The sequence below is a fragment of the Equus caballus genome, chromosome 5 (genome assembly GCF_041296265.1).
Source record: "Equus caballus isolate H_3958 breed thoroughbred chromosome 5, TB-T2T, whole genome shotgun sequence".
NCBI lineage: Eukaryota > Metazoa > Chordata > Mammalia > Perissodactyla > Equidae > Equus > Equus caballus.
Window position 1 is genome coordinate 53,325,841 of NC_091688.1, and position 139,452 is coordinate 53,465,292.

Sequence of the window (139,452 nt, forward strand, 5' to 3'; positions counted from 1 at the left end):
AACGTGCAGGCTTCTTTCCAAAGGGCGAGTTGGGCCACAAAGCATCTTGCTTCCAGCTCTTTGGGAAGCTAAGAAAAAACTCGCTCTGCACAGTGCTCTTACAGCCTACCGGGAACATCTCTTACAAAGGACTGTGAAACGCAGTTTCTCTGCAGGCCTTATCTGGCTGAAGTAGAACTTCAGCTCTGCGTGTGCTACATTTCACTAGAGCTAAAAGGCACTACGTGCGGGCTTCTTTCCAAAGGGCGAGTTGGGCCCCAAAGCATCTTGCTTCCAGCTCTTTGGGAAGCTAAGAAACAACTCGCTCTGCACAGTGCTCTTACAGCCTACCGGGAACATCTCTTACAAAGGCCTGTGAAACGCAGTTTCTTTGCAGGCCTGATCTGGCTGAAGTAGAACTTCTGCTCTGGGTGTGCTATATTGCCCTAGAGCTGAAAGGCACAACGTGCAGGCTTCTTTCCAAAGGGCGAGTTGGGCCCCAAGGCATCTTGCTTCCAGTTCTTTGGGAAGCTAAGAAACAACTCGCTCTGCACAGTGCTCTTACAGCCTACCGGGAACATCTCTTTCAAAGGCCTGTGAAACGCAGTGTCTTTGCAAGCCTGATCTGGGTGAAGTAGAACTTCTGCTCTGGGTGTGCTACATTGCCCTAGAGCTGAAAGGCACAACGTGCAGGCTTCTTTCCAAAGGGCGAGTTGGGCCCCAAAGCATCTTGCTTCCAGCTCTTTGGGAAGCTAAGAAACAACTCGCTCTGCACAGTCCTCTTACAGCCTACCGGGAACATCTCTTCCAAAGGCCTGTGAAACGCAGTTTCCTGCAGGCCTGATCTGGCTGAAGTAGAACTTCTGCTCTGGGTGTGCTACATTGCCCTAGAGCTGAAAGGCACAACGTGCAGGCTTCTTTCCAAAGGGCGAGTTGGGCCCCAAAGCATCTTGCTTCCAGCTCTTTGGGAAGCTACGAGACAGCTCGCTCTGCACAGTGCTCTTACACCCTACCGGGAACATCCCGCAGAAAGGTTTGTGACACGCATTTTCTTTGCAGGCCTGATCTGGCTGAAGTAGAACTTCTGCTGTGCTTGTGCTACATTGCCCTAGAGCTGAAAGGCACACCGTCCAGGCTTCTTTCCAAAGGGCGTGTTGGGCCCCAAAGCATCTTGGTTCCAGCTCTTTGGGAAGCTAAGAAACAGCTCGCTCGGAAGACCTCTCTTACAGCCAACCGGGAACATCTCTAACAAAGGCCTGAGAAATGCAGTTTCCTTGCAGGCCTGATCTGGCTGAAGTAGTACTTCTGCTCTGGGTGTGCTACATTGCCCTAGAGATGAAAGGCACAATGTGCAGGCTTCTTTCCAAAGGGTGAGGTGGCCCCCAAAGCATCTTGCTTCCAGCTCTTTGGGAAGCTACGAGACAGCTCGCTCTGCACAGTGCTCTTACACCCTACCGGGAACATCCCGCAGAAAGGCTTGTGACACGCAGTTTCTTTGCAGGCCTGATCTGGATGAAGTAGAACTTCTGCTCTTGGTGTGCTACATTGCCCTAGAGCTGGAAGGCACAAAGTGCTGTCTTCTTTCCAAAGGACGAATTGGGCCCCAAAGCATCTTGCTTCCAGCTCTTTGGGAAGCTAAGAAACAACACGCTTTCACTTTTGTTTTACACACTACCGCGAGCATGTCTTACAAAGGCCTGTGAAACGCAGTTTCTTCCCAGGCGTGACCTCGCTGAAGTAGAACTTCTGCTCTTCCGTGTCCTACATATGCCTAGAGCTGCAAGCCACAAGGTCATGCCTCGTTTCCACAAGAGGAGAGAACTCCCTCAGCGTCCTGGTCCCAGCTCTTTGGGCAGCTAAGAAAAAACTAGCTCTGCATAGGGCTCTTTCAGCCTACCGGGAACATGTCTTACAAAGGCCTGTGAAACGCAGTTTCTTTGCAGGCCTGATCGGGCTGAAGTAGAACTTCTGCTCTGGGTGTGCTACATTGCCCTAGAGCTGAAAGGCACAAAGTGCTGTCTTCTTTCCAAAGGGCGAGTTGGGCCCCAAAGCATCTTGCTTCCAGCTCTTTGGGAAGCTAAGAAACAACTCGCTCTGCACAGTGCTCTTACAGCCTACCGGGAACATCTCTTTCAAAGGCCTGTGAAACGCAGTGTCTTTGCAGGCCTTATCTGGGTGAAGTAGAACTTCTGCTCTGGGTCTGCTACATTGCCCTAGAGCTGAAAGGCACAACGTGCAGGCTTCTTTCCAAAGGGCGAGTTGGGCCCCAAAGCATCTTGCCTCCAGCTCTTGGGGAAGCTAAGAATCAACTCGCTCTGCACAGTGCTCTTACTGCCTACTGGGAACATCTCTTCCAAAGGCCTGTGAAACACAGTTTCTTTGCAGGCCTGATCTGTCTGAAGTAGAACTTTTGCTGTGCGTGTGCTACATTGCCCTAGAGCTGAAAGGCACAACGTGCAGGCTTCTTTCAAAAGGGCGAGTTGGGCCCGAAAGCATCTTGATTTCAGCTCTTTGGGAAGCTAAGAAACAACTCGCTCTGCACAGTGCTCTTACTGCCTACCGGGAACATCTCTTACAAAGGCCTGTGAAACGCAGTTTCTTTCCTGGCCTGATCTGGCCAAAGTAGAACTTCTGCTCTGTGCGTGCTACATTGCCCTAGAGCTGAAAGGCACAACGTGCAGGCGTCTTTCCAAAGGGCGTGTTTGGCCCCAAAGCATCTTGCTTCCAGTTCTTTGGGAAGCTAAGAAACAACTCGCTCTGCACAGCGCTCTTACAGCCTACCGGGAACATCTCTTACAAAGGCCTGTGAAACGCAGTATCTTTGCAGGCCTGATCTGGCTGAAGTAGAACTTCTGCTCTGCGTGTGCCACATTGCCCTAGAGCTGAAAGGCACAACGTGCAGGCTACTTTCCAAAGGGCGAGTTGGGCCCAAAAGCATCTTGCTTCCAGCTCTTTGGGAAGCTAAGAAACAACTCGCTCTGCACTTTTGTTTTACACACTACCGCGAACATGTCTTACAAAGGCCTGTGAAACGCAGTTTCTTCCCAGGCATGACCTCGCTGAAGTAGATCTTCTGCTCTGCCGTGTCCTACATGGGCCTAGAGCTGCAAGGCACAAGGTCCTGCCTTGTTTCCCCAAGAGGAGAGAACTCCCTCAGCGTCCAGGTCCCAGCTCTTTGGGCAGCTAAGAAAAAAGTAGCTCTGCATAGGGCTCTTTCAGCCTACCGGGAACATGTCTTACAAAAGACTGTGAAACGCAGTTTCTTTGCAGGCCTGATCTGGCTGAAGTAGAACTTCTGCTCTGATTGTGTTACATTGCCCTAGAGCTGAAAGGCACAACGTGCAGGCTTCTTTCCAAAGGGCGAGATGGGCCCCAAAGCATCTTGCTTCCAGCTCTTTGGGAAGCTAAGAAACAACTCGCTCTGCACAGTGCTCTTACAGCCTCCCGGGGACTTCTCTTACAAAGGCCTGTGAAACGCAGTGTCTTTGCAGGCCTGATCTGGGTGAAGTAGAACTTCTGCTCTGCGTGTGCTGCATTGGCCTAGAGCTGAAAGGCACAACGTGCAGGCTTCTTTCCAAAGTGCGAGTTGGGCCCCAAAGCATCTTGCTTGCAGCTCCTTGGGAAGCTAAGAAACAAGTCGCTCTGCACAGTGCTCTTACAGCCTACCGGGAACATCTCTTACAAAGGCCTGTGAAACGCAGTTTCTTTGCAGGCCTCATCTTGCTGAAGTAGAACTTCTGCTCTGGGTGTGCTACATTGCCCTAGAGCTGAAAGGCACAACGTGCAGGCTTCTTTCCAAAGGGCGAGTTGGGCCACAAAGCATCTTGCTTCCAGCTCTTTGGGAAGCTAAGAAAAAACTCGCTCTGCACAGTGCTCTTACAGCCTACCGGGAACATCTCTTACAAAGGACTGTGAAACGCAGTTTCTCTGCAGGCCTTATCTGGCTGAAGTAGAACTTCAGCTCTGCGTGTGCTACATTTCACTAGAGCTAAAAGGCACTACGTGCGGGCTTCTTTCCAAAGGGCGAGTTGGGCCCCAAAGCATCTTGCTTCCAGCTCTTTGGGCAGCAAAGAAAAAGCTAGCTCTGCATAGGGCTCTTTCAGCCTACCGGGAACATGTCTTACAAAAGCCTGTGCAACGCAGTTTCTTTGCAGGCCTGATCTGGCTGAAGTAGAACTTCTGCTCTGGGTGTGCTATTTTGCCCTAGAGCTGAAAGGCACAACGTGCAGGCTTCTTTCCAAAGGGCGAGTTGGGCCCCAAGGCATCTTGCTTCCAGTTCTTTGGGAAGCTAAGAAACAACCCGCTCTGCACAGTGCTCTTACAGCCTACCGGGAACATCTCTTTCAAAGGCCTGTGAAACGCAGTGTCTTTGCAAGCCTGATCTGGGTGAAGTAGAACTTCTGCTCTGGGTGTGCTACATTGCCCTAGAGCTGAAAGGCACAACGTGCAGGCTTCTTTCCAAAGGGCGAGTTGGGCCCCAAAGCATCTTGCTTCCAGCTCTTTGGGAAGCTAAGAAACAACTCGCTCTGCACAGTGCTCTTACAGCCTACCGGGAACATCTCTTACAAAGGCCTGTGAAACGCAGTTTCTTTGCAGGCCTGATCTGGCTGAAGTAGAACTTCTGCTCTGCGTGTGCTACATTGCCCTAGAGCTGAAAGGCACAACGTGCAGGCTTCTTTCCAAAGGGCGAGTTGGGCCCCAAAGCATCTTGCTTCCAGCTCTTTGGGAAGCTAAGAAACAACTCGCTCTGCACAGTGCTTTTACAACCTCTCGGAACATCTCTTACAAAGGCCTGTGAAACGCAGTTTCTTGCAGGCCTGATCTGACTGAAGTCGAAATTCTGCTCTGTGTGTGCTACATTGCCCTAGAGCTGAAAGGCACAACGTGCCGGCTTCTTTCCAAAGGGCGAGTTGGGCCCCAAAGCATCTTGCTTCCAGCTCTTTGGGAAGCTAAGAAACAACTCGCTCTGCACTTTTGTTTTACACACTACCGCGAACATGTCTTACAAAGGCCTGTGACACGCAGTTTCTTCCCAGGCGTGATCTCGCTGAAGTAGAACTTCTGCTCTGCCGTGTCCTACAAGGGCATAGAGCTGCAAGGCACAAGGTCCTGCCTTGTTTAAACAAGAGGAGAGAACTCCCTCAGTGTCCAGGTCGCAGCTCTTTGTGCAGGTAAGAAAAAACTAGCTCTGCAAAGGGCTCTTTCAGCCTACCTGGAGCATGTCTTACAAAGGCCTGTGAAACGCAGTTTCTTTGCAGGCCTGATCTGGCTGAAGTAGAACTTCTGCTCTGGGTGTGCTACATTGCCCTAGAGCTGAAAGGCACAACGTGCAGGCTTCTTTCCAAAGGGCGAGTTGGGCCCCAAAGCATCTTGCTTCCAGCTCTTTGGGAAGCTAAGAAACAACTCGCTCTGCACAGTGCTCTTACAGCCTACCGGGAACATCTCTTACAAAGGCCTGTGAAACGCAGTTTCTTTGCAGGCCTGATCTGGCTGAAGTAGAACTTCTGCTCTGGGTGTGCTACATTGCCCTAGAGCTGGAAGGCAGAAAGTGCTGTCTTCCTTCCTAAGGGCGAGTTGGGCCCAAAGCATCTTCGCTCCAGCTATTTGGGAAGCTAAGAAACAGCTCGCTCTGCAGACCTCTCTTACAGCCAACCGGGAACATCTCTTACAAAGGCCTGAGAAATGCAGTTTCTTTGCAGGCCTGATCTGGCTGAAGTAGTACTTCTGCTCTGGGTGTGCTACATTGCCCTAGAGATGAAAGGCACAATGTGCAGGCTTCTTTCCAAAGGGTGAGGTGGCCCCCAAAGCATCTTGCTTCCAGCTCTTTGGGAAGCTAAGAGACAGCTCGCTCTGCACAGTGCTCTTACACCCTACCGGGAACATCCCGCAGAAAGGCTTGTGACACGCAGTTTCTTTGCAGGCCTGATCTGGCTGAAGTTGAACTTCTGCTCTTGGTGTGCTACATCGCCCTAGAGCTGGAAGGCACAAAGTGCTGTCTTCTTTCCAAAGGGCGAGTTGGGCCCCAAAGCATCTTTCTTCCAGCTCTTTGGGAAGCTAAGAAACAACTCGCTCTGCACTTTTGTTTTACACACTACCGCGAACATGTCTTACAAAGGCCTGTGAAACGCAGTTTCTTCCCAGGCGTGACCTCGCTGAAGTAGAACTTCTGCTCTGCCGTGTCCTACGTATGCCTAGAGCTGCAAGGCACAAGGTCCTGCCTTGTTTCCACAAGAGGAGAGAACTCCCTCAGCGTCCTGGTCCCAGCTCTTTGGGCAGCTCAGAAAAAACTAGCTCTGCATAGGGCTCTGTCAGCCTACCGGGAACATGTCTTACAAAGGCCTGTGAAACGCAGTTTCTTTGCAGGCCTGATCTGGCTGAAGTAGAACTTCTGCTCTGGGTGTGCTACATTGCCCTAGAGCTGAAAGGCACAAAGTGCTGTCTTCTTTCCAAAGGGCGAGTTGGGCCCCAAAGCATCTTGCTTCCAGCTCTTTGGGAAGCTAAGAAACAACTCGCTCTGCACAGTGCTCTTACAGCCTACCGGGAACATCTCTTCCAAAGGCCTGTGAAACGCAGTGTCTTTGCAGGCTTGATCTGGCTAAAGTAGAACTTCTGCTCTGGGTGTGCTACATTGGCCTAGAGCTGAAAGGCACAACGTGCAGGCTTCTTTCCAAAGGGCGAGTTGGGCCCCAAAGCATCTTGCTTCCAGCTCTTTGGGAAGCTAAGAAACAACTCGCTCTGCACAGTGCTCTTACAGCCTACCGGGAACATCTCTTACAAAGGCCTGTGAAACGCAGTTTCTTTGCAGGCCTGATCTGGCTGAAGTAGAACTTCTGCTCTGGGTGTGCTACATTGCCCTAGAGCTGAAAGGCACAACGTGCAGGCTTCTTTCCAAAGGGCGAGTTGGACCCCAAAGCATCTTGCTTCCAGCTCTTTGGGAAGCTAAGAAACAACTCGCTCTGCACTTTTGTTTTACACACTACCGCAAACATGTCTTACAAAGGCCTGTGACACGCAGTTTCTTCCCAGGCGTGATCTCGCTGAAGTAGAACTTCTGCTCTGCTGTGTCCTACAAGGGCATAGAGCTGCAAGGCACAAGGTCCTGCCTTGTTTCCACAAGAGGAGAGAACTCCCTCAGCGTCCTGGTCCCAGCTCTTTGGGCAGCTAAGAAAAAGCTAGCTCTGCATAGGGCTCTTTCAGCCTACGGGGAACATGTCTTACAAAGGCCTGTGAAACGCAGTTTCTTTGCAGGCCTGATCGGGGTGAAGTAGAACTTCTGCTCTGGGTGTGCTACATTGCCCTAGAGCTGAAAGGCACAAAGTGCTGTCTTCTTTCCAAAGGGCGAGTTTTGCCCCAAAGCATCTTGCTTCCAGCTCTTTGGGAAGCTAAGAAACAACTCGCTCTGCACAGTGCTCTTACAGCCTACCTGTAACATCTCTTACAAAGGCCAGTGAAACGCAGTTTCTTTGCAGGCCTGATCTGGCTGAAGTAGAACTTCTGCTCTGGGTGTGCTACATTGCCCTAGAGCTGAAAGGCACAACGTGCAGGCTTCTTTCCAAAGGGCGAGTTGGGCCCCAAAGCATCTTGCTTCCAGCTCTTTGGGAAGCTAAGAAACAACTCGCTCTGCACAGTGCTCTTACAGCCTACCGGGAACATCTCTTCCAAAGGTCTGTGAAACGCAGTTTCTTTGCAGGCCTGATCTGGCTGAAGCAGAACTTCTGCTCTGGTGTGCTACATTGCCCTAGAGGTGAAAGGCACAACGTGCAGGCTTCTTTCCAATGGGCGAGTTGGGCCCCAAAGCATCTTGCTTCCAGCTCTTTGGGAAGCAAAGAAGCAACTCGCTCTGCACAGTGCTCTTACAGCCTACCGGGAACATCTCTTACAAAGTACTGTGAAACGCAGTTTCTTTGCAGGCCTGAACTGGCTGAAGTAGAACTTCTGCTCTGGGTGTGCTACATTGCCCTAGAGCTGAAAGGCGCAACGTGCAGGCTTCTTTCCAAAGGGCGAGTTGGGCCCCAAAGCATCTTGCTTCCAGCTCTTTGGGAAGCTAAGAAACAACTCGCTCTGCAATTTTGTTTTACACACTAACGCGAACATGTCTTACAAAGGCCTGTGACACGCAGTTTCTTCCCAGGCGTGATCTCGCTGAAGTAGAACTTCTGCTCTGCCGTGTCCTACAAGGGCGTAGAGCTGCAAGGCACAAGGTCCTGCCTTGTTTCCACAAGAGGAGAGAACTCTCTCAGCGTCCTGGTCCCAGCTCTTTCGGCAGCTAAGAAAAAACTAGCTCTGCATAGGGCTCTTTCAGCCTACCGGGAACATGTCTTACAAAGGCCTGTGAAACGCAGTTTCTTTGCAGGCCTGATCTGGCTGAAGTAGAACTTCTGCTGTGGGTGTGCTACATTGCCCTAGAGCTGAAAGGCACAAAGTGCTGTCTTCTTTCCAAAGGGCGAGTTTTGCCCCAAAGCATCTTGCTTCCAGCTCTTTGGGAAGCTAAGAAACAACTCGCTCTGCACTTTTGTTTTACACACTAACGCGAACATGTCTTACAAAGGCCTGTGACACGCAGTTTCTTCCCAGGCGTGATCTCGCTGAAGTAGAACTTCTGCTCTGCCGTGTCCTACAAGGGCGTAGAGCTGCAAGGCACAAGGTCCTGCCTTGTTTCCACAAGAGGAGAGAACTCTCTCAGCGTCCTGGTCCCAGCTCTTTCGGCAGCTAAGAAAAAACTAGCTCTGCATAGGGCTCTTTCAGCCTACCGGGAACATGTCTTACAAAGGCCTGTGAAACGCAGTTTCTTTGCAGGCCTGATCTGGCTGAAGTAGAACTTCTGCTGTGGGTGTGCTACATTGCCCTAGAGCTGAAAGGCACAAAGTGCTGTCTTCTTTCCAAAGGGCGAGTTTTGCCCCAAAGCATCTTGCTTCCAGCTCTTTGGGAAGCTAAGAAACAACTCGCTCTGCACAGTGCTCTTACATCCTACCGGGGACATCTCATACAAAGGCCTGTGAAACGCAGTTTCTTTGCAGGTCTGATCTCTCTGAAGTAGAACCTCTGCTCGGGGTGTGCTACATTGCCCTAGAGCAGGAAAGGCACAACATGCAGGATTCTTTCCAAAGGGCGAGTTGGGCCCCAAAGCATCTTGCTTCCAGCTCTTTGGGAAGCTAAGAAACAACTCGCTCTGCACAGTGCTTTTACAGCCTACAGGGAACATCTCTTACAAAGGACTGTGAAACGCAGTTGCTTTGCAGGCCTGATCTGGCTGAAGTAGAACTCCTGCTGTGCTTGTGCTACATTGCCCTAGAGCTGAAAGGCACAACGTGCAGGCTTCTTTCCAAAGGGCGAGTTGGGCCCCAAAGCATCTTGCTTCCAGCTCTTTGGGAAGCTAAGAAACAACTCGCCCTGCACAGTGCTCTTACAGCCTACCGGGAACATCTCTTACAAAGGCCTGTGAAACGCAGTTTCTTTGCTGGCCTCATCTGGCTGAAGTAGAACTTCTGCTCTGGGTGTGCTACATTGCCCTAGAGCTGAAAGGCACAACGTGCAGTCTCCTTTCCAAAGGGAGAGTTGGGCCCCAAAGCATCTTGCTTCCATCTCTTTGGGAAGCTAAGAAACAACTCGCTCTGCACTTTTGTTTTACACACTACGACAAACATGTCTTACAAAGGCCTGTGAAACGCAGTTTCTTCCCAGGCGTGACCTCGCTGAAGTAGAACTTCTGCTCTTCCGTGTCCTACATATGCCTAGAGCTGCAAGCCACAAGGTCATGCCTCGTTTCCACAAGAGGAGAGAACTCCCTCAGCGTCCTGGTCCCAGCTCTTTGGGCAGCTAAGAAAAAACTAGCTCTGCATAGGGCTCTTTCAGCCTACCGGGAACATGTCTTACAAAGGCCTGTGAAACGCAGTTTCTTTGCAGGCCTGATCGGGCTGAAGTAGAACTTCTGCTCTGGGTGTGCTACATTGCCCTAGAGCTGAAAGGCACAAAGTGCTGTCTTCTTTCCAAAGGGCGAGTTGGGCCCCAAAGCATCTTGCCTCCAGCTCTTGGGGAAGCTAAGAATCAACTCGCTCTGCACAGTGCTCTTACTGCCTACTGGGAACATCTCTTCCAAAGGCCTGTGAAACACAGTTTCTTTGCAGGCCTGATCTGTCTGAAGTAGAACTTCTGCTGTGCGTGTGCTACATTGCCCTAGAGCTGAAAGGCACAACGTGCAGGCTTCTTTCAAAAGGGCGAGTTGGGCCCGAAAGCATCTTGATTTCAGCTCTTTGGGAAGCTAAGAAACAACTCGCTCTGCACAGTGCTCTTACTGCCTACCGGGAACATCTCTTACAAAGGCCTGTGAAACGCAGTTTCTTTCCTGGCCTGATCTGGCCAAAGTAGAACTTCTGCTCTGTGCGTGCTACATTGCCCTAGAGCTGAAAGGCACAACGTCCAGGCTTCTTTCCAAAGGGCGTGTTGGGACCCAAATCATCTTGGTTCCAGCTCTTTGGGAAGCTAAGAAACAGCTCGCTCTGAAGACCTCTCTTACAGCCAACCGGGAACATCTCTAACAAAGGCCTGAGAAATGCAGTTTCCTTGCAGGCCTGATCTGGCTGAAGTAGTAATTCTGCTCTGGGTGTGCTACATTGCCCTAGAGATGAAAGGCACAACGTGCAGGCTTCTTTCCAAAGGGTGAGGTGGCCCCCAAAGCATCTTGCTTCCACCTCTTTGGGAAGCTACGAGACAGCTCGCTCTGCACAGTGCTCTTACACCCTACCGGGAATATCCCGCAGAAAGGTTTGTGACACGCAGTTTCTTTGCAGGCCTGATCTGTCTGAAGTAGAACTTCTGCTCTTGGTGTGCTACATTGCCCTAGAGCTGGAAGGCACAAAGTGCTGTCTTCTTTCCAAAGGGCGAGTTGGGCCCCAAAGCATCTTGCTTCCAGCTCTTTGGGAAGCAAAGAAGCAACTCGGTCTGCACAGTGCTCTTACAGCCTACCGGGAACATCTCTTACAAAGGCCTGTGAAACGCAGTTTCTTTGCAGGCCAGAACTGGCTGAAGTAGAACTTCTTCTCTGGGTGTGCTACATTGCACTAGAGCTGAAAGGCACAACGTGCAGGCTTCTTTCCAAAGGGCGAGTTGGGCCCCAAAGCATCTTGCTTCCAGCTCTTTGGGAAGCTAAGAAACAACTCGCTCTGCACAGTGCTCTTACAGCCTACCGGGAACATATCTTACAAAGGCCTGTGAAACGCAGTTTCTTTCCTGGCCTGATCTGGGTGAAGTAGAACTTCTGCTCTGCGTGTGCTGCATTGGCCTAGAGCTGAAAGGCACAACGTGCAGTCTCCTTTCCAAAGGGAGAGTTGGGCCCCAAAGCATCTTGCTTCCATCTCTTTGGGAAGCTAAGAAACAACTCGCTCTGCACTTTTGTTTTACACACTACCACAAACATGTCATACAAAGGCCTGTGAAACGCAGTTTCTTCCCAGGCGTGACCTCGCTGAAGTAGAACTTCTGCTCTGCCGTGTCCTACATATTCCAAGAGCTGCAAGGCACAAGGTCCTGCCTCGTTTCCACAAGAGGAGAGAACTCCCTCAGCGTCCTGCTCCCAGCTCTTTCGGCAGCTATGAAAGAACTACCTCTGCATAGGGCTCTTTCAGCCTACCTGGAGCATGTCTTACAAAGGCCTGTTAAACGCAGTTTCTTTGCAGGCCTGACCTGGGTGAAGTAGAACTTCTGCTCTTGGTGTGATACTTTGCCCTAGAGCTGAAATGCACAACGTGCAGTCTCCTTTCCAAAGGGCAAGTTGGGCCCCAAAGCATCTTGCTTCCCGCTCTTTGGGAAGCTAAGAAACAACTCGCTCTGCACAGTGCTCTTACAGCCTACCGGGGACATATCTTACAAAGGCCTGTGAAACGCAGTTTCTTTGCAGGCCTGATCTGGCTGAAGTAGAACTTCTGCTCTGCGTGTGCTACATTGCCCTAGAGCTGAAAGGCACAGCGTGCGGGCTTCTTTCCAAAGGGCGAGTTGGGCCCCAAAGCATCTTGCTTCCAGCTCTTTGGGAAGCTAAGAAACAACTCGCTCTGCACAGTGCTTTACAGCCTACCGGGAACATCTCTTCCAAAGGCCTGTGAAACGCAGTTTCTTTGCAGGCCTGATCTGGCTGAAGTAGAACTTCTGCTGTGCTTGTGCTACATTGCCCTAGAGCTGAAAGGCACAACGTCCAGGCTTCTTTCCAAAGGGCGTGTTGGGACCCAAATCATCTTGGTTCCAGCTCTTTGGGAAGCTAAGAAACAGCTCGCTCAGAAGACCTCTCTTACAGCCAACCGGGAACATCTCTAACAAAGGCCTGAGAAATGCAGTTTCCTTGCAGGCCTGATCTGGCTGAAGTAGTAATTCTGCTCTGGGTGTGCTACATTGCCCTAGAGATGAAAGGCACAACGTGCAGGCTTCTTTCCAAAGGGTGAGGTGGCCCCCAAAGCATCTTGCTTCCACCTCTTTGGGAAGCTACGAGACAGCTCGCTCTGCACAGTGCTCTTACACCCTACCGGGAATATCCCGCAGAAAGGTTTGTGACACGCAGTTTCTTTGCAGGCCTGATCTGTCTGAAGTAGAACTTCTGCTCTTGGTGTGCTACATTGCCCTAGAGCTGGAAGGCACAAAGTGCTGTCTTCTTTCCAAAGGGCGAGTTGGGCCCCAAAGCATCTTGCTTCCAGCTCTTTGGGAAGCAAAGAAGCAACTCGGTCTGCACAGTGCTCTTACAGCCTACCGGGAACATCTCTTACAAAGGCCTGTGAAACGCAGTTTCTTTGCAGGCCAGAACTGGCTGAAGTAGAACTTCTTCTCTGGGTGTGCTACATTGCACTAGAGCTGAAAGGCACAACGTGCAGGCTTCTTTCCAAAGGGCGAGTTGGGCCCCAAAGCATCTTGCTTCCAGCTCTTTGGGAAGCTAAGAAACAACTCGCTCTGCACAGTGCTCTTACAGCCTACCGGGAACATATCTTACAAAGGCCTGTGAAACGCAGTTTCTTTCCTGGCCTAATATGGGTGAAGTAGAACTTCTGCTCTGCGTGTGCTGCATTGGCCTAGAGCTGAAAGTTACAACGTGCAGGCTTCTTTCCAAAGTGCGAGTTGGGCCCCAAAGCATCTTGCTTGCAGCTCCTTGGGAAGCTAAGAAACAACTCGCTATGCACAGTGCTCTTACAGCCTACCGGGAACATCTCTTACAAAGGCCTGTGAAACGCAGTTTCTTTGCAGGCCTAATCTGGCTGAAGTAGAACTTCTGCTCTGGGTGTGCTACATTGCCCTAGAGCTGAAAGGCACAACGTGCAGGCTTCTTTCCAAAAGGCGAGTTGGGCCACAAAGCATCTTGCTTCCAGCTCTTTGGGAAGCTAAGAAACAACTCGCTCTGTACAGTGCTCTTACAGCCTACCGGGAACATCTCTTACAAAGGCCTGTGGAACGCAGTTTCTTTGCAGGCCTGATCTGGCTGAAGTAGAACTTCTGCTCTGGGTGTGCTACATTGCCCTAGAGCTGAAAGGCACAACGTGCAGGCTTCTTTCCAAAGGGCGAGTTGGGCCCCAAAGCATCTTGCTTCCAGCTCTTTGGGAAGCTAAGAAACAACTCGCTCTGCACAGTGCTCTTACAGCCTACCGGGAACATCTCTTTCAAAGGCCTGTGAAACGCAGTCTCTTTGCAAGCCTGATCTGGGTGAAGTAGAACTTCTGCTCTGGGTGTGCTACATTGCCCTAGAGCTGAAAGGCACAACGTGCAGGCTTCTTTCCAAAGGGCGAGTTGGGCCCCAAAGCATCTTGCTTCCAGCTCTTTGGGAAGCTAAGAAACAACTCGCTCTGCACAGTGATCTTACAGCCTACCGGGAACATCACTTCCAAAGGCCTGTGAAACGCAGTTTCCTGCAGGCCTGATCTGGCTGAAGTAGAACTTCTGCTCTGGGTGTGCTACATGTCCCTATAGCTGAAAGGCACAACGTGCAGTCTCCTTTCCAAAGGGAGAGTTGGGCCCCAAAGCATCTTGCTTCCATCTCTTTGGGAAGCTAAGAAACAACTCGCTCTGCACTTTTGTTTTACACACTACGACAAACATGTCTTACAAAGGCCTGTGAAACGCAGTTTCTTCCCAGGCGTGACCTCGCTGAAGTAGAACTTCTGCTCTTCCGTGTCCTACATATGCCTAGAGCTGCAAGCCACAAGGTCATGCCTCGTTTCCACAAGAGGAGAGAACTCCCTCAGCGTCCTGGTCCCAGCTCTTTGGGCAGCTAAGAAAAAACTAGCTCTGCATAGGGCTCTTTCAGCCTACCGGGAACATGTCTTACAAAGGCCTGTGAAACGCAGTTTCTTTGCAGGCCTGATCGGGCTGAAGTAGAACTTCTGCTCTGGGTGTGCTACATTGCCCTAGAGCTGAAAGGCACAAAGTGCTGTCTTCTTTCCAAAGGGCGAGTTGGGCCCCAAAGCATCTTGCCTCCAGCTCTTGGGGAAGCTAAGAATCAACTCGCTCTGCACAGTGCTCTTACTGCCTACTGGGAACATCTCTTCCAAAGGCCTGTGAAACACAGTTTCTTTGCAGGCCTGATCTGTCTGAAGTAGAACTTCTGCTGTGCGTGTGCTACATTGCCCTAGAGCTGAAAGGCACAACGTGCAGGCTTCTTTCAAAAGGGCGAGTTGGGCCCGAAAGCATCTTGATTTCAGCTCTTTGGGAAGCTAAGAAACAACTCGCTCTGCACAGTGCTCTTACTGCCTACCGGGAACATCTCTTACAAAGGCCTGTGAAACGCAGTTTCTTTCCTGGCCTGATCTGGCCAAAGTAGAACTTCTGCTCTGTGCGTGCTACATTGCCCTAGAGCTGAAAGGCACAACGTCCAGGCTTCTTTCCAAAGGGCGTGTTGGGACCCAAATCATCTTGGTTCCAGCTCTTTGGGAAGCTAAGAAACAGCTCGCTCTGAAGACCTCTCTTACAGCCAACCGGGAACATCTCTAACAAAGGCCTGAGAAATGCAGTTTCCTTGCAGGCCTGATCTGGCTGAAGTAGTAATTCTGCTCTGGGTGTGCTACATTGCCCTAGAGATGAAAGGCACAACGTGCAGGCTTCTTTCCAAAGGGTGAGGTGGCCCCCAAAGCATCTTGCTTCCACCTCTTTGGGAAGCTACGAGACAGCTCGCTCTGCACAGTGCTCTTACACCCTACCGGGAATATCCCGCAGAAAGGTTTGTGACACGCAGTTTCTTTGCAGGCCTGATCTGTCTGAAGTAGAACTTCTGCTCTTGGTGTGCTACATTGCCCTAGAGCTGGAAGGCACAAAGTGCTGTCTTCTTTCCAAAGGGCGAGTTGGGCCCCAAAGCATCTTGCTTCCAGCTCTTTGGGAAGCAAAGAAGCAACTCGGTCTGCACAGTGCTCTTACAGCCTACCGGGAACATCTCTTACAAAGGCCTGTGAAACGCAGTTTCTTTGCAGGCCAGAACTGGCTGAAGTAGAACTTCTTCTCTGGGTGTGCTACATTGCACTAGAGCTGAAAGGCACAACGTGCAGGCTTCTTTCCAAAGGGCGAGTTGGGCCCCAAAGCATCTTGCTTCCAGCTCTTTGGGAAGCTAAGAAACAACTCGCTCTGCACAGTGCTCTTACAGCCTACCGGGAACATATCTTACAAAGGCCTGTGAAACGCAGTTTCTTTCCTGGCCTGATCTGGGTGAAGTAGAACTTCTGCTCTGCGTGTGCTGCATTGGCCTAGAGCTGAAAGGCACAACGTGCAGTCTCCTTTCCAAAGGGAGAGTTGGGCCCCAAAGCATCTTGCTTCCATCTCTTTGGGAAGCTAAGAAACAACTCGCTCTGCACTTTTGTTTTACACACTACCACAAACATGTCATACAAAGGCCTGTGAAACGCAGTTTCTTCCCAGGCGTGACCTCGCTGAAGTAGAACTTCTGCTCTGCCGTGTCCTACATATGCCAAGAGCTGCAAGGCACAAGGTCCTGCCTCGTTTCCACAAGAGGAGAGAACTCCCTCAGCGTCCTGCTCCCAGCTCTTTCGGCAGCTATGAAAGAACTACCTCTGCATAGGGCTCTTTCAGCCTACCTGGAGCATGTCTTACAAAGGCCTGTTAAACGCAGTTTCTTTGCAGGCCTGACCTGGGTGAAGTAGAACTTCTGCTCTTGGTGTGATACTTTGCCCTAGAGCTGAAATGCACAACGTGCAGTCTCCTTTCCAAAGGGCAAGTTGGGCCCCAAAGCATCTTGCTTCCCGCTCTTTGGGAAGCTAAGAAACAACTCGCTCTGCACAGTGCTCTTACAGCCTACCGGGGACATATCTTACAAAGGCCTGTGAAACGCAGTTTCTTTGCAGGCCTGATCTGGCTGAAGTAGAACTTCTGCTCTGCGTGTGCTACATTGCCCTAGAGCTGAAAGGCACAGCGTGCGGGCTTCTTTCCAAAGGGCGAGTTGGGCCCCAAAGCATCTTGCTTCCAGCTCTTTGGGAAGCTAAGAAACAACTCGCTCTGCACAGTGCTTTACAGCCTACCGGGAACATCTCTTCCAAAGGCCTGTGAAACGCAGTTTCTTTGCAGGCCTGATCTGGCTGAAGTAGAACTTCTGCTGTGCTTGTGCTACATTGCCCTAGAGCTGAAAGGCACAACGTCCAGGCTTCTTTCCAAAGGGCGTGTTGGGACCCAAATCATCTTGGTTCCAGCTCTTTGGGAAGCTAAGAAACAGCTCGCTCTGAAGACCTCTCTTACAGCCAACCGGGAACATCTCTAACAAAGGCCTGAGAAATGCAGTTTCCTTGCAGGCCTGATCTGGCTGAAGTAGTAATTCTGCTCTGGGTGTGCTACATTGCCCTAGAGATGAAAGGCACAACGTGCAGGCTTCTTTCCAAAGGGTGAGGTGGCCCCCAAAGCATCTTGCTTCCACCTCTTTGGGAAGCTACGAGACAGCTCGCTCTGCACAGTGCTCTTACACCCTACCGGGAATATCCCGCAGAAAGGTTTGTGACACGCAGTTTCTTTGCAGGCCTGATCTGTCTGAAGTAGAACTTCTGCTCTTGGTGTGCTACATTGCCCTAGAGCTGGAAGGCACAAAGTGCTGTCTTCTTTCCAAAGGGCGAGTTGGGCCCCAAAGCATCTTGCTTCCAGCTCTTTGGGAAGCAAAGAAGCAACTCGGTCTGCACAGTGCTCTTACAGCCTACCGGGAACATCTCTTACAAAGGCTTGTGAAACGCAGTTTCTTTGCAGGCCTGAACTGGCTGAAGTAGAACTTCTTCTCTGGGTGTGCTACATTGCACTAGAGCTGAAAGGCACAACGTGCAGGCTTCTTTCCAAAGGGCGAGTTGGGCCCCAAAGCATCTTGCTTCCAGCTCTTTGGGAAGCTAAGAAACAACTCGCTCTGCACAGTGCTCTTACAGCCTACCGGGAACATATCTTACAAAGGCCTGTGAAACGCAGTTTCTTTCCTGGCCTAATATGGGTGAAGTAGAACTTCTGCTCTGCGTGTGCTGCATTGGCCTAGAGCTGAAAGGTACAACGTGCAGGCTTCTTTCCAAAGTGCGAGTTGGGCCCCAAAGCATCTTGCTTGCAGCTCCTTGGGAAGCTAAGAAACAACTCGCTATGCACAGTGCTCTTACAGCCTACCGGGAACATCTCTTACAAAGGCCTGTGAAACGCAGTTTCTTTGCAGGCCTAATCTGGCTGAAGTAGAACTTCTGCTCTGGGTGTGCTACATTGCCCTAGAGCTGAAAGGCACAACGTGCAGGCTTCTTTCCAAAAGGCGAGTTGGGCCACAAAGCATCTTGCTTCCAGCTCTTTGGGAAGCTAAGAAACAACTCGCTCTGTACAGTGCTCTTACAGCCTACCGGGAACATCTCTTACAAAGGCCTGTGGAACGCAGTTTCTTTGCAGGCCTGATCTGGCTGAAGTAGAACTTCTGCTCTGGGTGTGCTACATTGCCCTAGAGCTGAAAGGCACAACGTGCAGGCTTCTTTCCAAAGGGCGAGTTGGGCCCCAAAGCATCTTGCTTCCAGCTCTTTGGGAAGCTAAGAAACAACTCGCTCTGCACAGTGCTCTTACAGCCTACCGGGAACATCTCTTTCAAAGGCCTGTGAAACGCAGTCTCTTTGCAAGCCTGATCTGGGTGAAGTAGAACTTCTGCTCTGGGTGTGCTACATTGCCCTAGAGCTGAAAGGCACAACGTGCAGGCTTCTTTCCAAAGGGCGAGTTGGGCCCCAAAGCATCTTGCTTCCAGCTCTTTGGGAAGCTAAGAAACAACTCGCTCTGCACAGTGATCTTACAGCCTACCGGGAACATCTCTTCCAAAGGCCTGTGAAACGCAGTTTCCTGCAGGCCTGATCTGGCTGATGTAGAACTTCTGCTCTGGGTGTGCTACATTGCCCTAGAGCTGAAAGGCACAATGTGCAGGCTTCTTTCCAAAGGGCGAGTTGGGCCCCAAAGCATCTTGCTTCCAGCTCTTTGGGAAGCTAAGAAACAACTCGCTCTGCACAGTGCTCTTACAGCCTACCGGGAACAGCTCTTACAAAGGCCTGTGAAACGCAGTTTCTCTGCAGGCCTTATCTGGCTGAAGTAGAACTCGGCTTGCGTGTGCTACATTGCACTAGAGCTAAAAGGCACTACGTGCACGCTTCTTTCCAAAGGGCGAGTTGGGCCCCAAATCATCTTGCTTCCAGCTCTTTGGGAAGCTAAGAAACAACTCGCTCTGCACTTTTGTTTTACATACTACCGCGAACATGTCTTACAAAAGCCTGTGACACGCAGTTTCTTCCCAGGTGTGGTCTCGCTGAAGTAGAACTTCTGCTCTGCCGTGTCCTACAAGGGCATAGAGCTGCAAGGCACAAGGTCGTGCCTTGCTTCCCCAAGAGGAGAGAACTCCCTCAGCGTCCAGGTCCCAGCTCTTTGGGCAGCTAAGAAAAAACTAGCTGTGCATAGGGCTCTTTCAGCCTACCTGGAGCATGTCTTACAAAGGCCTGTGAAACGCAGTTTCTTTGCAGGCCTGACCTGGCTGAAGTAGAACTTCTGATCTGGGTGTGCTACATTGCCCTAGAGCTGAAAGGAACAAAGTGCTGTCTTCTTTCCAAAGGGCGAGTTGGGCCCCAAACCATCTTGCTTCCAGCTCTTTGGGAAGCTAAGAAACAACTCGCTCTGCACAGTGCTCTTACAGCCTACCGGGATCCTCTCTTTCAAAGGCCTGTGAAACGCAGTGTCTTTGCAGGCCTGATCTGGGTGAAGTAGAACTTCTGCTCTGGGTGTGCTATATTGCCCTAGAGCTGAAAGGCACAACGTGCAGGCTTCTTTCCAAAGGGCGAGTTGGGCCCCAAAGCATCTTGCTTCCAGCTCTTTGGGAAGCTAAGAAACAACTCGCTCTGCACAGTGCTCTTACAGCCTACCGGGAACATCTCTTTCAAAGGCCTGTGAAACGCAGTGTCTTTGCAGGCCTGATCTGGCTGAAGTAGAACTTCTGCTCTGGGTGTGCTACATTGCCCTAGAGCTGAAAGGCACAAAGAGCTGTCTTCTTTTCAAAGGGCGAGTTGGGCCCCAAAGCATCTTGCTTCCAGCTCTTTGGGAAGCTAAGAAACAACTCGCTCTGCCCAGTGCTCTTACAGCCTTCCGGGAACATCCCTTTCAAAGGCCTGTGAAACGCAGTGTCTTTGCAGGCCTGATCTCGGTGAAGTTGAACTTCTGCTCTGGGTGTGCTATATCGCCCTAGAGCTGAAAGGCACAACGTGCAGGCTTCTTTCCAAAGGGCGAGTTGGGCCCCAAAGCATCTTGCTTCCAGCTCTTTGGGAAGCTAAGAAACAACTCGCTCTGCACAGTGCTCTTACAGCCTAACGGGAACATCTCTTACAAAGGCCTGTGAAACGAAATTTCTTTGCGGGCCTCATCTAGCTGATGTAGAACTTCTGCTTTGTGTGTGCCACTTTGCCCTAGAGCTGAAAGGCACAACGTTCAGGCTTCTTTCCAAAGGGCGAGTTCGGCCCCAAAGCCTCTTGCTTCCAGCTCTTTGGGAAGCTAAGAAACAACTCGCTCTGCACAGTGCTCTTACAGCCTACCGGTAACATCTCTTACAAAGGCGTGTGAAACGCAGTTTCTTTGCAGGCCTGATCTGGCTGAAGTAGAACTACTGCTCTGGGTGTGCTACATTGCCCTAGAACTGAAAGCCACAACGTGCAGGCTTCTTTCCAAAGGGCGAGTTGGGCTCCAAAGCATCTTGCTTCCAGCTCTTTGGGAGGCTAAGAAACAACTCGCTCTGCACTTTTGTTTTACACACTACCGCGAACATGTCTTACAAAGGCCTGTGACACGCAGTTTCTTCCCAGGTGTGATCTCGCTGAAGTAGAACTTCTGCTCTGCCGTGTCCTACAAGGGCATAGAGCTGCAAGGCACAAGGTCCTGCCTTGTTTCCACAAGAGGAGAGAACTCCCTCAGCGTCCAGGTCCCAGGTCTTTGTGCAGGTAAGAAAAAACTAGCTCTGCATAGGGCTCTTTCAGCCTACCTGGAGCATGTCTTACAAAGGCCTGTGAAACGCAGTTTCTTTGCAGGCCTGATCTGGCTGAAGTAGAACTTCTGCTCTGGTTGTGCTACTTTGCCCTAGAGCTGAAAGGCACAACGTGCAGTCTCCTTTCCAAAGGGCAAGTTGGGCCCCAAAGCATCTTGCTTCCAGCTCTTTGGGAAGCTAAGAAACAAATCTCTCTGCACAGTGCTCTTACAGCCTATCGGGAACATCTCTTACAAAGGCCTGTGAAACGCAGTTGCTTTGCAGGCCTTATCTGGCTGAAGTAGAACTTCTGCTCTGGGTGTGCTACATTTCCCTAGAGCTGAAAGGCACAACGTGCAGTCTTCTTTCCAAAGGGCGAGTTGGGCCTTATAGCATCTTGCTTCCAGCTCTTAGGGAAGCTAAGAAACAACTCGCTCTGCACAGTGCTCTTACAGCCTACCGGGAACATCTTTTACAAAGGCCTCTGAAACACAGTTTCTTTACAGGCCTGACATGGCTGAAGTAGAACTTCTGCTCTGGGTGTGCTACATTGCCCTAGAGCTGAAAGGCACAACGTGCAGGCTTCTTTCCAAAGGGCGAGTTGGGCCCCAAAGCATCTTGCTTCCAGCTCTTTGGGAAGCTAAGAAACAACTCGCTCTGCACAGTGCTCTTACAGCCTACCGGGAACATCTCTTACAAAGGACTGTGAAACGCAGTTTCTTTGCAGGCCTGATCTGGCTAAAGTAGAACTTTTGCTCTGGGTGTGCTACATTGCCCTAGAGCTGGAAGGCAGAAAGTGCTGTCTTCCTTCCTAAAGGCGAGTTGGGCCCAAAGCATCTTGGTTCCAGCTATTTTGGAAGCTAAGAAACAGCTCGCTCTGCAGACCTCTCTTACAGCCAACCGGGAACATCTCTTACAAAGGCCTGAGAAATGCAGTTTCTTTTAGGCCTGATCTGGCTGAAGTAGTACTTCTGCTCTGGGTGTGCTACATTGCCCTAGAGATGAAAGGCACAATGTGCAGGCTTCTTTCCAAAGGGTGAGGTGGCCCCCAAAGCATCTTGCTTCCAGCTCTTTGGGAAGCTAAGAGACAGCTCGCTCTGCACAGTGCTCTTACACCCTACCGGGAACATCCCGTAGAAAGGCTTGTGACACGCCGTTTCTTTGCAGGCCTGATATGGCTGAAGTAGAACTTCTGCTCTTGGTGTGCTACATCGCCCTAGAGCTGGAAGGCACAAAGTGCTGTCTTCTTTCCAAAGGGCGAGTTGGGCCCCAAAGCATCTTGCTTCCAGCTCTTTGGGAAGCTAAGAAACAACTCGCTCTGCACTTTTGTTTTACACACTACCGCGAACATGTCTTACAAAGGCCTGTGAAATGCAGTTTCTTCCCAGGCGTGACCTCGCTGAAGTAGAACTTCTGCTCTGCCGTGTCCTACATATGTCTAGAGCTTCAAGGCACAAGGTCCTGCCTCGTTTCCACAAGAGGAGAGATCTCCCTCAGCGTCCTTGTCCCAGCTCTTTGGGCAGCTCAGAAAAAACTAGCTCTGCATAGGGCTCTTTCAGCCTACCGGGAACATCTCTTACAAAGGCCTGTGAAACGCAGTTTCTTTGCAGGCCTGATCTGGCTGAAGTAGAACTTCTGCTCTGGGTGTGCTACATTGCCCTAGAGCTGAAAGGCACAAAGTGCTGTCTTCTTTCCAAAGGGCGAGTTGGGCCCCAAAGCATCTTGGTTCCAGCTCTTTGGGAAGCTAAGAAACAACTCGCTCTGCACAGTGCTCTTACAGCCTACCGGGAACATCTCTTACAAAGGCCTGTGAAACGCAATGTCTTTGCAGGCCTGATCTGTGTGAAGTAGAACTTCTGCTCTGGGTGTGCTACATTGCCCTAGAGCTGAAAGGCACAACGTGCAGGCTTCTTTCCAAAGGGCGAGTTGGGCCCCAAAGCATCTTGCTTCCAGCTCTTTCGGAATCTAAGAAACAACTCGCTCTGCACAGTGCTCTTACAGCCTACCGGGAACATCTCTTCCAAAGGTCTGTGAAACGCTGTTTCTTTGCAGGCCTGATCTGGCTGAAGTAGAACTTCTGCTCTGGGTGTGCTACATTGCCCTAGAGCTGGAAGGCACAAAGTGCTGTCTTCTTTCCAAAGGGCGAGTTGGGCCCCAAAGCATCTTGCTTCCAGCTCTTTGGGAAGCTACGAAACAACTCGCTTTGCACTTTTGTTTTACGCACTACCGCGAACATGTGTTACAAAGGCCTGTGAAACGCAGTTTCTTCCCAGGCGTGATCTCGCTGAAGTAGAACTTCTGCTCTGCCGTGTCCTACAAGGGCCTAGAGCTGCAAGGCACAAGGTCCTGCCTTGTTTCCACAAGACGAGAGAACTCCCTCAGCGTCCAGCTCCCAGCTATTTGGGCAGCTAAGAAAAAACTAGCTCTGCAAAGGGCTCTTTCAGCCTACCGGGAGCATGTCTTACAAAGGCCTGTGAAACGCAGTTTCTTTGCAGGCCTGATCTGGCTGAAGTAGAACTTCTGCTCTGGTTGTGCTACTTTGCCCTAGAGCTGAAAGGCACAACGTGCAGTCTCCTTTCCAAAGGGCAAGTTGGGCCCCAAAGCATCTTGCTTCCAGCTCTTTGGGAAGCTAAGAAACAAATCTCTCTGCCCAGTGCTCTTACAGCCTACCGGGAACATCTCTTACAAAGGCCTGTGAAACGCAGTTGCTTTGCAGGCCTTATCTGGCTGAAGTAGAACTTCTGCTCTGGGTGTGCTACATTGCCCTAGAGCTGAAAGGCACAACGTGCAGGCTTCTTTCCAAAGGGCGAGTTGGGCCTTATAGCATCTTGCTTCCAGCTCTTAGGGAAGCTAAGAAACAACTCGCTCTGCACAGTGCTCTTACAGCCTACCGGGAACATCTTTTACAAAGGCCTCTGAAACACAGTTTCTTTACAGGCCTGACCTGGCTGAAGTAGAACTTCTGCTCTGGGTGTGCTACATTGCCCTAGAGCTGAAAGGCACAACGTGCAGGCTTCTTTCCAAAGGGCGAGTTGGGCCCCAAAGCATCTTGCTTCCAGCTCTTTGGGAAGCTAAGAAACAACTCGCTCTGCACAGTGCTCTTACAGCCTACTGGGAACATCTCTTATAAAGTCATGTGAAACGCAGTTTCTTTGCAGGCCTGATCTGGCTGAAGTAGAACTTTTGCTCTGGGTGTGCTACATTGCCCTAGAGCTGGAAGGCAGAAAGTGCTGTCTTCCTTCCTAAGGGCGAGTTGGGCCCAAAGCATCTTGGTTCCAGCTATTTTGGAAGCTAAGAAACAGCTCGCTCTGCAGACCTCTCTTACAGCCAACCGGGAACATCTCTTACAAAGGCCTGAGAAATGCAGTTTCTTTTAGGCCTGATCTGGCTGAAGTAGTACTTCTGCTCTGGGTGTGCTACATTGCCCTAGAGATGAAAGGCACAACGTGCAGGCTTCTTTCCAAAGGGTGAGGTGGCCCCCAAAGCATCTTGCTTCCAGCTCTTTGGGAAGCTAAGAGACAGCTCCCTCTGCACAGTGCTCTTACACCCTACCGGGAACATCTCTTACAAAGGCCTGTGAAACGCAGTGTCTTTGCAGGCCTGATCTGTGTGAAGTAGAACTTCTGCTCTGGGTGTGCTACATTGCCCTAGAGCTGAAAGGCACAACGTGCAGGCTTCTTTCCAAAGGGCGAGTTGGGCCCCAAAGCATCTTGCTTCCAGCTCTTTCGGAATCTAAGAAACAACTCGCTCTGCACAGTGCTCTTACAGCCTACCGGGAACATCTCTTCCAAAGGTCTGTGAAACGCTGTTTCTTTGCAGGCCTGATCTGGCTGAAGTAGAACTTCTGCTCTGGGTGTGCTACATTGCCCTAGAGCTGGAAGGCACAAAGTGCTGTCTTCTTTCCAAAGGGCGAGTTGGGCCCCAAAGCATCTTGCTTCCAGCTCTTTGGGAAGCTACGAAACAACTCGCTCTGCACTTTTGTTTTACGCACTACCGCGAACATGTGTTACAAAGGCCTGTGAAACGCAGTTTCTTTCCTGGCCTCATCTGGCTGAAGTAGAACTTCTGCTCTGGGTCTGCTACATTGCCCTAGAGCTGAAAGGCACAACGTGCAGTCTCCTTTCCGAAGGGAGAGTTGGGCCCCAAAGCATCTTGCTTCCATCTCTTTGGGAAGCTAAGAAACAACTCGCTCTGCACTTTTGTTTTACACACTACCGCAAACATTTCGTACAAAGGCCTCTGAAACGCAGTTTCTTCCCAGGCGTGACCTCGCTGAAGTAGAACTTCTGCTCTGCCGTGTCCTACATATGCCAAGAGCTGCAAGGCACAAGGTCCTGCCTCGTTTCCACAAGAGGAGAGAACTCCCTCAGCGTCCTGCTCCCAGCTCTTTGGGCAGCTAAGAAAGAACTACCTCTGCATAGGGCTCTTTCAGCCTACCTGGAGCATGTCTTACAAAGGCCTGTTAAACGCAGTTTCTTTGCAGGCCTGATCTGGGTGAAGTAGAACTTCTGCTCTGGGTGTGATACTTTGCCCTAGAGCTGAAATGCACAACGTGCAGTCTCCTTTCCAAAGGGCAAGTTGGGCCCCAAAGCATCTTGCTTCCAGCTCTTTGGGAAGCTAAGAAGCAACTCGCTCTGCACAGTGCTCTTACAGCCTACCTGGGACATATCTTACAAAGGCCTGTGAAACGCAGTTTCTTTGCAGGCCTGATCTGGCTGAAGTAGAACTTCTGCTGTGCTTGTGCTACATTGCCCTAGAGCTGAAAGGCACAACGTGCAGGCTTCTTTCCAAAGGGCGAGTTGGGCCCCAAAGCATCTTGCTTCCAGCTCTTTGGGAAGCTAAGAAACAACTCGCTCTGCACAGAGCTTTACAGCCTACCGGGAACATCTCTTCCAAAGGCCTGTGAAACGCAGTTTCTTTGCAGGCCTGATCTGGCTGAAGTAGAACTTCTGCTGTGCTTGTGCTACATTGCCCTAGAGCTGAAAGGCACAACGTCCAGGCTTCTTTCCAAAGGGCGTGTTGGGCCCCAAAGCATCTTGGTTCCAGCTCTTTGGGAAGCTAAGAAACAGCTCGCTCTGAAGACCTCTCTTACAGCCAACCAGTAACATCCCTAACAAAGGCCTGAGAAATGCAGTTTCCTTGCAGGCCTGATGTGGCTTAAGTAGTAATTCTGCTCTGGGTGTGCTACATTGCCCTAAAGAAGAAAGGCACAATGTGCAGGCTTCTTTCCAAAGGGTGAGGTGGCCCCCAAAGCATCTTGCTTCCAGCTCTTTGGGAAGCTACGAGACAGCTCGCTCTGCACAGTGCTCTTATACCCTACCGGGAACATCCCGCAGAAAGGTTTGTGACACGCAGTTTCTTTGCAGGCCTGATCTGGCTGAAGTAGAACTTCTGCTCTGGGTGTGCTACATTGCCCTAGAGCTGGAAGGCACTAAGTGCTGTCTTCTTTCCAAAGGGCGAGTTGGGCCCCAAAGCATCTTGCTTCCAGCTCTTTGGGAAGCTAAGAAACAACTCGCTCTGCACTTTTGTTTTACGCACTACCGCGAACATGTGTTACAAAGGCCTGTGAAACGCAGTTTCTTCCCAGGCGTGATCTCGCTGAAGTAGAACTTCTGCTCTGCCGTGTCCTACAAGGGCCTAGAGCTGCAAGGCACAAGGTCCTGCCTTGTTTCCACAAGACGAGAGAACTCCCTCAGCGTCCAGGTCCCAGCTATTTGGGCAGCTAAGAAAAAACTAGCTCTGCAAAGGGCTCTTTCAGCCTACCGGGAGCATGTCTTACAAAGGCCTGCGAAACGCAGTTTCTTTGCAGGCCTGATCTGGATGAAGTAGAACTTATGCTCTGGGTGTGCTACATTGCCCTAGAGCTGAAAGGCACAACGTGCAGGCTTCTTTCCAAAGGGCGAGTTGGGCCCCAAAGCATCTTGCTTCCAGCTCTTTGGGAAGCTAAGAAGCAACTCGCTCTGCACAGTGCTCTTACAGCCTACCGGGAACATCTCTTACAAAGGCCTGTGAAACGCAGTTTCTTTGCTGGCCTCATCTGGCTGAAGTAGAACTTCTGCTCTGGGTGTGCTACATTGCCCTAGAGCTGAAAGGCACAACGTGCAGTCTCCTTTCCAACGGAGAGTTGGGCCCCAAAGCATCTTGCTTCCATCTCTTTGGGAAGCTAAGAAACAACTCGCTCTGCACTTTTGTTTTACACACTACCGCAAACATGTCGTACAGAGGCCTGAGAAACGCAGTTTCTTCCCAGGCGTGACCTCGCTGAAGTAGAACTTCTGCTCTGCCGTGTCCTACATATGCCAAGAGCTGCAAGGCACAAGGTCCTGCCTCATTTCCACAAGAGGAGAGAACGCCCACAGCGTCCTGCTCCCAGCTCTTTGGGCAGCTAAGAAAGAACTACCTCTGCATAGGGCTCTTTCAGCCTACCTGGAGCATGTCTTACAAAGGCCTGTTAAACGCAGTTTCTTTGCAGGCCTGATCTGGGTGAAGTAGAGCTTCTGCTCTGGGTGTGATACTTTGCCCTAGAGCTGAAATGCACAACGTGCAGTCTCCTTTCCAAAGGGCAAGTTGGGCCCCAAAGCATCTTGCTTCCAGCTCTTTGGGAAGCTAAGAAACAACTCGCTCTGCACAGTGCTCTTACAGCCTACCGGGGACATCTCTTACAAAGGCCTGTGAAACGCAGTTTCTTTGCAGGCCTCATCTGGCTGAAGTAGAACTTCTGCTCTGTGTGTGCTACATTGCCCTAGAGCTGAAAGGCACAACGTGCAGGCTTCTTTCCAAAGGGCGAGTTGGGCCCCAAAGCATCTTGCTTCCAGCTCTTTGGGAAGCTAAGAAACAACTCGCTCTGCACAGTGCTTTTACAGCCTACCGGGAACATCTCTTACAAAGGCCTGTGAAACGCAGTTTCTTTGCAGGCCTGATCTGGCTGAAGTAGAACTTCTGCTGTGCTTGTGCTACATTGCCCTAGATCTGAAAGGCACAACGTCCAGGCTTCTTTCCAAAGGGCGTGTTGGGCCCCAAAGCATCTTGGTTCCAGCTCTTTGGGAAGCCAAGAAACAGCTCGCTGTGAAGACCTCTCTTACAGCCAACCGGGAACATCTCTAACAAAGGCCTGAGAAATGCAGTTTCCTTGCAGGCCTGATCTGGCTGAAGTAGTAATTCTGCTCTGGGTGTGCTACATTGCCCTAGAGAAGAAAGGCACAATGTGCAGGCTTCTTTCCAAAGGGTGAGGTGGCCCCCAAAGCATCTTGCTTCCAGCTCTTTGGGAAGCTACGAGACAGCTCGCTCTGCACAGTGCTCTTACACCCTACCGGGAACATCCCGCAGAAAGGCTTGTGACACGCAGTTTCTTTGCAGGCCTCATCTGGCTGAAGTAGAACTTCTGCTCTGGGTGTGCTACATTGCCCTAGAGCTGAAAGGCAAAACGTGCAGTCTCCTTTCCAAAGGGCGAGTTGGGCCCCAAAGCATCTTGCTTCCAGCTCTTTGGGAAGCTAAGAAACAACTCGCTTTGCACTTTTGTTTTACACACTACCGCGAGCATGTATTACAAAGGCCTGTGAAACGCAGTTTCTTCCCAGGCGTGACCTCGCTGAAGTAGAACTTCTGCTCTGCCGTGTCCTACATATGCCTAGAGCTGCAAGGCACAAGGTCATGCCTCGTTTCCACAAGAGGAGAGAACTCCCTCAGCGTCCTGGTCCCAGCTCTTTGGGCAGCTAAGAAAAAACTAGCTCTGCATAGGGCTCTTTCAGCCTACCGGGAACGTGTCTTACAAAGGCCTGTGAAACGCAGTTTCTTTGCAGGCCTGATCGGGGTGAAGTAGAACTTCTGCTCTGGGTGTGCTACATTGCCCTAGAGCTGAAAGGCACAACGTGCAGGCTTCTTTCCAAAGGGCGAGTTGGGCCCCAAAGCATCTTGCTTCCAGGTCTTTGGGAAGCTAAGAAACAACTCGCTCTGCACAGTGCTCTTACAGCCTACCGGGAACATCTCTTACAAAGGCCTGTGAAACGCAGTTTCTTTGCAGGCCTGATCTGGCTGAAGTATTACTTCTGCTCTGCGTGTGCTGCATTGGCCTAGAGCTGAAAGGCACAACGTGCAGGCTTCTTTCCAAAGGGCGAGTTGGGCCCCAAATCATCTTGCTTGCAGCTCCTTGGGAAGCTAAGAAACAACTCGCTCTGCACAGTGCTCTTACAGCCTACCGGGAACATCTCTTACAAAGGCCTGTGAAACGCAGTTTCTTTGCAGGCCTATCTGGCTGAAGTAGAATTTCTGCTCTGGGTGTGCTACATTGCCCTAGAGCTGAAAGGCACAACGTGCAGGCTTCTTTCCAAAGGGCGAGTTGGTCCACAAAGCATCTTGCTTCCAGCTTTTTGGGAAGCTAAGAAACAACTCGCTCTGCACAGTGCTCTTACAGCCTACCGGGAACATCTCTTACAAAGGCCTGTGAAACGCAGTTTCTTTGCAGGCCTGATCTGGCTGAAGTAGAACTTCTGCTCTGGGTGTGCTACATTGCCCTAGAGCTGAAAGGCACAACGTGCAGGCTTCTTTCCAAAGGGCGAGTTGGGCCCCAAAGCATCTTGCTTCCAGCTCTTTGGGAAGCTAAGAAACAACTCGCTCTGCACTTTTGTTTTACACACTACCGCGAACATGTCTTACAAAGGCCTGTGACACGCAGTTTCTTCCCAGGCATGATCTCACTGAAGTAGAACTTCTGCTCTGCCGTGTCCTACAAGGGCATAGAGCTGCAAGGCACAAGGTCCTGCCTTGTTTCCACAAGAGGAGAGAACTCCCTCAGCGTCCAGGTCGCAGCTCTTTGTGCAGGTAAGAAAAAACTAGCTCTGCATAGGGCTCTTTCAGCCTACCTGGAGCATGTCTTAGAAAGGCCTGTGAAACGCAGTTTCTTTGCAGGCCTGATCTGGCTGAAGTAGAACTTCTGCTCTGGGTGTGCTACATTGCCCTAGAGCTGGAAGGCAGAAAGTGCTGTCTTCCTTCCTAAGGGCGAGTTGGGCCCAAAGCATCTTCGCTCCAGCTATTTGGGAAGCTAAGAAACAGCTCGCTCTGCAGACCTCTCTTACAGCCAACCGGGAACATCACTTACAAAGGCCTGAGAAATGCAGTTTCTTTGCAGGCCTGATCTGGCTGAAGTAGTACTTCTGCTCTGGGTGTGCTACATTGCCGTAGAGATGAAAGGCACAATGTGCAGGCTTCTTTCCAAAGGGTGAGGTGGCCCCCAAAGCATCTTGCTTCCAGCTCTTTGGGAAGCTAAGAGACAGCTCGCTCTGCACAGTGCTCTTACACCCTACCGGGACCATCCCGCAGAAAGGCTTGTGACACGCAGTTTCTTTGCAGGCCTGATCTGGCTGAAGTAGAACTTCTGCTCTGGGTGTGCTACATTGCCCTAGAGCTGAAAGGCAAAACGTGCAGTCTCCTTTCCAAAGGGAGAGTTGGGCCCCAAAGCATCTTGCTTCCATCTCTTTGGGAAGCTAACAAACAACTCGCTCTGCACTTTTGTTTTACACACTACCGCAAACATTTCGTACAAAGGCCTGTGAAACGCAGTTTCTTCCCAGGCGTGACCTCGCTGAAGTAGAACTTCTGATCTGCCGTGTCCTACATATGCCAAGAGCTGCAAGGCACAAGGTCCTGCCTCGTTTCCACAAGAGGAGAGAACTCCCTCAGGGTCCTGCTCCCAGCTCTTTGGGCAGCTACGAAAGAACTACCTCTGCATAGGGCTCTTTCAGCCTACCTGGAGCATGTCTTACAAAGGCCTGTTAAACGCAGTTTCTTTGCAGGCCTGATCTGGGTGAAGTAGAACTTCTGTTCTGGGTGTGATACTTTGCCCTAGAGCTGAAATGCACAACGTGCAGTCTCCTTTCCAAAGGGCAAGTTGGGCCCCAAAGCATCTTGCTTCCAGCTCTTTGGGAAGCTAAGAAACAACTCGCTCTGCACAGTGCTCTTTCAGCCTACCGGGGACATCTCTTACAAAGGCCTGTGAAACGCAGTTTCTTTGCAGGCCTGATCTGGCTGAAGTAGAAATTCTGCTCTGCGTGTGCTACATTGCCCTAGAGCTGAAAGGCACAAAGTGCTGTCTTCTTTCCAAAGGGCGAGTTGGGCCCCAAAGCATCTTGCTTCCAGCTCTTTGGGAAGCTAAGAAACAACTCGCTCTGCACAGTGCTCTTACAGCCTACCGGGACCATCTCTTTCAAAGGCCTGTGAAAGGCAGTGTCTTTGCAGGCCTGATCTGGGTGAAGTAGAACTTCTGCTCTGGGTCTGCTACATTGCACTAGAGCTGAAAAGCACAACGTGCGGGCTTCTTTCCAAAGGGCGAGTTGGGCCCCAAAGCATCTTGCTTCCAGCTCTTTGGGAAGCTAAGAAACAACTCGCTCTGCACAGTGCTCTTACAGCCTACCGGGAACATCTCTTACAAAGGCCAGTGAAACGCAGTTTCTTTGCAGGCCTGATCAGGCTGAAGTAGAACTTCTGCTCTGGGTGTGCTACATTGCCCCAGAGCTGAAAGGCACAACGTGCAGGCTTCTTTCAAAAGGGCGATTTGGGCCCCAAAGCATCTTGCATCTAGCTCTTTGGGAAGCTAAGAAACAACTCGCTCTGCACAGTGCTCTTACAGCCTACCGGTAAAATCTCTTTCAAAGGCCTGTGAAACGCAGTTTCTTTGCAGGCCTGATCTGGCTGAAGTAGAACTTCTGTTCTGCGTGTGCTACATTGCCCTAGAGCTGAAAGGCACAACGTGCAGGCTTCTTTCCAAAGGGCGAGTTGGGCCCCAAAGCATCTTGCCTCCAGCTCTTTGGTAAGCTAAGAAACAACTCGCTCTGCACAGTGCTCCTACTGCCTACCGGGAACATCTCTTCCAAAGGCCTGTGAAACACAGTTTCTTTGCAGGCCTGATCTAGCTGAAGTAGAACTTATGCTCTGCGTGTGCTACATTGCCCTAGAGCTGAAAGGCACAACACGCAGGCTTGTTTCCAAAGGGCGAGTTGGGCCCCAAAGCATCTTGCTTCCAGGTCTTTGGGAAGCTAAGAAACAACTCGCTCTGCACAGTGCTCTTACTGCCTACCGGGAACATTTCTTACAAAGGCCTGTGAAACGCAGTTTCTTTCCTGGCCTGATCTGGCCAAAGTAGAACTTCTGCTCTGTGTGTGCTACATTGCCCTAGAGCTGAAAGGCACAACGTGCAGGCGTCTTTCCAAAGGGCGTGTTTGGCCCCAAAGCATCTTGCTTCCAGTTCTTTGGGAAGCTAAGAAACAACTCGCTCTGCACTGTGCTCTTACAGCCTACCGGGAACATCTCTTACAAAGGCCTGTGAAACGCAGTTTCTTTGCAGGCCTTATCTGGCTGAAGTAGAACTTCTGCTCTGCGTGTGCTGCATTGGCCTAGAACTGAAAGGCACAACGTGCAGGCTTCTTTCCAAAGGGCGAGTTGGGCCCCAAATCATCTTGCTTGCAGCTCCTTGGGAAGCTAAGAAACAACTCGCTCTGCACAGTGCTCTTACAGCCTACCGGGAACATCTCTTACAAAGGCCTGTGAAAAGCAGTTTCTTTGCAGGCCTGATCTGGCTGAAGTAGAACTTCTGCTCTGGGTGTGCTACATTGCCCTAGAGCTGAAAGGCACAACGTGCAGGCTTCTTTCCAAAGGGCGAGTTGGGCCCCAAAGCATCTTGCTTCCAGCTCTTTGGGAAGCTAAGAAACAACTCGCTGTGCACTTTTGTTTTACACACTACCGCGAACATGTCTTACAAAGGCCTGTGACACGCAGTTTCTTCCCAGGCATGATCTCACTGAAGTAGAACTTCTGCTCTGCCGTGTCCTACAAGGGCATAGAGCTGCAAGGCACAAGGTCCTGCCTTGTTTAAACAAGAGGAGAGAACTCCCTCAGCGTCCAGGTCGCAGCTCTTTGTGCAGGTAAGAAAAAACTAGCTCTGCATAGGGCTCTTTCAGCCTACCTGGAGCATGTCTTACAAAGGCCTGTGAAACGCAGTTTCTTTGCAGGCCTGATCTGGCTGAAGTAGAACTTCTGCTCTGGGTGTGCTACATTGCCCTAGAGCTGAAAGGCACAACGTGCAGGCTTCTTTGCAAAGGGCAAGTTGGGCCCCAATGCATCTTGCTTCCAGCTCTTTGGGAAGCTAAGAAACAACTCGCTCTGCACAGTGCTCTTACAGCCTACCGGGAACATCTCTTACAAACGCCTGTGAAACGCAGTTTCTTTGCAGGCCTCATCTGGCTGAAGTAGAACTTCTGCTCTGGGTGTGCTACATTGCCCTAGAGCTGGAAGGCAGAAAGTGCTGTCTTCCTTCCTAAGGGCGAGTTGGGCCCAAAGCATCTTCGCTCCAGCTATTTGGGAAGCTAAGAAACAGCTCGCTCTGCAGACCTCTCTTACAGCCAACCGGGAACATCTCTTACAAAGGCCTGAGAAATGCAGTTTCCTTGCAGGCCTGATCTGGCTGAAGTAGTACTTCTGCTCTGGGTGTGCTACATTGCCCTAGAGATGAAAGGAACAATGTGCAGTCTTCTTTCCAAAGGGTGAGGTGGCCCCCAAAGCATCTTGCTTCCAGCTCTTTGTGAAGCTACGAGACAGCTCGCTCGGCACAGTGCTCTTACACCCTACCGGGAACATCCCGCAGAAAGGCTTGTGACACGCAGTTTCTTTGCAGGCCTGATATGGATGAAGTAGAAATTCTGCTGTGCTTGTGCTACATTGCCCTAGAGCTGAAAGGTACAACGTCCAGGCTTCTTTCCAAAGGGCGTGTTGGGCCCCAAAGCATCTTGCTTCCAGCTCTTTGGGAAGCTAAGAAACAACTCGCTATGCACAGTGCTCTTACAGCCTACCGGGAACATCTCTTACAAAGGCCTGTGAAACGCAGTGTCTTTGCAGGCCTGATCTGGCTGAAGTAGAACTTCTGCTCCGTGTGTGCTACATTGCCCTAGAGCTGAAAGGCACAACGTGCAGGCTTCTTTCCAAAGGGCGAGTTGGGCCCCAAAGCATCTTGCTTCCAGGTCTTTGGGAAGCTAAGAAACAACTCGCTCTGCACAGTGCTCTTACAGCCTACCGGGAACATCTCTTACAAAGGCCTGTGAAACGCAGTTTCTTTGCAGGCCTGATCTGGCTAAAGTAGAACTTCTGCTCTGCGTGTGCTGCATTGGCCTAGAGCTGAAAGGCACAACGTGCAGGCTTCTTTCCAAAGGGCGAGTTGGGCCCAAATCATCTTGCTTGCAGCTCCTTGGGAAGCTAAGAAACAACTCGCTCTGCACAGTGCTCTTAGAGCCTACCGGGAACATCTCTTCCAAAGGCCTGTGAAACGCAGTGTCTTTGCAGGCCTGATCTGGCTGAAGTAGAACTTCTGCTCTGGGTGTGCTACATTGCCCTAGAGCTGAAAGGCACAACGTGCAGGCTTCTTTCCAAAGGGCGAGTTGGTCCACAAAGCATCTTGCTTCCAGCTTTTTGGGAAGCTAAGAAACAACTCGCTCTGCACAGTGCTCTTACAGCCTACTGGGAACATCTCTTACAAAGGCCTGTGAAACGCAGTTTCTTTGCAGGCCTGATCTGGCTGAAGTAGAACTTCTGCTCTGGGTGTGCTACATTGCCCTAGAGCTGGAAGGCAGAAAGTGCTGTCTTCCTTCCTAAGGGTGAGTTGGGCCCAAAGCATCTTCGCTCCAGCTATTTTGGAAGCTAAGAAACAGCTCGCTCTGCAGACCTCTCTTACAGCCAACCGGGAACATCTCTTACAAAGGCCTGAGAAATGCAGTTTCTTTGCAGGCCTGATCTGGCTGAAGTAGCACTTCTGCTCTGGGTGTGCTACATTGCCCTAGAGTTGAAAGGCACAACGTGCAGTCTCCTTTCCAAAAAGACAGTTGGGCCCCAAAGCATCTTGCTTCCATCTCTTTGGGAAGCTAAGAAACAACTCGCTCTGCACTCTTGTTTTACACACTACCGCAAACATGTCGTACAGAGGCCTGTGAAACGCAGTTTCTTCCCAGGCGTGACCTCGCTGAAGTAGAACTTCTGCTCTGCCGTGTCCTACATATGCCAAGAGCTGCAAGGCACAAGGTCCTGCCTCGTTTCCACAAGAGGATAGAACTCCCTCAGCGTCGTGCTCCCAGCTCTTTGGGCAGCTAAGAAAGAACTACCTCTGCATAGGGCTCTTTAAGCCTACCTGGAGCATGTCTTACAAAGGCCTGTTAAACGCAGTTTCTTTGCAGGCCTGATCTGGGTGAAGTAGAACTTCTGCTCTGGGTGTGATACTTTGCCCTAGAGCTGAAATGCACAACGTGCAGTCTCCTTTCCTAAGGGCAAGTTGGGCCCCAAAGCATCTTGCTTCCAGCTCTTTGGGAAGCTAAGAAACAACTCGCTCTGCACAGTGCTCTTTCAGCCTACCGGGGACATATCTTACAAAGGCATGTGAAACGCAGTTTCTTTGCAGGCCTGATCTGGCTGAAGTAGAACTTCTGCTCTGCGTGTGCTACATTGCCCTGGAGCTGAAAGGCACAAAGTGCTGTCTTCTTTCCAAAGGGCGAGTTGGGCCCCAAAGCATCTTGCTTCCAGCTCTTTGGGAAGCTAAGAAACAACTCGCTCTGCACAGTGCTTTTACAGCCTACCAGGAACATCTCTTACAAAGGCCTGTGAAACGCAGTTTCTTTGCAGGCCTGATCTGGCTGAAGTAGAACTTCTGCTGTGCTTGTGCTACATTGCCCTAGAGCTGAAAGGCACTACGTCCAGGCTTCTTTCCAAAGGGCGTGTTGGGCCCCAAAGCATCTTGGTTCCAGCTCCTTGGGAAGCTAAGAAACAGCTCGCTCTGAAGACCTCTCTTACAGCCAACCGGGAACATCTCTAACAAAGGCCTGAGAAATGCAGTTTCCTTGCAGGCCTGATCTGGCTGAAGTAGTACTTCTGCTCTGGGTGTGCTACATTGCCCTAGAGATGAAAGGCACAATGTGCAGGCTTCTCTCCAAAGGGTGAGGTGGCCCCCAAAGCATCTTGCTTCCAGCTCTGTGGGAGGCTACGAGACAGCTCGCTCGGCACAGTGCTCTTACAGCCTACCGGGAACATCTCTTACAAAGGCCTGTGAAACGCAGTTTCTTTGCAGGCCTGATCTGGCTGAAGTAGAACTTCTGCTCTGCGTGTGCTGCATTGGCCTAGAGCTGAAAGGCACAACGTGCAGGCGTCTTTCCAAAGGGCGAGTTGGGCCCCAAATCATCTTGCTTGCAGCTCCTTGGGAAGCTAAGAAACAACACGCTCTGCACAGTGCTCTTACAGCCTACTGGGAACATCTCTTACAAAGGCCTGTGAAACGCAGTTTCTTTGCAGGCCTGATCTGGCTGAAGTAGAACTTCTGCTCTGGGTGTGCTACATTGCCCTAGAGCTGAAAGGCACAACGTGCAGGCTTCTTTCCAAAGGGCGAGTTGGGCCCCAAAGCATCTTGCTTCCAGCTCTTTGGGAAGCTAAGAAACAACTCGCTCTGCACTTTTGTTTTACACACTACCGCGAACATGTCTTACAAAGGCCTGTGACACACACTTTCTTCCCAGGCGTGATCTCACTGAAGTAGAACTTCTGCTATGCCGTGTCCTACAAGGGCATAGAGCTGCAAGGCATAAGGTCCTGCCTTGTTTCCACAAGAGGAGAGAACTCCCTCAGCGTCCAGGTCGCAGCTCTTTGTGCAGGTAAGAAAAAACTAGCTCTGCATAGGGCTCTTTCAGCCTACCTGGAGCATGTCTTACAAAGGCCTGTGAAACGCAGTTTCTTTGCAGGCCTGATCTGGCTGAAGTAGAACTTCTGCTCTGGGTGTGCTACATTGCCCTAGAGCTGAAAGGCACAACGTGCAGGCTTCTTTCTAAAGGGCGAGTAGGGCCCCAAAGTATCTTGCTTCCAGCTCTTTGGAAAGCTAAGAAACAACTCGCTCTGCACAGTGCTCTGACAGCCTACCGGGAACATCTCTTACAAAGGCCTGTGAAACGCAGTTTCTTTGCAGGCCTGATCTGGCTGAAGTAGAACTTCTGCTGTGCTTGTGCTACATTGCCCTAGAGCTGAAAGGCACAACGTCCAGGCTTCTTTCCAAAGGGCGTGTTGGGCCCCAAAGCATCTTGCTTCCAGCTCTTTGGGAAGCTAAGAAACAACTCACTATGCACAGTGCTCTTACAGCCTACCGGGAACATCTCTTACAAAGGCCTGTGAAACGCAGTGTCTTTGCAGGCCTGATCTGGCTGAAGTAGAACTTCTGCTCCGTGTGTGCTACATTGCCCTAGAGCTGAAAGGCACAACGTGCAGGCTTCTTTCAAAAGGGCGAGTTGGGCCCCAAAGCATCTTGCTTCCAGCTCTTTGGGAAGCTAAGAAACAACTCGCTCTGCACAGTGCTCTTACAGCCTACCGGGAACATCTCTTACAAAGGCCTGTGAAACGCAGTTTCTTTGCAGGCCTGATCTGGCTGAAGTAGAACTTCTGCTCTGCGTGTGCTGCATTGGCCTAGAGCTGAAAGGCACAACGTGCAGGCGTCTTTCCAAAGGGCGAGTTGGGCCCCAAATCATCTTGCTTGCAGCTCCTTGGGAAGCTAAGAAACAACACGCTCTGCACAGTGCTCTTACAGCCTACCGGGAACATCTCTTACAAAGGCCTGTGAAACGCAGTTTCTTTGCAGGCCTCATCTGGCTGAAGTAGAACTTCTGCTCTGGGTGTGCTACATTGCCCTAGAGCTGAAAGGCACAACGTGCAGGCTTCTTTCCAAAGGGCGAGTTGGGCCCCAAAGCATCTTGCTTCCAGCTCTTTGGGAAGCTAAGAAACAACTTGCTCTGCACTTTTGTTTTACACACTACCGCGAACATGTCTTACAAAGGCCTGTGACACACAGTTTCTTCCCAGGCGTGATCTCACTGAAGTAGAACTTCTGCTCTGCCGTGTCCTACAAGGGCATAGAGCTGCAAGGCACAAGGTCCTGCCTTGTTTCCACAAGAGGAGAGAACTCCCTCAGCGTCCAGGTCGCAGCTCTTTGTGCAGGTAAGAAAAAACTAGCTCTGCATAGGGCTCTTTCAGCCTACCTGGAGCATGTCTTACAAAGGCCTGTGAAACGCAGTTTCTTTGCAGGCCTGATCTGGCTGAAGTAGAACTTCTGCTCTGGGTGTGCTACATTGCCCTAGAGCTGAAAGGCACAACGTGCAGGCTTTTTTCCAAAGGGCAAGTTGGGCCACAAAGCATCTTGCTTCCAACTCTTTGGGAAGCTAAGAAACAACTCGCTCTGCACAGTGCTCTTACAGCCTACCGGGAACATCTCTTACAAAGGCCTGTGAAACGCAGTTTCTTTGCAGGCCTGATCTGGCTGAAGTAGAACTTCTGCTCTGGGTGTGCTACATTGCCCTAGAGCTGGAAGGCAGAAAGTGCTGTCTTCCTTCCTAAGGGCGAGTTGGGCCCAAGGCATCTTCGCTCCAGCTATTTGGGAAGCTAAGAAACATCTTGCTCTGCAGACCTCTCTTACAGCCAACCGGGAACATCTCTTACAAAGGCCTGAGAAATGCAGTTTCTTTGCAGGCCTGATCTGGCTGAAGTAGTACTTCTGCTCTGGGTGTGCTACATTGCCCTAGAGATGAAAGGCACAATATGCAGGCTTCTTTCCAAAGGGTGAGGTGGCCACCAAAGCATCTTGCTTCCAGCTCTTTGGGAAGCTAAGAGACAGCTCGCTCTGCACAGTGCTCTTACAGCCTACCGGGAACATCTCTTTCAAAGGCCTGTGAAACGCAGTTTCTTCCCAGGCGTGACCTCGCTGAAGTAGAACTTCTGCTCTGCCGTGTCCTACAAGGGCCTAGAGCTGCAAGGCACAAGATCCAGCCTCTTTTCCACAAGAGGAGAGATCTCCCTCAGCGTCCTGGTCCCAGCTCTTTGGGCAGCTAAGAAAAAACTAGCTCTGCATAGGGCTCTTTCAGCCTACCGGGAACATGTCTTACAAAGGCCTGTGAAACGCAGTTTCTTTGCAGGCCTGATCTGGCTGAAGTAGAACTTCTGCTCTGGGTGTGCTACATTGCCCTAGGGCTGAAAGGCACAAAGTGCTGTCTTCTTTCCAAAGGGCGAGTTGGGCCCCAAACCATCTTGCTTCCAGCTCTTTGGGAAGCTAAGAAACAACTCGCTCTGCACAGTGCTATTACAGCCTACCGGGAACATCTCTTTCAAAGGCCTGTGAAACGCAGTGTCTTTGCAGGCCTGATCTGGGTGAAGTAGAACTTCTGCTCTGGGTGTGCTACATTGCCCTAGAGCTGAAAGGCACAACGTGCAGGCTTCTTTCCAAAGGGCGAGTTGGGCCCCAAAGCATCTTGCTTCCAGCACTTTGGGAAGCTAAGAAACAACTCGCTCTGCACAGTGCTCTTACAGCCTACCGGGAACATCTCTTACAAAGGCCTGTGAAACGCAGTTTCTTTGCAAGCCTGATCTGGCTGAAGTAGAACTTCTGCTTTGCGTGTGCTACATTGGCCTAGAGCTGAAAGGCACAACGTGCAGTCTCCATTCTAAAGGGCGAGTTGGGCCCCAAAGAATCTTGCTTCCAGCTCTTTGGGAAGCTAAGAAACAACTGGCTCTTCATTTTTCTTTTACACACTACCGCGAACATGTCTTACAAAGGCCTGTGACACGCAGTTTCTTCACAGGCGTGATCTCGCTGAAGTAGAACTTCTGCTCTGCCGTGTCCTACAAGGGCATAGAGCTGCAAGGCACAAGGTCGTGCCTTGTTTCCACAAGAGGAGAGAACTGCCTCAGCGTCCAGCTCCCAGCTCTTTGGGCAGGTAAGAAAAAACTAGCTCTTCATAGGGCTCTTTCAGCCTACCTGGAGCATGTCTTACAAAGGCCTGTGAAACGCAGTTTCTTTGCAGGCCTGATCTGGCTGAAGTAGAACTTCTGCTCTGCGTGTGCTACATTGCCCTAGAGCTGAAATGCACAACGTGCAGGCTTCTTTCTAAAGGGCGAGTTGGGCCCCAAAGCATCTTGCTTCCAGCTCTTTGGGAAGCTAAGAAACAACTCGCTCTGCAAAGTGCTCTTACAGCCTACCGGGAACATCTCTTACAAAGTCCTGTGAAACGCAGTTTCTTTGCAGGCCTGATCTGGCTGAAGTAGAACTTCTGCTCTGGGTGTGCTACATTGCCCTAGAGCTGAAAGGCACAACGTGCAGGATTCTTTCCAAAGGGCGTGTTGGGCCCCAAAGCATCTTGCTTCCAGCTCTTTGGGAAGCTAAGAAACAAGTCGCTCTGCACAGTGCTCTTACAGCCTACCGGGGACATATCTTACAAAGGCCTGTGAAACGCAGTTTCTTTGCAGGCCTCATCTGGCTGAAGTAGAACTTCTGCTGTGCTTGTGCTACATTGCCCTAGAGCTGAAAGGCACAACGTGCAGGCTTCTTTCCAAAGGGCGAGTTTCGCCCCAAAGCATCTTGCTTCCAGCTCTTTGGGAAGCTATGAAATAACTCGCTCTGCACAGTGCTCTTACAGCCTACTGGGAACATATCTTACAAAGGCCTGTGAAACGCAGTTTCTTTGCAGGCCTGATCTGGCTGAAGTAGAACTTCTGCTCTGGGTGTGCTACATTGCCCAAGAGATGGAAGGCACAAAGTGCTGTCTTCCTTCCTAAGGGCGATTTGGGCCCAAAGCCTCTTGGTTCCAGCTCTTTGGGAAGCTAAGAAACAGCTCGCTCTGCAGACCTCTCTTACAGCCAACCGGGAACATCTCTTACAAAGGCCTGAGAAAGGCAGTTTCTTTGCAGGCCTGATCTGGCTGAAGTAGTACTTCTGCTCTGGGTGTGCTACGTTGCCCTAGAGATGAAAGGCACAATGTGCAGGCTTCTTTCCAAAGGGTGAGGTGGCCCCCATAGCATCTTGCTTCCAGCTCTTTGGGAAGCTAAGAAACAACTCGCTCTGCACAGTGCTCTTACAGCCTACCGGGAACATCTGTTTCAAAGGTCTGTGAAACGCAGTTTCTTCCCAGGCGTGACCTCGCTGAAGTAGAACTTCTGCTCTGCTGTGTCCTACATATGCCTAGAGCTGCAAGGCACAAGGTCCAACCTGTTTTCCACAAGAGGAGAGATCTCCCTCAGCGTCCTGGTCCCAGCTCTTTGGGCAGCTAAGAAAAAACTGGCTCTGCATAGGGCTATTTCAGCCTACCGGGAACATGTCTTACAAAGGCCTGTGAAACGCAGTTTCTTTGCAGGCCTGATGTGGCTGAAGTAGAACTTCTGCTCTGCGTGTGGAACATTGCCCTAGAGCTGAAAGGCACAACGTGCAGGCTTCTTTCCAAAGGGCGAGTTTTGCCCCAAAGCATCTTGCTTCCAGCTCTTTGGGAAGCTAAGAAACAACTCGCTCTGCACAGTGCTCTTACAGCGTACCGGGAACATCTCTTACAAAGGCCTGTGAAACGCAGTTTCTTTGCAGGCCTGCACTGGCTGAAGTAGAACTTCTGCTCTGGGTGTGCTACATTGCCCTAGAGCTGAAAGGCACAACGTGCAGGCTTCTTTCCAAAGGGCGAGTTGGGCCCCAAAGCATCTTGCTTCCATCTCTTTGGGAAGCTAAGAAACAACTGGCTCTGCACAGTGCTCTTACAGCCTACCGGGAACATCTCTTTCAAAGGCCTGTGAAACGCAGTTTCTTCCCAGGCGTGTCCTCGCTGAAGTAGAACTTCTGCTCTGCCGTGTCCTACATATGCCTAGAGCTGCAAGGCACAAGGTCCAGCCTCTTTTCCACAAGAGGAGAGATCTCCCTCAGCGTCCTGAGCCAGCTCTTTGGGCAGCGAAGAAAAAACTAGCTCTGCATAGGGCTCTTTCAGCCTACCGGGAACATGTCTTTCAAAGGCCTGTGAAATGCAGTGTCTTTGCAGGCCTGATCTGACTGAAGTAGAACTTCTGCTCTGGGTGTGCTACATTGCCCTAGAGCTGAAAGGCACAAAGTGCTGTCTTCTTTCCAAAGGGCGAGTTGGGCCCCAAAGCATCTTGCTTCCAGCTCTTTGGGAAGCTAAGAAACAACTCGCTCTGCACAGTGCTCTTACAGCCTACCGGGAACATCTCTTTCAAAGGCCTGTGAAATGCAGTGTCTTTGCAGGCCTGATCTGGGTGGAGTAGAACTTCTGCTCTGGGTGTGCTACATTGCCCTAGAGCTGAAAGGCACAACGTGCAGGCTTCTTTCCAAAGGGCGAGTTGGGCCCCAAAGCATCTTGCTTCCAGCTCTTTGGGAAGCTAAGAAACAACTGGCTCTGCACAGTGCTCTTACAGCCTACCGGGAACATCTCTTACAAAGGCCTGTGAAACGCAGTTTCTTTGCAGGCCTGATCTGGCTGATGTAGAACTTCTGTTCTGGGTGTGCTACATTGCCCAAGAGCTGGAAGGCACAAAGTGCTGTCTTCCTTCCTAAGGGCGAGTTGGGCCCAAAGCCTCTTCGTTCCAGCTCTTTGGGAAGCTAAGAAACAGCTCGCTCTGCAGTCCTCTCTTACAGCCAACCGGGAACATCTCTTACAAAGGCCTGAGAAAGGCAGTTTCTTTGCAGGCCTGATCTGGGTGAAGTAGAACTTCTGCTCTGGGTGTGCTACGTTGCCCAAGAGATGAAAGGCACAATGTGCAGGCTTCTTTCCAAAGGGTGAGGTGGCCCCCAAAGCATCTTGCTTCCAGCTCTTTGGGAAGCTAAGAAACAACTCGGTCTGCACAGTGCTCTTACAGCCTACCGGGAAGATATCTTCCAAAGGCCTGTGAAACGCAGTTTCTTTGCAGGCCTGATCTGGCTGAAGTAGAACTTCTGCTCTGGGTGTGCTACATTGGCCTAGAGCTGAAAGGCACAACGTCCAGGCTTCTTTCCAAAGGGCGAGTTGGGCCCCAAAGCATGTTGCTTCCAGCTCTTTGGGAAGCTAAGAAACAACTCGCTCTGCACAGTGCTCTTACAGAATACCGGGAACATCTGTTTCAAAGGCCTGTGAAACGCAGTTTCTTCCCAGGCGTGACCTCGCTGAAGTAGAACTTCTGCTCTGCCGTGTCCTACATATGCCTAGAGCTGCAAGGCACAAGGTGCAGCCTCTTTTACACAAGAGGAGAGATCTCCCTCAGCGTCCTGGTCCCAGCTCTTTGGGCAGCTAAGAAAAAACTAGCTCTGCATAGGGCTATTTCAGCCTACCGCGAACATGTCTTACAAAGGCCTGTGAAACGCAGTTTCTTTGCAGGCCTGATCTGGCTGAAGTAGAACTTCTGCTCTGGGTGTGCTACATTGCCCTAGAGCTGAAAGGCACAAAGTGCTGTCTCCTTTCCAAAGGGCGAGTTGGGCCCCAAACCATCTTGCTTCCAGCTCTTTTGGAAGCTAAGAAACAAATCGCTCTGCACAGCGCTCTTACAGCCTACTGGGAACATCTCTTTCAAAGGCCTGTGAAATGCAGTGTCTTTGCAGGCCTGATCTGGGTGAAGTAGAACTTCTGCTCTGGGTGTGCTACTATGCCCTAGAGCTGAAAGGCACAACGTGCAGGCTTCTTTCCAAAGGGCGAGTTGGGCCCCAAAGCATCTTGCTTCCAGCTCTTTGGGAAGCTAAGAAGCAACTCGCTCTGCACAGTGCTCTTACAGCCTACCGGGAACATCTCTTACAAAGGCCTGTGAAACGCAGTTTCTTTGCCGGCCTGATCTGGCTGAAGTAGAACTTCTGCTCTGGGTGTGCTACATTGCCCTAGAGCTGGAAGGCACAAAGTGCTGTCTTCCTTCCTAAGGGCGATTTGGGCCCAAAGCCTCTTGGTTCCAGCTCTTTGGGAAGCTAAGAAACAGCTCGCTCTGCACTTTTGTTTTACACACTACCGCGAACATGTCTTACAAAGGCCTGTGAAAGCAGTTTCTTCCCAGGCGTGACCTCGCTGAAGTAGAACTTCTGCTCTGCCGTGTCCTACATATGCCTAGAGCTGCAAGGCACAAGGTCCTGCCTCGTTTCCACAAGAGGAGAGAACTCCCTCAGCGTCCTGGTCCCAGCTCCTTGGGCAGCTCAGAAAAAACTAGCTCTGCATAGGGCTCTTTCAGCCTACTGGGAACATGTCTTACAAAGGCCTGTGAAACGCAGTTTCTTTGCAGGTCTGATCTGGCTGAAGTAGAACTTCTGCTCTGGGTGTGCTACATTGCCCTAGAGCTGAAAGGCACAAAGTGCTGTCTTCTTTCCAAAGCGCGAGTTGGGCCCCAAAGCATCTTGCTTCCAGCTCTTTGGGAAGCTAAGAAACAACTGGCTCTGCACAGTGCTCTTACAGCCTACCGGGAACATCTCTTACAAAGGCCTGTGAAACGCAGTGTCTTTGCAGGCCTGATTTGTGTGAAGTAGAACTTCTGCTCTGGGTGTGCTACATTGCCATAGAGCTGAAAGGCACAACGTGCAGGCTTCTTTCCAAAGGGCGAGTTGGGCCCCAAAGCATCTTGCTTCCAGCTCTTTGGGAATCTAAGAAACAACTAGCTCTGCACAGTGCTCTTACAGCCTACCGGGAACATCTCTTACAAAGGCCTGTGAAACGCAGTTTCTTTGCAGGCCTGATCTGGCTGAAGTAGAACTTCTGCTATGGGTGTGCTACATTGCCCTAGAGCTGAAAGGCAAAACGTGCAGGCTTCTTTCCAAAGGGCGAGTTGGGCCCCAAAGCATCTTGCTTCCAGCTCTTTGGGAAGCTAAGAAACAACTCGCTCTGCACAGTGCTCTTACAGCCTACCGGGGACATCTCTTCCAAAGGCCTGTGAAACGCAGTTTCTTTGCAGGCCTGATCTGGCTGAAGTAGAACTTCTGCTCTGCGTGTGCTACATTGCCCTAGAGGTGAAAGGCACAACGTGCAGGCTTCTTTCCAATGGGCGAGTTGGGCCCCAAAGCATCTTGCTTCCAGCTCTTTGGGATGCAAAGAAGCAACTCGCACTGCACAGTGCTCTTACAGCCTACCGGGAACATCTCTTACAAAGGCCTGTGAAACGCAGTTTCTTGCAGGCCTGATCTGGCTGAAGTAGAACTTCTGCTATGGGTGTGCTACATTGCCCTAGAGCTGAAAGGCACAAAGTGCTGTCTTCTTTCCAAAGCGCGAGTTGGGCCCCAAAGCATCTTGCTTCCAGCTCTTTGGGAAGCTAAGAAACAACTCGCTCTGCACAGTGCTCTTACAGCCTACCGGGAACATCTCTTACAAAGGCCTGTGAAACGCACTGTCTTTGCAGGCCTGATCTGTGTGAGGTAGAACTTCTGCTCTGGGTGTGCTACATTGCCCTAGAGCTGAAAGGCACAACGTGCAGGCTGCTTTCCAAAGGGCGAGTTGGGCCCCAAAGCATCTTGCTTCCGGCTCTTTGGGAAGCTAAGAAACAACTCGCTCTGCACTTTTGTTTTACACACTACCGCGAACATGTCTTACAAAGGCCTGTGACACGCAGTTTCTTCCCAGGCGTGATCTCGCTGAAGTAGAACTTCTGCTCTGCCGTGTCCTACAAGGGCATAGAGCTGCAAGGCACAAGGTCCTGCCTTGTTTCCACAAGAGGAGAGAACTCCCTCAGCGTCCAGGTCCCAGCTCTTTGTGCAGGTGAGAAAAAACTAGCTCTGCATAGGGCTCTTTCAGCCTACCTGGAGCATGTCTTACAAAGGCCTGTGAAACGCAGTTTCTTTGCAGGCCTGATCTGGCTGAAGTAGAACTTCTGCTCTGGGTGTGCTACTTTGCCCTAGAGCTGAAAGGCACAACGTGCAGTCTCCTTTCCAAAGGGCAAGTTGGGCCCCAAAGCATCTTGCTTCCAGCTCTTTGGGAAGCTAAGAAACAACTCTCTCTGCACAGTGCTCTTACAGCCTACCGGGAACATCTCTTACAAAGGCCTGTGAAACGCAGTTGCTTTGCAGGCCTTATCTGGCTGAAGTAGAACTTCTGCTCTGGGTGTGCTACATTGCCCTAGAGCTGAAAGGCACAACGTGCAGTCTTCTTTCCAAAGGGCGAGTTGGGCCTTATAGCATCTTGCTTCCAGCTCTTAGGGAAGCTAAGAAACAACTCGCTCTGCACAGTGCTCTTACAGCCTACCGGGAACATCTTTTACAAAGGCCTCTGAAACACAGTTTCTTTACAGGCCTGACCTGGCTGAAGTAGAACTTCTGCTCTGGGTGTGCTACATTGCCCTAGAGCTGAAAGGCACAACGTGCAGGCTTCTTTCCAAAGGGCGAGTAGGGCCCCAAAGCATCTTGCTTCCAGCTCTTTGGGAAGCTAAGAAACAACTCGCTCTGCACAGTGCTCTTACAGCCTACCGGGAACATCTCTTACAAAGGCCTGTGAAACGCAGTTTCTTTGCAGTCCTGATCTGGCTGAAGTAGAACTTCTGCTCTGGGTGTGCTACATTGCCCTAGAGCTGGATGTCAGAAAGTGCTGTCTTCCTTCCTAAGGGCGAGTTGGGCCCAAAGCATCTTGGTTCCAGCTATTTGGGAAGCTAAGAAACAGCTCGCTCTGCAGACCTCTCTTACAGCCAACCGGGAACATCTCTTACAAAGGCCTGAGAAATGCAGTTTCTTTGCAGGCCTGATCTGGCTGAAGTAGTACTTCTGCTCTGGGTGTGCTACATTGCCCTAGAGATGAAAGGCACAATGTGCAGGCTTCTTTCCAAAGGGTGAGGTGGCCCCCAAAGCATCTTGCTTCCAGCTCTTTGGGAAGCTAAGAGACAGCTCGCTCTGCACAGTGCTCTTACACCCTACCGGGAACATCCCGCAGAAAGGCTTGTGACACGCAGTTTCTTTGCAGGCCTGATCTGGCTGAAGTAGAACTTCTGCTCTTGGTGTGCTACATCGCCCTAGAGCTGGAAGGCACAAAGTGCTGTCTTCTTTCCAAAGGGCGAGTTGGGCCCCAAAGCATCTTGCTTCCAGCTCTTTGGGAAGCTAAGAAACAACTCGCTCTGCACTTTTGTTTTACACACTACCGCGAACATGTCTTACAAAGGCCTGTGAAACGCAGTTTCTTCCCAGGCGTGACCTCGCTGAAGTATAACTTCCGCTCTGCCGTGTCCTACATATGCCTAGAGCTTCAAGGCACAAGGTCCTGCCTCGTTTCCACAAGAGGAGAGAACTCCCTCAGCGTCCTGGTCCCAGCTCTTTGGGCAGCTCAGAAAAAACTAGCTCTGCATAGGGCTCTTTCAGCCTACCGGTAACATCTCTTACAAAGGCCTGTGAAACGCAGTTTCTTTGCAGGCCTGATCTGCCTGAAGTAGAACTTCTGCTCTGCATGTGCTACATTGCCCTAGAGCTGAAAGGCACAAAGTGCTGTCTTCTTCCAAAGGGCGAGTTGGTCCCCAAAGCATCTTGCTTCCAGCTCTTTGGGAAGCTAAGAAACAACTCGCTCTGCACAGTGCTCTTACAGCCTACTGGGAACATCTCTTACAAAGGACTGTGAAACGCAGTTTCTTTGCAGGCCTGAACTGGCTGAAGTAGAACTTCTGCTCTGGGTGTGCTACATTGCCCTAGAGCTGAAAGGCACAACGTGCAGGCTTCTTTCCAAAGGGCGAGTTGGGCCCCAAAGCATCTTGCTTCCAGCTCTTTGGGAAGCTAAGAAACAACTCGCTCTGCACAGTGCTTTTACAGCCTACAGGGAACATCTCTTACAAAGGCCTGTGAAAAGCAGTTTCTTTGCAGGCCTGATCTGGCTGAAGTAGAACTTCTGCTGTGCTTGTACTACATTGCCCTAGAGCTGAAAGGCACAAAGTGCTGTCTTCCTTCCTAAGGGCGATTTGGGCCCAAAGCCTCTTGGTTCCAGCTCTTTGGGAAGCTAAGAAACAGCTCGCTCTGCACTTTTGTTTTACACACTACCGCGAACATGTCTTACAAAGGCCTGTGAAAGCAGTTTCTTCCCAGGCGTGACCTCGCTGAAGTAGAACTTCTGCTCTGCCGTGTCCTACATATGCCTAGAGCTGCAAGGCACAAGGTCCTGCCTCGTTTCCACAAGAGGAGAGAACTCCCTCAGCGTCCTGGTCCCAGCTCCTTGGGCAGCTCAGAAAAAACTAGCTCTGCATAGGGCTCTTTCAGCCTACTGGGAACATGTCTTACAAAGGCCTGTGAAACGCAGTTTCTTTGCAGGCCTGATCTGGCTGAAGTAGAACTTCTGCTCTGGGTGTGCTACATTGCCATAGAGCTGAAAGGCACAACGTGCAGGCTTCTTTCCAAAGGGCGAGTTGGGCCCCAAAGCATCTTGCTTCCAGCTCTTTGGGAATCTAAGAAACAACTCGCTCTGCACAGTGCTCTTACAGCCTACCGGGAACATCTCTTACAAAGGCCTGTGAAACGCAGTTTCTTTGCAGGCCTGATCTGGCTGAAGTAGAACTTCTGCTATGGGTGTGCTACATTGCCCTAGAGCTGAAAGGCAAAACGTGCAGGCTTCTTTCCAAAGGGCGAGTTGGGCCCCAAAGCATCTTGCTTCCAGCTCTTTGGGAAGCTAAGAAACAACTCGCTCTGCACAGTGCTCTTACAGCCTACCGGGGACATCTCTTCCAAAGGCCTGTGAAACGCAGTTTCTTTGCAGGCCTGATCTGGCTGAAGTAGAACTTCTGCTCTGCGTGTGCTACATTGCCCTAGAGGTGAAGGGCACAACGTGCAGGCTTCTTTCCAATGGGCGTGTTGGGCCCCAAAGCATCTTGCTTCCAGCTCTTTGGGATGCAAAGAAGCAACTCGCTCTGCACAGTGCTCTTACAGCCTACCGGGAACATCTCTTACAAAGGCCTGTGAAACGCAGTTTCTTGCAGGCCTGATCTGGCTGAAGTAGAACTTCTGCTCTGGGTGTGCTACATTGCCCTAGAGCTGAAAGGCACAAAGTGCTGTCTTCTTTCCAAAGCGCGAGTTGGGCCCCAAAGCATCTTGCTTCCAGCTCTTTGGGAAGCTAAGAAACAACTCGCTCTGCACAGTGCTCTTACAGCCTACCGGGAACATCTCTTACAAAGGCCTGTGAAACGCACTGTCTTTGCAGGCCTGATCTGTGTGAAGTAGAACTTCTGCTCTGGGTGTGCTACATTGCCCTAGAGCTGAAAGGCACAACGTGCAGGCTGCTTTCCAAAGGGCGAGTTGGGCCCCAAAGCATCTTGCTTCCGGCTCTTTGGGAAGCTAAGAAACAACTCGCTCTGCACTTTTGTTTTACACACTACCGCGAACATGTCTTACAAAGGCCTGTGACACGCAGTTTCTTCCCAGGCGTGATCTCGCTGAAGTAGAACTTCTGCTCTGCCGTGTCCTACAAGGGCATAGAGCTGCAAGGCACAAGGTCCTGCCTTGTTTCCACAAGAGGAGAGAACTCCCTCAGCGTCCAGGTCCCAGCTCTTTGTGCAGGTAAGAAAAAACTAGCTCTGCATAGGGCTCTTTCAGCCTACCTGGAGCATGTCTTACAAAGGCCTGTGAAACGCAGTTTCTTTGCAGGCCTGATCTGGCTGAAGTAGAACTTCTGCTCTGGTTGTGCTACTTTGCCCTAGAGCTGAAAGGCACAACGTGCAGTCTCCTTTCCAAAGGGCAAGTTGGGCCCCAAAGCATCTTGCTTCCAGCTCTTTGGGAAGCTAAGAAACAAATCTCCCTGCACAGTGCTCTTACAGCCTACCGGGAACATCTCTTACAAAGGCCTGTGAAACGCAGTTGCTTTGCAGGCCTTATCTGGCTGAAGTAGAACTTCTGCTCTGGGTGTGCTACATTGCCCTAGAGCTGAAAGGCACAACGTGCAGTCTTCTTTCCAAAGGGCGAGTTGGGCCTTATAGCATCTTGCTTCCATCTCTTAGGGAAGCTAAGAAACAACTCGCTCTGCACAGTGCTCTTACAGCCTACCGGGAACATCTTTTACAAAGGCCTCTGAAACACAGTTTCTTTACAGGCCTGACCTGGCTGAAGTAGAACTTCTGCTCTGGGTGTGCTACATTGCCCTAGAGCTGGAAGGCAGAAAGTGCTGTCTTCCTTCCTAAGGGCGATTTGGGCCCAAAGCATCTTGGTTCCAGCTATTTGGGAAGCTAAGAAACAGCTCGCTCTGCAGACCTCTCTTACAGCCAACCGGGAACATCTCTTACAAAGGCCTGAGAAATGCAGTTTCTTTGCAGGCCTGATCTGGCTGAAGTAGTACTTCTGCTCTGGGTGTGCTACATTGCCCTAGAGATGAAAGGCACAATGTGCAGGCTTCTTTCCAAAGGGTGAGGTGGCCCCCAAAGCATCTTGCTTCCAGCTCTTTGGGAAGCTAAGAGACAGCTCGCTCTGCACAGTGCTCTTACACCCTACCGGGAACATCCCGCAGAAAGGCTTGTGACACGCAGTTTCTTTGCAGGCCTGATCTGGCTGAAGTAGAACTTCTGCTCTTGGTGTGCTACATCGCCCTAGAGCTGGAAGGCACAAAGTGCTGTCTTCTTTCCAAAGGGCGAGTTGGGCCCCAAAGCATCTTGCTTCCAGCTCTTTGGGAAGCTAAGAAACAACTCGCTCTGCACTTTTGTTTTACACACTACCGCGAACATGTCTTACAAAGGCCTGTGAAACGCAGTTTCTTCCCAGGCGTGACCTCGCTGAAGTATAACTTCCGCTCTGCCATGTCCTACATATGCCTAGAGCTTCAAGGCACAAGGTCCTGCCTCGTTTCCACAAGAGGAGAGAACTCCCTCAGCGTCCTGGTCACAGCTCTTTGGGCAGCTCAGAAAAAACTAGCTCTGCATAGGGCTCTTTCAGCCTACCGGTAACATCTCTTACAAAGGCCTGTGAAACGCAGTTTCTTTGCAGGCCTGATCTGCCTGAAGTAGAACTTCTGCTCTGCATGTGCTACATTGCCCTAGAGCTGAAAGGCACAAAGTGCTGTCTTCTTCCAAAGGGCGAGTTGGTCCCCAAAGCATCTTGCTTCCAGCTCTTTGGGAAGCTAAGAAACAACTCGCTCTGCACAGTGCTCTTACAGCCTACTGGGAACATCTCTTACAAAGGACTGTGAAACGCAGTTTCTTTGCAGGCCTGAACTGGCTGAAGTAGAACTTCTGCTCTGGGTGTGCTACATTGCCCTAGAGCTGAAAGGCACAACGTGCAGGCTTCTTTCCAAAGGGCGAGTTGGGCCCCAAAGCATCTTGCTTCCAGCTCTTTGGGAAGCTAAGAAACAACTCGCTCTGCACAGTGCTTTTACAGCCTACAGGGAACATCTCTTACAAAGGCCTGTGAAAAGCAGTTTCTTTGCAGGCCTGATCTGGCTGAAGTAGAACTTCTGCTGTGCTTGTACTACATTGCCCTAGAGCTGAAAGGCACAAAGTGCTGTCTTCCTTCCTAAGGGCGATTTGGGCCGAAAGCCTCTTGGTTCCAGCTCTTTGGGAAGCTAAGAAACAGCTCGCTCTGCACTTTTGTTTTACACACTACCGCGAACATGTCTTACAAAGGCCTGTGAAAGCAGTTTCTCCCCAGGCGTGACCTCGCTGAAGTAGAACTTCTGCTCTGCCGTGTCCTACATATGCCTAGAGCTGCAAGGCACAAGGTCCTGCCTCGTTTCCACAAGAGGAGAGAACTCCCTCAGCGTCCTGGTCCCAGCTCCTTGGGCAGCTCAGAAAAAACTAGCTCTGAATAGGGCTCTTTCAGCCTACTGGGAACATGTCTTACAAAGGCCTGTGAAACGCAGTTTCTTCCCAGGCGTGATCTCGCTGAAGTAGAAATTCTGATCTGCCGTGTCCTACAAGGGCCTAGAGCTGCAAGGCACAAGGTCCTGCCTTGTTTGCACAAGAGGAGAGAACTCCCTCAGCGTCCAGGTCCCAGCTATTTGGGCAGCTAAGAAAAAACTAGCTCTGCAAAGGGCTCTTTCAGCCTACCTGGAGCATGTCTTACAAAGGCCTGTGAAACGCAGTTTCTTTGCAGGCCTGATCTGGCTGAAGTAGAACTTCTGCTCTGGGTGTGCTACATTGCTCTAGAGCTGAAAGGCACAACGTGCAGGCTTCTTTCCAAATGGCGAGTTGGGCCACAAATCATCTTGCTTCCAGCTCTTTGGGAAGCTAAGAAGCAACTCGCTCTGCACAGTGCTCTTACAGCCTACCGGAAACATCTCTTACAAAGGCCTGTGAAACGCAGTTTCTTTACAGGCCTCATCTGGCTGAAGTAGAACTTCTGCTCTGGGTGTGCTACATTGCCCTAGAGCTGAAAGGCACAACGTGCAGTCTCCTTTCCGAAGGGAGAGTTGGGCCCCAAAGCATCTTGCTTCCATCTCTTTGGGAAGCTAAGAAACAACTCGCTCTGCACTTTTGTTTTACACACTACCGCGAACATGTCTTACAAAGGCCTGTGAAATGCAGTTTCTTCCCAGGCGTGGCCTCGCTGAAGTAGAACTTCTGCTCTGACGTGTCCTACATATGCCTAGAGCTGCAAGGCACAAGGTCCTGCCTCGTTTCCACAAGAGGAGAGAACTCCCTCAGCGTCCTTGTCCCAGCTCTTTGGGCAGCTCAGAAAAAACTAGCTCTGCATAGGGCTCTTTCAGCCTACCGGGAACATGTCTTACAAAGGCCTGTGAAACGCAGTTTCTTTGCAGGCCTGATCTGGCTGAAGTAGAACTTCTGCTCTGGGTGTGCTACATTGCCCTAGAGGTGAAAGGCACAACGTGCAGGCTTCTTTCCAATGGGCGAGTTGGGCCCCAAAGCATCTTGCTTCCAACTCTTTGGGAAGCTAAGAAACAACTCGCTCTGCAATTTTGTTTTACACACTACCGCGAACATGTCTTACAAAGGCCTGTGACACGCAGTTTCTTCCCAGGCGTGATCTCGCTGAAGTAGAACTTCTGCTCTGCCGTCTCCTACAAGGGCATAGAGCTGCAAGGCACAAGGTCCTGCCTTGTTTCCACAAGAGGAGAGCACTCCCTCAGCGTCCTGGTCCCAGCTCTTTGGGCACCTAAGAAAAAACTAGCTCTGCATAGGGCTCTTTCACCCTACCGGGAACATGTCTTACAAAGGCCTGTGAAACGCAGTTTCTTTGCAGGCCTGATCTGGCTGAAGTAGAACTTCTGCTGTGCTTGTGCTACATTGCCCTAGAGCTGAAAGGCACAACGTCCAGGCTTCTTTCCAAAGGGCGTGTTGGGCCCCAAAGCATCTTGCTTCCAGCTCTTTGGGAAGCTAAGAAACAACTCGCTCTGCACAGTGCTCTTACAGCCTACCGGGAACATCTCTTACAAAGGCCTGTGAAACGCAGTTTCTTTGCAGGCCTGATCTGGATGAAGTAGAACTTCTGCTCTGGGTGTGCTACATTGCCCTAGAGCTGGAAGGCAGAAAGTGCTGTCTTCCTTCCTAAGGGCGAGTTGGGCCCAAAGCATCTTGGTTCCAGCTATTTGGGAAGCTAAGAAACAGCTCGCTCTGCAGACCTCTCTTACAGCCAACCGGGAACATCTCTTACAAAGGCCTGAGAAATGCAGTTTCTTTTAGGCCTGATCTGGCTGAAGTAGTACTTCTGCTCTGGGTGTGCTACATTGCCCTAGAGATGAAAGGCACAATGTGCAGGCTTCTTTCCAAAGGGTGAGGTGGCCCCCAAAGCATCTTGCTTCCAGCTCTTTGGGAAGCTAAGAGACAGCTCGCTCTGCACAGTGCTCTTACACCCTACCGGGAACATCCCGCAGAAAGGCTTGTGACACACAGTTTCTTTGCAGGCCTGATCTGGCTGAAGTAGAACTTCTGCTCTTGGTGTGCTACATCGCCCTAGAGCTGGAAGGCACAAAGTGCTGTCTTCTTTCCAAAGGGCGAGTTGGGCCCCAAAGCATCTTGCTTCCAGCTCTTTCGGAAGCTAAGAAACAACTCGCTCTGCACTTTTGTTTTACACACTACCGCGAACATGTCTTACAAAGGCCTGTGAAATACAGTTTCTTCCCAGGCGTGACCTCGCTGAAGTAGAACTTCTGCTCTGCCGTGTCCTACATATGCCTAGAGCTTCAAGGCACAAGGTCCTGCCTCGTTTCCACAAGAGGAGAGAACTCCCTCAGCGTCCTTGTCCCAGCTGTTTGGGCAGCTCAGAAAAAACTAGCTCTGCATAGGGCTCTTTCAGCCTACCGGGAACATGTCTTACAAAGGCCTGTGAAACGCAGTTTCTTTGCAGGCCTGATCTGGCTGAAGTAGAACTTCTGCTCTGGGTGTGCTACATTGCCCTAGAGGTGAAAGGCACAACGTGCAGGCTTCTTTCCAAAGGGCGAGTTGGGCCCTAAAGCATCTAGCTTCCAGCTCTTTGGGAAGCTAAGAAACAACTCGCTCTGCACTTTTGTTTTACACACTACCGCGAACATGTCTTACAAAGGCCTGTGACACGCAGTGTCTTCCCAGGCGTGATCTCGCTGAAGTAGAACTTCTGCTCTGCCGTGTCCTACAAGGGCATAGAGCTGCAAGGCACAAGGTCCTGCCTTGTTTCCACAAGAGGAGAGAACACCCTCAGCGTCCTGGTCCCAGCTCTTTGGGCACCTAAGAAAAAACTAGCTCTGCATAGGGCTCTTTCACCCTACCGGGAACATGTCTTACAAAGGCCTGTGAAACGTAGTTTCTTTGCAGGCCTGATCTGGCTGAAGTAGAACTTCTGCTCTGGGTGTGCTACATTGCCCTAGAGCTGAAAGGCACAAAGTGCTGTCTTCTTTCCAAAGGGCGAGTTTTGCCCCAAAGCATCTTGCTTCCAGCTCTTTGGGAATCTAAGAAACAACTCGCTCTGCACAGTGCTCTTACAGCCTACCTGGAGCATGTCTTACAAAGGCCTGTGAAACGCAGTTTCTTTGCAGGCCTGATCTGGCTGAAGTAGAACTTCTGCTGTGCTTGTGCTACATTGCCCTAGAGCTGAAAGGCACAACGTCCAGGCTTCTTTCCAAAGGGCGTGTTGGGCCCCAAAGCATCTTGCTTCCAGCTCTTTGGGAAGCTAAGAAACAACTCGCTATGCACAGTGCTCTTACAGCCTACCGGGAACATCTCTTACAAAGGCCTGTGAAACGCAGTGTCTTTGCAGGCCTGATCTGGCTGAAGTAGAACTTCTGCTCCGTGTGTGCTACATTGCCCTAGAGCTGAAAGGCACAACGTGCAGGCTTCTTTCCAAAGGGCGAGTTGGCCCCAAAGCATCTTGCTTCCAGCTCTTTGGGAAGCTAAGAAACAACTCGCTCTGCACAGTGCTCTTACAGCCTACCGGGAACATCTCTTACAAAGGCCTGTGAAACGCAGTTTCTTTGCAGGCCTGATGTGGCTGAAGTAGAACTTCTGCTCTGGGTGTGCTACATTGCTCTAGAGCTGAAAGGCACAACGTGCAGGCTTCTTTCCAAAGGGCGAGTTGGGCCCCAAATCACCTTGCTTCCAGCTCTTTGGGAAGCTAAGAAGCAACTCGCTCTGCACAGTGCTCTTACAGCCTACCGGGAACATCTCTTACAAAGGCCTGTGAAACGCAGTTTCTTTGCTGGCCTCATCTGGCTGAAGTAGAACTTCTGCTCTGGGTGTGCTACATTGCCCTAGAGCTGAAAGGCACAACGTGCAGTCTCCTTTCCAAAGGGCGAGTTGGGCCCCAAAGCATCTTGCTTCCAGCTCTTTGGGAAGCTAAGATACATCTCGCTCTGCACTTTTGTTTTACGCACTACCGCGAACATGTGTTACAAAGGCCTGTGAAACGCAGTTTCTTCCCAGGCGTGATCTCGCTGAAGTAGAAATTCTGATCTGCCGTGTCCTACAAGGGCCTAGAGCTGCAAGGCACAAGGTCCTGCCTTGTTTCCACAAGAGGAGAGTACTCCCTCAGCGTCCAGGTCCCAGCTATTTGTGCAGCTAAGAAAAAACTAGCTCTGCAAAGGGCTCTTTCAGCCTACCTGGAGCATGTCTTACAAAGGCCTGTGAAACGCAGTTTCTTTGCAGGCCTGATCTGGATGAAGTAGAACTTCTGCTCTGGGTGTGCTACATTGCTCTAGAGCTGAAAGGCACAACGTGCAGGCTTCTTTCCAAATGGCGAGTTGGGCCCCAAATCATCTTGCTTCCAGCTCTTTGGGAAGCTAAGAAGCAACTCGCTCTGCACAGTGCTCTTACAGCCTACCGGAAACATCTCTTACAAAGGCCTGTCAAACGCAGTTTCGTTACAGGCCTCATCTGGCTGAAGTAGAACTTCTGCTCTGGGTGTGCTACATTGCCCTAGAGCTGAAAGGCACAACGTGCAGTCTCCTTTCCGAAGGGAGAGTTGAGCCCCAAAGCATCTTGCTTCCATCTCTTTGGGAAGCTAAGAAACAACTCGCTCTGCACTTTTGTTTTACACACTACCGCGAACATGTCTTACAAAGGCCTGTGAAATGCAGTTTCTTCCCAGGCGTGACCTCGCTGAAGTAGAACTTCTGCTCTGCCGTGTCCTACATATGCCTAGAGCTTCAAGGCACAAGGTCCTGCCTCGTTTCAACAAGAGGAGAGAACTCCCTCAGCGTCCTTGTCCCAGCTCTTTGGGCAGCTCAGAAAAAACTAGCTCTGCATAGGGCTCTTTCAGCCTACCGGGAACATGTCTTACAAAGGCCTGTGAAACGCAGTTTCTTTGCAGGCCTGATCTGGCTGAAGTAGAACTTCTGCTCTGGGTGTGCTACATTGCCCTAGAGGTGAAAGGCACAACGTGCAGGCTTCTTTCCAATGGGCGAGTTGGGCCCGAAAGCATCTTGCTTCCAGCTCTTTGGGAAGCTAAGAAACAACACGCACTGCACTTTTGTTTTACACACTACCGCGAACATGTCTTACAAAGGCCTGTGACACGCAGTTTCTTCCCAGGCGTGATCTCGCTGAAGTAGAACTTCTGCTCTGCCGTGTCCTACAAGGGCATAGAGCTGCAAGGCAGAAGGTCCTGCCTTGTTTCCACAAGAGGAGAGAACTCCCTCAGCGTCCTGGTCCAAGCTGTTTGGGCACCTAAGAAAAAACTAGCTCTGCATAGGGCTCTTTCACCCTACCGGGAACATGTCTTACAAAGGCCTGTGAAACGCAGTTTCTTTGCAGGCCTGATCTGGCTGAAGTAGAACTTCTGCTCTGGGTGTGCTACATTGCCCTAGAGCTGGAAGGCACAAAGTGCTGTCTTCTTTCCAAAGGGCGAGTTTTGCCCCAAAGCATCTTGCTTCCAGCTCTTTGGGAATCTAAGAAACAACTCGCTCTGCACAGTGCTCTTACAGCCTACCGGGGACATCTCTTACAAAGGCCTGTGAAACGCAGTTTCTTTGCAGGCCTGATCTGGCTGAAGTAGAACTTCTGCTGTGCTTGTGCTACATTGCCCTAGAGCTGAAAGGCACAACGTCCAGGCTTCTTTCCAAAGGGCGTGTTGGGCCCCAAAGCATCTTGCTTCCAGCTCTTTGGGAAGCTAAGAAACAACTCGCTATGCACAGTGCTATTACAGCCTACCGGGAACATCTCTTACAAAGGCCTGTGAAACGCAGTGTCTTTGCAGGCCTTATCTGGCTGAAGTAGAACTTCTGCTCCGTGTGTGCTACATTGCCCTAGAGCTGAAAGGCACAACGTGCAGTCTCCTTTCCGAAGGGAGAGTTGGGCCCCAAAGCATCTTGCTTCCATCTCTTTGGGAAGCTAAGAAACAACTCGCTCTGCACTTTTGTTTTACACACTACCGCAAACATGTCGTACAAAGGCCTGTGAAACGTAGTTTCTTCCCAGGTGTGACCTCGCTGAAGTAGAACTTCTGCTCTGCCGTGTCCTACATATGCCAAGAGCTGCAAGGCACAAGGTCCTGCCTCGTTTCCACAAGAGGAGAGAACTCCCTCAGCGTCCTGCTCCCAGCTCTTTGGGCAGCTAAGAAAGAACTACCTCTGCATAGGGCTCTTTCAGCCTACCTGGAGCATGTCTTACAAAGGCCTGTTAAACGCAGTTTCTTTGCAGGCCTGATCTGGGTGAAGTAGAACTTCTGCGCTGGGTGTGATACTTTGCCCTAGAGCTGAAATGCACAACGTGCAGTCTCCTTTCCAAAGGGCAAGTTGAGCACCAAAGCATCTTGCTTCCAGCTCTTTGGGAAGCTAAGAAACAACTCGCTCTGCACAGTGCTCTTACAGCCTACCTGGGACATGTCTTACAAAGGCCTGTGAAACGCAGTTTCTTTGCAGGCCTGATCTGGCTGAAGTAGAACTTCTGCTCTGCGTGTGCTACATTGCCCTACAGATGAAAGGCACAACGTGCAGGCTTCTTTCCAAAGGGCAAGTTGGGCCCCAAGGCATCTGGCTTCCAGCTCTTTGGGAAGCTAAGAAACAACTCGCTGTGCACAGTGCTTTACAGCCTACCGGGAACATCTCTTCCAAAGGCCTGTGAAACGCAGTTTCTTTGCAGGCCTGATCTGGCTGAAGTAGAACTTCTGCTGTGCTTGTGCTACATTGCCCTAGAGCTGAAAGGCGCAACGTCCAGGCTTCTTTCCAAAGGGCGTGTTGGGCCCCAAAGCATCTTGGTTCCAGCTCTTTGGGAAGCTAAGAAACAGCTCGCTCTGAAGACCTCTCTTACAGCCAACCAGTAACATCACTAACAAAGGCCTGAGAAATGCAGTTTCCTTGCAGGCCTGATCTGGCTGAAGTAGTAATTCTGCTCTGGGTGTGCTACATTGCCCTAGAGAAGAAAGGCACAATGTGCAGGCTTCTTTCCAAAGGGTGAGGTGGCCCCCAAAGCATCTTGCTTCCAGCTCTTTGGGAAGCTACGAGACAGCTCGCTCTGCACAGTGCTCTTACACCCTACCGGGAACATCCCGCAGAAAGGTTTGTGACACGCAGTTTCTTTGCAGGCCTGATCTGGCTGAAGTAGAAATTCTGCTCTGGGTGTGCTACATTGCCCTAGAGCTGGAAGGCACTAAGTGCTGTCTTCTTTCCAAAGGGCGAGTTGGGCCCCAAAGCATCTTGCTTCCAGCTCTTTGGGAAGCTAAGAAACAACTCGCTCTGCACTTTTGTTTTACGCACTACCGCGAACATGTGTTACAAAGGCCTGTGAAACGCAGTTTCTTCCCAGGCGTGATCTCGCTGAAGTAGAACTTCTGCTCTGCCGTGTCCTACAAGGGCCTAGAGCTGCAAGGCACAAGGTCCTTCCTTGTTTCCACAAGACGAGAGAACTCCCTCAGCGTCCAGGTCCCAGCTATTTGGGCAGCTAAGAAAAAACTAGCTCTGCAAAGGGCTCTTTCAGCCTACCGGGAGCATGTCTTACAAAGGCCTGTGAAACGCAGTTTCTTTGCAGGCCTGACCTGGATGAAGTAGAACTTCTGCTCTGGGTGTGCTACATTGCCCTAGAGCTGAAAGGCACAACGTGGAGTCTTCTTTCCAAAGGGCGAGTTGGGCCCCAAATCATCTTGCTTCCAGCTCTTTGGGAAGCTAAGAAGCAACTCGCTCTGCACAGTGCTCTTACAGCCTACCGGGAACATCTCTTACAAAGGCCTGTGAAACGCAGTTTCTTTGCTGGCCTCATCTGGCTGAAGTAGAACTTCTGCTCTGGGTGTGCTACATTGCCCTAGAGCTGAGAGGCACAACGTGCAGTCTCCTTTCCGAAGGGAGAGTTGGGCCCCAAAGCATCTTGCTTCCATCTCTTTGGGAAGCTAAGAAACAACTCGCTCTGCACTTTTGTTTTACACACTACCGCAAACATGTCGTACAAAGGCCTGTGAAACGCAGTTTCTTCCCAGGCGTGACCTCGCTGAAGTTGAACTTCTGCTCTGCCGTGTCCTACATATGCCAAGAGCTGCAAGGCACAAGGTCCTGCCTCGTTTCCACAAGAGGAGAGAACTCCCTCAGCGACCTGCTCCCAGCTCTTTGGGCAGCTAATAAAGAACTACCTCTGCATAGGGCTCTTTCAGCCTACCTGGAGCATGTCTTACAAAGGCCTGTTAAACGCAGTTTCTTTGCAGGCCTGATCTGGGTGAAGTAGAACTTCTGCGCTGGGTTTGATACTTTGCCCTAGAGCTGAAATGCACAACGTGCAGTCTCCTTTCGAAAGGGCAAGTTGGGCCCCAAAGCATCTTGCTTCCAGCTCTTTGGGAAGCTAAGAAACAACTCGCTCTGCACAGTGCTCTTACAGCCTACCGGGAACATCTCTTACAAAGGCCTGTGAAACGCAGTTTCTTTGCAGGCCTGATCTGGCTGAAGTTGAACTTCTGCTCTGCGTGTGCTACATTGCCCTAGAGCTGAAAGGCACAACGTGCAGGCTTCTTTCCAAAGGCGAGTTGGGCCCCAAAGCATCTTGATTCCAGCTCTTTGGGAAGCTAAGAAACAAGTCGCTCTGCACAGTGCTTTACAGCCTACCGGGAACATCTCTTCCAAAGGCCTGTGAAACGCAGTTTCTTTGCAGGCCTGATCTGGCTGAAGTAGAACTTCTGCTGTGCTTGTGCTACATTGCCCTAGAGCTGAAAGGCACAACGTCCAGGCTTCTTTCCAAAGGGCGTGTTGGGCCCCAAAGCATCTTGGTTCCAGCTCTTTGGGAAGCTAAGAAACAGCTCGCTCTGAAGACCTCTCTTACAGCCAACCAGTAACATCTCTAACAAAGGCCTGAGAAATGCAGTTTCCTTAAAGGCCTGATCTGGCTGAAGTTTTAATTCTGCTCTGGGTGTGCTACATTGCCCTAGAGAAGAAAGGCACAATGTGCAGGCTTCTTTCCAAAGGGTGAGGTGGCCCCCAAAGCATCTTGCTTCCAGCTCTTTGGGAAGCTACGAGACAGCTCGCTCTGCCCAGTGCTCTTACACCCTACCGGGAACATCCCGCAGAAAGGTTTGTGACACGCAGTTTCTTTGCAGGCCTGATCTGGCTGAAGTAGAACTTCTGCTCTGGGTGTGCTACATTGCCCTAGAGCTGGAAGGCACAAAGTGCTGTCTTCTTTCCAAAGGGCGAGTTGGGCCCCAAAGCATCTTGCTTCCAGCTCTTTGGGAAGCTAAGAAACAACTCGCTCTGCACTTTTGTTTTACGCACTACCGCGAACATGTGTTACAAAGGCCTGTGAAACGCAGTTTCTTCCCAGGCGTGATCTCGCTGAAGTAGAACTTCTGCTCTGCCGTGTCCTACAAGGGCCTAGAGCTGCAAGGCACAAGGTCCTGCCTTGTTTCCACAAGACGAGAGAACTCCCTCAGCGTCCAGGTCCCAGCTATTTGGGCAGCTAAGAAAAAACTAGCTATGCAAAGGGCTCTTTCAGCCTACCGGGAGCATGTCTTACAAAGGCCTGCGAAACGCAGTTTCTTTGCAGGCCTGATCTGGATGAAGTAGAACTTCTGCTCTGGGTGTGCTACATTGCCCTAGAGCTGAAAGGCACAACGTGCAGGCTTCTTTCCAAAGGGCGAGTTGGGCCCCAAATCATCTTGCTTCCAGCTCTTTGGGAAGCTAAGAAGCAACTCGCTCTGCACAGTGCTCTTACAGCCTACCGGGAACATCTCTTCCAAAGGCCTGTGAAACGCAGTTTCTTTGCTGGCCTCATCTGGCTGAAGTAGAACTTCTGCTCTGGGTGTGCTACATTGCCCTAGAGCTGAAAGGCACAACGTGCAGTCTCCTTTCCAAAGGGAGAGTTGGGCCCCAAAGCATCTTGCTTCCATCTCTTTGGGAAGCTAAGAAACAACTCGCTCTGCACTTTTGTTTTACACACTACCGCAAACATGTCGTACAAAGGCATGTGAAACGCAGTTTCTTCCCAGGCGTGACCTCGCTGAAGTAGAACTTCTGCTCTGCCGTGTCCTACATATGCCAAGAGCTGCAAGGCACAAGGTCCTGCCTCGTTTCCGCAAGAGGAGAGAACTCACTCAGCGTCCTGCTCCCAGCTCTTTGGGCAGCTAAGAAAGAACTACCTCTGCATAGGGCTCTTTCAGCCTACCTGGAGCATGTCTTACAAAGGCCTGTTAAACGCAGTTTCTTTGCAGGCCTGATCTGGGTGAAGTAGAACTTCTGCTCTGGGTGTGATACTTTGCCCTAGAGCTGAAATGCACAACGTGCAGTCTCCTTTCCAAAGGGCAAGTTGGGCCCCAAAGCATCTTGCTTCCAGCTCTTTGGGAAGCTAAGAAACAACTCGCTCTGCACAGTGCTTTTACAGCCTACCGGGAACATCTCTTACAAAGGCCTGTGAAACGCAGTTTCTTTGCAGGCCTGATCTGGCTGAAGTAGAACTTCTGCTGTGCTTGTGCTTCATTGCCCTAGAGCTGAAAGGCACAACGTCCAGGCTTCTTTCCAAAGGGCGTGTTGGGCCCCAAAGCATCTTGGTTCCAGCTCTTTGGGAAGCTAAGAAACAGCTCGCTCTGAAGACCTCTCTTACAGCCAACCGGGAACATCTCTCACAAAGGCCTGAGAAATGCAGTTTCCTTGCAGGCCTGATCTGGCTGAAGTAGTAATTCTGCTCTGGGTGTGCTACATTGCCCTAGAGAAGAAAGGCACAATGTGCAGGCTTCTTTCCAAAGGGTGAGGTGGCCCCCAAACCATCATGCTTCCAGCTCTTTGGGAAGCTACGAGACAGCTCGCTCTGCACAGTGCTCTTACACCCTACCGGGAACATCCCGCAGAAAGGCTTGTGACACGCAGTTTCTTTGCAGGCCTGATCTGGCTGAAGTAGAACTTCTGCTCTTGGTGTGGTACATTGCCCTAGAGCTAGAAGGCACAAAGTGCTGTCTTCTTTCCAAAGGGCGATTTGGGCCCCAAAGCATCTTGCTTCCAGCTCTTTGGGAAGCTAAGAAACAACTCGCTTTGCACTTTTGTTTTACACACTACCGCGAGCATGTATTACAAAGGCCTGTGAAACGCAGTTTCTTCCCTGGCGTGACCTCGCTGAAGTAGAACTTCTGCTCTGCCGTGTCCTACATATGCCTAGAGCTGCAAGGCACAAGGTCATGCCTCGTTTCCACAAGAGGAGAGAACTCCCTCAGCGTCCTGGTCCCAGATCCTTGGGCAGCTAAGAAAAAAGTAGCTCTGCATAGGGCTCTTTCAGCCTACCGGGAACATGTCTTACAAAGGCCTGTGAAACGCAGTTTCTTTGCAGGCCTGATCGGGGTGAAGTAGAACTTCTGCTCTGGGTCTGCTACATTGCCCTAGAGCTGAAAGGCACAACGTGCAGGCTTCTTTCCAAAGGGCGAGTTGGGCCCCAAAGCATCTTGCTTCCAGCTCTTTGGGAAGCTAAGAAACAACTCGCTCTGCACAGTGCTCTTACAGCCTACCGGGAACATCTCTTACAAAGGCCAGTGAAACGCAGTTTCTTTGCAGGCCTGATCAGGCTGAAGTAGAACTTCTGCTCTGGGTGTGCTACATTGCCCCAGAGCTGAAAGGCACAACGTGCAGGCTTCTTTCAAAAGGGCGAATTGGGCCCCAAAGCATCTTGCATCCAGCTCTTTGGGAAGCTAAGAAACAATTCGCTCTGCACAATGCTTTTACAGCCTACCGGTAACATCTCTTACAAAGGCCTGTGAAACGCAGTTTCTTTGCAGGCCTGATCTGGCTGAAGTAGAACTTCTGCTCTGCGTGTGCTACATTGCCCTAGAGCTGAAAGGCACAACGTGCAGGCTTCTTTCCAAAGGGCGAGTTGGGCCCCAAAGCATCTTGCTTCCAGGTCTTTGGGAAGCTAAGAAACAACTCGCTCTGCACAGTGCTCTTACTGCCTACCGGGAACATTTCTTACAAAGGCCTGTGAAACGCAGTTTCTTTCCTGGCCTGATCTGGCCAAAGTAGAACTTCTGCTCTGTGGGTGCTACATTGCCCTAGAGCTGAAAGGCACAACACGCAGGCGTCTTTCCAAAGGGCGTGTTTGGCCCCAAAGCATATTGCTTCCAGTTCTTTGCGAAGCTAAGAAACAACTCGCTCTGCACAGTGCTCTTACAGCCTACCGGGAACATCTCTTACAAAGGCCTGTAAAACGCAGTTTCTTTGCAGGCCTGATCTGGCTGAAGTAGAACTTCTGCTCTGCGTGTGCTGCATTGGCCTAGAGCTGAAAGGCACAACGTGCAGGCTTCTTTCCAAAGGGCGAGTTGGGCCCCAAATCATCTTGCTTGCAGCTCCTTGGGAAGCTAAGAAACAACTCGCTCTGCACAGTGCTCTTACAGCCTACCGGGAACATCTCTTACAAAGGCCTGTGAAACGCAGTTTCTTTGCAGGCCTCACCTGGCTGAAGTAGAATTTCTGCTCTGGGTGTGCTACATTGCCCTAGAGCTGAAAGGCGCAACGTGCAGGCTTCTTTCCATAGGGCGAGTTGCTCCACAAAGCATCTTGCTTCCAGCTTTTTGGGAAGCTAAGAAACAACTCGCTCTGCACAGTGCTCTTACAGCCTACCGGGAACATCTCTTACAAAGGCCTGTGAAACGCAGTTTCTTTGCAGGCCTGATCTGGCTGAAGTAGAACTTCTGCTCTGGGTGTGCTACATTGCCCTAGAGCTGAAAGGCACAACGTGCAGGCTTCTTTCCAAAGGGCGAGTTGGGCCCCAAAGCATCTTGCTTCCAGCTCTTTGGGAAGCTAAGAAACAACTCGCTCTGCACTTTTGTTTTACAAACTACCGCGAACATGTCTTACAAAGGCCTGTGACACGCAGTTTCTTCCCAGGTGTGATCTCACTGAAGTAGAACTTCTGCTCTGCCGTGTCCTACAAGGGCATAGAGCTGCAAGGCACAAGGTCCTGCCTTGTTTCCCCAAGAGGAGAGAACTCCCTCAGCGTCCAGGTCGCTGCTCTTTGTGCAGGTAAGAAAAAACTAGCTCTGCATAGGGCTCTTTCAGCCTACCTGGAGCATGTCTTACAAAGGCCTGTGAAACGCAGTTTCTTTGCAGGCCTGATCTGGCTGAAGTAGAACTTCTGCTCTGGGTGTGCTACATTGCCCTAGAGCTGAAAGGCACAACGTGCAGGCTTCTTTCCAAAGGGCAAGTTGGGCCACAAAGCATCTTGCTTCCAGCTCTTTGGGAAGCTAAGAAACAACTCGCTCTGCACAGTGCTCTTACAGCCTACCGGGAACATCAATTACAAAGGCCTGTGAAACGCAGTTTCTTTGCAGGCCTGATCTGGCTGAAGTAGAACTTCTGCTCTGGGTGTGCTACATTGCCCTAGAGCTGGAAGGCAGAAAGTGCTGTCTTCCTTCCTAAGGGCGAGTTGGGCCCAAAGCATCTTCGCTCCAGCTATTTGGGAAGCTAAGAAACAGCTCGCTCTGCAGACCTCTCTTACAGCCAACCAGGAATATCTCTTACAAAGGCCTGAGAAATGCAGTTTCTTTGCAGGCCTGATCTGGCTGAAGTAGTACTTCTGCTCTGGGTGTGCTACATTGCCCTAGAGATGAAAGGCACAATGTGCAGGCTTCTTTCCAAAGGGTGAGGTGGCCCCCAAACCATCTTGCTTCCAGCTCTTTGGGAAGCTAAGAGACAGCTCGCTCTGCACAGTGCTCTTACACCCTACCGGGAACATCCCGCAGAAAGGCTTGTGACACGCAGTTTCTTTGCAGGCCTGATCTGGCTGAAGTAGAACTTCTGCTCTTGGTGTGCTACATTGCCCTAGAGCTGAAAGGCACAACGTTCAGTGTCCTTTCCAAAGGGAGAGTTGGGCCCCAAAGCATCTTGCTTCCATCTCTTTGGGAAGCTAAGAAACAACTCGCTCTGCACTTTTGTTTTACACACTACCGCAAACATGTCGTACAGAGGCCTGTGAAACGCAGTTTCTTCCCAGGCATGACCTCGCTGAAGTAGAACTTCTGCTCTGCCGTGTCCTACATATGCCAAGAGCTGCAAGGCACAAGGTCCTGCCTCGTTTCCACAAGAGGAGAGAACTCCCTCAGCGTCCTGCTCCCAGCTCTTTGGGCAGCTAAGAAAGAACTACCTCTGCATAGGGCTCTTTCAGCCTACCTGGAGCATGTCTTACAAAGGCCTGTTAAACGCAGTTTCTTTGCAGGCCTGATCTGGGTGAAGTAAGACTTCTGCTCTGGGTGTGATACTTTGCCCAAGAGCTGAAATGCACAACGTGCAGTCTCAATTCCGAAGGGCAAGTTGGGCCCCAAAGCATCTTGCTTCCAGCTCTTTGGGAAGCTAAGAAACAACTCGCTCTGCACAGTGCTCTTTCAGCCTACCGGGGACATATCTTACAAAGGCCTGTGAAACGCAGTTTCTTTGCAGGCCTGATCTGGCTGAAGTAGAACTTCTGCTCTGCGTGTGCTACATTGCCCTAGAGCTGGAAGGCACAAAGTGCTGTCTTCTTTCCAAAGGGCGAGTTGGGCCCCAAAGCATCTTGCTTCCAGCTCTTTGGGAAGCTAAGAAACAACTCGCTCTGCACAGTGCTTTTACAGCCTACCGGGAACATCTCTTACAAAGGCCTGTGAAACGCAGTTTCTTTGCAGGCCTGATCTGGCTGAAGTAGAACTTCTGCTGTGCTTGTGCTACATTGCCCTAGAGCTGAAAGGCACAACGTCCAGGCTTCTTTCCAAAGGGCGTGTTGGGCCCCAAAGCATCTTGGTTCCAGCTCTTTGGGAAGCTAAGAAACAGCTCGCTCTGAAGACATCTCTTACAGCCAACCGGGAACATCTCTCACAAAGGCCTGAGAAATGCAGTTTCCTTGCAGGCCTGATCTGGCTGAAGTAGTAATTCTGCTCTGGGTGTGCTACATTGCCCTAGAGAAGAAAGGCACAATGTGCAGGCTTCTTTCCAAAGGGTGAGGTGGCCCCCAAACCATCTTGCTTCCAGCTCTTTGGGAAGGTACGAGACAGCTCGCTCTGCACAGTGCTCTTAAACCCTACCGGGAACATCCCGCAGAAAGGCTTGTGACACGCAGTGTCTTTGCAGGCCTGATCTGGGTGAAGTAGAACTTCTGCTCAGGGTCTGCTACATTGCCCTAGAGCTGAAAGGCACAACGTGCAGGCTTCTTTCCAAAGGGCGAGTTGGGCCCCAAAGCATCTTGCTTCCAGCTCTTTGGGAAGCTAAGAAACAACTCGCTCTGCACAGTGCTCTTACAGCCTACCGGGAACATCTCTTACAAAGGCCAGTGAAACGCAGTTTCTTTGCAGGCCTGATCAGGCTGAAGTAGAACTTCTGCTCTGGGTGTGCTACATTGCCCCAGAGCTGAAAGGCACAACGTGCAGGCTTCTTTCAAAAGGGCGAGTTGGGCCCCAAAGCATCTTGCATCCAGCTCTTTGGGAAGCTAAGAAACAACTCGCTCTGCACAGTGCTCTTACAGCCTACCGGTAACATCTCTTACAAAGGCCTGTGAAACGCAGTTTCTTTGAAGGCCAGATCTGGCTGAAGTAGAACTTCTGCGCTGCGTGTGCTACATTGCCCTAGAGCTGAAAGGCACAACGTGCAGGCTTCTTTCCAAAGGGTGAGTTGGGCCCCAAAGCATCTTGCCTCCAGCTCTTTGGTAAGCTAAGAAACAACTCGCTCTGCACAGTGCACTTACAGCCTACCGGGAACATCTCTTACAAAGGCCTGTAAAACGCAGTTTCTTTGCAGGCCTGATCTGACTGAAGTAGAACTTCTGCTCTGCATGTGCTGCATTGGCCTAGAGCTGAAAGGCACAACGTGCAGGCTTCTTTCCAAAGGGCGAGTTGGGCCCCAAATCATCTTGCTTGCAGCTCCTTGGGAAGCTAAGAAACAACTCGCTCTGCACAGTGCCCTTACAGCCTACCGGGAACATCTCTTACAAAGGCCTGTGAAACGCAGTTTCTTTGCAGACCTCGTCTGGCTGAAGTAGAATTTCTGCTCTGGGTGTGCTACATTGCCCTAGAGCTGAAAGGCGCAACGTGCAGGCTTCTTTCCATAGGGCGAGTTGCTCCACAAAGCATCTTGCTTCCAGCTTTTTGGGAAGCTAAGAAACAACTCGCTCTGCACAGTGCTCTTACAGCCTACCGGGAACATCTCTTACAAAGGCCTGTGAAACGCAGTTTCTTTGCAGGCCTGATCTGGCTGAAGTAGAACTTCTGCTCTGGGTGTGCTACATTGCCCTAGAGCTGAAAGGCACAACGTGCAGGCTTCTTTCCAAAGGGCGAGTTGGGACCCAAAGCATCTTGCTTCCAGCTCTTTGCGAAGCTAAGAAACAACTCGCTCTGCACTTTTGTTTTACACACTACCGCGAACATGTCTTACAAAGGCCTGTGACACGCAGTTTCTTCCCAGGCGTGATCTCACTGAAGTAGAACTTCTGCTCTGCCGTGTCCTACAAGGGCATAGAGCTGGAAGGCAGAAAGTGCTGTCTTCCTTCCTAAGGGCGAGTTGGGCCCAAAGCATCTTCGCTCCAGCTATTTGGGAAGCTAAGAAACAGCTCGCTCTGCAGACCTCTCTTACACCCAACCAGGAACATCTCTTACAAAGGCCTGAGAAATGCAGTTTCTTTGCAGGCCTGATCTGGCTGAAGTAGTGCTTCTGCTCTGGGTGTGCTACATTGCCCTAGAGATGAAAGGCACAATGTGCAGGCTTCTTTCCAAAGGGTGAGGTGGCCCCCAAAGCATCTTGCTTCCAGCTCTTTGGGAAGCTAAGAGACAGCTCGCTCTGCACAGTGCTCTTACACCCTACCGGGAACATCCCGCAGAAAGGCTTGTGACACGCAGTTTCTTTGCAGGCCTGATCTGGGTGAAGTAGAACTTCTGCTCTGGGTGTGATACTTTGCCCTAGAGCTGAAATGCACAACGTGCAGTCTCCTTTCCAAAGGGCAAGTTGGGCCCCAAAGCATCTTGCTTCCAGCTGTTTGGGAAGCTAAGAAACAACTCGCTCTGCACAGTGCTCTTACAGCCTACCGGGGACATATCTTACAAAGGCCTGTGAAACGCAGTTTCTTTGCAGGCCTGATCTGGCTGAAGTAGAACTTCTGCCCTGCGTGTGCTACATTGCCCTATAGCTGAAAGGCACAACGTGCAGGATTCTTTCCAAAGGGCGAGTTGGGCCCCAAAGCATCTTGCTTCCAGCTCTTTGGGAAGCTAAGAAACAACTCGCTCTGCACAGTGCTTTTACAGCCTACCGGGAACATCTCTTACAAAGGCCTGTGAAACGCAGTTTCTTTGCAGGCCTGATCTGGCTGAAGTAGAACTTCTGCTCTGCGTGTGCTACATTGCCCTAGAGCTGAAAGGCACAACGTGCAGGATCATTTCCAAAGGGCGAGTTGGGCCCCAAAGCATCTTGCTTCCAGCTCTTTGGGAAGCTAAGAAACAAGTCGCTCTGCACAGTGCTTTTACAGCCTACCGGAAACATCACTTACAAAGGCCTGTGAAACGCAGTTTTTTTGCAGGCCTGATCTGGCTGAAGTAGCACTTCTGCTCTGCGTGTGCTACATTGCCCTAGAGCTGAAAGGCACAACGTCAAGGCTTCTTTCCAAAGGGCGTGTTGGGCCCCAAAGCATCTTCGTTCCAGCTCTTTGGGAAGCTAAGAAACAGCTCGCTCTGAAGACCTCTCTTACAGCCAACCGGGAACATCTCTAACAAAGGCCTGAGAAATGCAGTTTCCTTGCAGGCCTGATCTGGCTGAAGTAGTACTTCTGCTCTGGGTGTGCTACATTGCCCTAGAGATGAAAGGCACAATGTGCAGGCTTCTTTCCAAAGGGTGAGGTGGCCCCCAAACCATCTTGCTTCCAGCTCTTTGGGAAGCTAAGAGACAGCTCGCTCTGCACAGTGCTCTTACACCCTACCGGGAACATCCCGCAGAAAGGCTTGTGACACGCAGTTTCTTTGCAGGCCTGATCTGGCTGAAGTAGAACTTCTGCTCTGGGTGTGCTACATTGCCCTAGAGCTGAAAGTCACAACGTGCAGGCTTCTTTCCAAAGGGCGAGTTTTGCCCCAAAGCATCTTGCTTCCAGCTCTTTGGGAAGCTAAGAAACAACTCGCACTGCACAGTGCTCTTACAGCCTACCGGGAACATCACTTACAAAGGCCTGTGAAACGCAGTTTCTTTGCAGGCCTGAAGTGGCTGAAGTAGAACTTCTCCTCTTGGTGTGATACATCGCCCTAGAGCTGGAAGGCACAAAGTGCTGTCTTCTTTCCAAAGGGCGAGTTGGGCCCCAAAGCATCTTGCTTCCAGCTCTTTGGGAAGCTAAGAAACAACTCGCTCTGCACTTTTGTTTTACACACTACAGCGAACCTGTCTTACAAAGGCCTGTGAAACGCAGTTTCTTCCCAGGCGTGACCTCGCTGAAGTAGAACTTCTGCTCTGCCGTGTCCTACATATGCCTAGAGCTGCAAGGCACAAGGTCCTGCCTCGTTTCCACAAGAGGAGAGAACTCCCTCAGCGTCCTGGTCCCAGCTCTTTGGGCAGCTCAGAAAAAACTAGCTCTGCATAGGGCTCTTTCAGCCTACTGGGAACATGTCTTACAAAGGCCTGTGAAACGCAGTTTCTTTGCAGGCCTGATCTGGCTGAAGTAGAACTTCTGCTTTGGGTGTGCTACATTGCCCTAGAGCTGAAAGGCACAAAGTGCTGTCTTCTTTCCAAAGCGCGAGGTGGGCCCCAAAGCATCTTGCTTCCAGCTCTTTGGGAAGCTAAGAAACAACTCGCTCTGCACAGTGCTCTTACAGCCTACCGGGAACATCTCTTACAAAGGCCTGTGAAACGCAGTTTCTTTGCAGGCCTGATCTGGCTGAAGTAGAACGTCTGCTCTTTGTATGCTACATTGCCCTAGAGCTGAAAGGCACAACGTGCAGGCTTCTTTCCAAAGGGCGAGTTGGGCCACAAAGCATCTTGCCTCCAGCTCTTTGGTAAGCTAAGAAACAACTCGCTCTGCACAGTGCTCTTACTGCCTACCGGGAACATCTCTTCCAAAGGCCTGTGAAACACAGTTTCTTTGCAGGCCTGATCTGTCTGAAGTAGAACTTCTGCTGTGCGTGTGCTACATTGCCCTAGAGCTGAAAGGCACAACGTGCAGTCTTCTTTCAAAAGGGCGAGTTGGGCCCGAAAGCATCTTGCTTTCAGCTCTTTGGGAAGCTAAGAAACAACTCGCTCTGCACAGTGCTCTTACAGCCTACCGGGGACATATCTTACAAAGGCCTGTGAAACGCAGTTTCTTTGCAGGCCTTATCTGGCTGAAGTAGAACTTTTGCTCTGCGTGTGCTACATTGCCCTAGAGCTGAAAGGCACAACACGCAGGCTTCTTTCCAAAGGGCGAGTTGGGCCCCAAAGCATCTTGCTTCCAGCTCTTTGGGAAGCTAAGAAACAACTCGCTCTGCACAGTGCTCTTACTGCCTACCGGGAACATCTCTTACAAAGGCCTGTGAAACGCAGTTTCTTTCCTGGCCTGATCTGGCTGAAGTAGAACTTCTGCTCTGTGTGTGCTACATTGCCCTAGAGCTGAAAGGCACAACGTGCAGGCGTCTTTCCAAAGGGCGTGTTTGGCCCCAAAGCATCTTGCTTCCAGTTCTTTGGGAAGCTAAGAAACAACTCGCTCTGCACAGCGCTCTTACAGCCTACCGGGAACATCTCTTACAAAGGCCTGTGAAACGCAGTTTCTTTGCAGCCCTGATCTGGCTGAAGTAGAACTTCTGCTCTGCGTGTGCCACACTGCCCTAGAGCTGAAAGGCACAAAGTGCAGGCTTCTTTCCAAAGGGCGAGTTGGGCCCCGAAGCATCTTGCTTCCAGCTCTTTGGGAAGCTAAGAAACAACTCGCTCTGCACTTTTGTTTTACACACTACCGCGAACATGTCTTACAAAGGCCTGTGAAACGCAGTTTCTTCCCAGGCGTGATCTCGCTGAAGTAGAACTTCTGCTCTGCCGTGTCCTACATGGGCCTAGAGCTGCAAGGCACAAGGTCCTGCCTTGTTTCCCCAAGAGGAGAGAACTCCCTCAGCGTCCAGGTCCCAGCTCTTTGGGCAGCTAAGAAAAAAGTAGCTCTGCATAGGGCTCTTTCAGCCTACCGGGAACATGTCTTACAAAAGACTGTGAAACGCAGTTTCTCTGCAGGCCTGATCTGCCTGAAGAAGAACTTCTGCTCTGCGTGTGGTACATTGCCCTAGAGCTGAAAGGCACAACGTGCAGGCTTCTTTCCAAAGGGCGAGTTGGGACCCAAAGCATCTTGATTCCAGCTCTTTGGGAAGCTGAGAAACAATTCGCTCTGCCCAGTGCTCTTACAGCCTACAGGGAACATCTCTTACAAAGGCCTGTGAAACGCAGTTTGTTTGCAGGCCAGATCTGTCTGAAGTAGAACTTCTGCTCTGGGTGTGCTACATTGCCCTGGAGCTGAAAGGCACAACCCGCAGTCTTCTTTCCAAAGGGCGAGTTGGGCCCCAAAGCATCTTGCTTCCAGCTCTTTGGGAAGCTAAGAAACAACTCGCTCTGCATAGGGCTCTTACAGCCTACCGGGAACATGTCTTAAAACGGACTGTGAAACGCAGTTTCTTCCCAGACCTGATCTGGCTGAAGTAGAACTTCTGCTCTGGGTGTGCCACATGGCCCTAGATCTGAAATGTACAACGTGCAGGCTTGTTTCCAAAGGGCGAGTTGGGCCCCAAAGCATCTTGCTTCCAGCTCTTTGGGAAGCTAAGAAACAACTCGCTCTGCACAGTGCTCTTACAGCCTACCGGGGACATCTCTTACAAAGGCCTGTGAAACGCAGTGTCTTTGCAGGCCTGATCTGGGTGAAGTAGAACTTCTGCTCTGCGTGTGCTGCATTGGCCTAGAGCTGAAAGGCACAACGTGCAGGCTTCTTTCCAAAGGGCGAGTTGGGCCCCAAAGCATCTTGCTTGCAGCTCCTTGGGAAGCTAAGAAACAACTCGCTCTGCACAGTGCTCTTACAGCCTACCGGGAACATCTCTTACAAAGGCCTGTGAAACGCAGTTTCTCTGCAGGCCTTATCTGGCTGAAGTAGAACTTCGGCTCTGCGTGTGCTACATTGCACTAGAGCTAAAAGGCACTACGTGCGGGCTTCTTTCCAAAGGGCGAGTTGGGCCCCAAAGCATCTTGCTTCCAGCTCTTTGGGAAGCTAAGAAACAACTCGCTCTGCACAGTGCTCTTACAGCCTACCGGGAACATCTCTTACAAAGGCCTGTGAAACGCAGTTTCTTTGCAGGCCTGATCTGGCTGAAGTAGAACTTCTGCTCTGGGTGTGCTATATTGCCCTAGAGCCTAAAGGCACAACGTGCAGGCTTCTTTCCAAAGGGCGAGTTGGGCCCCAAAGCATCTTGCTTCCAGTTCTTTGGGAAGCTAAGAAACAACTCGCTCTGCACAGTGCTCTTATAGCCTACCGGGAACATCTCTTACAAAGGCCTGTGAAACGCAGTTTCTTTGAAGGCCTGATGTGACTGAAGTCGAACTTCTGCTCTGGGTGTGCTACATTGCCCTAGAGCTGAAAGGCACAACGTGCCGGCTTCTTTCCAAAGGGCGAGTTGGGCCCCAAAGCATCTTGCTTATAGCTCTTTGGGAAGCTAAGAAACAACTCGCTCTGCACTTTTGTTTTACACACTACCACAAAGATGTCTTACAAAGGCCTGTGAAACGCAGTTTCTTCCCAGGCGTGATCTCCCTGAAGTAGAACTTCTGCTCTGCCGTGTCCTACATGGGCCTAGAGCTGCAAGGCACAAGGTCCTGCCTTGTGTCCCCAAGAGGAGAGAACTCCCTCAGCGTCAAGGTCCCAGCTCTTTGGGCAGCTAATAAAAAACTAGCTGTGCATAGGGCTCTTTCAGCCTACCTGGAGCATGTCTTACAAAGGCCTGTGAAACGCAGTTTCTTTGCAGGCCTGATCTGGCTGAAGTAGAACTTCTGCTCTGGGTGTGCTACATTGCCCTAGAGCTGAAATGCACAACGTGCAGGCTTCTTTCCAAAGGGCGAGTTGGGCCCCAAAGCATCTTGCTTCCAGCTCTTTGGGAAGCTAAGAAACAACTCGCTCTGCACAGTGCTCTTACAGCCTACCGGGAACATCTCTTACAGAGGCCTGTGAAACGCAGTTTCTTTGCAGGCCTGATCTGGCTGAAGTAGAACTTCTGCTCTGGGTGTGCTACATTGCCCTAGAGCTGAAAGGCACAAAGTGCAGGCTTCTTTCCAAAGGGCGAGTTGGGCCCCAAAGCATCTTGCTTCCAGCTCTTTGGGAAGCTAAGAAACAACTCGCTCTGCACAGTGCTCTTACAGCCTACCGGGAACATCTCTTACAAAGGCCTGTGAAACGCAGTTTCTTTGCAGGCCTGATCTGGCTGAAGTAGAACTTCTGCTCTGGGTGTGCTACATTGGCCTAGAGCTGAAAGGCACAACGTGCAGTCTCCTTTCCAAAGGGCGAGTTGGGCCCCAAAGCATCTTGCTTCCAGCTCTTTGGGAAGCTAAGAAACAACTCGCTCTGCACTTTTGTTTTACACACTACCGCGAACATGTCTTACAAAGGCCTGTGACACGCAGTTTCTTCCCAGGCGTGATCTCTCTGAAGTACAACTTCTGCTCTGCCGTGTCCTACAAGGGCATAGAGCTGCAAGGCACAAGGTCCTGCCTTGTTTCCACAAGAGGAGAGAACTCCCTCAGCGTTCAGGTCCCAGCTCTTTGGGCAGGTAAGAAAAAACTAGCTCTGCATAGGGCTCTTTCAGCCTACCTGGAGTATGTATTAGAAAGGCCTGTGAAACGCAGTTTCTTTGCAGGCCTGATCTAGCTGAAGTAGAACTTCTGCTCTGGGTGTGCTACATTTCCCTAGAGCTGAAATGCACAACGTGCAGTCTCCTTTCCAAAGGGCAAGTTGGGCCCCAAAGCATCTTGCTTCCAGCTCTTTGGGAGGCTAAGAAACAACTCGCTCTGCACAGTGCTCTTACAGCCTACCGGGAAGATCTCTTACAAAGGCGTGTGAAACGCACTTTCTTTGCAGGTCTGATCTGGCTGAAGTAGAACTACTGCTCTGGGTGTGCTACATTGCCCTAGAACTGAAAGGCACAACGTGCAGGCTTCTTTCCAAAGGGCGAGTTGGGCTCCAAAGCATCTTGCTTCCAGCTCTTTGGGAGGCTAAGAAACAACTCGCTCTGCACAGTGCTCTTACAGCCTACCGGGAACATCTCTTACAAAGGCCTGTGAAACGCAGTTTCTTTGCAGGCCTGATCTGGCTGATGTAGAACTTCTGCTCTGGGTGTGCTACATTGCCCTAGAGCTGGAAGGCTGAAAGTGCTGTCTTCCTTCCTAAGGGCGAGTTGGGCCCAAAGCATCTTGGTTCCAGCTCTTTGGGAAGCTAGGAAACAGCTCGCTCTGCAGACCTCTCTTACAGCCAACCGGGAACATCTCTTACAAAGGCCTGAGAAATGCAGTTTCTTTGCAGGCCTGATCTGGCTGAAGTAGTACTTCTGCTCTGGGTGTGCTACATTGCCCTAGAGATGAAAGGCACAATGTGCAGGCTTCTTTCCAAAGGGTGAGGTGGCCCCCAAAGCATCTTGCTTCCAGCTCTTTGGGAAGCTAAGACACAGCTCGCTCTGCACAGTGCTCTTACACCCGACCGGGAACATCCCGCAGAAAGGCTTGTGACACGCAGTTTCTTTGCAGGCCTGATCTGGCTGAAGTAGAACTTCTGCTCTTGGTGTGCTACATTGCCCTAGAGGTGGAAGGCACAAAGTGCAGTCTTCTTTCCAAAGGGCGAGTTGGGCCCCAAAGCATCTTGCTTCCAGCTCTTTGGGAAGCTAAGAAACAACTCGCTCTGCACTTTTGTTTTACACACTACCGCGAACATGTCTTACAAAGGCCTGTGAAACGCAGTTTCTTCCCAGGCGTGACCTCGCTGAAGTAGAACTTCTGCTCTGCCGTGTCCTACATATGCCTAGAGCTGCAAGGCACAAGGTCCTGCCTCGTTTCCACAAGAGGAGAGACCTCCCTCAGCGTCCTGGTCCCAGCTCTTTGGGCAGCTCAGAAAAAACTTGCTCTGCATAGGGCTCTTTCAGCCTACCGGGAACATGTCTTACAAAAGCCTGTGAAACGCAGTTTCTTTGCAGGCCTCATCCGGCGGAAGTAGAACTTCTGCTCTGGGTGTGCTACATTGCCCTAGAGCTGAAAGGCACAAAGTGCTGTCTTCTTTCCAAAGCGCGAGTTGGGCCCCAAAGCATCTTGCTTCCAGCTCGTTGGGAAGCTAAGAAACAACTCGCTCTGCACAGTGCTCTTACAGCCTACCGGGAACATCTCTTACAAAGGCCTGTGAAACGCAGTGTCTTTGCAGGCCTGATCTGTGTGAAGTAGAACTTCTGCTCTGGGTGTGCTACATTGCCCTAGAGCTGAAAGGCACAACGTGCAGGCTTCTTTCCAAAGGGCGAGTTGGGCCCCAAAGCATCTTGCTTCCAGCTCTTTGGGAAGCTAAGAAACAACTCGCTCTGCACAGTGCTCTTACAGCCTAGCGGGAACATCTCTTACAAAGGCCTGTGAAACGCAGTTTCTTTGCAGGCCTGATCTGGCTGAAGTAGAACTTCTGCTATGGGTGTGCTACATTGCCCCAGAGCTGAAAGGCACAAAGTGCAGGCTTCTTTCCAAAGGGCGAGTTGGGCCCCAAAGCATCTTGCTTCCAGCTCTTTGGGAAGCTAAGAAACAACTCGCTCTGCACAGTGCTGTTACAGCCTACCGGGGACATCTCTTCCAAAGGCCTGTGAAACGCAGTTTCTTTGCAGGCCTGATCTGGCTGAAGTAGAACTTCTGCTCTGGGTGTGCTACATTGCCCTAGAGGTGAAAGGCACAACGTGCAGGCTTCTTTCCAATGGGCGAGTTGGACCCCAAAGCATCTTGCTTCCAGCTCTTTGGGAAGCAAAGAAGCAACTCGCTCTGCACAGTGCTCTTACAGCCTACCGGGAACATCTCTTCCAAAGGCCTGTGAAACGCAGTTTCTTTGCAGGCCTGATCTGGCTGAAGTAGAACTTCTGCTCTGGGTGTGCTACATTGCCCTAGAGGTGAAAGGCACAACGTGCAGGCTTCTTTCCAAAGGGCGAGTTTTGCCCCAAAGCATCTTGCTTCCAGCTCTTTGGGAAACTAAGAAACCACTCGCTCTGCACAGTGCTCTTACAGCCTACCGGGAACATCTCTTACAAAGGCCTGTGAAACGCAGTTTCTTTGCAGGCCTGATCTGGCTGAAGTGGAACTTCTGCTCTGGGTGTGCTACATTGCCCTAGAGCTGAAAGGCACAACGTGCAGGCTTCTTTCCAAAGTGCGAGTTGGGCCCCAAAGCATCTTGCTTCCAGCTCTTTGGGAAGCTAAGAAACAACTCGCTCTGCACAGTGCTCTTACAGCCTACCGGGAACATCTCTTACAAAGGCCTGTGAAACGCAGTTTCTTTGCAGGCCTGATCTGGCTGAAGTAGAACTTCTGCTCTGGGTGTGCTACATTGGCCTAGAGCTGAAAGGCACAACGTGCACTCTCCTTTCCAAAGGGCGAGTTGGGCCCCAAAGCATCTTGCTTCCAGCTCTTTGGGAAGCTAAGAAACAACTCGCTCTGCACTTTTGTTTTACACACTACCGCGAACATGTCTTACAAAGGCCTGTGTCACGCAGTTTCTTCCCAGGCGTGATCTCTCTGAAGTACAACTTCTGCTCTGCCGTGTCCTACAAGGGAATAGAGCTGCAAGGCACAAGGTCCTGCCTTGTTTCCACAAGAGGAGAGAACTCCCTCAGCGTTCAGGTCCCAGATCTTTGGGCAGGTAAGAAAAAACTAGCTCTGCATAGGGCTCTTTCAGCCTACCTGGAGCATGTCTTACAAAGGCCTGTTAAACGCAGTTTCTTTGCAGGCCTGATCTGGCTGAAGTAGAACTTGTGCTCTGGGTGTGCTACTTTTCCCTAGAGCTGAAATGCACAACGTGCATTCTCCTTTCCAAAGGGCAAGTTGGGCCCCAAAGCATCTTGCTTCCAGCTCTTTGGTAGGCTAAGAAACAACTCGCTCTGCACAGTGCTCTTACAGCCTACCAGGAAGATCTCTTACAAAGGCGTGTGAAACGCAGTTTCTTTGCAGGCCTGATCTGGCTGAAGTAGAACTACTGCTCTGGGTGTGCTACATTGCCCTAGAACTGAAAGGCACAACGTGCAGGCTTCTTTCCAAAGGGCGAGTTGGGCTCCAAAGCATCTTGCTTCCAGCTCTTTGGGAGGCTAAGAAACAACTCGCTCTGCACAGTGCCCTTACAGCCTACCGGGGACATCTCTTCCAAAGCCCTGTGAAACGCAGTTTCTTTGCAGGCCTGATCTGGCTGAAGTAGAACTACTGCTCTGGGTGTGCTACATTGCCCTAGAACTGAAAGGCACAACGTGCAGGCTTCTTTCCAAAGGGCGAGTTGGGCCCCAAAGCATCTTGCTTCCAGCTCTTTGGGAAGCTAAGAAACAACTCGCTCTGCACAGTGCCCTTACAGCCTACCGGGGACATCTCTTCCAAAGCCCTGTGAAACGCAGTTTCTTTGCAGGCCTGATATGGCTGAAGTAGAACTTCTGCTCTGGGTGTGCTACATTGCCCTAGAGGTGAAAGGCACAACGTGCAGGCTTCTTTCCAATGGGCGAGTTGGGCCCCAAAGCATCTTGCTTCCAGCTCTTTGGGAAGCTAAGAAACAACTCGCTCTGCACAGTGCTCTTACAGCCTACCGGGAACATCTCTTACAAAGGCCTGTGAAACGCAGTTTCTTTGCAGGCCTGATCTGGCTGAAGTAGAACTTCTGCTCTGGGTGTGCTATATTGCCCTAGAGCTGAAAGGCACAACGTGCAGGCTTCTTTCCAAAGGGCGAGTTGGGCCCCAAAGCATCTTGCTTCCAGTTCTTTGGGAAGCTAAGAAACAACTCGCTCTGCACAGTGCTCTTATAGCCTACCGGGAACATCTCTTACAAAGGCCTGTGAAACGCAGTTTCTTTGCAGGCCTGATCTGACTGAAGTCGAACTTCTGCTCTGGGTGTGCTACATTGCCCTAGAGCTGAAAGGCACAACGTGCCGGCTTCTTTCCAAAGGGCGAGTTGGGCCCCAAAGCATCTTGCTTCCAGCTCTTTGGGAAGCTAAGAAACAACTCGCTCTGCACTTTTGTTTTACACACTACCACAATCATGTCTTACAAAGGCCTGTGAAACGCAGTTTCTTCCCAGGCGTGATCTCCCTGAAGTAGAACTTCTGCTCTGCCGTGTCCTACATGGGCCTAGAGCTGCAAGGCACAAGGTCCTGCCTTGTGTCCCCAAGAGGAGAGAACTCCCTCAGCGTCAAGGTCCCAGCTCTTTGGGCAGCTAATAAAAAACTAGCTGTGCATAGGGCTCTTTCAGCCTACCTGGAGCATGTCTTACAAAGGCCTGTGAAACGCAGTTTCTTTGCAGGCCTGATCTGGCTGAAGTAGAACTTCTGCTCTGGGTGTGCTACATTGCCCTAGAGCTGAAAGTCACAACGTGCAGGCTTCTTTCCAAAGGGCGAGTTTTGCCCCAAAGCATCTTGCTTCCAGCTCTTTGGGAGCTAAGGAACAACTCGCTCTGCACAGTGCTCTTACAGCCTACCGGGAACATCACTTACAAAGGCCTGTGAAACGCAGTTTCTTTGCAGGCCTGAACTGGCTGAAGTAGAACTTCTCCTCTTGGTGTGATACATCGCCCTAGAGTTGGAAGGCACAAAGTGCTGTCTTCTTTCCAAAGGGCGAGTTGGGCCCCAAAGCATCTTGCTTCCAGCTCTTTGGGAAGCTAAGAAGCAACTCGCTCTGCACTTTTGTTTTACACACTACCGCGAACCTGTCTTACAAAGGCCTGTGAAACGCAGTTTCTTCCCAGGCGTGATCTCGCTGAAGTAGAACTTCTGCTCTGCCGTGTCCTACATATGCCTACAGCTGCAAGGCAGAAGGTCCTGCCTCGTTTCCACAAGAGGAGAGAACTCCCTCAGCGTCCTGGTCCCAGCTCTTTGGGCATATCAGAAAAAACTAGCTCTGCATAGGGCTCTTTCAGCCTACCGGAAGCATGTCTTACAAAGGCCTGTGAAACGCAGTTTCTTTGCAGGCCTGATCTGGCTGAAGTAGAACTTCTGCTCTGGGTGTGCTACATTGCCCTAGAGCTGAAAGGCACAAAGTGCTGTCTTCTTTCCAAAGGGCGAGTTAGGCCCCAAAGCATCTTGCTTCCAGCTCTTTGGGAAGCTAAGAAACAACTCGCTCTGCACAGTGCTCTTACAGCCTACCGGGAACATCTCTTACAAAGGCCTGTGAAACGCAGTTTCTTTGCAGGCCTGATCTGGCTGAAGTAGAACTTCTGCTCTGGGTGTGCTACATTGCCCTAGAGCTGAAAGGCACAACGTGCAGGCTTCTTTCCAAAGGGCGAGTTGGGCCCCAAAGCATCTTGCTTCCAGCTCTTTGGTAAGCTAAGAAACAACTCGCTCTGCACAGTGCTCTTACAGCCTACCGGGAACATCTCTTACAAAGGCCTGTGAAACGCAGTTTCTTTGCAGGCCTGATCTGGCTGAAGTACAACTTCTGCTCTGGGTGTGCTACATTGGCCTAGAGCTGAAAGGCACAACGTGCAGTCTCCTTTCCAAAGGGCGAGTTGGGCCCCAAAGCATCTTGCTTCCAGCTCTTTGGGAAGCTAAGAAACAACTCGCTCTGCACTTTTGTTTTACACACTACCGCGAACATGTCTTACAAAGGCCTGTGACACGCAGTTTCTTCCCAGGCGTGATCTCTCTGAAGTACAACTTCTGCTCTGCCGTGTCCTACAAGGGCATAGAGCTGCAAGGCACAAGGTCCTGCCTTGTTTCCACAAGAGGAGAGAACTCCCTCAGCGTTCAGGTCCCAGCTCTTTGGGCAGGTAAGAAAAAACTAGCTCTGCATAGGGCTCTTTCAGCCTACCTGGAGTATGTCTTAGAAAGGCCTGTGAAACGCAGTTTCTTTGCAGGCCTGATCTAGCTGAAGTAGAACTTCTGCTCTGGGTGTGCTACATTTCCCTAGAGCTGAAATGCACAACGTGCAGTCTCCTTTCCAAAGGGCAAGTTGGGCCCCAAAGCATCTTGCTTCCAGCTCTTTGGGAGGCTAAGAAACAACTCGCTCTGCACAGTGCTCTTACAGCCTACCGGGAAGATCTCTTACAAAGGCGTGTGAAACGCACTTTCTTTGCAGGCCTGATCTGGCTGAAGTAGAACTACTGCTCTGGGTGTGCTACATTGCCCTAGAACTGAAAGGCACAACGTGCAGGCTTCATTCCAAAGGGCGAGTTGGGCTCCAAAGCATCTTGCTTCCAGCTCTGTGGGAGGCTAAGAAACAACTCGCTCTGCACAGTGCTCTTACAGCCTACCGGGAACATCTCTTACAAAGGCCTGTGAAACGCAGTTTCTTTGCAGGCCTGATCTGGCTGATGTAGAACTTCTGCTCTGGGTGTGCTACATTGCCCTAGAGCTGGAAGGCTGAAAGTGCTGTCTTCCTTCCTAAGGGCGAGTTGGGCCCAAAGCATCTTGGTTCCAGCTCTTTGGGAAGCTAGGAAACAGCTCGCTCTGCAGACCTCTTTTGCAGCCAACCGGGAACATCTCTTACAAAGGACTGAGAAATGCAGTTTCTTTGCAGGCCTGATCTGGCTGAAGTAGTACTTCTGCTCTGGGTGTGCTACATTGCCCTAGAGATGAAAGGCACAATGTGCAGGCTTCTTTCCAAAGGGTGAGGTGGCCCCCAAAGCATCTTGCTTCCAGCTCTTTGGGAAGCTAAGAGACAGCTCGCTCTGCACAGTGCTCTTACACCCTACCGGGAACATCCCGCAGAAAGGCTTGTGACACGCAGTTTCTTTGCAGGCCTGATCTGGCTGAAGTAGAACTTCTGCTCTTGGTGTGCTACATTGCCCTAGAGGTGGAAGGCACAAAGTGCAGTCTTCTTTCCAAAGGGCGAGTTGGGCCCCAAAGCATCTTGCTTCCAGCTCTTTGGGAAGCTAAGAAACAACTCGCTCTGCACTTTTGTTTTACACACTACCGCGAACATGTCTTACAAAGGCCTGTGAAACGCAGTTTCTTCCCAGGCGTGACCTCGCTGAAGTAGAACTTCTGCTCTGCCGTGTCCTACATATGCCTAGAGCTGCAAGGCACAAGGTCCTGCCTCGTTTCCACAAGAGGAGAGAACTCCCTCAGCGTCCTGGTCCCAGCTCTTTGGGCAGCTCAGAAAAAACTAGCTCTGCATAGGGCTCTTTCAGCCTACCGGGAACATGTCTTACAAAGGCCTGTGAAACGCAGTTTCTTTGCAGGCCTCATCCGGCTGAAGTAGAACTTCTGCTCTGGGTGTGCTACATTGCCCTAGAGCTGAAAGGCACAAAGTGCTGTCTTCTTTCCAAAGCGCGAGTTGGGCCCCAAACCATCTTGCTTCCAGCTCTTTGGGAAGCTAAGAAACAACTCGCTCTGCACAGTGCTCTTACAGCCTACCGGGAACATCTCTTACAAAGGCCTGTGAAACGCAGTGTCTTTGCAGGCCTGATCTGTGTGAAGTAGAACTTCTGCTCTGGGTGTGCTACATTGCCCTAGAGCTGAAAGGCACAACGTGCAGGCTTCTTTCCAAAGGGCGAGTTGGGCCCCAAAGCATCTTGCTTCCAGCTCTTTGGGAAGCTAAGAAACAACTCGCTCTGCACAGTGCTCTTACAGCCTAGCGGGAACATCTCTTACAAAGGCCTGTGAAACGCAGTTTCTTTGCAGGCCTGATCTGGCTGAAGTAGAACTTCTGCTATGGGTGTGCTACATTGCCCCAGAGCTGAAAGGCACAACGTGCAGGCTTCTTTCCAAAGGGCGAGTTGGGCCCCAAAGCATCTTGCTTCCAGCTCTTTGGGAAGCTAAGAAACAACTCGCTCTGCACAGTGCTGTTACAGCCTACCGGGGACATCTCTTCCAACGGCCTGTGAAACGCAGTTTCTTTGCAGGCCTGATCTGGCTGAAGTAGAACTTCTGCTCAGGGTGTGCTACATTGCCCTAGAGGTGAAAGGCACAACGTGCAGGCTTCTTTCCAATGGGCGAGTTGGACCCCAAAGCATCTTGCTTCCAGCTCTTTGGGAAGCAAAGAAGCAACTCGCTCTGCACAGTGCTCTTACAGCCTACCGGGAACATCTCTTCCAAAGGCCTGTGAAACGCAGTTTCTTTGCAGGCCTGATCTGGCTGAAGTAGAACTTCTGCTCTGGGTGTGCTACATTGCCCTAGAGGTGAAAGGCACAACGTGCAGGCTTCTTTCCAAAGGGCGAGTTTTGCCCCAAAGCATCTTGCTTCCAGCTCTTTGGGAAACTAAGAAACCACTCGCTCTGCACAGTGCTCTTACAGCCTACCGGGAACATGTCTTACAAAGGCCTGTGAAACGCAGTTTCTTTGCAGGCCTGATCTGGCTGAAGTGGAACTTCTGCTCTGGGTGTGCTACATTGCCCTAGAGCTGAAAGGCACAACGTGCAGGCTTCTTTCCAAAGGGCGAGTTGGGCCCCAAGGCATCTTGCTTCCAGCTCTTTGGGAAGCTAAGAAACAACTCGCTCTGCACAGTGCTCTTACAGCCTACCGGGAACATCTCTTACAAAGGCCTGTGAAACGCAGTTTCTTTGCAGGCCTGATCTGGCTGAAGTAGAACTTCTGCTCTGGGTGTGCTACATTGGCCTAGAGCTGAAAGGCACAACGTGCACTCTCCTTTCCAAAGGGCGAGTTGGGCCCCAAAGCATCTTGCTTCCAGCTCTTTGGGAAGCTAAGAAACAACTCGCTCTGCACTTTTGTTTTACACACTACCGCGAACATGTCTTACAAAGGCCTGTGTCACGCAGTTTCTTCCCAGGCGTGATCTCTCTGAAGTACAACTTCTGCTCTGCTGTGTCCTACAAGGGAATAGAGCTGCAAGGCACAAGGTCCTGCCTTGTTTCCACAAGAGGAGAGAACTCCCTCAGCGTTCAGGTCCCAGATCTTTGGGCAGGTAAGAAAAAACTAGCTCTGCATAGGGCTCTTTCAGCCTACCTGGAGCATGTCTTACAAAGGCCTGTTAAACGCAGTTTCTTTGCAGGCCTGATCTGGCTGAAGTAGAACTTGTGCTCTGGGTGTGCTACTTTTCCCTAGAGCTGAAATGCACAACGTGCAGTCTCCTTTCCAAAGGGCAAGTTGGGCCCCAAAGCATCTTGCTTCCAGCTCTTTGGTAGGCTAAGAAACAACTCGCTCTGCACAGTGCTCTTACAGCCTACCAGGAAGATCTCTTACAAAGGCGTGTGAAACGCAGTTTCTTTGCAGGCCTGATCTGGCTGAAGTAGAACTACTGCTCTGGGTGTGCTACATTGCCCTAGAACTGAAAGGCACAACGTGCAGGCTTCTTTCCAAAGGGCGAGTTGGGCTCCAAAGCATCTTGCTTCCAGCTCTTTGGGAGGCTAAGAAACAACTCGCTCTGCACAGTGCTCTTACAGCCTACCGGGAACATCTCTTACAAAGGCCTGTGAAACGCAGTTTCTTTGCAGGCCTGATCTGGCTGAAGTAGAACTTCTGCTCTGGGTGTGCTACATTGCCCCAGAGCTGAAAGGCACAAAGTGCAGGCTTCTTTCCAAAGGGCGAGTTGGGCCCCAAAGCATCTTGCTTCCAGCTCTTTGGGAAGCTAAGAAACAACTCGCTCTGCACAGTGCTCTTACAGCCTACCGGGGACATCTCTTCCAAAGCCCTGTGAAACGCAGTTTCTTTGCAGGCCTGATATGGCTGAAGTAGAACTTCTGCTCTGGGTGTGCTACATTGCCCTAGAGGTGAAAGGCACAACGTGCAGGCTTCTTTCCAAAGGGCAAGTTGGGCCCCAAAGCATCTTGCTTCCAGCTCTTTGGGAAGCTAAGAAACAACTCGCTCTGCACAGTGCTCTTACAGCCTACCGGGAACATCTCTTACAAAGGCCTGTGAAACGCAGTTTCTTTGCAGGCCTGATCTGGCTGAAGTAGAACTTCTGCTCTGGGTGTGCTACATTGCCCTAGAGCTAGAAGGCAGAAAGTGCTGTCTTCCTTCCTAAGGGCGACTTGGGCCCAAAGCATCTTGGTTCCAGCTATTTGGGAAGCTAAGAAACAGCTCGCTCTGCAGACCTCTCTTACAGCCAACCGGGAACATCTCTTACAAAGGCCTGAGAAATGCAGTTTCTTTGCAGGCCTGATCTGGCTGAAGTAGTACTTCTGCTCTGGGTGTGCTACATTGCCCTAGAGATGAAAGGCACAATGTGCAGGCTTCTTTCCAAAGGGTGAGGTGGCCCCCAAAGCATCTTGCTTCCAGCTCTTTGGGAAGCTAAGAGACAGCTCGCTCTGCACAGTGCTCTTACACCCTACCGGGAACATCCCGCAGAAAGGCTTGTGACACGCAGTTTCTTTGCAGGCCTGATCTGGCTGAAGTAGAACTTTTGCTATGGGTGTGCTACATCGCCCTAGAGCTGGAAGGCACAAAGTGCTGTCTTCTTTCCAAATTGCGAGTTGGGCCCCAAAGCATCTTGCTTCCAGCTCTTTGGGAAGCTAAGAAACAACTCGCTCTGCACTTTTGTTTTACACACTACCGCGAACATGTCTTACAAAGGCCTGTGAAACGCAGTTTCTTCCCAGGCGTGACCTCGCTGAAGTAGAACTTCTGCTCTGCCGTGTCCTGCATATGCCTAGAGCTGCAAGGCACAAGGTCCTGCCTCGTTTCCACAAGAGGAGAGAACTCCCTCAGCGTCCTGGTCCCAGCTCTTTGGGCAGCTCAGAAAAAACTAGCTCTGCATAGGGCTCTTTCAGCCTACTGGGAACATGTCTTACAAAGGCCTGTGAAACGCAGTTTCTTTGCAGGCCTGATCTGGCTGAAGTAGAACTTCTGCTCTGCGTGTGCTACATTGCCCTAGAGCTGAAAGGCACAAAGTGCTGTCTTCTTTCCAAAGCGCGAGTTGGGCCCCAAAGCATCTTGCTTCCAGCTCTTTGGGAAGCTAAGAAACAACTCGCTGTGCACAGTGCTCTTACAGCCTACCGGGAACATCTCTTACAAAGGCATGTGAAACGCAGTGTCTTTGCAGGCCTGATCTGTGTGAAGTAGAACTTCTGCTCTGGGTGTGCTACATTGCCCTAGAGCTGAAAGGCACAACGTGCAGGCTTCTTTCCAAAGGGCGAGTTGGGCCCCAAAGCGTCTTGCTTCCAGCTCTTTGGGAAGCTAAGAAACAACTCGCTCTGCACAGTGCTCTTACAGCCTACCGGGAAGATCTGTTCCAAAGGCCTGTGAAACGCAGTTTCTTTGCAGGCCTGATCTGGCTGAAGTAGAACTTCTGCTATGGGTGTGCTACATTGCCCTAGACCTGAAAGGCACAAAGTGCAGGCTTCTTTCCAAAGGGCGAGTTGGGCCCCAAAGCATCTTGCTTCCAGCTCTTTGGGAAGCTAAGAAACAACTCGCTCTGCACAGTGCTCTTACACCCTACCGGGAACATCCCGCAGAAAGGCTTGTGACACGCAGTTTCTTTGCAGGCCTGATCTGGCTGAAGTAGAACTTCTCCTCTTGGTGTGATACATTGCCCTAGAGGTGGAAGGCGCAAAGTGCTGTCTTCTTTCCAAAGGGCGAGTTGGGCCCCAAAGCATCTTGCTTCCAGCTCTTTGGGAAGCTAAGAAACAACTCGCTCTGCACTTTTGTTTTACACACTACCGCGAACATGTCTTACAAAGGACTGTGAAATGCAGTTTCTTCCCAGGCGTGACATCGCTGAAGTAGAACTTCTGCTCTGCCGTGTCCTACATATGCCTAGAGCTGCAAGGCACAAGGTCCTGCCTCGTTTCCACAAGAGGAGAGAACTCCCTCAGCGTCCTGGTCCCAGCTCTTTGGGCAGCTCAGAAAAAACTAGCTCTGCATAGGGCTCTTTCAGCCTACTGGGAACATGTCTTACAAAGGCCTGTGAAACGCAGTTTCTTTGCAGGCCTGATCTGGCTGAAGTAGAACTTCTGCTGTGGGTGTGCTACATTGCCCTAGAGCTGAAAGACACAAAGTGCTGTCTTCTTTCCAAAGCGCGAGTTGGGCCCTAAAGCATCTTGCTTCCAGCTCTTTGGGAAGCTAAGAAACAACTCGCTGTGCACAGTGCTCTTACAGCCTACCGGGAACATCTCTTACAAAGGCCTGTGAAACGCAGTGTCTTTGCAGGCCTGATCAGTGTGAAGTAGAACTTCTGCTCTGGGTGTGCTACATTGCCCTAGAGCTGAAAGGCACAACGTGCAGGCTTCTTTCCAAAGGGCGAGTTGGGCCCCAAAGCATCTTGCTTCCAGCTCTTTGGGAAGCTAAGAAACAACTCGCTCTGCACAGTGCTCTTACAGCCTAGCGGGAACATCTCTTACAAAGGCCTGTGAAACGCAGTTGCTTTGCAGGCCTGATCTGGCTGAAGTAGAACTTCTGCTATGGGTGTGCTACATTGCCCCAGAGCTGAAAGGCACAAAGTGCAGGCTTCTTTCCAAAGGGCGAGTTGGGCCCCAAAGCATCTTGCTTCCAGCTCTTTGGGAAGCTAAGAAACAACTCGCTCTGCACAGTGCTCTTACAGCCTACCGGGGACATCTCTTCCAAAGGCCTATGAAACGCAGTTTCTTTGCAGGCCTGATCTGGCTGAAGTAGAACTTCTGCTCTGGGTGTGCTACATTGCCCTAGAGGTGAAAGGCACAACGTCCAGGCTTCTTTCCAATGGGCGAGTTGGGCCCCAAAGCATATTGCTTCCAGCTCTTTGGGAAGCAAAGAAGCAACTCGCTCTGCACAGTGCTCTTACAGCCTACCGGGAACATCTCTTACAAAGGCCTGTGAAACGCAGTTTCTTTGCAGGCCTGATCTGGCTGAAGTAGAACTGCTCTGGGTGTGCTACATTGCCCTAGAGCTGAAAGGCACAACGTGCAGGTTTCTTTCCAAAGGGCGAGTTGGGCCCCAAAGCATCTTGCTTCCAGCTCTTTGGGAAGCTAAGAAACAACTCGCTCTGCACTTTTGTTTTACACACTACCGCTAACATGTCTTACAAAGGCCTGTGACACGCAGTTTCTTCCCAGGCGTGATCTCGCTGAAGTAGAACTTCTGCTCTGCCGTGTCCTACAAGGGCATAGAGCTGCAAGGCACAAGGTCCTGCCTTGTTTCCACAAGAGGAGAGAACTCCCTCAGCGTCCAGGTCCCAGCTCTTTGTGAGGTAAGAAAAAACTAGCTCTGCATAGGGCTCTTTCAGCCTACCTGGAGCATGTCTTACAAAGGCCTGTGAAACGCAGTTTCCTGGCAGGCCTGATCTGGCTGAAGTAGAACTTCTGCTCTGGGTGTGCTACTTTGCCCTAGAGCTGAAAGGCACAACGTGCAGTCTCCTTTCCAAAGGGCAAGTTGGGCCCCAAAGCATCTTGCTTCCAGCTCTTTGGGAAGCTAAGAAACAACTCTCTCTGCACAGTGCTCTTACAGCCTACCGGGAACATCTCTTACAAAGGCCTGTGAAACGCAGTTGCTTTGCAGGCATTATCTGGCTGAAGTAGAACTTCTGCTGTGCTTGTGCTACATTGCCCTAGAGCTGAAAGGCACAACGTCCAGGCTTCTTTCCAAAGGGCGAGTTGGGCCTTAAAGCATCTTGCTTCCAGCTCTTTGGGAAGCTAAGAAACAACTCGCTCTGCACAGTGCTCCTACAGCCTACCGGGAACATCTTTTACAAAGGCCTCTGAAACACAGTTTCTTTACAGGCCTGACCTGGCTGAAGTAGAACTTCTGCTCTGGGTTTGCTACATTGCCCTAGAGCTGAAAGGCACAACGTGCAGGCTTCTTTCCAAAGGGCGAGTTGGGCCCCAAAGCATCTTGCTTCCAGCTCTTTGGGAAGCTAAGAAACAAATCGCTCTGCACAGTGCTCTTACAGCCTACCGGGAACATCTCTTACAAAGGCCTGTGAAACGCAGTTTCTTTGCAGGCCTGATCTGGCTGAAGTAGAACTTCTGCTCTGGGTGTGCTACATTGCCCTAGAGCTGGAAGGCAGAAAGTGCTGTCTTCCTTCCTAAGGGCGAGTTGGGCCCAAAGCATCTTGGTTCCAGCTATTTGGGAAGCTAAGAAACAGCTCGCTCTGCAGACCTCTCTTACAGCCAACCGGGAACATCTCTTACAAAGGCCTGAGAAATGCAGTTTCTTTGCAGGCCTGATCTGGCTGAAGTAGTACTTCTGCTCTGGGTGTGCTACATGGCCCTGGAGATGAAAGGCACAATGTGCAGGCTTCTTTCCAAAGGGTGAGGTGGCCCCCAAAGCATCTTGCTTCCAGCTCTTTGGGAAGCTAAGAGACAGCTCGCTCTGCACAGTGCTCTTACACCCTACCGGGAACATCCCGCAGAAAGGCTTGTGACACGCAGTTTCTTTGCAGGCCTGAACTGGCTGAAGTAGAACTTCTGCTCTTGGTGTGCTACATCGCCAAGAGCTGGAAGGCACAAAGTGCAGTCTTCTTTCCAAAGGGCGAGTTGGGCCCCAAAGCATCTTGCTTCCAGCTCTTTGGGAAGCTAAGAAACAACTCGCTCTGCACTTTTGTTTTACACACTACCACGAACATGTCTTACAAAGGCCTGTGAAACGCAGTTTCTTCCCAGGCGTGACCTCGCTGAAGTAGAACTTCTGCTCTGCCGTGTCCTACAAGGGCATAGAGCTGCAAGGCACAAGGTCCTGCCTTGTTTCCACAAGAGGAGAGAACTCTCTCAGCGTCCTGGTCCCAGCTCTTTGGGTAGCTAAGAAAAAACTAGCTCTGCATAGGGCTCTTTCAGCCTACCGGGAACATGTCTTACAAAAGCCTGTGAAACGCAGTTTCTTTGCAGGCCTGATCTGGCTGAAGTAGAACTTCTGCTCTGGGTGTGCTACATTGCCCTAGAGCTGAAAGGCACAAAGTGCTGCCTTCTTTCCAAGGGCGAGTTTTGCCCCAAAGCATCTTGCTTCCAGCTCTTTGGGAAACTAAGAAACCACTCGCTCTGCACAGTGCTCTTACAGCCTACCGGGAACATCTCTTACAAAGGCCTGTGAAACGCAGTTTCTTTGCAGGCCTGATCTGGCTGAAGTAGAACTTCTGCTCTGGGTGTGCTACATTGCCCTAGAGCTGAAAGGCACAACGTGCAGGCTTCTTTCCAAAGGGCGAGTTGGGCCCCAAAGCATCTTGCTTCCAGCTCTTTGGGAAGCTAAGAAACAACTCGCCCTGCACTTTTGTTTTACACACTACCGCGAAAATGTCTTACAAAGGCCTGTGTCACGCAGTTTCTTCCCAGGCGTGATCTCTCTGAAGTACAACTTCTGCTCTGCCGTGTCCTACAAGGGAATAGAGCTGCAAGGCACAAGGTCCTGCCTTGTTTCCGCAAGAGGAGAGAACTCCCTCAGCGTTCAGGTCCCAGCTCTTTGGGCAGGTAAGAAAAAACTAGCTCTGCATAGGGCTCTTTCAGCCTACCTGGAGCATGTCTTACAAAGGCCTGTTAAACGCAGTTTCTTTGCAGGCCTGATCTGGCTGAAGTAGAACTTGTGCTCTGGGTGTGCTACTTTTCCCTAGAGCTGAAATGCACAACGTGCAGTGTCCTTTCCAAAGGGCAAGTTGGGCCCCAAGGCATCTTGCTTCCAGCTCTTTGGGAGGCTAAGAAACAACTCGCTCTGCACAGTGCTCTTACAGCCTACCAGGAAGATCTCTTACAAAGGCGTGTGAAATGCAGTTTCTTTGCAGGCCTGATCTGGCTGAAGTAGAACTACTGCTCTGGGTGTGCTACATTGCCCTAGAACTGAAAGGCACAACGTGCAGGCTTCTTTCCAAAGGGCGAGTTGGGCCCCAAAGCATCTTGCTTCCAGCTCTTTGGGAAGCTAAGAAACAACTCGCTCTGCACAGTGCTCTTACAGCCTACCGGGAACATCTCTTACAAAGGCCTGTGAAACGCAGTTGCTTTGCAGGCCTGATCTGGCTGAAGTAGAAATTATGCTATGGGTGTGCTACATTGCCCCAGAGCTGAAAGGCACAAAGTGCAGGCTTCTTTCCAAAGGGCGAGTTGGGCCCCAAAGCATCTTGCTTCCAGCTCTTTGGGAAGCTAAGAAACAACTCGCTCTGCACAGTGCTGTTACAGCCTACCGGGGACATCTCTTCCAACGGCCTGTGAAACGCAGTTTCTTTGCAGGCCTGATCTGGCTGAAGTAGAACTTCTGCTCAGGGTGTGCTACATTGCCCTAGAGGTGAAAGGCACAACGTGCAGGCTTCTTTCCAATGGGCGAGTTGGACCCCAAAGCATCTTGCTTCCAGCTCTTTGGGAAGCAAAGAAGCAACTCGCTCTGCACAGTGCTCTTACAGCCTACCGGGAACATCTCTTCCAAAGGCCTGTGAAACGCAGTTTCTTTGCAGGCCTGATCTGGCTGAAGTAGAACTTCTGCTCTGGGTGTGCTACATTGCCCTAGAGGTGAAAGGCACAACGTGCAGGCTTCTTTCCAAAGGGCGAGTTTTGCCCCAAAGCATCTTGCTTCCAGCTCTTTGGGAAACTAAGAAACCACTCGCTCTGCACAGTGCTCTTACAGCCTACCGGGAACATGTCTTACAAAGGCCTGTGAAACGCAGTTTCTTTGCAGGCCTGATCTGGCTGAAGTGGAACTTCAGCTCTGGGTGTGCTACATTGCCCTAGAGCTGAAAGGCACAACGTGCAGGCTTCTTTCCAAAGGGCGAGTTGGGCCCCAAAGCATCTTGCTTCCAGCTCTTTGGGAAGCTAAGAAACAACTCGCTCTGCACAGTGCTCTTACAGCCTACCGGGAACATCTCTTACAAAGGCCTGTGAAACGCAGTTTCTTTGCAGGCCTGATCTGGCTGAAGTAGAACTTCTGCTCTGGGTGTGCTACATTGGCCTAGAGCTGAAAGGCACAACGTGCACTCTCCTTTCCAAAGGGCGAGTTGGGCCCCAAAGCATCTTGCTTCCAGCTCTTTGGGAAGCTAAGAAACAACTCGCTCTGCACTTTTGTTTTACACACTACCGCGAACATGTCTTACAAAGGCCTGTGTCACGCAGTTTCTTCCCAGGCGTGATCTCTCTGAAGTACAACTTCTGCTCTGCTGTGTCCTACAAGGGAATAGAGCTGCAAGGCACAAGGTCCTGCCTTGTTTCCACAAGAGGAGAGAACTCCCTCAGCGTTCAGGTCCCAGATCTTTGGGCAGGTAAGAAAAAACTAGCTCTGCATAGGGCTCTTTCAGCCTACCTGGAGCATGTCTTACAAAGGCCTGTTAAACGCAGTTTCTTTGCAGGCCTGATCTGGCTGAAGTAGAACTTGTGCTCTGGGTGTGCTACTTTTCCCTAGAGCTGAAATGCACAACGTGCAGTCTCCTTTCCAAAGGGCAAGTTGGGCCCCAAAGCATCTTGCTTCCAGCTCTTTGGTAGGCTAAGAAACAACTCGCTCTGCACAGTGCTCTTACAGCCTACCAGGAAGATCTCTTACAAAGGCGTGTGAAACGCAGTTTCTTTGCAGGCCTGATCTGGCTGAAGTAGAACTACTGCTCTGGGTGTGCTACATTGCCCTAGAACTGAAAGGCACAACGTGCAGGCTTCTTTCCAAAGGGCGAGTTGGGCTCCAAAGCATCTTGCTTCCAGCTCTTTGGGAGGCTAAGAAACAACTCGCTCTGCACAGTGCTCTTACAGCCTACCGGGAACATCTCTTACAAAGGCCTGTGAAACGCAGTTTCTTTGCAGGCCTGATCTGGCTGAAGTAGAACTTCTGCTCTGGGTGTGCTACATTGCCCCAGAGCTGAAAGGCACAAAGTGCAGGCTTCTTTCCAAAGGGCGAGTTGGGTCCCAAAGCATCTTGCTTCCAGCTCTTTGGGAAGCTAAGAAACAACTCGCTCTGCACAGTGCTCTTACAGCCTACCGGGGACATCTCTTCCAAAGCCCTGTGAAACGCAGTTTCTTTGCAGGCCTGATATGGCTGAAGTAGAACTTCTGCTCTGGGTGTGCTACATTGCCCTAGAGGTGAAAGGCACAACGTGCAGGCTTCTTTCCAAAGGGCGAGTTGGGCCCCAAAGCATCTTGCTTCCAGCTCTTTGGGAAGCTAAGAAACAACTCGCTCTGCACAGTGCTCTTACAGCCTACCGGGAACATCTCTTACAAAGGCCTGTGAAACGCAGTTTCTTTGCAGGCCTGATCTGGCTGAAGTAGAACTTCTGCTCTGGGTGTGCTACATTGCCCTAGAGCTAGAAGGCAGAAAGTGCTGTCTTCCTTCCTAAGGGCGAGTTGGGCCCAAAGCATCCTGGTTCCAGCTATTTGGGAAGCTAAGAAACAGCTCGCTCTGCAGACCTCTCTTACAGCCAACTGGGAACATCTCTTACAAAGGCCTGAGAAATGCAGTTTCTTTGCAGGCCTGATCTGGCTGAAGTAGTACTTCTGCTCTGGGTGTGCTACATTGCCCTAGAGATGAAAGGCACAATGTGCAGGCTTCTTTCCAAAGGGTGAGGTGGCCCCCAAAGCATCTTGCTTCCAGCTCTTTGGGAAGCTAAGAGACAGCTCGCTCTGCACAGTGCTCTTACACCCTACCGGGAACATCCCGCAGAAAGGCTTGTGACACGCAGTTTCTTTGCAGGCCTGATCTGGCTGAAGTAGAACTTTTGCTATGGGTGTGCTACATCGCCCTAGAGCTGGAAGGCACAAAGTGCTGTCTTCTTTCCAAATTGCGAGTTGGGCCCCAAAGCATCTTGCTTCCAGCTCTTTGGGAAGCTAAGAAACAACTCGCTCTGCACTTTTGTTTTACACACTACCGCGAACATGTCTTACAAAGGCCTGTGAAACGCAGTTTCTTCCCAGGCGTGACCTCGCTGAAGTAGAACTTCTGCTCTGCCGTGTCCTGCATATGCCTAGAGCTGCAAGGCACAAGGTCCTGCCTCGTTTCCACAAGAGGAGAGAACTCCCTCAGCGTCCTGGTCCCAGCTCTTTGGGCAGCTCAGAAAAAACTAGCTCTGCATAGGGCTCTTTCAGCCTACTGGGAACATGTCTTACAAAGGCCTGTGAAACGCAGTTTCTTTGCAGGCCTGATCTGGCTGAAGTAGAACTTCTGCTCTGCGTGTGCTACATTGCCCTAGAGCTGAAAGGCACAAAGTGCTGTCTTCTTTCCAAAGCGCGAGTTGGGCCCCAAAGCATCTTGCTTCCAGCTCTTTGGGAAGCTAAGAAACAACTCGCTGTGCACAGTGCTCTTACAGCCTACCGGGAACATCTCTTACAAAGGCCTGTGAAACGCAGTGTCTTTGCAGGCCTGATCTGTGTGAAGTAGAACTTCTGCTCTGGGTGTGCTACATTGCCCTAGAGCTGAAAGGCACAACGTGCAGGCTTCTTTCCAAAGGGCGAGTTGGGCCCCAAAGCGTCTTGCTTCCAGCTCTTTGGGAAGCTAAGAAACAACTCGCTCTGCACAGTGCTCTTACAGCCTACCTGGAAGATCTGTTCCAAAGGCCTGTGAAACGCAGTTTCTTTGCAGGCCTGATCTGGCTGAAGTAGAACTTCTGCTATGGGTGTGCTACATTGCCCTAGACCTGAAAGGCACAAAGTGCAGGCTTCTTTCCAAAGGGCGAGTTGGGCCCCAAAGCATCTTGCTTCCAGCTCTTTGGGAAGCTAAGAAACAACTCGCTCTGCACAGTGCTCTTACACCCTACCGGGAACATCCCGCAGAAAGGCTTGTGACACGCAGTTTCTTTGCAGGCCTGATCTGGCTGAAGTAGAACTTCTCCTCTTGGTGTGATACATTGCCCTAGAGGTGGAAGGCGCAAAGTGCTGTCTTCTTTCCAAAGGGCGAGTTGGGCCCCAAAGCATCTTGCTTCCAGCTCTTTGGGAAGCTAAGAAACAACTCGCTCTGCACTTTTGTTTTACACACTACCGCGAACATGTCTTACAAAGGACTGTGAAATGCAGTTTCTTCCCAGGCGTGACATCGCTGAAGTAGAACTTCTGCTCTGCCGTGTCCTACATATGCCTAGAGCTGCAAGGCACAAGGTCCTGCCTCGTTTCCACAAGAGGAGAGAACTCCCTCAGCGTCCTGGTCCCAGCTCTTTGGGCAGCTCAGAAAAAACTAGCTCTGCATAGGGCTCTTTCAGCCTACTGGGAACATGTCTTACAAAGGCCTGTGAAACGCAGTTTCTTTGCAGGCCTGATCTGGCTGAAGTAGAACTTCTGCTGTGGGTGTGCTACATTGCCCTAGAGCTGAAAGACACAAAGTGCTGTCTTCTTTCCAAAGCGCGAGTTGGGCCCTAAAGCATCTTGCTTCCAGCTCTTTGGGAAGCTAAGAAACAACTCGCTGTGCACAGTGCTCTTACAGCCTACCGGGAACATCTCTTACAAAGGCCTGTGAAACGCAGTGTCTTTGCAGGCCTGATCAGTGTGAAGTAGAACTTCTGCTCTGGGTGTGCTACATTGCCCTAGAGCTGAAAGGCACAACGTGCAGGCTTCTTTCCAAAGGGCGAGTTGGGCCCCAAAGCATCTTGCTTCCAGCTCTTTGGGAAGCTAAGAAACAACTCGCTCTGCACAGTGCTCTTACAGCCTAGCGGGAACATCTCTTACAAAGGCCTGTGAAACGCAGTTGCTTTGCAGGCCTGATCTGGCTGAAGTAGAACTTCTGCTATGGGTGTGCTACATTGCCCCAGAGCTGAAAGGCACAAAGTGCAGGCTTCTTTCCAAAGGGCGAGTTGGGCCCCAAAGCATCTTGCTTCCAGCTCTTTGGGAAGCTAAGAAACAACTCGCTCTGCACAGTGCTCTTACAGCCTACCGGGGACATCTCTTCCAAAGGCCTGTGAAACGCAGTTTCTTTGCAGGCCTGATCTGGCTGAAGTAGAACTTCTGCTCTGGGTGTGCTACATTGCCCTAGAGGTGAAAGGCACAACGTCCAGGCTTCTTTCCAATGGGCGAGTTGGGCCCCAAAGCATATTGCTTCCAGCTCTTTGGGAAGCAAAGAAGCAACTCGCTCTGCACAGTGCTCTTACAGCCTACCGGGAACATCTCTTACAAAGGCCTGTGAAACGCAGTTTCTTTGCAGGCCTGATCTGGCTGAAGTAGAACTTCTGCTCTGGGTGTGCTACATTGCCCTAGAGCTGAAAGGCACAACGTGCAGGTTTCTTTCCAAAGGGCGAGTTGGGCCCCAAAGCATCTTGCTTCCAGCTCTTTGGGAAGCTAAGAAACAACTCGCTCTGCACTTTTGTTTTACACACTACCGCTAACATGTCTTACAAAGGCCTGTGACACGCAGTTTCTTCCCAGGCGTGATCTCGCTGAAGTAGAACTTCTGCTCTGCCGTGTCCTACAAGGGCATAGAGCTGCAAGGCACAAGGTCCTGCCTTGTTTCCACAAGAGGAGAGAACTCCCTCAGCGTCCAGGTCCCAGCTCTTTGTGCAGGTAAGAAAAAACTAGCTCTGCATAGGGCTCTTTCAGCCTACCTGGAGCATGTCTTACAAAGGCCTGTGAAACGCAGTTTCCTGGCAGGCCTGATCTGGCTGAAGTAGAACTTCTGCTCTGGGTGTGCTACTTTGCCCTAGAGCTGAAAGGCACAACGTGCAGTCTCCTTTCCAAAGGGCAAGTTGGGCCCCAAAGCATCTTGCTTCCAGCTCTTTGGGAAGCTAAGAAACAACTCTCTCTGCACAGTGCTCTTACAGCCTACCGGGAACATCTCTTACAAAGGCCTGTGAAACGCAGTTGCTTTGCAGGCATTATCTGGCTGAAGTAGAACTTCTGCTGTGCTTGTGCTACATTGCCCTAGAGCTGAAAGGCACAACGTCCAGGCTTCTTTCCAAAGGGCGAGTTGGGCCTTAAAGCATCTTGCTTCCAGCTCTTTGGGAAGCTAAGAAACAACTCGCTCTGCACAGTGCTCCTACAGCCTACCGGGAACATCTTTTACAAAGGCCTCTGAAACACAGTTTCTTTACAGGCCTGACCTGGCTGAAGTAGAACTTCTGCTCTGGGTGTGCTACATTGCCCTAGAGCTGAAAGGCACAACGTGCAGGCTTCTTTCCAAAGGGCGAGTTGGGCCCCAAAGCATCTTGCTTCCAGCTCTTTGGGAAGCTAAGAAACAACTCGCTCTGCACAGTGCTCTTACAGCCTACCGGGAACATCTCTTACAAAGGCCTGTGAAATGCAGTTTCTTTGCAGGCCTGATCTGGCTGAAGTAGAACTTCTGCTCTGGGTGTGCTACATTGCCCTAGAGCTGGAAGGCAGAAAGTGCTGTCTTCCTTCCTAAGGGCGAGTTGGGCCCAAAGCATCTTGGTTCCAGCTATTTGGGAAGCTAAGAAACAGCTCGCTCTGCAGACCTCTCTTACAGCCAACCGGGAACATCTCTTACAAAGGCCTGAGAAATGCAGTTTCTTTGCAGGCCTGATCTGGCTGAAGTAGTACTTCTGCTCTGGGTGTGCTACATGGCCCTGGAGATGAAAGGCACAATGTGCAGGCTTCTTTCCAAAGGGTGAGGTGGCCCCCAAAGCATCTTGCTTCCAGCTCTTTGGGAAGCTAAGAGACAGCTCGCTCTGCACAGTGCTCTTACACCCTACCGGGAACATCCCGCAGAAAGGCTTGTGACACGCAGTTTCTTTGCAGGCCTGAACTGGCTGAAGTAGAACTTCTGCTCTTGGTGTGCTACATCGCCAAGAGCTGGAAGGCACAAAGTGCAGTCTTCTTTCCAAAGGGCGAGTTGGGCCCCAAAGCATCTTGCTTCCAGCTCTTTGGGAAGCTAAGAAACAACTCGCTCTGCACTTTTGTTTTACACACTACCACGAACATGTCTTACAAAGGCCTGTGAAACGCAGTTTCTTCCCAGGCGTGACCTCGCTGAAGTAGAACTTCTGCTCTGCCGTGTCCTACAAGGGCATAGAGCTGCAAGGCACAAGGTCCTGCCTTGTTTCCACAAGAGGAGAGAACTCTCTCAGCGTCCTGGTCCCAGCTCTTTGGGTAGCTAAGAAAAAACTAGCTCTGCATAGGGCTCTTTCAGCCTACCGGGAACATGTCTTACAAAAGCCTGTGAAACGCAGTTTCTTTGCAGGCCTGATCTGGCTGAAGTAGAACTTCTGCTCTGGGTGTGCTACATTGCCCTAGAGCTGAAAGGCACAAAGTGCTGCCTTCTTTCCAAGGGCGAGTTTTGCCCCAAAGCATCTTGCTTCCAGCTCTTTGGGAAACTAAGAAACCACTCGCTCTGCACAGTGCTCTTACAGCCTACCGGGAACATCTCTTACAAAGGCCTGTGAAACGCAGTTTCTTTGCAGGCCTGATCTGGCTGAAGTAGAACTTCTGCTCTGGGTGTGCTACATTGCCCTAGAGCTGAAAGGCACAACGTGCAGGCTTCTTTCCAAAGGGCGAGTTGGGCCCCAAAGCATCTTGCTTCCAGCTCTTTGGGAAGCTAAGAAACAACTCGCCCTGCACTTTTGTTTTACACACTACCGCGAAAATGTCTTACAAAGGCCTGTGTCACGCAGTTTCTTCCCAGGCGTGATCTCTCTGAAGTACAACTTCTGCTCTGCCGTGTCCTACAAGGGAATAGAGCTGCAAGGCACAAGGTCCTGCCTTGTTTCCGCAAGAGGAGAGAACTCCCTCAGCGTTCAGGTCCCAGCTCTTTGGGCAGGTAAGAAAAAACTAGCTCTGCATAGGGCTCTTTCAGCCTACCTGGAGCATGTCTTACAAAGGCCTGTTAAACGCAGTTTCTTTGCAGGCCTGATCTGGCTGAAGTAGAACTTGTGCTCTGGGTGTGCTACTTTTCCCTAGAGCTGAAATGCACAACGTGCAGTGTCCTTTCCAAAGGGCAAGTTGGGCCCCAAGGCATCTTGCTTCCAGCTCTTTGGGAGGCTAAGAAACAACTCGCTCTGCACAGTGCTCTTACAGCCTACCAGGAAGATCTCTTACAAAGGCGTGTGAAATGCAGTTTCTTTGCAGGCCTGATCTGGCTGAAGTAGAACTACTGCTCTGGGTGTGCTACATTGCCCTAGAACTGAAAGGCACAACGTGCAGGCTTCTTTCCAAAGGGCGAGTTGGGCCCCAAAGCATCTTGCTTCCAGCTCTTTGGGAAGCTAAGAAACAGTTCGCTCTGCACAGTGCTCTTACAGCCTACCGGGAACATCTCTTACAAAGGCCTGTGAAACGCAGTTGCTTTGCAGGCCTGATCTGGCTGAAGTAGAAATTATGCTATGGGTGTGCTACATTGCCCCAGAGCTGAAAGGCACAAAGTGCAGGCTTCTTTCCAAAGGGCGAGTTGGGCCCCAAAGCATCTTGCTTCCAGCTCTTTGGGAAGCTAAGAAACAACTCGCTCTGCACAGTGCTCTTACAGCCTACCGGGGACATCTCTTCCAAAGGCCTGTGAAACGCAGTTTCTTTGCAGGCCTGATCTGGCTGAAGTAGAACTTCTGCTCTGGGTGTGCTACATTGCCCTAGAGGTGAAAGGCACAACGTCCAGGCTTCTTTCCAATGGGCGAGTTGGGCCCCAAAGCATATTGCTTCCAGCTCTTTGGGAAGCAAAGAAGCAACTCGCTCTGCACAGTGCTCTTACAGCCTACCGGGAACATCTCTTACAAAGGCCTGTGAAACGCAGTTTCTTTGCAGGCCTGATCTGGCTGAAGTAGAACTTCTGCTCTGGGTGTGCTACATTGCCCTAGAGCTGAAAGGCACAACGTGCAGGTTTCTTTCCAAAGGGCGAGTTGGGCCCCAAAGCATCTTGCTTCCAGCTCTTTGGGAAGCTAAGAAACCACTCGCTCTGCACAGTGCTCTTACAGCCTACCGGGAACATGTCTTACAAAGGCCTGTGACACGCAGTTTCTTCCCAGGCGTGATCTCGCTGAAGTAGAACTTCTGCTCTGCCGTGTCCTACAAGGGCATAGAGCTGCAAGGCACAAGGTCCTGCCTTGTTTCCACAAGAGGAGAGAACTCCCTCAGCGTCCAGGTCCCAGCTCTTTGTGCAGGTAAGAAAAAACTAGCTCTGCATAGGGCTCTTTCAGCCTACCTGGAGCATGTCTTACAAAGGCCTGTGAAACGCAGTTTCCTGGCAGGCCTGATCTGGCTGAAGTAGAACTTCTGCTCTGGGTGTGCTACTTTGCCCTAGAGCTGAAAGGCACAACGTGCAGTCTCCTTTCCAAAGGGCAAGTTGGGCCCCAAAGCATCTTGCTTCCAGCTCTTTGGGAAGCTAAGAACCAACTCTCTCTGCACAGTGCTCTTACAGCCTACCGGGAACATCTCTTACAAAGGCCTGTGAAACGCAGTTGCTTTGCAGGCATTATCTGGCTGAAGTAGAACTTCTGCTCTGGGTGTGCTACATTGCCCTAGAGCTGAAAGGCACAACGTGCAGTCTTCTTTCCAAAGGGCGAGTTGGGCCTTAAAGCATCTTGCTTCCAGCTCTTTGGGAAGCTAAGAAACAACTCGCTCTGCACAGTGCTCCTACAGCCTACCGGGAACATCTCTTACAAAGGCCTCTGAAACGCAGTTTCTTTGCAGGCCTGATCTGGCTGAAGTAGAACTTCTGCTCTGGGTGTGCTACATTGCCCTAGAGCTGGAAGGCAGAAAGTGCTGTCTTCCTTCCTAAGGGCGAGTTGGGCCCAAAGCATCTTGGTTCCAGCTATTTGGGAAGCTAAGAAACAGCTCGCTCTGCAGACCTCTCTTACAGCCAACCGGGAACATCTCTTACAAAGGCCTGAGAAATGCAGTTTCTTTGCAGGCCTGATCTGGCTGAAGTAGTACTTCTGCTCTGGGTGTGCTCCATTGCCCTAGAGATGAAAGGCACAATGTGCAGGCTTCTTTCCAAAGGGTGAGGTGGCCCCCAAAGCATCTTGCTTCCAGCTCTTTGGGAAGCTAAGAGACAGCTCGCTCTGCACAGTGCTCTTACACCCTACCGGGAACATCCCGCAGAAAGGCTTGTGACACGCAGTTTCTTTGCAGGCCTGATCTGGCTGAAGTAGAACTTCTGCTATGGGTGTGCTACATCGCCCTAGAGCTGGAAGGCACAAAGTGCTGTCTTCTTTCCAAATTGCGAGTTGGGCCCCAAAGCATCTTGCTTCCAGCTCTTTGGGAAGCTAAGAAACAACTCGCTCTGCACTTTTGTTTTACACACTACCGCGAACATGTCTTACAAAGGCCTGTGAAACGCAGTTTCTTCCCAGGCGTGACCTCGCTGAAGTAGAACTTCTGCTCTGCCGTGTCCTACATATGCCTAGAGCTGCAAGGCACAAGGTCCTGCCTCGTTTCCACAAGAGGAGAGAACTCCCTCAGCGTCCTGGTCCCAGCTCTTTGGGCAGCTCAGAAAAAACTAGCTCTGCATAGGGCTCTTTCAGCCTACTGGGAACGTGTCTTCCAAAGGCCTGTGAAACGCAGTTTCTTTGCAGGCCTGATCTGGCTGAAGTAGAACTTCTGCTATGGGTGTGCTACATTGCCCTAGAGCTGAAAGGCACAAAGTGCTGTCTTCTTTCCAAAGCGCGAGTTGGGCCCTAAAGCATCTTGCTTCCAGCTCTTTGGGAAGCTAAGAAACAACTCGCTGTGCACAGTGCTCTTACAGCCTACCGGGAACATCTCTTACAAAGGCCTGTGAAACGCAGTGTCTTTGCAGGCCTGATCAGTGTGAAGTAGAACTTCTGCTCTGGGTGTGCTACATTGCCCTGGAGCTGAAAGGCACAACGTGCAGGCTTCATTCCAAAGGGCGAGTTGGGCCCCAAAGCATCTTGCTTCCAGCTCTTTGGGAAGCTAAGAAACAACTCGCTCTGCACAGTGCTCTTACAGCCTACCGGGAACATCTCTTACAAAGGCCTGTGAAACGCAGTTTCTTTGCAGGCCTGATCTGGCTGAAGTAGAACTTATGCTATGGGTGTGCTACATTGCCCCAGAGCTGAAAGGCACAAATTGCAGGCTTCTTTCCAAAGGGCGAGTTGGGCCCCAAAGCATCTTGCTTCCAGCTCTTTGGGAAGCTAAGAAACACCTCGCTCTGCACAGTGCTCTTACAGCCTACCGGGGACATCTCTTCCAAAGGCCTGTGAAACGCAGTTTCTTTGCAGGCCTGATCTGGCTGAAGTAGAACTTCTGCTCTGGGTGTGCTACATTGCCCTAGAGGTGAAAGGCACAACGTCCAGGCTTCTTTCCAATGGGCGAGTTGGGCCCCAAAGCATATTGCTTCCAGCTCTTTGGGAAGCAAAGAAGCAACTCGCTCTGCACAGTGCTCTTACAGCCTACCGGGAACATCTCTTACAAAGGCCTGTGAAACGCAGTTTCTTTGCAGGCCTGATCTGGCTGAAGTAGAACTTTTGCTCTGGGTGTGCTACATTGCCCTAGAGCTGAAAGGCACAACGTGCAGGTTTCTTTCCAAAGGGCGAGTTGGGCCCCAAAGCATCTTGCTTCCAGCTCTTTGGGAAGCTAAGAAACAACTCGCTCTGCACTTTTGTTTTACACACTACCGCGAACATGTCTTACAAAGGCCTGTGACACGCAGTTTCTTCCCAGGCGTGACCTCGCTGAAGTAGAACTTCTGCTCTGCCGTGTCCTACAAGGGCATAGAGCTGCAAGGCACAAGGTCCTGCCTTGTTTCCACAAGAGGAGAGAACTCCCTCAGCGTCCAGGTCCCAGCTCTTTGTGCAGGTAAGAAAAAACTAGCTCTGCATAGGGCTCTTTCAGCCTACCTGGAGCATGTCTTACAAAGGCCTGTGAAACGCAGTTTCCTGGCAGGCCTGATCTGGCTGAAGTAGAACTTCTGCTCTGCGTGTGCTACTTTGCCCTAGAGCTGAAAGGCACAACGTGCAGTCTCCTTTCCAAAGGGCAAGTTGGGCCCCAAAGCATCTTGCTTCCAGCTCTTTGGGAAGCTAAGAAACAACTCTCTCTGCACAGTGCTCTTACAGCCTACCGGGAACATCTCTTACAAAGGCCTGTGAAACGCAGTTGCTTTGCAGGCATTATCTGGCTGAAGTAGAACTTCTGCTGTGCTTGTGCTACATTGCCCTAGAGCTGAAAGGCACTACGTCCAGGCTTCTTTCCAAAGGGCGAGTTGGGCCTTAAAGCATCTTGCTTCCAGCTCTTTGGGAAGCTAAGAAACAACTCGCTCTGCACAGTGCTCCTACAGCCTACCGGGAACATCTTTTACAAAGGCCTCTGAAACACAGTTTCTTTACAGGTCTGACCTGGCTGAAGTAGAACTTCTGCTCTGGGTGTGCTACATTGCCCTAGAGCACAAAGGCACAACGTGCAGGCTTCTTTCCAAAGGGCGAGTTGGGCCCCAAAGCATCTTGCTTCCAGCTCTTTGGGAAGCTAAGAAACAACTCGCTCTGCACAGTGCTCTTACAGCCTACCGGGAACATCTCTTACAAAGGCCTGTGAAACGCAGTTTCTTTGCAGGCCTGATCTGGCTGAAGTAGAACTTCTGCTCTGGGTGTGCTACATTGCCCTAGAGCTGGAAGGCAGAAAGTGCTGTCTTCCTTCCTAAGGGCGAGTTGGGCCCAAAGCATCTTGGTTCCAGCTATTTGGGAAGCTAAGAAACAGCTTGCTCTGCAGACCTCTCTTACAGCCAACCGGGAACATCTCTTACAAAGGCCTGAGAAATGCAGTTTCTTTGCAGGCCTGATCTGGCTGAAGTAGTACTTCTGCTCTGGGTGTGCTACATGGCCCTGGAGATGAAAGGCACAATGTGCAGGCTTCTTTCCAAAGGGTGAGGTGGCCCCCAAATCATCTTGCTTCCAGCTCTTTGGGAAGCTAAGAGACAGCTCGCTCTGCACAGTGCTCTTACACCCTACCGGGAACATCCCGCAGAAAGGCTTGTGACATGCAGTTTCTTTGCAGGCCTGATCTGGCTGAAGTAGAACTTCTGCTATGGGTGTGCTACATCGCCCTAGAGATGGAAGGCACAAAGTGCTGTCTTCTTTCCAAATTGCGAGTTGGGCCCCAAAGCATCTTGCTTCCAGCTCTTTGGGAAGCTAAGAAACAACTCGCTCTGCACTTTTGTTTTACACACTACCGCGAACATGTCTTACAAAGGCCTGTGAAACGCAGTTTCTTCCCAGGCGTGACCTCCCTGAAGTAGAACTTCTGCTCTGCCGTGTCCTACATATGCCTAGAGCTGCAAGGCACAAGGTCCTGCCTCGTTTCCACAAGAGGAGAGAACTCCCTCAGCGTCCTGGTCCCAGCTCTTTGGGCAGCTCAGAAAAAACTAGCTCTGCATAGGGCTCTTTCAGCCTACTGGGAACATGTCTTACAAAGGCCTGTGAAACGCAGTTTCTTTGCAGGCCTGATCTGGCTGAAGTAGAACTTCTGCTCTGGGTGTGCTACATTGCCCTAGAGCTGAAAGGCACAAAGTGCTGTCTTCTTTCCAAAGCGCGAGTTGGGCCCCAAAGCATCTTGCTTCCAGCTCTTTGGGAAGCTAAGAAACAACTCGCTGTGCACAGTGCTCTTACAGCCTACCGGGAACATCTCTTACAAAGGCCTGTGAAACGCAGTGTCTTTGCAGGCCTGATCTGTGTGAAGTAGAACTTCTGCTCTGGGTGTGCTACATTGCCCTAGAGCTGAAAGGCACAACGTGCAGGCTTCTTTCCAAAGGGCGAGTTGGGCCCCAAAGCGTCTTGCTTCCAGCTCTTTGGGAAGCTAAGAAACAACTCGCTCTGCACAGTGCTCTTACAGCCTACCGGGAAGATCTCTTCCAAAGGCCTGTGAAACGCAGTTTCTTTGCAGGCCTGATCTGGCTGAAGTAGAACTTCTGCTATGGGTGTGCTACATTGCCCTAGAGCTGAAAGGCACAAAGTGCTGTCTTCTTTCCAAAGGGCGAGTTGGGCCCCAAAGCATCTTGCTTCCAGCTCTTTGGGAAGCTAAGAAACAACTCGCTCTGCACAGTGCTCTTACACCCTACCGGGAACATCCCGCAGAAAGGCTTGTGACACGCAGTTTCTTTGCAGGCCTGATCTGGCTGAAGTAGGACTTCTCCTCTTGGTGTGATACATTGCCCTAGAGCTGGAAGGCACAAAGTGCTGTCTTCTTTCCAAAGGGCGAGTTGGGCCCCAAAGCATCTTGCTTCCAGCTCTTTGGGAAGCTAAGAAACAACTCGGTCTGCACTTTTGTTTTACACACTACCGCGAACATGTCTTACAAAGGACTGTGAAATGCAGTTTCTTCCCTGGCGTGACCTCGCTGACGTAGAACTTCTGCTCTGCCGTGTCCTACATATGCCTAGAGCTGCAAGGCACAAGGTCCTGCCTCGTTTCCACAAGAGGAGAGAACTCCCTCAGCGTCCTGGTCCCAGCTCTTTGGGCAGCTCAGAAAAAACTAGCTCTGCATAGGGCTCTTTCAGCCTACTGGGAACATGTCTTACAAAGGCCTGTGAAACGCAGTTTCTTTGCAGGCCTGATCTGGCTGAAGTAGAACTTCTGCTGTGGGTGTGCTACATTGCCCTAGAGCTGAAAGGCACAAAGTGCTGTCTTCTTTCCAAAGCGCGAGTTGGGCCCTAAAGCATCTTGCTTCCAGCTCTTTGGGAAGCCAAGAAACAACTCGCTGTGCACAGTGCTCTTACAGCCTACCGGGAACATCTCTTACAAAGGCCTGTGAAACGTAGTGTCTTTGCAGGCCTGATCAGTGTGAAGTAGAACTTCTGCTCTGGGTGTGCTACATTGCCCTAGAGCTGAAAGGCACAACGTGCAGGCTTCTTTCCAAAGGGCGAGTTGGGCCCCAAAGCATCTTGCTTCCGGCTCTTTGGGAAGCTAAGAAACAACTCGCTCTGCACAGTGCTCTTACAGCCTACCGGGAACATCTCTTACAAAGGCCTGTGAAACGCAGTTTCTTTGCAGGCCTGATCTGGCTGAAGTAGAACTTCTGCTCTGGGTGTGCTACATTGCCCTAGAGCTGGAAGGCAGAAAGTGCTGTCTTCCTTCCTAAGGGCGAGTTGGGCCCAAAGCATCTTGGTTCCAGCTATTTGGGAAGCTAAGAAACAGCTTGCTCTGCAGACCTCTCTTACAGCCAACCGGGAACATCTCTTACAAAGGCCTGAGAAATGCAGTTTCTTTGCAGGCCTGATCTGGCTGAAGTAGTACTTCTGCTCTGGGTGTGCTACATGGCCCTGGAGATGAAAGGCACAATGTGCAGGCTTCTTTCCAAAGGGTGAGGTGGCCCCCAAAGCATCTTGCTTCCAGCTCTTTGGGAAGCTAAGAGACAGCTCGCTCTGCACAGTGCTCTTACACCCTACCGGGAACATCCCGCAGAAAGGCTTGTGACACGCAGTTTCTTTGCAGGCCTGATCTGGCTGAAGTAGAACTTCTGCTATGGGTGTGCTACATCGCCCTAGAGCTGGAAGGCACAAAGTGCTGTCTTCTTTCCAAATTGCGAGTTGGGCCCCAAAGCATCTTGCTTCCAGCTCTTTGGGAAGCTAAGAAACAACTCGCTCTGCACTTTTGTTTTACACACTACCGCGAACATGTCTTACAAAGGCCTGTGAAACGCAGTTTCTTCCCAGGCGTGACCTCGCTGAAGTAGAACTTCTGCTCTGCCGTGTCCTACATATGCCTAGAGCTGCAAGGCACAAGGTCCTGCCTCGTTTCCACAAGAGGAGAGAACTCCCTCAGCGTCCTGGTCCCAGCTCTTTGGGCAGCTCAGAAAAAACTAGCTCTGCATAGGGCTCTTTCAGCCTACTGGGAACGTGTCTTCCAAAGGCCTGTGAAACGCAGTTTCTTTGCAGGCCTGATCTGGCTGAAGTAGAACTTCTGCTATGGGTGTGCTACATTGCCCTAGAGCTGAAAGGCACAAAGTGCTGTCTTCTTTCCAAAGCGCGAGTTGGGCCCTAAAGCATCTTGCTTCCAGCTCTTTGGGAAGCTAAGAAACAACTCGCTGTGCACAGTGCTCTTACAGCCTACCGGGAACATCTCTTACAAAGGCCTGTGAAACGCAGTGTCTTTGCAGGCCTGATCAGTGTGAAGTAGAACTTCTGCTCTGGGTGTGCTACATTGCCCTGGAGCTGAAAGGCACAACGTGCAGGCTTCATTCCAAAGGGCGAGTTGGGCCCCAAAGCATCTTGCTTCCAGCTCTTTGGGAAGCTAAGAAACAACTCGCTCTGCACAGTGCTCTTACAGCCTACCGGGAACATCTCTTACAAAGGCCTGTGAAACGCAGTTTCTTTGCAGGCCTGATCTGGCTGAAGTAGAACTTATGCTATGGGTGTGCTACATTGCCCCAGAGCTGAAAGGCACAAATTGCAGGCTTCTTTCCAAAGGGCGAGTTGGGCCCCAAAGCATCTTGCTTCCAGCTCTTTGGGAAGCTAAGAAACACCTCGCCCTGCACAGTGCTCTTACAGCCTACCGGGGACATCTCTTCCAAAGGCCTGTGAAACGCAGTTTCTTTGCAGGCCTGATCTGGCTGAAGTAGAACTTCTGCTCTGGGTGTGCTACATTGCCCTAGAGGTGAAAGGCACAACGTCCAGGCTTCTTTCCAATGGGCGAGTTGGGCCCCAAAGCATATTGCTTCCAGCTCTTTGGGAAGCAAAGAAGCAACTCGCTCTGCACAGTGCTCTTACAGCCTACCGGGAACATCTCTTACAAAGGCCTGTGAAACGCAGTTTCTTTGCAGGCCTGATCTGGCTGAAGTAGAACTTTTGCTCTGGGTGTGCTACATTGCCCTAGAGCTGAAAGGCACAACGTGCAGGTTTCTTTCCAAAGGGCGAGTTGGGCCCCAAAGCATCTTGCTTCCAGCTCTTTGGGAAGCTAAGAAACAACTCGCTCTGCACTTTTGTTTTACACACTACCGCGAACATGTCTTACAAAGGCCTGTGACACGCAGTTTCTTCCCAGGCGTGACCTCGCTGAAGTAGAACTTCTGCTCTGCCGTGTCCTACAAGGGCATAGAGCTGCAAGGCACAAGGTCCTGCCTTGTTTCCACAAGAGGAGAGAACTCCCTCAGCGTCCAGGTCCCAGCTCTTTGTGCAGGTAAGAAAAAACTAGCTCTGCATAGGGCTCTTTCAGCCTACCTGGAGCATGTCTTACAAAGGCCTGTGAAACGCAGTTTCCTGGCAGGCCTGATCTGGCTGAAGTAGAACTTCTGCTCTGCGTGTGCTACTTTGCCCTAGAGCTGAAAGGCACAACGTGCAGTCTCCTTTCTAAAGGGCAAGTTGGGCCCCAAAGCATCTTGCTTCCAGCTCTTTGGGAAGCTAAGAAACAACTCTCTCTGCACAGTGCTCTTACAGCCTACCGGGAACATCTCTTACAAAGGCCTGTGAAACGCAGTTGCTTTGCAGGCATTATCTGGCTGAAGTAGAACTTCTGCTGTGCTTGTGCTACATTGCCCTAGAGCTGAAAGGCACTACGTCCAGGCTTCTTTCCAAAGGGCGAGTTGGGCCTTAAAGCATCTTGCTTCCAGCTCTTTGGGAAGCTAAGAAACAACTCGCTCTGCACAGTGCTCCTACAGCCTACCGGGAACATCTTTTACAAAGGCCTCTGAAACACAGTTTCTTTACAGGTCTGACCTGGCTGAAGTAGAACTTCTGCTCTGGGTGTGCTACATTGCCCTAGAGCACAAAGGCACAACGTGCAGGCTTCTTTCCAAAGGGCGAGTTGGGCCCCAAAGCATCTTGCTTCCAGCTCTTTGGGAAGCTAAGAAACAACTCGCTCTGCACAGTGCTCTTACAGCCTACCGGGAACATCTCTTACAAAGGCCTGTGAAACGCAGTTTCTTTGCAGGCCTGATCTGGCTGAAGTAGAACTTCTGCTCTGGGTGTGCTACATTGCCCTAGAGCTGGAAGGCAGAAAGTGCTGTCTTCCTTCCTAAGGGCGAGTTGGGCCCAAAGCATCTTGGTTCCAGCTATTTGGGAAGCTAAGAAACAGCTTGCTCTGCAGACCTCTCTTACAGCCAACCGGGAACATCTCTTACAAAGGCCTGAGAAATGCAGTTTCTTTGCAGGCCTGATCTGGCTGAAGTAGTACTTCTGCTCTGGGTGTGCTACATGGCCCTGGAGATGAAAGGCACAATGTGCAGGCTTCTTTCCAAAGGGTGAGGTGGCCCCCAAATCATCTTGCTTCCAGCTCTTTGGGAAGCTAAGAGACAGCTCGCTCTGCACAGTGCTCTTACACCCTACCGGGAACATCCCGCAGAAAGGCTTGTGACATGCAGTTTCTTTGCAGGCCTGATCTGGCTGAAGTAGAACTTCTGCTATGGGTGTGCTACATCGCCCTAGAGATGGAAGGCACAAAGTGCTGTCTTCTTTCCAAATTGCGAGTTGGGCCCCAAAGCATCTTGCTTCCAGCTCTTTGGGAAGCTAAGAAACAACTCGCTCTGCACTTTTGTTTTACACACTACCGCGAACATGTCTTACAAAGGCCTGTGAAACGCAGTTTCTTCCCAGGCGTGACCTCCCTGAAGTAGAACTTCTGCTCTGCCGTGTCCTACATATGCCTAGAGCTGCAAGGCACAAGGTCCTGCCTCGTTTCCACAAGAGGAGAGAACTCCCTCAGCGTCCTGGTCCCAGCTCTTTGGGCAGCTCAGAAAAAACTAGCTCTGCATAGGGCTCTTTCAGCCTACTGGGAACATGTCTTACAAAGGCCTGTGAAACGCAGTTTCTTTGCAGGCCTGATCTGGCTGAAGTAGAACTTCTGCTCTGGGTGTGCTACATTGCCCTAGAGCTGAAAGGCACAAAGTGCTGTCTTCTTTCCAAAGCGCGAGTTGGGCCCCAAAGCATCTTGCTTCCAGCTCTTTGGGAAGCTAAGAAACAACTCGCTGTGCACAGTGCTCTTACAGCCTACCGGGAACATCTCTTACAAAGGCCTGTGAAACGCAGTGTCTTTGCAGGCCTGATCTGTGTGAAGTAGAACTTCTGCTCTGGGTGTGCTACATTGCCCTAGAGCTGAAAGGCACAACGTGCAGGCTTCTTTCCAAAGGGCGAGTTGGGCCCCAAAGCGTCTTGCTTCCAGCTCTTTGGGAAGCTAAGAAACAACTCGCTCTGCACAGTGCTCTTACAGCCTACCGGGAAGATCTCTTCCAAAGGCCTGTGAAACGCAGTTTCTTTGCAGGCCTGATCTGGCTGAAGTAGAACTTCTGCTATGGGTGTGCTACATTGCCCTAGAGCTGAAAGGCACAAAGTGCTGTCTTCTTTCCAAAGGGCGAGTTGGGCCCCAAAGCATCTTGCTTCCAGCTCTTTGGGAAGCTAAGAAACAACTCGCTCTGCACAGTGCTCTTACACCCTACCGGGAACATCCCGCAGAAAGGCTTGTGACACGCAGTTTCTTTGCAGGCCTGATCTGGCTGAAGTAGGACTTCTCCTCTTGGTGTGATACATTGCCCTAGAGCTGGAAGGCACAAAGTGCTGTCTTCTTTCCAAAGGGCGAGTTGGGCCCCAAAGCATCTTGCTTCCAGCTCTTTGGGAAGCTAAGAAACAACTCGGTCTGCACTTTTGTTTTACACACTACCGCGAACATGTCTTACAAAGGACTGTGAAATGCAGTTTCTTCCCTGGCGTGACCTCGCTGACGTAGAACTTCTGCTCTGCCGTGTCCTACATATGCCTAGAGCTGCAAGGCACAAGGTCCTGCCTCGTTTCCACAAGAGGAGAGAACTCCCTCAGCGTCCTGGTCCCAGCTCTTTGGGCAGCTCAGAAAAAACTAGCTCTGCATAGGGCTCTTTCAGCCTACTGGGAACATGTCTTACAAAGGCCTGTGAAACGCAGTTTCTTTGCAGGCCTGATCTGGCTGAAGTAGAACTTCTGCTGTGGGTGTGCTACATTGCCCTAGAGCTGAAAGGCACAAAGTGCTGTCTTCTTTCCAAAGCGCGAGTTGGGCCCTAAAGCATCTTGCTTCCAGCTCTTTGGGAAGCCAAGAAACAACTCGCTGTGCACAGTGCTCTTACAGCCTACCGGGAACATCTCTTACAAAGGCCTGTGAAACGTAGTGTCTTTGCAGGCCTGATCAGTGTGAAGTAGAACTTCTGCTCTGGGTGTGCTACATTGCCCTAGAGCTGAAAGGCACAACGTGCAGGCTTCTTTCCAAAGGGCGAGTTGGGCCCCAAAGCATCTTGCTTCCGGCTCTTTGGGAAGCTAAGAAACAACTCGCTCTGCACAGTGCTCTTACAGCCTACCGGGAACATCTCTTACAAAGGCCTGTGAAACGCAGTTTCTTTGCAGGCCTGATCTGGCTGAAGTAGAACTTCTGCTCTGGGTGTGCTACATTGCCCTAGAGCTGGAAGGCAGAAAGTGCTGTCTTCCTTCCTAAGGGCGAGTTGGGCCCAAAGCATCTTGGTTCCAGCTATTTGGGAAGCTAAGAAACAGCTTGCTCTGCAGACCTCTCTTACAGCCAACCGGGAACATCTCTTACAAAGGCCTGAGAAATGCAGTTTCTTTGCAGGCCTGATCTGGCTGAAGTAGTACTTCTGCTCTGGGTGTGCTACATGGCCCTGGAGATGAAAGGCACAATGTGCAGGCTTCTTTCCAAAGGGTGAGGTGGCCCCCAAAGCATCTTGCTTCCAGCTCTTTGGGAAGCTAAGAGACAGCTCGCTCTGCACAGTGCTCTTACACCCTACCGGGAACATCCCGCAGAAAGGCTTGTGACACGCAGTTTCTTTGCAGGCCTGATCTGGCTGAAGTAGAACTTCTGCTATGGGTGTGCTACATCGCCCTAGAGCTGGAAGGCACAAAGTGCTGTCTTCTTTCCAAATTGCGAGTTGGGCCCCAAAGCATCTTGCTTCCAGCTCTTTGGGAAGCTAAGAAACAACTCGCTCTGCACTTTTGTTTTACACACTACCGCGAACATGTCTTACAAAGGCCTGTGAAACGCAGTTTCTTCCCAGGCGTGACCTCGCTGAAGTAGAACTTCTGCTCTGCCGTGTCCTACATATGCCTAGAGCTGCAAGGCACAAGGTCCTGCCTCGTTTCCACAAGAGGAGAGAACTCCCTCAGCGTCCTGGTCCCAGCTCTTTGGGCAGCTCAGAAAAAACTAGCTCTGCATAGGGCTCTTTCAGCCTACTGGGAACGTGTCTTCCAAAGGCCTGTGAAACGCAGTTTCTTTGCAGGCCTGATCTGGCTGAAGTAGAACTTCTGCTATGGGTGTGCTACATTGCCCTAGAGCTGAAAGGCACAAAGTGCTGTCTTCTTTCCAAAGCGCGAGTTGGGCCCTAAAGCATCTTGCTTCCAGCTATTTGGGAAGCTAAGAAACAACTCGCTGTGCACAGTGCTCTTACAGCCTACCGGGAACATCTCTTACAAAGGCCTGTGAAACGCAGTGTCTTTGCAGGCCTGATCAGTGTGAAGTAGAACTTCTGCTCTGGGTGTGCTACATTGCCCTGGAGCTGAAAGGCACAACGTGCAGGCTTCATTCCAAAGGGCGAGTTGGGCCCCAAAGCATCTTGCTTCCAGCTCTTTGGGAAGCTAAGAAACAACTCGCTCTGCACAGTGCTCTTACAGCCTACCGGGAACATCTCTTACAAAGGCCTGTGAAACGCAGTTTCTTTGCAGGCCTGATCTGGCTGAAGTAGAACTTATGCTATGGGTGTGCTACATTGCCCCAGAGCTGAAAGGCACAAATTGCAGGCTTCTTTCCAAAGGGCGAGTTGGGCCCCAAAGCATCTTGCTTCCAGCTCTTTGGGAAGCTAAGAAACACCTCGCTCTGCACAGTGCTCTTACAGCCTACCGGGGACATCTCTTCCAAAGGCCTGTGAAACGCAGTTTCTTTGCAGGCCTGATCTGGCTGAAGTAGAACTTCTGCTCTGGGTGTGCTACATTGCCCTAGAGGTGAAAGGCACAACGTCCAGGCTTCTTTCCAATGGGCGAGTTGGGCCCCAAAGCATACTGCTTCCAGCTCTTTGGGAAGCAAAGAAGCAACTCGCTCTGCACAGTGCTCTTACAGCCTACCGGGAACATCTCTTACAAAGGCCTGTGAAACGCAGTTTCTTTGCAGGCCTGATCTGGCTGAAGTAGAACTTCTGCTCTGGGTGTGCTACATTGCCCTAGAGCTGAAAGGTACAAAGTGCTGTCTTCTTTCCAAAGCGCGAGTTGGGCCCCAAAGCATCTTGCTTCCAGCTCTTTGGGAAGCTAAGAAACTACTCGCTGTGCACAGTGCTCTTACAGCCTACCGGGAACATCTCTTACAAAGGCCTGTGAAACGCAGTGTCTTTGCAGGCCTGATCTGTGTGAAGTAGAACTTCTGCTCTGGGTGTGCTACATTGCCCTAGAGCTGAAAGGCACAACGTGCAGGCTTCTTTCCAAAGGGCGAGTTGGGCCCCAAAGCGTCTTGCTTCCAGCTCTTTGGGAAGCTAAGAAACAACTCGCTCTGCACAGTGCTCTTACATCCTACCGGGAAGATCTCTTCCAAAGGCCTGTGAAACGCAGTTTCTTTGCAGGCCTGATCTGGCTGAAGTAGAACTTCTGCTATGGGTGTGCTACATTGCCCTAGAGCTGAAAGGCACAAAGTGCTGTCTTCTTTCCAAAGGGCGAGTTGGGCCCCAAAGCATCTTGCTTCCAGCTCTTTGGGAAGCTAAGAAACAACTCGCTCTGCACAGTGCTCTTACACCCTACCGGGAACATCCCGCAGAAAGGCTTGTGACACGCAGTTTCTTTGCAGGCCTGATCTGGCTGAAGTAGGACTTCTCCTCTTGGTGTGATACATTGCCCTAGAGCTGGAAGGCACAAAGTGCTGTCTTCTTTCCAAAGGGCGAGTTGGGCCCCAAAGCATCTTGCTTCCAGCTCTTTGGGAAGCTAAGAAACAACTCGGTCTGCACTTTTGTTTTACACACTACCGCGAACATGTCTTACAAAGGACTGTGAAATGCAGTTTCTTCCCTGGCGTGACCTCGCTGACGTAGAACTTCTGCTCTGCCGTGTCCTACATATGCCTAGAGCTGCAAGGCACAAGGTCCTGCCTCGTTTCCACAAGAGGAGAGAACTCCCTCAGCGTCCTGGTCCCAGCTCTTTGGGCAGCTCAGAAAAAACTAGCTCTGCATAGGGCTCTTTCAGCCTACTGGGAACATGTCTTACAAAGGCCTGTGAAACGCAGTTTCTTTGCAGGCCTGATCTGGCTGAAGTAGAACTTCTGCTGTGGGTGTGCTACATTGCCCTAGAGCTGAAAGGCACAAAGTGCTGTCTTCTTTCCAAAGCGCGAGTTGGGCCCTAAAGCATCTTGCTTCCAGCTCTTTGGGAAGCCAAGAAACAACTCGCTGTGCACAGTGCTCTTACAGCCTACCGGGAACATCTCTTACAAAGGCCTGTGAAACGTAGTGTCTTTGCAGGCCTGATCAGTGTGAAGTAGAACTTCTGCTCTGGGTGTGCTACATTGCCCTAGAGCTGAAAGGCACAACGTGCAGGCTTCTTTCCAAAGGGCGAGTTGGGCCCCAAAGCATCTTGCTTCCGGCTCTTTGGGAAGCTAAGAAACAACTCGCTCTGCACAGTGCTCTTACAGCCTACCGGGAACATCTCTTACAAAGGCCTGTGAAACGCAGTTTCTTTGCAGGCCTGATCTGGCTGAAGTAGAACTTCTGCTCTGGGTGTGCTACATTGCCCTAGAGCTGGAAGGCAGAAAGTGCTGTCTTCCTTCCTAAGGGCGAGTTGGGCCCAAAGCATCTTGGTTCCAGCTATTTGGGAAGCTAAGAAACAGCTTGCTCTGCAGACCTCTCTTACAGCCAACCGGGAACATCTCTTACAAAGGCCTGAGAAATGCAGTTTCTTTGCAGGCCTGATCTGGCTGAAGTAGTACTTCTGCTCTGGGTGTGCTACATGGCCCTGGAGATGAAAGGCACAATGTGCAGGCTTCTTTCCAAAGGGTGAGGTGGCCCCCAAAGCATCTTGCTTCCAGCTCTTTGGGAAGCTAAGAGACAGCTCGCTCTGCACAGTGCTCTTACACCCTACCGGGAACATCCCGCAGAAAGGCTTGTGACATGCAGTTTCTTTGCAGGCCTGATCTGGCTGAAGTAGAACTTCTGCTATGGGTGTGCTACATCGCCCTAGAGATGGAAGGCACAAAGTGCTGTCTTCTTTCCAAATTGCGAGTTGGGCCCCAAAGCATCTTGCTTCCAGCTCTTTGGGAAGCTAAGAAACAACTCGCTCTGCACTTTTGTTTTACACACTACCGCGAACATGTCTTACAAAGGCCTGTGAAACGCAGTTTCTTCCCAGGCGTGACCTCCCTGAAGTAGAACTTCTGCTCTGCCGTGTCCTACATATGCCTAGAGCTGCAAGGCACAAGGTCCTGCCTCGTTTCCACAAGAGGAGAGAACTCCCTCAGCGTCCTGGTCCCAGCTCTTTGGGCAGCTCAGAAAAAGCTAGCTCTGCATAGGGCTCTTTCAGCCTACTGGGAACATGTCTTACAAAGGCCTGTGAAACGCAGTTTCTTTGCAGGCCTGATCTGGCTGAAGTAGAACTTCTGCTCTGGGTGTGCTACATTGCCCTAGAGCTGAAAGGCACAAAGTGCTGTCTTCTTTCCAAAGCGCGAGTTGGGCCCCAAAGCATCTTGCTTCCAGCTCTTTGGGAAGCTAAGAAACAACTCGCTGTGCACAGTGCTCTTACAGCCTACCGGGAACATCTCTTACAAAGGCCTGTGAAACGCAGTGTCTTTGCAGGCCTGATCTGTGTGAAGTAGAACTTCTGCTCTGGGTGTGCTACATTGCCCTAGAGCTGAAAGGCACAACGTGCAGGCTTCTTTCCAAAGGGCGAGTTGGGCCCCAAAGCGTCTTGCTTCCAGCTCTTTGGGAAGCTAAGAAACAACTCGCTCTGCACAGTGCTCTTACAGCCTACCGGGAAGATCTCTTCCAAAGGCCTGTGAAACGCAGTTTCTTTGCAGGCCTGATCTGGCTGAAGTAGAACTTCTGCTATGGGTGTGCTACATTGCCCTAGAGCTGAAAGGCACAAAGTGCTGTCTTCTTTCCAAAGGGCGAGTTGGGCCCCAAAGCATCTTGCTTCCAGCTCTTTGGGAAGCTAAGAAACAACTCGCTCTGCACAGTGCTCTTACACCCTACCGGGAACATCCCGCAGAAAGGCTTGTGACACGCAGTTTCTTTGCAGGCCTGATCTGGCTGAAGTAGGACTTCTCCTCTTGGTGTGATACATTGCCCTAGAGCTGGAAGGCACAAAGTGCTGTCTTCTTTCCAAAGGGCGAGTTGGGCCCCAAAGCATCTTGCTTCCAGCTCTTTGGGAAGCTAAGAAACAACTCGGTCTGCACTTTTGTTTTACACACTACCGCGAACATGTCTTACAAAGGACTGTGAAAGGCAGTTTCTTCCCTGGCGTGACCTCGCTGACGTAGAACTTCTGCTCTGCCGTGTCCTACATATGCCTAGAGCTGCAAGGCACAAGGTCCTGCCTCGTTTCCACAAGAGGAGAGAACTCCCTCAGCGTCCTGGTCCCAGCTCTTTGGGCAGCTCAGAAAAAACTAGCTCTGCATAGGGCTCTTTCAGCCTACTGGGAACATGTCTTACAAAGGCCTGTGAAACGCAGTTTCTTTGCAGGCCTGATTTGGCTGAAGTAGAACTTCTGCTGTGGGTGTGCTACATTGCCCTAGAGCTGAAAGGCACAAAGTGCTGTCTTCTTTCCAAAGCGCGAGTTGGGCCCTAAAGCATCTTGCTTCCAGCTCTTTGGGAAGCTAAGAATCAACTCGCTGTGCACAGTGCTCTTACAGCCTACCGGGAACATCTCTTACAAAGGCCTGTGAAACGTAGTGTCTTTGCAGGCCTGATCAGTGTGAAGTAGAACTTCTGCTCTGGGTGTGCTACATTGCCCTAGAGCTGAAAGGCACAACGTGCAGGCTTCTTTCCAAAGGGCGAGTTGGGCCCCAAAGCATCTTGCTTCCAGCTCTTTGGGAAGCTAAGAAACAACTCGCTCTGCACAGTGCTCTTACAGCCTACCGGGAACATCTCTTACAAAGGCCTGTGAAACGCAGTTTCTTTGCAGGCCTGATCTGGCTGAAGTAGAACTTCTGCTCTGGGTGTGCTACATTGCCCTAGAGCTGGAAGGCAGAAAGTGCTGTCTTCCTTCCTAAGGGCGAGTTGGGCCCAAAGCATCTTGGTTCCAGCTATTTGGGAAGCTAAGAAACAGCTTGCTCTGCAGACCTCTCTTACAGCCAACCGGGAACATCTCTTACAAAGGCCTGAGAAATGCAGTTTCTTTGCAGGCCTGATCTGGCTGAAGTAGTACTTCTGCTCTGGGTGTGCTACATGGCCCTGGAGATGAAAGGCACAATGTGCAGGCTTCTTTCCAAAGGGTGAGGTGGCCCCCAAAGCATCTTGCTTCCAGCTCTTTGGGAAGCTAAGAGACAGCTTGCTCTGCACAGTGCTCTTACACCCTACCGGGAACATCCCGCAGAAAGGCTTGTGACACGCAGTTTCTTTGCAGGCCTGATCTGGCTGAAGTAGAACTTCTGCTATGGGTGTGCTACATCGCCCTAGAGCTGGAAGGCACAAAGTGCTGTCTTCTTTCCAAATTGCGAGTTGGGCCCCAAAGCATCTTGCTTCCAGCTCTTTGGGAAGCTAAGAAACAACTCGCTCTGCACTTTTGTTTTACACACTACCGCGAACATGTCTTACAAAGGCCTGTGAAACGCAGTTTCTTCCCAGGCGTGACCTCCCTGAAGTAGAACTTCTGCTCTGCCGTGTCCTACATATGCCTAGAGCTGCAAGGCACAAGGTCCTGCCTCGTTTCCACAAGAGGAGAGAACTCCCTCAGCGTCCTGGTCCCAGCTCTTTGGGCAGCTCAGAAAAAACTAGCTCTGCATAGGGCTCTTTCAGCCTACTGGGAACATGTCTTACAAAGGCCTGTGAAACGCAGTTTCTTTGCAGGCCTGATCTGGCTGAAGTAGAACTTCTGCTCTGGGTGTGCTACATTGCCCTAGAGCTGAAAGGCACAAAGTGCTGTCTTCTTTCCAAAGGGCGAGTTGGGCCCCAAAGCATCTTGCTTCCAGCTCTTTGGGAAGCTAAGAAACAACTCGCTGTGCACAGTGCTCTTACAGCCTACCGGGAACATCTCTTACAAAGGCCTGTGAAACGCAGTGTCTTTGCAGGCCTGATCTGTGTGAAGTAGAACTTCTGCTCTGGGTGTGCTACATTGCCCTAGAGCTGAAAGGCACAACGTGCAGGCTTCTTTCCAAAGGGCGAGTTGGGCCCCAAAGCGTCTTGCTTCCAGCTCTTTGGGAAGCTAAGAAACAACTCGCTCTGCACAGTGCTCTTACAGCCTACCGGGAAGATCTCTTCCAAAGGCCTGTGAAACGCAGTTTCTTTGCAGGCCTGATCTGGCTGAAGTAGAACTTCTGCTATGGGTGTGCTACATTGCCCTAGAGCTGAAAGGCACAAAGTGCTGTCTTCTTTCCAAAGGGCGAGTTGGGCCCCAAAGCATCTTGCTTCCAGCTCTTTGGGAAGCTAAGAAACAACTCGCTCTGCACAGTGCTCTTACACCCTACCGGGAACATCCCGCAGAAAGGCTTGTGACACGCAGTTTCTTTGCAGGCCTGATCTGGCTGAAGTAGTACTTCTGCTCTGGGTGTGCTACATTGCCCTAGAGCTGGAAGGCACAAAGTGCTGTCTTCTTTCCAAAGGGCGAGTTGGGCCCCAAAGCATCTTGCTTCCAGCTCTTTGGGAAGCTAAGAAACAACTCGCTCTGCACTTTTGTTTTACACACTACCGCGAACATGTCTTACAAAGGACTGTGAAAGGCAGTTTCTTCCCTGGCGTGACCTCGCTGACGTAGAACTTCTGCTCTGCCGTGTCCTACATATGCCTAGAGCTGCAAGGCACAAGGTCCTGCCTCGTTTCCACAAGAGGAGAGAACTCCCTCAGCGTCCTGGTCCCAGCACTTTGGGCAGCTCAGAAAAAACTAGCTCTGCATAGGGCTCTTTCAGCCTACTGGGAACATGTCTTACAAAGGCCTGTGAAACGCAGTTTCTTTGCAGGCCTGATCTGGCTGAAGTAGAACTTCTGCTGTGGGTGTGCTACATTGCCCTAGAGCTGAAAGGCACAAAGTGCTGTCTTCTTTCCAAAGCACGAGTTGGGCCCTAAAGCATCTTGCTTCCAGCTCTTTGGGAAGCTAAGAAACAACTCGCTGTGCACAGTGCTCTTACAGCCTACCGGGAACATGTCTTACAAAGGCCTGTGAAACGTAGTGTCTTTGCAGGCCTGATCAGTGTGAAGTAGAACTTCTGCTCTGGGTGTGCTACATTGCCCTAGAGCTGAAAGGCACAACGTGCAGGCTTCTTTCCAAAGGGCGAGTTGGGCCCCAAAGCATCTTGCTTCCAGCTCTTTGGGAAGCTAAGAAACAACTCGCTCTGCACAGTGCTCTTACAGCCTACCGGGAACATCTCTTACAAAGGCCTGTGAAACGCAGTTTCTTTGCAGGCCTGATCTGGCTGAAGTAGAACTTATGCTCTGGGTGTGCTACATTGCCCCAGAGCTGAAAGGCACAAAGTGCAGGCTTCTTTCCAAAGGGCGAGTTGGGCCCCAAAGCATCTTGCTTCCAGCTCTTTGGGAAGCTAAGAAACAACTCGCTCTGCACAGTGCTCTTACAGCCTACCGGGGACATCTCTTCCAAAGGCCTGTGAAACGCAGTTTCTTTGCAGGCCTGATCTGGCTGAAGTAGAACTTCTGCTCTGGGTGTGCTACATTGCCCTAGAGGTGAAAGGCACAACGTCCAGGCTTCTTTCCAATGGGCGAGTTGGGCCCCAAAGCATATTGCTTCCAGCTCTTTGGGAAGCAAAGAAGCAACTCGCTCTGCACAGTGCTCTTACAGCCTACCGGGAACATCTCTTACAAAGGCCTGTGAAACGCAGTTTCTTTGCAGGCCTGATCTGGCTGAAGTAGAACTTCTGCTCTGGGTGTGCTACATTGCCCTAGAGCTGAAAGGCACAACGTGCAGGTTTCTTTCCAAAGGGCGAGTTGGGCCCCAAAGCATCTTGCTTCCAGCTCTTTGGGAAGCTAAGAAACAACTCGCTCTGCACTTTTGTTTTACACACTACCGCGAACATGTCTTAAAAAGGCCTGTGACACGCAGTTTCTTCCCAGGCGTGATCTCGCTGAAGTAGAACTTCTGCTCTGCCGTGTCCTACAAGGGCATAGAGCTGCAAGGCACAAGGTCCTGCCTTGTTTCCACAAGAGGAGAGAACTCCCTCAGCGTCCAGGTCCCAGCTCTTTGTGCAGGTAAGAAAAAACTAGCTCTGCATAGGGCTCTTTCAGCCTACCTGGAGCATGTCTTACAAAGGCCTGTGAAACGCAGTTTCCTGTCAGGCCTGATCTGGTTGAAGTAGAACTTCTGCTCTGGGTGTGCTCCATTGCCCTAGAGATGAAAGGCACAATGTGCAGGCTTCTTTCCAAAGGGTGAGGTGGCCCCCAAAGCATCTTGCTTCCAGCTCTTTGGGAAGCTATGAGACAGCTCGCTCTGCACAGTGCTCTTACACCCTACCGGGAACATCCCGCAGAAAGGTTTGTGACACGCAGTTTCTTTGCAGGCCTGATCTGGCTGAAGTAGAACTTCTGCTCTTGGTGTGCTACATCGCCCTAGAGCTGGAAGGCACAAAGTGCTGTCTTTTTCCAAAGGGCGAGTTGGGCCCCAAAGCATCTTGCTTCCAGCTCTTTGGGAAGCTAAGAAACAACTCGCTCTGCACTTTTGTTTTACACACTACCGCGAACATGTCTTACAGAGGCCTGTGAAACGCAGTTTCTTCCCAGGCGTGACCTCGCTGAAGTAGAACTTCGGCTCTGCCGTGTCCTACATATGCCTAGAGCTGCAAGGCACAAGGTCCTGCCTCGTTTCCACAAGAGGAGAGAACTCCCTCAGCGTCCTGGTCCCAGATCTTTGGGCAGCTCAGAAAAAACTAGCTCTTCATAGGTCTCTTTCAGCCTACCGGGAACATGTCTTACAAAGGCCTGTGAAACGCAGTTTCTTTGCAGGCCTGATCTGGCTGAAGTAGAACTTCTGCTCTGGGTGTGCTACATGGCCCTAGAGCTGAAAGGCACAACGTGCAGGCTTCTTTCCAAAGGGCGAGTTGGGCCCCAAAGCATCTTGCTTCCAGCTATTTGGGAAGCTAAGAAACAACTCGCTCTGCACAGTGCTCTTACAGCCTACCGGGAACATCTCTTACAAAAGCCTGTGAAACGCAGTGTCTTTGCAGGCCTGAATCTGTGTGAAGAAGAACTTCTGCTCTGGGTGTGCTACATTGCCCTAGAGCTGAAAGGCACAACGTGCAGGCTTCTTTCCAAAGGGCGAGTTGGGCCCCAAAGCATCTTGCTTCCAGCACTTTGGGAAGCTAAGAAACAACTCGCTCTGGACAGTGCTCTTACAGCCTACCGGGAACATCTCTTCCAAAGGTCTGTGAAACGCAGTTTCTTTGCAGGCCTGATCTGGCTGAAGTAGAACTTCTGCTCTGGGTGTGCTACATTGCCCTAGAGGTGAAAGGCACAACGTGCAGTCTTCTTTCCAATGGGCGAGTTGGGCCCCAAAGCATCTTGCTTCCAGCTCTTTGGGAAGCAAAGAAGCAACTCGCTCTGCACAGTGCTCTTACATCCTACCGGGAACATCTCTTACAAAGGCCTGTGAAACGCAGTTTCTTTGCAGGCCTGAACTGGCTGAAGTAGAACTTCTGCTCTGGGTGTGCTACATTGCCCTAGAGCTGAAAGGCACAACGTGCAGGCTTCTTTCCAAAGGGCGAGTTGGGACCCAAAGCATCTTGCTTCCAGCTCTTTGGGAAGCTAAGAAACAACTCGCTCTGTACTTTTGTTTTACACCCTACCGCGAACATGTCTTACAAAGGCCTGTGACACGCAGTTTCTTCCCAGGCGTGATCTCGCTGAAGTAGAACTTCTGCTCTGCCGTGTCCTACAAGGGCCTAGAGCTGCAAGGCACAAGGTCCTGCCTTGTTTCCACAAGAGGAGAGAACTCCCTCAGCGTCCTGGTCCCAGCTCTTTGGGCAGCTAAGAAAAAACTAGCTCTGCATAGGGCTCTTTCAGCCTACCGGGAACATGTCTTACAAAGGCCTGTGAAACGCAGTTTCTTTGCAGGCCTGATCGGGGTGAAGTAGAACTTCTGCTCTTGGTGTGCTACATTACCCTAGAGATGAAAGGCACAATGTGCAGGCTTCTTTCCAAAGGGTGAGGTGGCCCCCAAAGCATCTTGCTTCCAGCTCTTTGGGAAGCTACGAGACAGCTCGCTCTGCACAGTGCTCTTACACCCTACCGGGAACATCCCGCAGAAAGGCTTGTGACACGCAGTTTCTTTGCAGGCCTGATCTGGCTGAAGTAGAACTTCTGCTCTTGGTGTGCTACATTGCCCTAGAGCTGGAAGGCACAAAGTGCTGTCTTCTTTCCAAAGGACGAATTGGGCCCCAAAGCATCTTGCTTCCAGCTCTTTGGGAAGCTAAGAAACAACACGCTTTCACTTTTGTTTTACACACTACCGCGAGCATGTCTTACAAAGGCCTGTGAAACGCAGTTTCTTCCCAGGCGTGACCTCGCTGAAGTAGAACTTCTGCTCTGCCGTGTCCTACATATGCCTAGAGCTGCAAGCCACAAGGTCATGCCTCGTTTCCACAAGAGGAGAGAACTCCCTCAGCGTCCTGGTCCCAGCTCTTTGAGCAGCTAAGAAAAAACTAGCTCTGCATAGGGCTCTTTCAGCCTACCGGGAACATGTCTTACAAAGGCCTTTGAAACGCAGTTTCTTTGCAGGCCTGATCGGGGTGAAGTAGAACTTCTGCTCTGGGTGTGCTACATTGCCTTAGAGCTGAAAGGCACAAAGTGCTGTCTTCTTTCCAAAGGGCGAGTTGGGCCCCAAAGCATCTTGCTTCCAGCTCTTTGGGAAGCTAAGAAACAACTCGCTCTGCACAGTGCTCTTACAGCCTACCGGGAACATCTCTTTCAAAGGCCTGTGAAACGCAGTGTCTTTGCAGGCCTGATCTGGCTGAAGTAGGACTTCTGCTCTGCGTGTGCTGCATTGGCCTAGAGCTGAAAGGCACAACGTGCAGGCTTCTTTCCAAAGGGCGAGTTGGGCCCCAAAGAATCTTGCTTGCAGCTCCTTGGGAAGCTAAGAAACAACTCGCTCTGCACAGTGCTCTTACAGCCTACCGGGAACATCTCTTACAAAGGCCTGTGAAACGCAGTTTCTCTGCAGGCCTTATCTGGCTGAAGTAGAACTTCGGCTCTGCGTGTGCTACATTGCTCTAGAGCTAAAAGGCAGTACGTGGGGGCTTCTTTCCAAAGGGCGAGTTGGGCACAAAAGCATCTTGCTTCCAGCTCTTTGAGAAGCTAAGAAACAACTCGCTCTGCACAGTGCTCTTACAGCCTACCGGGAACATCTCTTACAAAGGACTGTGAAACGCAGTGTCTTTGCAGGCCTTATCTGTGTGAAGTAGAACTTCTGCTCTGGGTGTGCTACATTGCCCTAGAGGTGAAAGGCACAACGTGCAGGCTTCTTTCCAATGGGCGAGTTGGGCCCCAAAGCATCTTGCTTCCAGCTCTTTGGGAAGCAAAGAAGCAACTCGCTCTGCACAGTGCTCTTACAGCCTACCGGGAACATCTCTTACAAAGGCCTGTGAAACGCTGTTTCTTCCCAGGCGTGATCTCGCTGAAGTAGAACTTCTGCTCTGCCGTGTCCTACAAGGGCCTAGAGCTGCAAGGCACAAGGTTCTGCCTGGTTTCCACAAGACTAGAGAACTCCCTCAGCGTCCAGGACCCAGCTATTTGGGCAGCTAAGAAAAAACTAGCTCTGCAAAGGGCTCTTTCAGCCTACCGGGACCATGTCTTACAAAGGCCTGTGAAACGCAGTTTCTTTGCAGGCCTGATCTGGCTGAAGTAGAACTTCTGCTCTGGGTGTGCTACATTGCACTCGAGCTGAAAGGCACAACGTGCAGTCTTCTTTCCAAAGGGCAAGTTGGGCCCCAAAGCATCTTGCTTCCAGCTCTTTGGGAAGCTAAGAAACAACTCTCTCTGCACAGTGCTCTTACAGCCTACCGGGAACATCTCTTACAAAGGCCTGTGAAACGCAGTTTCTTTACAGGCCTGATCTGGTTGAAGTAGAACTTCTGCTCTGGGTGTGCTACATTGCCCTAGAGCTGAAAGGCACAACGTGCAGTCTCCTTTCCAAAGGGAGAGTTGGGCCCCAAAGCATCTTGCTTCCAGCTCTTTGGGAAGCTAAGAAACATCTCGCTCTGCACATTTGTTTTACGCAATACCGCGAACATGTGTTACAAAGGCCTGTGAAACGCAGTTTCTTCCCAGGCGTGACCTCGCTGAAGTAGATCTTCTGCTCTGCCGTGTCCTACATGGGCCTAGAGCTGCAAGGCACAAGGTCCTGCCTTGTTTCCCCAAGAGGAGAGAACTCCCTCAGCGTCCAGGTCCCAGCTCTTTGGGCAGCTAAGAAAAAAGTAGCTCTGCAGAGGGCTCTTTCAGCCTACCGGGAACATGTCTTACAAAAGACTGTGAAACGCAGTTTCTTTGCAGGCCTGATCTGGCTGAAGTAGAACTTCTCCTCTGATTGTGTTACATTGCCCTAGAGCTGAAAGGCACAACGTGCAGGCTTCTTTCCAAAGGGCGAGATGGGCCCCAAAGCATCTTGCTTCCAGCTCTTTGGGAAGCTAAGAAACAACTCGCTCTGCACAGTGCTCTTACAGCCTCCCGGGGACATCTCTTACAAAGGCCTGTGAAACGCAGTGTCTTTGCAGGCCTGATCTGGGTGAAGTAGAACTTCTGCTCTGCGTGTGCTGCATTGGCCTAGAGCTGAAAGGCACAACGTGCAGGCTTCTTTCCAAAGTGCGAGTTGGGCCCCAAAGCATCTTGCTTGCAGCTCCTTGGGAAGCTAAGAAACAAGTCGCTCTGCACAGTGCTCTTACAGCCTACCGGGAACATCTCTAACAAAGGCCTGAGAAATGCAGTTTCCTTGCAGGCCTGATCTGGCTGAAGTAGTACTTCTGCTCTGGGTGTGCTACATTGCCCTAGAGATGAAAGGCACAATGTGCAGGCTTCTTTCCAAAGGGTGAGGTGGCCCCCAAAGCATCTTGCTTCCAGCTCTTTGGGAAGCTACGAGACAGCTCGCTCTGCACAGTGCTCTTACACCCTACCGGGAACATCCCGCAGAAAGGTTTGTGACACGCAGTTTCTTTGCAGGCCTGATCTGGCTGAAGTAGAACTTCTGCTCTTGGTGTGCTACATTGCCCTAGAGCTGGAAGGCACAAAGTGCTGTCTTCTTTCCAAAGGGCGAGTTGGGCCCCAAAGCATCTTGCTTCCAGCTCTTTGGGAAGCTAAGAAACAACTCGCTCTGCACAGTGCTCTTACAGCCTACCGGGAACATCTCTTTCAAAGGCCTGTGAAACGCAGTGTCTTTGCAGGCCTGATCTGGCTGAAGTAGGACTTCTGCTCTGCGTGTGCTGCATTGGCCTAGAGCTGAAAGGCACAACGTGCAGGCTTCTTTCCAAAGGGCGAGTTGGGCCCCAAAGCATCTTGCTTGCAGCTCCTTGGGAAGCTAATAAACAACTCGCTCTGCACAGTGCTCTTACAGCCTACCGGGAACATCTCTTACAAAGGCCTGTGAAACGCAGTTTCTCTGCAGGCCTTATCTGGCTGAAGTAGAACTTCGGCTCTGGGTGTGTTATATTGCCCTAGAGCTGAAAGGCACAATGTGCAGGCTTCTTTCCAAAGGGCGAGTTGGGCCCCAAAGCATCTTGCTTCCAGTTCTTTGGGAAGCTAAGAAACAACTCGCTCTGCACAGTGCTCTTACAGCCTACCGGGAACATCTCTTTCAAAGGCCTGTGAAACGCAGTGTCTTTGCAAGCCTGATCTGGGTGAAGTAGAACTTCTGCTCTGGGTGTGCTACATTGCCCTAGAGCTGAAAGGCACAACGTGCAGGCTTCTTTCCAAAGGGCGAGTTGGGCCCCAAAGCATCTTGCTTCCAGCTCTTTGGGAAGCTAAGAAAAAACTCGCTCTGCACAGTGCTCTTACAGCCTACCGGGATCATCTCTTCCAAAGGCCTGTGAAACGCAGTGTCTTTGCAGGCCTGATCTGGCTGAAGTAGAACTTCTGCTCTGGGTGTGCTACATTGCCCTAGAGCTGGAAGGCAGAAAGTGCTGTCTTCCTTCCTAAGGGCGAGTTGGGCCCAAAGCATCTTCGCTGCAGCTATTTGGGAAGCTAAGAAACAGCTCGCTCTGAAGACCTCTCTTCCAGCCAACCGGGAACATCTCTTCCAAAGGCCTGAGAAATGCAGTTTCTTTGCAGGCCTGATCTGGCTGAAGTAGTACTTCTGCTCTGGGTGTGCTCCATTGCCCTAGAGATGAAAGGCACAATGTGCAGGCTTCTTTCCAAAGGGTGAGGTGGCCCCCAAAGCATCTTGCTTCCAGCTCTTTGGGAAGCTATGAGACAGCTCGCTCTGCACAGTGCTCTTACACCCTACCGGGAACATCCCGCAGAAAGGTTTGTGACACGCAGTTTCTTTGCAGGCCTGATCTGGCTGAAGTAGAACTTCTGCTCTTGGTGTGCTACATCGCCCTAGAGCTGGAAGGCACAAAGTGCTGTCTTCTTTCCAAAGGGCGAGTTGGGCCCCAAAGCATCTTGCTTCCAGCTCTTTGGGAAGCTAAGAAACAACTCGCTCTGCACTTTTGTTTTACACACTACCGCGAACATGTCTTACAGAGGCCTGTGAAACGCAGTTTCTTCCCAGGCGTGACCTCGCTGAAGTAGAACTTCGGCTCTGCCGTGTCCTACATATGCCTAGAGCTGCAAGGCACAAGGTCCTGCCTCGTTTCCACAAGAGGAGAGAACTCCCTCAGCGTCCTGGTCCCAGATCTTTGGGCAGCTCAGAAAAAACTAGCTCTTCATAGGTCTCTTTCAGCCTACCGGGAACATGTCTTACAAAGGCCTGTGAAACGCAGTTTCTTTGCAGGCCTGATCTGGCTGAAGTAGAACTTCTGCTCTGGGTGTGCTACATTGCCCTAGAGCTGAAAGGCACAACGTGCAGGCTTCTTTCCAAAGGGCGAGTTGGACCCCAAAGCATCTTGCTTCCAGCTATTTGGGAAGCTAAGAAACAACTCGCTCTGCACAGTGCTCTTACAGCCTACCGGGAACATCTCTTACAAAAGCCTGTGAAACGCAGTGTCTTTGCAGGCCTGAATCTGTGTGAAGAAGAACTTCTGCTCTGGGTGTGCTACATTGCCCTAGAGCTGAAAGGCACAACGTGCAGGCTTCTTTCCAAAGGGCGAGTTGGGCCCCAAAGCATCTTGCTTCCAGCACTTTGGGAAGCTAAGAAACAACTCGCTCTGGACAGTGCTCTTACAGCCTACCGGGAACATCTCTTCCAAAGGTCTGTGAAACGCAGTTTCTTTGCAGGCCTGATCTGGCTGAAGTAGAACTTCTGCTCTGGGTGTGCTACATTGCCCTAGAGGTGAAAGGCACAACGTGCAGTCTTCTTTCCAATGGGCGAGTTGGGCCCCAAAGCATCTTGCTTCCAGCTCTTTGGGAAGCAAAGAAGCAACTCGCTCTGCACAGTGCTCTTACATCCTACCGGGAACATCTCTTACAAAGGCCTGTGAAACGCAGTTTCTTTGCAGGCCTGAACTGGCTGAAGTAGAACTTCTGCTCTGGGTGTGCTACATTGCCCTAGAGCTGAAAGGCACAACGTGCAGGCTTCTTTCCAAAGGGCGAGTTGGGACCCAAAGCATCTTGCTTCCAGCTCTTTGGGAAGCTAAGAAACAACTCGCTCTGTACTTTTGTTTTACACCCTACCGCGAACATGTCTTACAAAGGCCTGTGACACGCAGTTTCTTCCCAGGCGTGATCTCGCTGAAGTAGAACTTCTGCTCTGCCGTGTCCTACAAGGGCATAGAGCTGCAAGGCACAAGGTCCTGCCTTGTTTCCACAAGAGGAGAGAACTCCCTCAGCGTCCTGGTCCCAGCTCTTTGGGCAGCTAAGAAAAAACTAGCTCTGCATAGGGCTCTTTCAGCCTACCGGGAACATGTCTTACAAAGGCCTGTGAAACGCAGTTTCTTTGCAGGCCTGATCGGGGTGAAGTAGAACTTCTGCTCTTGGTGTGCTACATTACCCTAGAGATGAAAGGCACAATGTGCAGGCTTCTTTCCAAAGGGTGAGGTGGCCCCCAAAGCATCTTGCTTCCAGCTCTTTGGGAAGCTACGAGACAGCTCGCTCTGCACAGTGCTCTTACACCCTACCGGGAACATCCCGCAGAAAGGCTTGTGACACGCAGTTTCTTTGCAGGCCTGATCTGGATGAAGTAGAACTTCTGCTCTTGGTGTGCTACATTGCCCTAGAGCTGGAAGGCACAAAGTGCTGTCTTCTTTCCAAAGGACGAATTGGGCCCCAAAGCATCTTGCTTCCAGCTCTTTGGGAAGCTAAGAAACAACACGCTTTCACTTTTGTTTTACACACTACCGCGAGCATGTCTTACAAAGGCCTGTGAAACGCAGTTTCTTCCCAGGCGTGACCTCGCTGAAGTAGAACTTCTGCTCTGCCGTGTCCTACATATGCCTAGAGCTGCAAGCCACAAGGTCATGCCTCGTTTCCACAAGAGGAGAGAACTCCCTCAGCGTCCTGGTCCCAGCTCTTTGAGCAGCTAAGAAAAAACTAGCTCTGCATAGGGCTCTTTCAGCCTACCGGGAACATGTCTTACAAAGGCCTTTGAAACGCAGTTTCTTTGCAGGCCTGATCGGGGTGAAGTAGAACTTCTGCTCTGGGTGTGCTACATTGCCCTAGAGCTGAAAGGCACAAAGTGCTGTCTTCTTTCCAAAGGGCGAGTTGGGCCCCAAAGCATCTTGCTTCCAGCTCTTTGGGAAGCTAAGAAACAACTCGCTCTGCACAGTGCTCTTACAGCCTACCGGGAACATCTCTTTCAAAGGCCTGTGAAACGCAGTGTCTTTGCATGCCTGATCTGGCTGAAGTAGGACTTCTGCTCTGCGTGTGCTGCATTGGCCTAGAGCTGAAAGGCACAACGTGCAGGCTTCTTTCCAAAGGGCGAGTTGGGCCCCAAAGAATCTTGCTTGCAGCTCCTTGGGAAGCTAAGAAACAACTCGCTCTGCACAGTGCTCTTACAGCCTACCGGGAACATCTCTTACAAAGGCCTGTGAAACGCAGTTTCTCTGCAGGCCTTATCTGGCTGAAGTAGAACTTCGGCTCTGCGTGTGCTACATTGCTCTGGAGCTAAAAGGCAGTACGTGGGGGCTTCTTTCCAAAGGGCGAGTTGGGCACAAAAGCATCTTGCTTCCAGCTCTTTGAGAAGCTAAGAAACAACTCGCTCTGCACAGTGCTCTTACAGCCTACCGGGAACATCTCTTACAAAGGACTGTGAAACGCAGTGTCTTTGCAGGCCTTATCTGTGTGAAGTAGAACTTCTGCTCTGGGTGTGCTACATTGCCCTAGAGGTGAAAGGCACAACGTGCAGGCTTCTTTCCAATGGGCGAGTTGGGCCCCAAAGCATCTTGCTTCCAGCTCTTTGGGAAGCAAAGAAGCAACTCGCTCTGCACAGTGCTCTTACAGCCTACCGGGAACATCTCTTACAAAGGCCTGTGAAACGCTGTTTCTTCCCAGGCGTGATCTCGCTGAAGTAGAACTTCTGCTCTGCCGTGTCCTACAAGGGCCTAGAGCTGCAAGGCACAAGGTTCTGCCTGGTTTCCACAAGACTAGAGAACTCCCTCAGCGTCCAGGACCCAGCTATTTGGGCAGCTAAGAAAAAACTAGCTCTGCAAAGGGCTCTTTCAGCCTACCGGGACCATGTCTTACAAAGGCCTGTGAAACGCAGTTTCTTTGCAGGCCTGATCTGGCTGAAGTAGAACTTCTGCTCTGGGTGTGCTACATTGCACTCGAGCTGAAAGGCACAACGTGCAGTCTTCTTTCCAAAGGGCAAGTTGGGCCCCAAAGCATCTTGCTTCCAGCTCTTTGGGAAGCTAAGAAACAACTCTCTCTGCACAGTGCTCTTACAGCCTACCGGGAACATCTCTTACAAAGGCCTGTGAAACGCAGTTTCTTTACAGGCCTGATCTGGTTGAAGTAGAACTTCTGCTCTGGGTGTGCTACATTGCCCTAGAGCTGAAAGGCACAACGTGCAGTCTCCTTTCCAAAGGGAGAGTTGGGCCCCAAAGCATCTTGCTTCCAGCTCTTTGGGAAGCTAAGAAACATCTCGCTCTGCACATTTGTTTTACGCAATACCGCGAACATGTGTTACAAAGGCCTGTGAAACGCAGTTTCTTCCCAGGCGTGACCTCGCTGAAGTAGATCTTCTGCTCTGCCGTGTCCTACATGGGCCTAGAGCTGCAAGGCACAAGGTCCTGCCTTGTTTCCCCAAGAGGAGAGAACTCCCTCAGCGTCCAGGTCCCAGCTCTTTGGGCAGCTAAGAAAAAAGTAGCTCTGCATAGGGCTCTTTCAGCCTACCGGGAACATGTCTTACAAAAGACTGTGAAACGCAGTTTCTTTGCAGGCCTGATCTGGCTGAAGTAGAACTTCTCCTCTGATTGTGTTACATTGCCCTAGAGCTGAAAGGCACAACATGCAGGCTTCTTTCCAAAGGGCGAGATGGGCCCCAAAGCATCTTGCTTCCAGCTCTTTGGGAAGCTAAGAAACAACTCGCTCTGCACAGTGCTCTTACAGCCTCCCGGGGACATCTCTTACAAAGGCCTGTGAAACGCAGTGTCTTTGCAGGCCTGATCTGGGTGAAGTAGAACTTCTGCTCTGCGTGTGCTGCATTGGCCTAGAGCTGAAAGGCACAACGTGCAGGCTTCTTTCCAAAGTGCGAGTTGGGCCCCAAAGCATCTTGCTTGCAGCTCCTTGGGAAGCTAAGAAACAAGTCGCTCTGCACAGTGCTCTTACAGCCTACCGGGAACATCTCTTACAAAGGCCTGTGAAACGCAGTTTCTTTGCAGGCCTCATCTTGCTGAAGTAGAACTTCTGCTCTGGGTGTGCTACATTGCCCTAGAGCTGAAAGGCACAACGTGCAGGCTTCTTTCCAAAGGGCGAGTTGGGCCACAAAGCATCTTGCTTCCAGCTCTTTGGGAAGCTAAGAAAAAACTCGCTCTGCACAGTGCTCTTACAGCCTACCGGGAACATCTCTTACAAAGGACTGTGAAACGCAGTTTCTCTGCAGGCCTTATCTGGCTGAAGTAGAACTTCAGCTCTGCGTGTGCTACATTTCACTAGAGCTAAAAGGCACTACGTGCGGGCTTCTTTCCAAAGGGCGAGTTGGGCCCCAAAGCATCTTGCTTCCAGCTCTTTGGGAAGCTAAGAAACAACTCGCTCTGCACAGTGCTCTTACAGCCTACCGGGAACATCTCTTACAAAGGCCTGTGAAACGCAGTTTCTTTGCAGGCCTGATCTGGCTGAAGTAGAACTTCTGCTCTGGGTGTGCTATATTGCCCTAGAGCTGAAAGGCACAACGTGCAGGCTTCTTTCCAAAGGGCGAGTTGGGCCCCAAGGCATCTTGCTTCCAGTTCTTTGGGAAGCTAAGAAACAACTCGCTCTGCACAGTGCTCTTACAGCCTACCGGGAACATCTCTTTCAAAGGCCTGTGAAACGCAGTGTCTTTGCAAGCCTGATCTGGGTGAAGTAGAACTTCTGCTCTGGGTGTGCTACATTGCCCTAGAGCTGAAAGGCACAACGTGCAGGCTTCTTTCCAAAGGGCGAGTTGGGCCCCAAAGCATCTTGCTTCCAGCTCTTTGGGAAGCTAAGAAACAACTCGCTCTGCACAGTGCTCTTACAGCCTACCGGGAACATCTCTTCCAAAGGCCTGTGAAACGCAGTTTCCTGCAGGCCTGATCTGGCTGAAGTAGAACTTCTGCTCTGGGTGTGCTACATTGCCCTAGAGCTGAAAGGCACAACGTGCAGGCTTCTTTCCAAAGGGCGAGTTGGGCCCCAAAGCATCTTGCTTCCAGCTCTTTGGGAAGCTAAGAAACAACTCGCTCTGCACAGTGCTTTTACAACCTCCCGGAACATCTCTTACAAAGGCCTGTGAAACGCAGTTTCTTGCAGGCCTGATCTGGCTGAAGTAGAACTTCTGCTGTGCTTGTGCTACATTGCCCTAGAGCTGAAAGGCACAACGTCCAGGCTTCTTTCCAAAGGGCGTGTTGGGCCCCAAAGCATCTTGGTTCCAGCTCTTTGGGAAGCTAAGAAACAGCTCGCTGTGAAGACCTCTCTTACAGCCAACCGGTAACATCTCTAACAAAGGCCTGAGAAATGCAGTTTCCTTGCAGGCCTGATCTGGCTGAAGTAGTACTTCTGCTCTGGGTGTGCTACATTACCCTAGAGATGAAAGGCACAATGTGCAGGCTTCTTTCCAAAGGGTGAGGTGGCCCCCAAAGCATCTTGCTTCCAGCTCTTTGGGAAGCTACGAGACAGCTCGCTCTGCACAGTGCTCTTACACCCTACCGGGAACATCCCGCAGAAAGGTTTGTGACACGCATTTTCTTTGCAGGCCTGATCTGGCTGAAGTAGAACTTCTGCTCTTGGTGTGCTACATTGCCCTAGAGCTGGAAGGCACAAAGTGCTGTCTTCTTTCCAAAGGGCGAGTTGGGCCCCAAAGCATCTTGCTTCCAGCTCTTTGGGAAGCTAAGAAACAACTCGCTCTGCACAGTGCTTTTACAGCCTACCGGGAACATCTCTTACAAAGGCCTGTGAAACGCAGTTTCTTTGCAGGCCTGATCTGGCTGAAGTAGAACTTCTGCTGTGCTTGTGCTACATTGCCCTAGAGCTGAAAGGCACACCGTCCAGGCTTCTTTCCAAAGGGCGTGTTGGGCCCCAAAGCATCTTGGTTCCAGCTCTTTGGGAAGCTAAGAAACAGCTCGCTCGGAAGACCTCTCTTACAGCCAACCGGGAACATCTCTAACAAAGGCCTGAGAAATGCAGTTTCCTTGCAGGCCTGATCTGGCTGAAGTAGTACTTCTGCTCTGGGTGTGCTACATTGCCCTAGAGATGAAAGGCACAATGTGCAGGCTTCTTTCCAAAGGGTGAGGTGGCCCCCAAAGCATCTTGCTTCCAGCTCTTTGGGAAGCTACGAGACAGCTCGCTCTGCACAGTGCTCTTACACCCTACCGGGAACATCCCGCAGAAAGGCTTGTGACACGCAGTTTCTTTGCAGGCCTGATCTGGATGAAGTAGAACTTCTGCTCTTGGTGTGCTACATTGCCCTAGAGCTGGAAGGCACAAAGTACTGTCTTCTTTCCAAAGGACGATTGGGCCCCAAAGCATCTTGCTTCCAGCTCTTTGGGAAGCTAAGAAACAACTCGCTTTCACTTTTGTTTTACACACTACCGCGAGCATGTCTTACAAAGGCCTGTGAAACGCAGTTTCTTCCCAGGCGTGACCTCGCTGAAGTAGAACTTCTGCTCTTCCGTGTCCTACATATGCCTAGAGCTGCAAGCCACAAGGTCATTCCTCGTTTCCACAAGAGGAGAGAACTCCCTCAGCGTCCTGGTCCCAGCTCTTTGGGCAGCTAAGAAAAAACTAGCTCTGCAAAGGGCTCTTTCAGCCTACCGGGACCATGTCTTACAAAGGCCTGTGAAACGCAGTTTCTTTGCAGGCCAGATCTGGCTGAAGTAGAACTTCTGCTCTGGGTGTGCTACATTGCACTAGAGCTGAAAGGCACAACGTGCAGTCTTCTTTCCAAAGGGCAAGTTGGGCCCCAAAGCATCTTGCTTCCAGCTCTTTGGGAAGCTAAGAAACAACTCTCTCTGCACAGTGCTCTTACAGCCTACCGGGAACATCTCTTACAAAGGCCTGTGAAACGCAGTTTCTTTACAGGCCTGATCTGGTTGAAGTAGAACTTCTGCTCTGGGTGTGCTACATTGCCCTAGAGCTGAAAGGCACAACGTGCGGTCTCCTTTCCAAAGGGAGAGTTGGGCCCCAAAGCATCTTGCTTCCAGCTCTTTGGGAAGCTAAGAAACATCTCGCTCTGCACATTTGTTTTACGCAATACCGCGAACATGTGTTACAAAGGCCTGTGAAACGCAGTTTCTTCCCAGGCGTGACCTCGCTGAAGTAGATCTTCTGCTCTGCCGTGTCCTACATGGGCCTAGAGCTGCAAGGCACAAGGTCCTGCCTTGTTTCCCCAAGAGGAGAGAACTCCCTCAGCGTCCAGGTCCCAGCTCTTTGGGCAGCTAAGAAAAAAGTAGCTCTGCATAGGGCTCTTTCAGCCTACCGGGAACATGTCTTACAAAAGACTGTGAAACGCAGTTTCTTTGCAGGCCTGATCTGGCTGAAGTAGAACTTCTCCTCTGATTGTGTTACATTGCCCTAGAGCTGAAAGGCACAACGTGCAGGCTTCTTTCCAAAGGGCGAGATGGGCCCCAAAGCATCTTGCTTCCAGCTCTTTGGGAAGCTAAGAAACAACTCGCTCTGCACAGTGCTCTTACAGCCTCCCGGGGACATCTCTTACAAAGGCCTGTGAAACGCAGTGTCTTTGCAGGCCTGATCTGGGTGAAGTAGAACTTCTGCTCTGCGTGTGCTGCATTGGCCTAGAGCTGAAAGGCACAACGTGCAGGCTTCTTTCCAAAGTGCGAGTTGGGCCCCAAAGCATCTTGCTTGCAGCTCCTTGGGAAGCTAAGAAACAAGTCGCTCTGCACAGTGCTCTTACAGCCTACCGGGAACATCTCTTACAAAGGCCTGTGAAACGCAGTTTCTTTGCAGGCCTCATCTTGCTGAAGTAGAACTTCTGCTCTGGGTGTGCTACATTGCCCTAGAGCTGAAAGGCACAACGTGCAGGCTTCTTTCCAAAGGGCGAGTTGGGCCACAAAGCATCTTGCTTCCAGCTCTTTGGGAAGCTAAGAAAAAACTCGCTCTGCACAGTGCTCTTACAGCCTACCGGGAACATCTCTTACAAAGGACTGTGAAACGCAGTTTCTCTGCAGGCCTTATCTGGCTGAAGTAGAACTTCAGCTCTGCGTGTGCTACATTTCACTAGAGCTAAAAGGCACTACGTGCGGGCTTCTTTCCAAAGGGCGAGTTGGGCCCCAAAGCATCTTGCTTCCAGCTCTTTGGGAAGCTAAGAAACAACTCGCTCTGCACAGTGCTCTTACAGCCTACCGGGAACATCTCTTACAAAGGCCTGTGAAACGCAGTTTCTTTGCAGGCCTGATCTGGCTGAAGTAGAACTTCTGCTCTGGGTGTGCTATATTGCCCTAGAGCTGAAAGGCACAACGTGCAGGCTTCTTTCCAAAGGGCGAGTTGGGCCCCAAGGCATCTTGCTTCCAGTTCTTTGGGAAGCTAAGAAACAACTCGCTCTGCACAGTGCTCTTACAGCCTACCGGGAACATCTCTTTCAAAGGCCTGTGAAACGCAGTGTCTTTGCAAGCCTGATCTGGGTGAAGTAGAACTTCTGCTCTGGGTGTGCTACATTGCCCTAGAGCTGAAAGGCACAACGTGCAGGCTTCTTTCCAAAGGGCGAGTTGGGCCCCAAAGCATCTTGCTTCCAGCTCTTTGGGAAGCTAAGAAACAACTCGCTCTGCACAGTGCTCTTACAGCCTACCGGGAACATCTCTTCCAAAGGCCTGTGAAACGCAGTTTCCTGCAGGCCTGATCTGGCTGAAGTAGAACTTCTGCTCTGGGTGTGCTACATTGCCCTAGAGCTGAAAGGCACAACGTGCAGGCTTCTTTCCAAAGGGCGAGTTGGGCCCCAAAGCATCTTGCTTCCAGCTCTTTGGGAAGCTAAGAAACAACTCGCTCTGCACAGTGCTTTTACAACCTCCCGGAACATCTCTTACAAAGGCCTGTGAAACGCAGTTTCTTGCAGGCCTGATCTGGCTGAAGTAGAACTTCTGCTGTGCTTGTGCTACATTGCCCTAGAGCTGAAAGGCACAACGTCCAGGCTTCTTTCCAAAGGGCGTGTTGGGCCCCAAAGCATCTTGGTTCCAGCTCTTTGGGAAGCTAAGAAACAGCTCGCTGTGAAGACCTCTCTTACAGCCAACCGGTAACATCTCTAACAAAGGCCTGAGAAATGCAGTTTCCTTGCAGGCCTGATCTGGCTGAAGTAGTACTTCTGCTCTGGGTGTGCTACATTACCCTAGAGATGAAAGGCACAATGTGCAGGCTTCTTTCCAAAGGGTGAGGTGGCCCCCAAAGCATCTTGCTTCCAGCTCTTTGGGAAGCTACGAGACAGCTCGCTCTGCACAGTGCTCTTACACCCTACCGGGAACATCCCGCAGAAAGGTTTGTGACACGCATTTTCTTTGCAGGCCTGATCTGGCTGAAGTAGAACTTCTGCTCTTGGTGTGCTACATTGCCCTAGAGCTGGAAGGCACAAAGTGCTGTCTTCTTTCCAAAGGGCGAGTTGGGCCCCAAAGCATCTTGCTTCCAGCTCTTTGGGAAGCTAAGAAACAACTCGCTCTGCACAGTGCTTTTACAGCCTACCGGGAACATCTCTTACAAAGGCCTGTGAAACGCAGTTTCTTTGCAGGCCTGATCTGGCTGAAGTAGAACTTCTGCTGTGCTTGTGCTACATTGCCCTAGAGCTGAAAGGCACACCGTCCAGGCTTCTTTCCAAAGGGCGTGTTGGGCCCCAAAGCATCTTGGTTCCAGCTCTTTGGGAAGCTAAGAAACAGCTCGCTCGGAAGACCTCTCTTACAGCCAACCGGGAACATCTCTAACAAAGGCCTGAGAAATGCAGTTTCCTTGCAGGCCTGATCTGGCTGAAGTAGTACTTCTGCTCTGGGTGTGCTACATTGCCCTAGAGATGAAAGGCACAATGTGCAGGCTTCTTTCCAAAGGGTGAGGTGGCCCCCAAATCATCTTGCTTCCAGCTCTTTGGGAAGCTACGAGACAGCTCGCTCTGCACAGTGCTCTTACACCCTACCGGGAACATCCCGCAGAAAGGCTTGTGACACGCAGTTTCTTTGCAGGCCTGATCTGGATGAAGTAGAACTTCTGCTCTTGGTGTGCTACATTGCCCTAGAGCTGGAAGGCACAAAGTACTGTCTTCTTTCCAAAGGACGATTGGGCCCCAAAGCATCTTGCTTCCAGCTCTTTGGGAAGCTAAGAAACAACTCGCTTTCACTTTTGTTTTACACACTACCGCGAGCATGTCTTACAAAGGCCTGTGAAACGCAGTTTCTTCCCAGGCGTGACCTCGCTGAAGTAGAACTTCTGCTCTTCCGTGTCCTACATATGCCTAGAGCTGCAAGCCACAAGGTCATTCCTCGTTTCCACAAGAGGAGAGAACTCCCTCAGCGTCCTGGTCCCAGCTCTTTGGGCAGCTAAGAAAAAACTAGCTCTGCAAAGGGCTCTTTCAGCCTACCGGGACCATGTCTTACAAAGGCCTGTGAAACGCAGTTTCTTTGCAGGCCAGATCTGGCTGAAGTAGAACTTCTGCTCTGGGTGTGCTACATTGCACTAGAGCTGAAAGGCACAACGTGCAGTCTTCTTTCCAAAGGGCAAGTTGGGCCCCAAAGCATCTTGCTTCCAGCTCTTTGGGAAGCTAAGAAACAACTCTCTCTGCACAGTGCTCTTACAGCCTACCGGGAACATCTCTTACAAAGGCCTGTGAAACGCAGTTTCTTTACAGGCCTGATCTGGTTGAAGTAGAACTTCTGCTCTGGGTGTGCTACATTGCCCTAGAGCTGAAAGGCACAACGTGCGGTCTCCTTTCCAAAGGGAGAGTTGGGCCCCAAAGCATCTTGCTTCCAGCTCTTTGGGAAGCTAAGAAACATCTCGCTCTGCACATTTGTTTTACGCAATACCGCGAACATGTGTTACAAAGGCCTGTGAAACGCAGTTTCTTCCCAGGCGTGACCTCGCTGAAGTAGATCTTCTGCTCTGCCGTGTCCTACATGGGCCTAGAGCTGCAAGGCACAAGGTCCTGCCTTGTTTCCCCAAGAGGAGAGAACTCCCTCAGCGTCCAGGTCCCAGCTCTTTGGGCAGCTAAGAAAAAAGTAGCTCTGCATAGGGCTCTTTCAGCCTACCGGGAACATGTCTTACAAAAGACTGTGAAACGCAGTTTCTTTGCAGGCCTGATCTGGCTGAAGTACAACTTCAGCTCTGCGTGTGCTACATTTCACTAGAGCTAAAAGGCACTACGTGCGGGCTTCTTTCCAAAGGGCGAGTTGGGCCCCAAAGCATCTTGCTTCCAGCTCTTTGGGAAGCTAAGAAACAACTCGCTCTGCACAGTGCTCTTACAGCCTACCGGGAACATCTCTTACAAAGGCCTGTGAAACGCAGTTTCTTTGCAGGCCTGATCTGGCTGAAGTAGAACTTCTGCTCTGGGTGTGCTATATTGCCCTAGAGCTGAAAGGCACAACGTGCAGGCTTCTTTCCAAAGGGCGAGTTGGGCCCCAAAGCATCTTGCTTCCAGTTCTTTGGGAAGCTAAGAAACAACTCGCTCTGCACAGCGCTCTTACAGCCTACCGGGAACATCTCTTACAAAGGCCTATGAAACGCAGTTTCTTTGCAGGCCTGATCTGGCTGAAGTAGAACTTCTGCTCTGCGTGTGCCACATTGCCCTAGAGCTGAAAGGCACAACGTGCAGGCTTCTTTCCAAAGGGCGAGTTGGGCCCCAAAGCATCTTGCTTCCAGCTCTTTGGGAAGCTAAGAAACAACTCGCTCTGCACTTTTGTTTTACACACTACCGCGAACATGTCTTACAAAGGCCTGTGAAACGCAGTTTCTTCCCAGGCGTGACCTCGCTGAAGTAGATCTTCTGCTCTGCCGTGTCCTACATGGGCCTAGAGCTGCAAGGCATAAGGTCCTGCCTTGTTTCCACAAGAGGAGAGAACTCCCTCAGCGTCCAGGTCCAAGCTCTTTGGGCAGCTAAGAAAAAAGTAGCTCTGCATAGGGCTCTTTCAGCCTACCGGGAACATGTCTGACAAAAGACTGTGAAACGCAGTTTCTTTGCAGGCCTGATCTGGCTGAAGTAGAACTTCTGCTCTGATTGTGTTACATTGCCCTAGAGCTGAAAGGCACAACGTGCAGGCTTCTTTCCAAAGGGCGAGATGGGCCCCAAAGCATCTTGCTTCCAGCTCTTTGGGAAGCTAAGAAACAACTCGCTCTGCACAGTGCTCTTACAGCCTCCCGGGGACATCTCTTACAAAGGCCTGTGAAACGCAGTGTCTTTGCAGGCCTGATCTGGGTGAAGTAGAACTTCTGCTCTCCGTGTGCTGCATTGGCCTAGAGCTGAAAGGCACAACGTGCAGGCTTCTTTCCAAAGTGCGAGTTGGGCCCCAAAGCATCTTGCTTGCAGCTCCTTGGGAAGCTAAGAAACAAGTCGCTCTGCACAGTGCTCTTACAGCCTACCGGGAACATCTCTTACAAAGGCCTGTGAAACGCAGTTTCTTTGCAGGCCTCATCTTGCTGAAGTAGAACTTCTGCTCTGGGTGTGCTACATTGCCCTAGAGCTGAAAGGCACAACGTGCAGGCTTCTTTCCAAAGGGCGAGTTGGGCCACAAAGCATCTTGCTTCCAGCTCTTTGGGAAGCTAAGAAAAAACTCGCTCTGCACAGTGCTCTTACAGCCTACCGGGAACATCTCTTACAAAGGACTGTGAAACGCAGTTTCTCTGCAGGCCTTATCTGGCTGAAGTAGAACTTCAGCTCTGCGTGTGCTACATTTCACTAGAGCTAAAAGGCACTACGTGCGGGCTTCTTTCCAAAGGGCGAGTTGGGCCCCAAAGCATCTTGCTTCCAGCTCTTTGGGAAGCTAAGAAACAACTCGCTCTGCACAGTGCTCTTACAGCCTACCGGGAACATCTCTTACAAAGGCCTGTGAAACGCAGTTTCTTTGCAGGCCTGATCTGGCTGAAGTAGATCTTCTGCTCTGGGTGTGCTATATTGCCCTAGAGCTGAAAGGCACAACGTGCAGGCTTCTTTCCAAAGGGCGAGTTGGGCCCCAAGGCATCTTGCTTCCAGTTCTTTGGGAAGCTAAGAAACAACTCGCTCTGCACAGTGCTCTTACAGCCTACCGGGAACATCTCTTTCAAAGGCCTGTGAAACGCAGTGTCTTTGCAAGCCTGATCTGGGTGAAGTAGAACTTCTGCTCTGGGTGTGCTACATTGCCCTAGAGCTGAAAGGCACAACGTGCAGGCTTCTTTCCAAAGGGCGAGTTGGGCCCCAAAGCATCTTGCTTCCAGCTCTTTGGGAAGCTAAGAAACAACTCGCTCTGCACAGTGCTCTTACAGCCTACCGGGAACATCTCTTCCAAAGGCCTGTGAAACGCCGTTTCCTGCAGGCCTGATCTGGCTGAAGTAGAACTTCTGCTCTGGGTGTGCTACATTGCCCTAGAGCTGAAAGGCACAACGTGCAGGCTTCTTTCCAAAGGGCGAGTTGGGCCCCAAAGCATCTTGCTTCCAGCTCTTTGGGAAGCTAAGAAACAACTCGCTCTGCACAGTGCTTTTACAACCTCCCGGAACATCTCTTACAAAGGCCTGTGAAACGCAGTTTCTTGCAGGCCTGATCTGGCTGAAGTAGAACTTCTGCTGTGCTTGTGCTACATTGCCCTAGAGCTGAAAGGCACAACGTCCAGCCTTCTTTCCAAAGGGCGTGTTGGGCCCCAAAGCATCTTGGTTCCAGCTCTTTGGGAAGCTAAGAAACAGCTCGCTGTGAAGACCTCTCTTACAGCCAACCGGTAACATCTCTAACAAAGGCCTGAGAAATGCAGTTTCCTTGCAGGCCTGATCTGGCTGAAGTAGTACTTCTGCTCTGGGTGTGCTAC